At 44.2% G+C, this 144,179-nt stretch overlaps 1 protein-coding gene across 1 annotated transcript; it reads left to right on the forward strand.

Annotated features, from left to right (window-relative positions):
• The first annotated feature begins 45,496 nt into the window (after positions 1-45,496).
• LOC146833842 (uncharacterized) lies at positions 45,497-117,959 on the forward strand. The gene is made up of 9 exons (XM_085601742.1): positions 45,497-45,543; positions 49,467-49,519; positions 52,547-52,585; positions 69,119-69,170; positions 86,494-86,560; positions 87,272-87,560; positions 87,717-87,768; positions 109,613-109,679; positions 109,800-117,959. Exons 2-9 carry the CDS (start codon positions 49,468-49,470, stop codon positions 115,881-115,883), a joined length of 6,702 nt encoding a protein of 2,233 aa, XP_085457868.1. The 5' UTR covers positions 45,497-45,543; position 49,467; the 3' UTR covers positions 115,884-117,959.
• The last annotated feature ends 26,220 nt before the right edge of the window (positions 117,960-144,179 follow it).

Below are 144,179 nucleotides of genomic sequence, written 5' to 3' on the forward strand. Positions count from 1 at the left end.
GCCAATGAGGAGCGCTGGCAGCAACAACTCCGGCCGCAGTTAGGAGTCTTCACCTCCGCTCGCCGGGTGGTAGGCTGCAGAGTATGTTGCTGCGTACAGGTAATCGTTGCAGGCCAGAGGGGGCCCCCCAAAGCGGAGCCGCAGGTAGGCCAGGGGAGGGCACATGCCTCAGCACGGGCCCGTGTCAGTGGCACGGTCCTCACGAGAGTCCGCAGTCGCGCGGTCCGGGCCAGCTCAGTAGCACCAGGCGGCGGCGGGAGCAGCACCAACAATTTGCGGCCCACAGCCAGCACGCCACACAAATCGGGACCGGGAGAGGGCGCACACCCCAGCGAGCCAAAAAGGTAGCGCACCAGGGCACCCGCCACCCCCAATCCAGCTAGCACAGCCCACCAGCCACAAGCTGAGTTGGGGGTCCCCTCGCACCACCCCCCAGGTCCGAGCAGCACGGTGCAGCACTCACCACAGCTCTGCAGTTAGAGCCCGCACCAGGCCGCCTTGCAGCGTTTCAGGCCCAAAATACTGTCAGGTCCCTCTCGCAGCCACCGGAGGACAAAGAAGACAGCTCTGCTCAATTAAGGCTGCCCACTGATTGCTGGCAGGAACTCCAGGATAATGTTCGGATGGATGCTTCGGCCGGTGGAGCTGCTCTATCGAGTGGCCATCTTGCCTGGCGCCCTCTAGCACCCTTCCACATTCGCAGTTTTTCAAAGGATTGTGGAAAGCATGTTCAAGGATACCCCTGGGGTGATGGCGTTCCAGGACGATGTGTTGGTTTATGATTCTAATCAGATTCAACACATTGAGAGATTGCGTAATGTATTTTCTATCCTAAAAGAAAAAGGTGTCACTTTAAGTCTTGAAAAATGTAAATTAAATGTGACCTCTGTGGATTATTTAGGATACAGAATATCTGCTAAGGGTGTTGAACCTAAATCCAGTCTAGTTGAGGCTATAGAGGATTTTTACGCACCATGTGATAAAGATCAGTTGAGGTCCTTCATGGGACTCATCGAATTCTATGCTAGATTTGTGCCTAATTGTTCTGCCAAAACATTTCATATGAGAAACCTACTTTAAAAAAATGTCATTTTCAAATGGAGTGCTGAATGTGCTGAGGAATTTCAATTAATCAAAATAGAGATTGCACATGCCATTCCTCTCAAACCTTTTGACATCAATGACCACACTATCATCATGACTGATGCCAGTGAGAAGGGTCTTGGTGCTGAACTCATGCAGTATAGGGATGGCTGGGATGAGGTAGTAGCTTTTGCTTCAAGAGGTCTCAAGGGTGCCGAAGCTACTTACTCAGTGATAGAGCGCGAAGCGTTGGCTTGCTGGTGGTGCATTGTTCATTTTAAACAGTATCTATGGGGCTCTAAATTTACTGTAAGAGTGGATCATAAACCTTTGGTCCAACTCTTTAACACCAAAGGGGAAGACAAAGCCACTCCTTGAATTGCAAAATGGCAGTACAGGCTGTTAGAGCATAATTTTGATGTTGAATACGTTCCCGGGATACGAAACATCTTAGCAGATTGTTTGTCCAGAATACCAAGTAGTATGCATGATGTGGATAATCATGATGCAAAGAAGTTTGATTCTGAGATTTTTGTTACGCGGTGTCTCATTCAGATGAAGCCATTTAAGAAAGTGAATGGAGAGATGTGTATGATACTGACTTAGACATTAAGAAACTTATGGATGTGATTCACACAGGTTGGACTAGTGAATGTTCGCATGATGAAACCATCAGTAAATTCAAGCATGTTTTTAATGAACTCTCTATTGTTAATCAGCTCCTGTATCGCTCTTCTTTACTTGTGGTTCCCATGAGCATGAGAGACAAAGTGCTTACCCTAGTTCATGAAGGGCACATTGGCATGCATGCCATGAAAAGAAGGGTTAGAGAGCAGTTTTGGTGGCCTGGTCTTGACAAGCAAATAGAACATTTTGTTAGAGACTGTTTATAGTGTGCTGTAAGTGACAAGTCTCAAGTGACAGTTCCTAGTCCTGTTCAAGCTGTGAACGTTCCTTCCAAGCCTTGGTCCAAGCTGGCCGTAGACATTATTGGCCCTTTGACTCTATCTGACAGTGGTGTTTCCGAATATGGTATAGTTATAATGGATTACCACAGTTGTTGGCCGGAGTTGAAATTTGTTAAGGTTCCCACCACTGTTTGTGTGATACAGTTCCTTGAATTTTTATTTGCCAGGGAAGGTCTTTCAGATGAAATAGTCTCAGACAATGGCTGTCAATTTACTTCTTCAGAGTTTGAGAGGTTTTTAGACTTCATGGGTATTAAACACACCAAAACCTCACGTTATCACCCTAGGAGTAATGATCTTGTAGAGAGATTCAACAGGGTGATCAAGGACAACATACAATTGTCTAACACCAGTGGTCTAAATTGCAAAAAAGAGCTTAAAAACTTGTTGTGGGGCGTTCATACCACCCCCAATGCTGATACAGAAGTTTCTCCTTTCATTTTACTAAGGGGCTGTCTTCCATCTTCTAAGTTGTTGAGGAAGTGGATGGGTGTGTTCGATCATCGATTTACCAGTAGCTAAGATAAAAGAAGTAGGAAAGAAAAGAGAAGAAGCTCAAAACAAGTACATTCAACATAGTCCTAGAGAGCTGAATGTGAAAGTTGGTGATCGAGTTAGAGTCAAATTTTCTCGTATTATGCCTAAGGGTGAATCCAAGTTAACAAGAGTGCAGTACAATTGGAAGACGGAAGATGGTGGAACAAAAACAAGATATCAGTTTCCAAATCACCCCATCTTTCGACGCACAATCATTTTGCATCTCATAATAATCAAGGTGGAGTGTGCCATGGTTCTAATGTCCGTGCTCCTTCGTCCAGAGTTACAAGATTACCTAACAAATTTCATGATTATGTTATGCATTAGTATGTTTTGCACTTTGTTTGTTTTTGCCATTTTTATTTGTTTTTCTTTTGCAAAGGAGGAAGATATGTTGGGTTGTATATTTATGAATTTATGATATCTCATGTATTGTTAGTTGCTGTGCCTCTCGTGACTCTAGAGAACTTCCACCACCGTGGAATTCCAGAACGGAGGTACGGGGAATATTACAGTTGAGCGTATGCCTGGAGACCTGCGGTCGTTGCTCCTGTGTGTTGGAGAATAAAGAATTTAAAAACTAAATGTTACTCTTCTTTTCAATATACAGGCAGGCTTGAGGAGTAGAGTCAGTACAATCAGTAAGATTTTATGTTTTTGACAATTTTTCTGGAAAAAAGGAAACGCTTGACAAGGGACACCTCTATGTGGTCTTTGTTGACCTGGGATCTGCATTTAATTTGATCCCTAGCGCCAAACTATGGGAAGTCTTGAGGCAGATGGGTGTCCCTGCGAACCTCCTGTCAGTCTTAATTTAGCTGCATTCCTCAAACACTGCTGGAGTCAGATATGGGAGTAAAGGTGAGCTTTCTGCCCCTTTTAAGATCGAGACAGGTGTTTGCCAAGGGTGCGTTTTAGCACCAACACAGTTCACACTTTACAGTAATGATCTACTAAAGGCTCTTGACTTCCCTGGTAATGATGCTTTAAAACTGTGCTCTCATAAAATCTTCACTCTACTGTTTGCCGACGACACACTTTTAATATCAAAAACCCTGTGTAGTCTACGGGTGATAGATCGCTTTTTACGTTTTTGTAGTGATACGGGCCACAACTATTTAACCCGTATAAAACTGGAACGGGTGAATATACTGGTGCAGGGGATCGTACCGGAGCAAGGAAAGGAGCTTGTGTATCTGGGGGTGTGTCTGGCACACAACATTAATTGGTCCGCACACATTGCCAAGATCACCCTAAAACTCCAGCAGGAAGCTGGCGCTGTGATCAAGATGCATAAGAAAGCACAGAGTTGTTGCCTTGATCCTGCAGTGGAGATATGTCATTTGAAAACAAAAAGCTCAGTTATGCATAGGGTAGAGCTGTGGGGTTTTGCGAGCGTTGACGAACGCATTAAGGCAGAAAACAGGTGTGTCAAGAGCTTACTTAATTTCCCCCAGAGTGCTCCCTGCCTCCCCCAACTCATAGGCATTGGTATTTAAAAGATAACGTTTAGGGTGTTGCTCAGACCTATTTTGTACTGGTATAGGCTGGACCACAGACGAGTTGGGATCGTACACATTTTCCATAAAGGCACTTTTAAGTTCCTCAGGCTGTGAGAGGATTTCTTGATTTGCTTATAACACATTTTTTTATGAGATTGGCTTGCCCTCTCTCTCTGTGGGACTCTCCGGATGCAGCGAAGTCAGTTTCTTGCTCCCTGGTCAAAGAACGTTTTAAGTATTTATTGTTGCAAGAACTGAAGGATGTCAAGGCAGGAAGTCTGACAGATTCCTTACTAGATGTTGAGATTACTTCTGCCTATCAGCCATTCCTGTCTGTTGTCCCGGAGTGCTTAGCACTGCAACTTTATTTAAAATTGAGGTTAACAGCGTCTGTGTTAAACGTGGGGAGAAATATTGTAGTTGTAGCCAATGCCCCTCTTGCAATTCAACAGATGAAACTCTTCATAAACTTTCTGTTTTCTATCCTGCTTACCCTCGTCCACATAAAAAAATTGCTCAAGTTTGTGTGCAAGCTCCTGGGCTCTAGTCAATTTACAGTAGCAATGCGTGTTTTACGCGCTGACCCCAGAGAAGCGATTGTTGTTGGGGTGGCAAAAACTTTTCACGCAGTGTGTCTCATTCGCAATCACATTATCCGCAGCTGAATGAGCGCCACATCTCTGCCAACACTCGATAACTGCTATGACGTCCTAACACACTCTACTTTGCATGTGTATGTGATATATCTTAATAGTGGGGCAGCTGGCGGGTGTCCTAGGGGCATATTAGCAAGGGCTGGCGATATAATTATCGCCGCTTTAGCGTCCGTTTTTGGGCGAAAAGCGGCGATACTTATATCGCAATATCATCAAGGACACGCTAGCGCGTGTTTCCTTGATGTAGAGCCCGTTTTTTCACTGCCTCGCATCGCTAATGAGATGCAAAGAAGGCATTGCTTTGAAAACAACACATGTTAATATCGTGAAGGCAGATTCGCGATATTAACAAGGAGGTGCAGCGATAAAATAAATCACGCTACCTCAGCCTTAACTCAGGAATTTAACGTCTATTAAATTCCTGACTAAAGCATACTTTTAATGGGAGATGGATTATGCTGATAGGACCACAGGGTCCTATCAGCAATGTTATCGCTGTTTTCATTGGAACATCTCTGGAAAACCAGAGATGTTCCATTGAAAACACCGCTATCGCTGAAATATTATCGCCATAGCGCTATGCGTTGTAAATATAGCGTTATCATGGTGATAATATTCAGCGATAGCCAGCGATAATATTTCTATCGCTTTGTACGGCCAGCGATAATTATCGCTGGCCGTTGATAATATGCCCCCTAGTGAGTCGAGGTAATCACCCCTACTGTGACGGATGCCACTTTAGTGAAATTATGCTCTATGTACTGATTGCTTTTTAAATTTTGAAATCTGTTTTAGCCTTCTGGCATATGTCTGATGTTTTATTGTGGTTTTATGTATTTTTACATCCGAAATAAACAGACTGATAATGATGACGATGAATACAGTCATTTTCAAATGTGAAATATGAATGTGTTTGAGGAACAACAAGCAAGATGCTTTTTTCACAAGTATCAAGACTTGTGACAAATTAAGTTTGCTTTGCTTGTTATAGGGTGTCATTGTCAACTCCCGAATGATTCACTTGCAATGATCTTTAAATATTTTGAACATGATTTCATATTATGTGCTCTCCATTTTTATTATGGTGCGAAAAGTCTTTCTGTGATAAGGACTACAGAGAAATCTCTCTGAGCGATTAAGTACCACACAAGCAGCGAAAATAAGACACGTGCATTTCCTTTGTTGTTTTTTCAGCAGTGAGGTGTTTCCGCATCCGCCTGAGCTGGCCTTGTTACTTGATTCACCCTGATATTTGCATGGGGTGGCAAGATACAGCAGTGAAACAAATCTTTCTACCCAATGGAGATGATTTAATTGCAGCTTGAATATTTTATTGCAGGGTGAGCCTCAAAAGGCTGCTTTGAAATAACAGATGCCTCTCAATAGCTGTCTGTAGGGTGCTCTCACCAGGGGACACAATACGTGCTCCTTGGATTTTTTATTTAAAAAGGTAATGCTTTTGTGCTCCACCCATACTCCTAAACACTAAATCATAAAACTATAACTAAACAAAATGCATATTATTTACTTAGTAACAGTGAAATGTGCATGTCTTGTATATGCTAACCAAGGCAACATGCCTTTGTTTTTAAATGTTTTCACTTTTGGTGAGTGCAAATCTCAGTTTTTAGGTCGAGGACCGTCCGGTCTGCCGAAGGCAGAACCGGAAGTCGGAGATTTAATGTTTCTGAGAGTGGCTCTTTAGCGCGCCTCTCTTTTTGCCTCTCCTCCATTGTCTGGCTTCCTAAACGGAGGCCAGCCATTGGAGGAGAGAGCCGTCCCTCTAAATAGGCTCCGCCTTTTTCAGATTCGGGGGCGTGTTCCGTGCTGTTCTTTCCACTTTTTAGCCACGCCCTTTTTTAGGCGTGTTTTTCTCTCCTCCAGCCAATGGCAAGAGGAGAGAAAAAGAAACATGCCCCCGAATCTGAAACCGCCGCTGCGTTTCTCCGAGGCATTTCTGCTTTGCCTCGGAGAAAGGCGGCGGTGTTCATGGCGTCCTCTCCCCCTTGCTTCATTTTAGGTCTTGTGCCGCGAGTGCTGTTTTCCGTGTCTTCTTTAAGTTTATAACACCGGCATTACCAAATGACGTAAAACAATAATTTTAGAGCTATTAAAAGCTTTTTGGGGGAGTAATCTGCAGTTCGTTTAATCCGCAGGCGCGTTCACAGGAAAATCGCAACTAAATGAAAGCGGTCCCAGGAGACTGAAACCCTGAGTTTGCTTTGCCAGGATTGAAATCCGCGACACCCAGTCTCTAGAGTGAATAAACGCGTCGCTGAGTTTCCTCACTCGCTAGATGCAAGGATGTGAGGGCGGGAGTTATCGCCCCTTCACTTAATAAATGGAAATGTGACACTTCTTTGCTCGGTGTGTGTGTGTGTTCTGTTCTGTTCTGTTTCTAAGAGCTGCTGACTTTGGCAGATAATTGACACGAGAAACGGGGATGAGGTGCCCAAGAGCACACAGTTTGGTCAGTATGATGGGGGAAGTAGAGATTTGGGTCCAGGTCTCGTGTTTGTGTGGTTCGCCCTAGCCTGTGCCCTTCTCAGTGGTGTTCACCTGTCGAGTCTGCGATCTGATAAAGTGAGCTCTTATGAGCGCCAGGGACACCCCCGCCATTAAACACACTAGACACGGAAGGTCACAAGCGATCCGTACTTGCCATGTGTGTTTGAGAACCCGCATAACACACTTGCAAGCCCCAGAAACTTAGCAAAGGCCCACGCAGGATGTGCAACCAAAGTCAGTCGTGTGCTCTCATTTCACAAATCACTGTTAACAGATCACTTTGACCAGCTGCTTTTAGTGAAGTAACGGAATACTACAAGTCCCAGAATGCACTGATTTATGACAGGAAAGCCGATGTCTCAAGGCATGGTGTCAAGTTGGCAACTCTTCCAAACCTCAGAAAACAGCATACATGGCTCCCAAGAGCTGCTGCTGGCAGCGTTGAGTGGGGGAGGGCTTCCTTGCAGTCACACCTTCATGACAATGGGGAGGGGGTGGGAATGGGAAGGGGTGTTTAATAATGACCTGTCACAGGCAGGAGCCGCGGGATTAGCTTGAAGTCCCGTGAAGAGGCCTGGCTGCTGAGGACCTGGGAGGCAGGATGACAGATGGGGGAGGTGTGTGCCCACAGGCCGAGGCATGCCCCCCCCCCCCAGCTTTCTACTCGGCACCCCATTTATTTCACCACAACTTGAGCAAAGCGAGATAAAGTAGAAAATATATATATATATATTGTTTGCATGTATCCGGAGAAGCCTCCCCAGCCGAACGGGCTGATGGGCTCAGCGGACACTGGGACTGTGTGTGACCCCATTGTCACAGCAGGGCCGCTCGGGCTTTCATCCTCCTGCGGCTGATCAAATGAATACGTTTGAGGTGTAATAAACATCTGTTATACTGTGCCAAGAAACCCTCGGGCGCACGTTAGACCCCACATCAACCCCGGAAGAATGCACTCACGGGGAGGGGGTGCGCAGGCCCGTGTCCAGCGCCTCCAGTCCTTGCTTTCAAGCACCCTTCCCGCCGCATGCTGTGCCAAGCTAAAAACTAGAATTAAAGGCCTCTGTGCGAGGCTGCAGATAAGGTTTTGAAAGGGGAGGATTTTATTCCTTACTTTTGGAAACTGACAGTAAAATGTTTTCTTAAGGATTAAATACCTCAAACCTCATTCCAAAGGGGAGCTTTTTTAAATGAGTAACGTTGACAAATGTGTGTTTAATTGATCAACCATGACTCTCCATTTCATGTAATCCATACTTCTTAGCTGGCACTTCAAGTAAATGAAAGAATGCATTTTTCACGTATAAAAAAAATAACCTTGTGATCCGACACGCAATAGTAGCGTGTTTTTATGTTTTTGCAGCTGCCCGCGGCTTACGCCTCCATCTTCTCTGCTTTGGTCACTACGGCAGTGCTGGTGGTGAATTGAGAAGAACTCTCTGTATCTCCTTCACTCACATTTATTTTCTTTTTGTGTTCATTTGTTAGACCTGGGCATTATTGGATGTACCCACAGTAGTGCTTTAAATTGGCGCACCTATTGAAATGCTGTCCATTTTAAACACAGACCATTACTGTTTCAAAAACACAGGGCCTGACGCCAGGGTTCTCAGTCACAAAACTGTCAGTGGGCATGAAGGTACCCATTATATATTGTAATTGTAAATATCCAGTTTTGGAAAAACGGCAACCAAGCATTTAGTCTAATTCTAAGCGCTCACAATCGTTAAAGGCCCAAGATCACACAACCTGATCTCCCGTATACATGTCCACACTCACACTGCATCTCTTGCCTGTTTGTGCTGCTGCCTTTTGGTTGGATGTGTTACCTGTTATTGTGTTACGTTCAGATATATTTTTTGTACATAGTTTTATACAGCGCGAACTTGACCCGAATCGGGTTTCAGAGCGCCTTTCATAGCACCAGTTGCATTACATGAGGACACATTCATTTTTGTCTCTGGGAGATTAAGTGATTTGCCCAGAATCACAGGATGTTCTGCGTCATTGCCAAGACTCGAACCCAGTTCCCCAGATTCGAGGTCGGACGCCCTAGCCAACGCTTTATAGGGCGCTACAAGCAGCACTAGTGCCATTTCTAAGCACTGTAAATGAAAGATGTCACTATTCTGTATTGCAATACATTTAAAGTTGAAAGGCTGAGTCTGCCTTCCCGGATTCGAACTCTCGAACATCGCATTTGTCAGCAGGGAGCGCTCAGCTCACCGAGCCTTCCTGCAGGCTTTTTGCAAAGATGTTGTGTATTGTGGTGATGTTATGATGGTCCATATTTTTCATGAGATATCGTGCTATTTGTGTATTTGAGTTAAAAAAAAAAATCTTTGACAGTTGGTGTGGCACTGGCGCGCGGTGAAACCATTGAGAGCATATGAGTCCTTCAGTTTGTGAGCGTTCCATATATAGGAGGCGCGTGGCTTCTAGACTCCTACACAGCCGTACTGCAGACCGTGAGCATTGTATCGCAGTGTGTGATCTGCAATATTTGCCACACACACATGCAGCGGATCACACATGCGGTGGAAGCTCTTTTGATCCTATTGGAATATAGGATGCACAACCCAGGGTGTCAAGCGCAGGCCCGATCCACTGTATAGTTTCTGGATAATGTAATATGCAGGAGTTCAATATAGATTGTATATTATACGTTAGTGCTAGGTTTCCAGAGCCTGTGTTGACGGTGTTATATAGTCATTCTAGAAAAAAATTCGGGAATGTGCGTTTCATCTTCACGTGAAACACCGTTCTGGGTGCCAGTGGGCTGGGGCTGTACTCCAGGGGTGACTGCCCTTTTACAGGTGACCATCAAGGGACGCTGACGAGCCCACCCTTTGGACTCAATTGGCTGTTGCAGAAATCCATTATAACGGTGGAATGTTCACATAAACAAATAGATGGATGCCACGCCGTGCCAACTGTGCCCACCCCAGCAGTGTGGATGACTCCACGTCCGTGGCATTCAGTTTGTGAAGTGTGTTTGTATAGCGGGCCGGTCTTGCAGGCACCCAGCATTGGCACCGGATTCGCCAGGATAGGATTTCACGTACCAGTTTATCCTTTGGGGAAAAAAAGCTTTTAAACTATCACCCTGCAGACACAACATCGGCAGTCAGCACAGCTTCCCTCTGGTGTTTAATCATTCATTCATTCAAATGAGGGGAAGATGCCCAGGATACAATACGCCCCTAACCTGCGCATGCCCTGCTAAATCTGGAAGGCAGGAGTAAATCAAGTGCACGCCCGTCTCATCCCCTCAGAGGAGGAGTAAGTGCGCACCCGTCTCACCCCCTCAGAGAGGAGTAAGTGCACGTCTGCCTAACCCCCACCCCCTTGAAGAGGAGTGCATGTCCGTCTCATCCCCCTCAGAGAGAAGTAAGGGTAAGTGTACGCCCGTTTTACCCCCTCAGATAGGAGTAAGTACACTCCTGGTACATTTGATCCCCTCAGCAAAGAGTAACTGCACGTCTGCCTCACCCCCTCGAAGAGGAGTAAGTGCATGTTAGTCTCATTCCCCCAGACAGGAGTAAGTGCAGCCTGCTGCTGCGCTCCCATCTCACCAGAACACTCAGATAAGCATGTCGGTGCTTGGGTGTGGCGTGGGATATGCTGGGCGAATGGGAGTGAGGTGGAGCTACAATAACAAAGGACGTCACAACGCAATCTGACAGGGAAAGGTTAGTGGGAGGGGGTGAGAACTGATTATTTGGAAGGGTGGCAAATTATACTGTTAGCACGCTGCTTTTTGTTTCCCACAGCTATTCTCTTTGTATTGGTTTTATTTTTCAATGCACTGAAAAAGAGGCAGCACAACTGATGGGAGAGGTTTGTTTATTTCCAAAACCCCGTGTTATCTATCGTTCTGTTTTACATATGACCACAGTTGCCTTATTTCACTAGAACACTTTTATTAAATAGCGATATGACCGCACTGTACAGTATGAAAAGGTACACGTAATACGTTGCAGCAATGGCTACAAAGCACAGCATCCAGGTGTACGCATATTATGCACGGGCAGCCAGTACACCCTGTCTGCTGAGCCTCATCGCTCCAGATGTACTCATGAACTGATATTAAAATCTGTGGGCTTCATACTACACTCAAGTCATTCTGAAAGATAAGATGAGCAATTAGTAGCTGGCATATATTCATAGTGAATAATAGGTTAGTTGTAAAATGTAATATCCAACGTGAAATAGGATTGAGGCCAATCACAAGAAAGGCCAGTCACAACATCACTCTATGCTTATATATCACTACCTCACAACATCCCTCTCCCTCACTACCTCACTATTTCACTACCTCACTCTCTCTATCTCACTACCTCACTTTCTATCTACCTCACTCTCTATCTCACTACCTCACTCTCTATCTACCTCACTCTCCCTCACTACCTCACTCTTTCACTACCTCACTCTCTCTATCTCACTACCTCACTCTCTATCCACCTCACTCTCTATCTCACTACCTCACTCTCTATCTACCTCACTCTCTCTCACTACCTCACTCTCTATTTCAATACCTCACTCTCTCTATCTATCTATCTCACTACCTCACTCTCTCTCTGCTAATGCAATAGGTATCACATATGCAAAAAAAAAGATAATGCCAATAGAAATGACAATGCCATTTATTTAGGGATACAATAATGATAAAAAAATAATGAGCAATACCAATAGCTCTTCCTATAATATTGCCGAGACCATTGCATTGTAAATGCTTGTTTCTTTTGGGTTTCCGTTTCCAGATTCGGGTAAATCTTCATTCGGCCACAAAAGGGAGGTACCAGTCGATTCAGGATTATAGCTCTTAGAGTACTACATTCAAAGTGCCACCACCCAGACATTTCACTTACAGTACTACATTCAAAGTGCCACCACCCAGACATTTCACTGGGTAAAGTTGGGCTAAATTCCCTTGCTGGAAATGTGGAATCAACAGAGAATTACTAATACTAATTGCTGCTGCAGTTCGCCAGATCTTGGGAGCTGGCTAGGATGCAAAATGGAAAGCTACAGTATTCTTATAATTTTCGATACTGTTGATATTGATAATTCTGGGTGTGACTACTGAAACAGTATATGTGTATCAGCTGGAATGAAAGCCTAAGGCCCACATTACGAGAGCCATTTTAATTAGGGGTTGGCGTAGCTCATGTGATTGTAAAAAAAACTAGAGGAACCCTTTTGCACCAAAGGAATAGGGTATTTAACAATCGTATCACAAAAGAAATTTCCTTTGGATTAAATAAGCGGACTCTAAATATTATTGACTCTATGTACTCAAGTACATCTGAATCACACTCATTCAAGTTCACATCATACATCTGGGGAAATTATAACCATATACCCAAGGTTAACAGTCTAGACAATTTGTTTTATAAAAAAGTATACATCTATTTATTGCTTAAAACAGGTCATACAATACACAGGCCAGAAAGTGTGTGGATAGTCAATTATCTTGTTTTTCCTACTAACATCTGGAAATAATTCCGAGTAGTATATATGTTATAAATACATCTAAACGCTTTCTAAACCAGCACATTGAACGTGCATTATAAATTAAAAATTAAAAAGAGAGTACATGCAATAGACAAACAAATATGTCATAAAATGGCACACATCCGTGATTGCTTATTTTATGGGCTGGAACCCGGTACTGTCATGTCGATAAGTACTCAGTAGTCCCAGTCTCTTCACGGATTGTGTTTGTGTTTCGATGGAAGCCTTATAGTACCATCTTTATCAAGACTTTTAATAGTAACTCTCATAGACAAACGAATTTAAACTGGAACCATTAAAAACCCCTTGCTGATAGGAGGTGGCCACACAGATATAAAGGTGCGTGAAATTGCAGTGGGCGAATGGGGCAGATACCGCCGTCCTCCTCACTAGTGTCCAGATCAAGAATGAAGGGTGAATCTTATTGACACCCTTCGTAGGCCCCGATAATGAATCTGGCGCTTGCCTTTGTCTAGGTGCGTATATACCGCCGGGCAGAATAAATACAGTGGTTCTTCTAAGTATGGACCATCGTATATAGGTTTAGTTTATTGACTTCGAGTTCCAACCTCATGGGTCCCTTTTATACTTGAGGTTTCTGGGCGTGCTGGATCGTCACGTTGTCATTCAGGAATCTTCGAGGCAGGAATGTTAACCTTGGGTATATGGTTATATCTTCCCTAGATATATGATGTGAACTTGAATGAGTGTGATTCAGATGTACTTGAGTTCCTAGAGTCAATAATATTTCGAGTCTACTTATTTAATCCAAAGGAAATTTCTTTTGTGATAGCTCATGTAATTCCATGAAGAGTAATCCTGCATTTTGCCCTAGTGTCTTAGTACAAAAATTCCCCCTGTCATCCAAACGGACACAAGGATGTATCTTGCACTAAGAAATAGTGCTAAATTCAACAGAACATGAATAAAGAGTGCAAGCACACCCACGCACACGCTAAATGTGCACTTGGGGTAGGATTTGCCCCTAACGTACTCCCAGTAGTTAGCGCTAGTTTTATTGCGCAAAATGAACCTTTGCATCAAAAATGGAAGGGAGGGCGCTTTTTGCACTGAGAAAATATTGCTGACTGCAAAAGAATATAAACAGCAGCATGAGCAGCAGCTCACACTCGTTAAATGTACTCATACAGTAGGACTTTTTCCTCTAAATGACTTTTAAATATGCGAGCAGGTGTCATTGCTTTATTATCTGTAATTCCATGTCAAAGAGTAATGCAGAATTTCTGACATTACTCCGATTACTCCGGCGTAATTTACATTTCGCCTGGGCCTACTTTAAATTCCAGTGGGAGCGGTTACATTAGTTTTGCCGATTTCTACACAGAGAGTTCGTTGCTGAAAACAGTTAACATCTTTGTGTGAAACTCTTGGGTAAAAAAAGGAATTACTGGGGTAATCTCACCAGGAAATACCAGTTCCCCTGGTAAATCCTTACTTCTTTTTAGTCTACCCTTAGGGTCCACCTCATAATAGGCCAGTTTTTCCCCACTCCGAGAGTTACCGGTAACCCCTATATCACTAACCCGGGGGAGGGAAAATCCCTGCCAATTTTCTGACTCTAGGCGCAATGAGGGCAAAAGTTTGAAAGAGATGCGTGTGAATTTGAATAGGTAAAAATGGCATTGGATTTGTGTGCGTTGGGTGTCTGTTGTGTTTGTGCATTTGTGTGTTGAATGGAGAGGTGTGATAGGGTGCACTGTCGTTTCCACATAGAGCAGTAAGAACTCCAGTGTGACCGCTAGTTGGAGGAAACACCCCTCACATACGATCGAACACTGGTGTTCGTCAAACGGAGTCAGAGTCACATTGCAAAGAATGTATTCTGCATCAGCCCATGGTTCTCCGTGTTAGCAAAGGCGGTGGAGAGACCTCAACAGGAGCAGACAGGGACGGTTCAAACTTTTGATCCATGTTTCAAGCCAGAACGCCACAACAATACTTTCTTTAATAAATATGTTTATTGGCACTTTGGAACCATAACAACAAGGAGTGTGCCCCAGGAATATGTATGGGGGCAGGGGAGAGATTCAGGGTATAGACAAGGCATACATTTTCTTAATGCCAAGATGATTAAAAAAGAAATACCACATCAAAGAGAGTGTTCAGATCAATTAGTTACTCTTCCTTCACACATCTCAAGACTTGTAGATCGTGTTTGCAAAAGCATAGGGACTAAATTTGCAGGCACACAGGTAGCCTCAGTAGGCAAAGGGTCGGCTCCTACAGCTGGCAGGTCCCCCTCCGTGTATGGCAAAGCTCTCTTTGTCTCAAATGGGTCCCCAGTGGTTCCCAAATGTCCTTAGAATGAGATCCCGGCAGCATGAGCTCCCAGTAGTTGAAGACCTGCTCCTGGCAGTAAACCACGTCCTGTAACCAGTTTCTAACCGTGGGCGCTGGTTCCTGCCCCAAAGTATGGCTACACGTCTTTTGGCTAGGAGCAACAGCATTACAGTGAGGCAACGAACTTCAGGTGGTACATCTTTGACATATGCCAAGAGGCCAATCAGGGGAGTCTGCTGCGGCGAGTGGCCAGTAATCTGGGCAAGGTCTCTGTACACGGAAGTCCAGTCGCTAATGACAGTGGGCACTTCCATGCGAGATAGAGAAATGGGGCCTGTAAATTGGCACTTTTCAGGCAGCATGCCTCCTCAGTCAGCCCCAAGAGTCTAGCGCGGTAGGCTGGTGGCCCTCATCAGCTTCAAGTGGGAGCAAATATTGACAATTGGGGTAGAGGGCCTCAAATGTCCTTGCTGGTGGGCTTGTCCTCTAGCACCCTCGCCCTGCATCAATGGGAACATGAGATTGCATGCAAGTGGGACAGAGGGAGCGTATATGCAGGACAGCTGGGCAGGATGCCAAATGCCATACCAAGCCCAGTGAATGTGCACCACTGTGTCAATCTTTGTACATGGTGGCTTGTAAGGTTGGTAGAGCGCAGTGGCAAGGGGACATGGGGCTACCTGATCTGCCTCGACCACTGTGTGAGGCTGTAACTGCTTGGGGTATAGCCAGAAATGGAGGTATTGGGCTTGTGCACAATCCACGTAGAAGGTCATTTCATGCACATTGAGGCCTCCTTGCTGAAAAGACAGGGTGAGCGTCTCCCAGGTGATCTGTGGATGTTTGCCTGCCCAGACCAGGGAGATCAGATTGGAGCCCAGTCTTTTCAAGAAGTGTGTGGTGAGCGGGGGTTAGTGAAAAGATAATGGAATTTGGGCTGAACCACTATTTTCTCAATAGCAATCCTACGCTCCATGAAGAGAGGCAACCGGGTCCAGGTCAGGATCCGCTCCTCCTGCCATGTTATAGCCCTCCCATATTTTGCCCTCCAGAGCTCGTCCGTGTCCAGGCTGAGCCAGATGCCCATGTAGCGAACAGCGTCAGTGGCCCACTGCAGGGGGTACTCAGAGTCAAACAGTTGTGTGCCCGAGAGGTGGGAGGGAATAAAGTAGATTTAGCCCAGTTTGCATTAATGCCAGAGTACCCACCAAATCTGATTACCGCACACAATGGGGTCCAGGTTCATTTGGGGTTCTTGTATGTATAGCTTGACGTTGTCAGCATACATGGACACTAAGATCCTTTGTCACGTGAAATTGAGGCCCCTGCGGGCATGATGCTGCTGTAGTTAAGCAGCTTGTGGATCCATCGCTATGAAAAATAGGCCCAGGGATAGGGGGCATCCCTGCCTGGTCCCACGTGTGACAGAGAATGGAGCAGAGATCACGCCATTGAGGCAGCTTCTGCCGTCAGAGAAGCATATAGGAGGCCAATCAGTTGCTGGAATCAGGGACTGAGTCCTGGGAGTAGACAAAACAAGTACGGCCACTACAGAAAATCAATCCAATGGGTCAGCAACTGCTGCCAGTTGGGGGTCTATGGCATGCATGAGGGTGAACATTGTGAGGAGGTTATGGGCTGTGCACCGGCCGGGTATGAATCCCGACTGATCCGGATGGGTGATGTGCTTGGAGTAAAAGGGTCCATCGATTTGCGAGGAATATAGCAAAGATTTTGTTGGCAAGGTTTATCATAGAAAGTAGTCAATATGAGTCACAGCGGTTATCAGGTTTTAGTATCACAGCCACCACTTACCATAAGGATGGCGGCATCATGCCAGACCCCAGGGAATCTTTGTATAGAGCTAGTAGGTGTGGGGCTAAAATGGCAGCATATTCCTTGTAGAAGGAGGTGGTGAGCCTGTCTAATGTGGGTGTTTCGTCACTGGGGAGGCTCTGTATGACTTTGGTCGCCTCTTTAACTGTAAAGAGGCTGTCTAGGTACAGGCAATGGGCCAAGTCCAGCCAGATCAGCTGGATCGTGTCTGGGTAGGCTGCAAGGTCTTCCACATCAGACATGACTGTGGTGCTATACAGCTGGGAGAAGAAGGATGCCATGGTTTGTAGCAGGTCATTGGGGTATGAATAAATGTTGAGTGGAGGGTGTTCTGGCGTATTATTGCCCTCTATAGCTCCTTATTGAAAGCATTGGGGTGGTATGCCTGCACTGTTGATCATCAATACGCTCCACAACATAGACAGAGGCCCATGGCTTTTGGAGCATATTGGCCAGTGACTTCCAGGGAAAACTGCCTTCACCATAGCGTTGCGCGGTCGCTTCCGGTGGTGGTAACGAGGTTCTCTCTGAGGATCCTCAGCATATGTCGAGAGTTTCTCCTTAAAGGCCGCTAGTGTTTCACATTTTGTGCTGTGTAAAATTCCAGTTGACAGCTGTCAAGAGAATTTTAGTGCTGCTTTTGGTGTCGGTGAAGTTGTGAGGTTTTCCTTTGTGCAGGTTGTTCAGATAGAGAAAGGAGTAGGTGATTTCTGCTTTCTGGAGCAGAAATTTGGCCAGGAGGAATTTGCAGTGGGCTGTTTGCACTGCAAGTGTGTTATCGGAGTAGAAGGATGCATCGTTGCCCTGGTATTGGATGGTGTGGGGCTCTCAAGCAAGCAGTAGGACCATGTTGCGGTCCCTGTAGTTGAGAAATATGGCGACTAAGGGTCTTGTTGGTGCGTTTGGGGGAGAGCGCAGTCCAGCTCTACAATGAAGACCGCTGATAAGGCATCCTCAAAGAACACACTCAGCATACGTTCAACATAGTCTTCCATTCTGTCGCTGGGAGTGGATATTCCAATGATGTGAAAGTTATTGCGCCGGGAGTGCGCTTCCAAGTCCTCATTCTTCAGCTTGATTACTTTCAAGATTTTGTCTATTCGGAGAAGATGTTCCTCGGTGGCTGTTTGTGCGTCTTCTGCTTCAGAGGTGCGATTCTTCAGGTGATCCACGCAGTCATCATTTTGTGTCACCTCTTTCTTTTATGAGGTCAATGTGACTCATGAGGAGTTCAAATTTGGTGTCAATAGTAAGAGGCTGTTCTTGACATCCACCAGCAATCTAGATCCTGCAAGCTGGCGTTTTGGGACTGCTCCGGGGGTCTGTGTATTGGGTTTTGCGTTTTCCCTCGAACGCCAGTATGGACTGGAAGGCCTCCAGCTTCCCCACGTAGCGTGGGTTTAAGTGGGAGGCACACACAGGATCCCGCCACACCCTGGCTTTGCTCCTCCAAAGATCAGGTGACACGAGCAGCTGCAGCCGCCAGAAGCCCTCCCAGGAGGGTCTGCAATGTAGACCAAAGGGTCAGCTGGAGTGCCAAATGCAGTGCTCTCAGGTGGCCACTGTGCCTCAGGCTGTTGTTGTGCGAGAAGTCGAGGAGCTATGCAGATTTCTGATGTCACTCTCAGGGCCTTGATTCTCCCCAGAGCCAGCAGGAGGAGATGGCTCAACAGGCTACCTCACAAGTAATCCCTACAGGCATCAACCTCTGCCTACCAGTTTGGGCCTCTGGTTGAGCTCAGGCCCATGGCAGGGCCTAGGACCTTGTGTCTCTCTTGGACCCCCTCCCTCTGCACTCCTGAGATCAGGCCTCTTCAGGGAGCATTCTGCCAGTACATATTAAGGGCCCCAAAGTAGAGGAGTCCCCCCCTTCGATGCACTACATGGCCTCATTGGTGTATTGGGCCTTCGCTGATATTATTGAGAGCTGAAGGCCTACCTTATAAGTTTGCACAAGCCGAGCTTTTTCAGCTTATGCTACTGCCGCTGATGGTCGTCAGCGACTGCCCCCCACAGAGGCAGCAGCACATCTATCCAGAGTCTCCATCAGGGGCCGGCCAGGGGATGTCACAGACTATAAATCAGGATGCTTCCAGCTTTAGCACCACTACTCTCTCCAGGCAGCTCTGGCCGCAACATGTTTATCAGGAGCAGCACCTCCCACCACGTGGCACCATCCGGCGCCCACCGGCTGTCAGGGCCCATCTAAGGATGGGTCACAAATTTCTTCTAGGCGCCTTCCGGGCTCCAAGGGAGAAGATGGCCATGGAGGCAGCACTACCTTCCATGGGTGGTCCTGCAGGCTGAGGCTGGCAGCCCGGGATCAGCTGTCACCTCATCCCAATAGGCAACTGATACCCACATACTTCAAGGGGGGTGAGCCACGGGTTCAAGGGCACCCCCACTAGCCCAACAAGGCCAAGCAGTACAGGGCGTCCTCCTCTTTGCATGAACCACCGCTGTGGGGGGAGAGGGAGAGGCAACATGCAGGGCCACAGAGCAGGCTGTTGCAAGCCTGGTCGCCATCTCACCATCCTGAATCAAATTAATGCCAAATAAGGGCAGGATCTAAGGCACCTCATTTTAGGGCATGGAGTCAGGGCCTTATCTGTTTGGTAGATGCCCTACCACTGCGCATTAGTGACAGATTGAAGGGTCGGCCGTCAGAGCCACGCTAAGCGGCGGCCATCTTGCTGCCAGGTTACAGAGGGAACCCCCCCAACCACCACGCCAATAATTCAGAAGGGAAATAAAGTCCCTATAAGTGGTGGAAAGTCAAACACTGGGCATCCCTCATAGAAACCTGCGGGCCCCCTTCAGAGACCAGGAATATTATATTGGTAATTATGCCCCTCTCACTTCCAACCAGCATGGCTTTGATGGAGTCTTGTGGCCCTTGTGTGGAGGCCTAATGGTGTTCCAGGGACCCTCTGGGCCACCTCCCACAGGGTTCACTTAGAGGAGCACTAACTCCAGTGAGACTTTTGGCTTATGTGTCCACTACTGTAATCGTTGCATGTGCAAAGACCCTGCCTCATTTGAATGTGACCAATGAGGCAGTTTACATGGTATGGGTAGTACAGACGGGGCAGCATATGGGTCTCTGGGTCCTTCTGTAATACAGAAACACCCCTAAATTTCTAAAAGAAAAAGTGAGAAAAAAAATGACAGTCTGCACCCCTGGAGTATATGAGTAATGTGCAGTAACATTTACTCATTTTCACACTTAAATGTTCAAAGATTTACTAGCTCATTCTGTTAGCGCATCTGAGGCCTACAATGGCACAGGAATAATGTGCACAGCACTTGATGAAGAAATCATAAGGAATCTAATAACTTGCTTAAACAGGGTTTATATTGAATAGTAACAAGAAAGTGTGATTTGCAAACCTTCAAGAGCAGTTTAAGAAGAGACATTTAATGCTCCATGAATCAAGTTCCAAGACATCTAGATCTTGCTCTCGGTTTTGATTTGTAAAAACTCAAAATACGAAAAGCTTATTCATTATTAAGTTATTTTAAAATGTCAAACTAAAATTACCTTCTGAAGGGAGTTCCATGTGATTTCACTAGAAGGTTTTGTGAACCAGTGGTTTGGGAATTGATGTTTTAAGGTCGCAGTGTCCATCACTTCTCATTCCGCCTGTCCCAATGCCCGAAGATCACTCTGTGATCATGATATGTCTTATGAAGATTGATTTAATCTAACTCGAGTCTTTGCTTAAGAGCCTCTGCCAAATGCACTAGTTTTGCTCATTTTCTGGGAAATGAAAAGAACCTGAAACCTTTGATTAACTTTTTTTTTTGCCTTGGGGACTTATTTTGAGTGTCTAATTGGGAATTTATCAGGTGCAACAATAATCACCTCTCCTGGGTTCTGCCATTCTGCATACAAATTTGACGTCTTTGTGTTCTATGGGTCTTGTTCCCTCTTTAAATTCCGGTAGGGTTAACATGTGGCACATTTAATGAGGCAGGCGGACATTATCTCCCCCAGTAATTACTGATTCAATAAACAACCAGCCAGTTATAATAGCGACCCTGGCTGAAAAAGGCCCTTGTGTGGATCACAATTTACTGGGCCACTCATAATCTGGCCCTTGGAGACGTCCTGTACCACCCTCTTACCAGGTGACTGCATTCCCCTCTTTTTTCTGTTTTTGATGGCCCACTCCAGGATGAGATTGGAACTTTTTTCTCCCACACCATGCAGAGCCTCAGAGCTTCTGTGCTGTCCCAGCATGCACAGTCCCTCGGTCAGACAAGGTAAAGGTGTCCAATTGTCTGCTGATTCCACCAGAACGAGGAATGCGTTCGAAGACTGACAATTATTCATGCAGATTGTTTACCAAGAAGGAGGGGCAGCCAGCCACTCGACACATTATAATCTCTGCTGAATTTACGAGCCACAGAGACAACTTCTCCACACAGCCGACGCCTAGCCCCCTGGCAAGCCACAAACCGCAAGGTGAGGGTATAGAATGCTAATTTTAATAAATGAATCTGCTGATTTGTTAAACTATTCCTATAATTCTGGCAACAAAGGGATGCTGCACGCAAAGACGTGTGGTCTACCAGGCTCTTTGGCCATGGAGCTGGTGTGCCACATGCAGGCTTAGCCAGCAGGGCTGGACTGGGAACCGAAACCGGCCCTGGCAAACTGCTCTGATGCCCCCCTTACAAAAAGCCGAGGGGCCGATATTGCCGCCCCCCTCACAAAAATGGCCCCCCAGGGGCCCAAAACTGGTCCACACCCTGGCGGCCCTCTGGGGAAATGCCCAGGGCCCGCTAGGGACAGTCCGGCTCTGTTAGCCAGACCCTATGTGCTCCAATGTATAAGAGGTTTAACGTTGACACTATCTGTGAGTGTTATGTCTGGTAAAATTTTCCTAATGGATTTTTAAACGTTTCATACAGAAATAGTAGGAAATCATTATGCAGACAGCAATTAATGCCTATGCTGGCATTGCTTCACATTGCATGTATAGGATTATGATAAGAGTTTTTAAGAGAAAGGCTAGGAACTAATGGAATAATAAAACAGCAGAACCTGATAGCAACTTTACAGACATAAGATGACAAGTTTATGTAGAAAATTAGCATGCACCTATCCCGTAGACATTTGAAAATAATTCCTGCTTTAGGGGTGACCGGATTTTTAAATCTAAAAAGTGTGACAGGTCACAGATATAGAAGTAGGACTAAAATTGTCACAGACTTCGCACAGATGTGGACTACAGTGGAGAAATATCCGGCATAGAAGGAGGGACTGGATTTAAAAGTTAATTTTAAAAAGTCTTTTATTATGCCTTGTGGGCCGGGCAAAAGGAAACTCGGCACTATTCAAATTGGAACAGATAAACTCGAATCTGTCCATAAGTTCCCTTATCTGGGGTTGGTTTTCGCTGCGAACGGCTCCTGGAGTGGGCATGTGGCCCACGCCACGAGCAAGTTCTCGAAAGCCAACAACTCCGTCCTGAGTCTCCCACGCCCTAAGAAAATCGGCGCCACTAAAGCTATTGTTCAAATTTTTAAATTACAGTGTTCCCCTGTTGCTACGTATGGAGCCGAAGTTTGGGGATCGGCCAGCAGCATTGGTATTCAAAGAGAGGAAAACCGTTTTTGCAGGAAACTGCTGGGAGCACCAATTTCCTCTTCCAATTTCATCTGTCATAACGAACTTAACCTCCCATTCATAAACGACTTTATTAAAGCAAGACCAGCACTCTTCTGGATCAGAATCTGGAGGAATGAGGCTGCTGCCCTTACGCAAAACATCATTAGGGACTGCCTCAATAGTGATAATGGCATACAGATCCCCTGGTTTAAAGAAGTTTTTAAAATATTTAATGAAATAGGAAGAGGTATTTTGTTTACTGAGCCAACGGCTATTGAACCAAAGGACAAACATGAGGTTCAAAAGGCACTCTATGCACTTTATCGTAATGAACGGCTTGGAATTGAACTACAGAAATCAGGGGTCAAAAAATACATTGGTAATGGTCTCTGTATGCAAATCATGCCACCCTACCTATCACTGCCTATGTCAAATTGGGAACGATCTCTACTGTTTCGTCTAAGGGCAGGAACTGTTAAATTTCTGCTCTCTTTTCCTCTGGGGTATCAACACCATACTGTCCTTACCCCCTGCCCCTGTGACGGTACAAGTACTCAAGATGATTTGCACTTTCTGTTTTTCTGTAAATATTATGTGAGATATACCAAATGGCTTTTAACCCCATATTTTAGAAAGCTCAGACCTCTTACACTTCAGGAATCCTACATGCTGCTGCTCACCCTGGACAATGATGAACTGACATTTCGCACTAGCACTTTTCTAAGACTAGCCATACGTGCACGCAAGACTATGGAAAGTCCTTGTAATCAGATTCAGTCAATTAATACTACTGCTAAAACCTTATAAGTTAATGGAATTTACTGTCTATCCTCTGTATGAATTGCTTTGTTACTATGAAATGTAAATTATTTAACTGTTTTGTATTATGTGTATGTATATGTTCTTTGATGTGTCGGTACTTTTATGAATTTTAACAAATTCGAATAAAGGTCTTTTGAAACTTGAAACTTGACTACAGCATGCATAAAGCCAATAACAATAAACTGAGATGAGGCCTAGCGTAATCACCAGAGGCTGAGATTAGTACAAACATTTCATCCATCACTTTTTTGTATACTTCAGTGTCACACCACAATTTGGACAGATATGCCCACATGTGGGTTCAGTGTACACTGTGCCACAGGAACCAAGCAGTACCGTGTGCCTTAATAAGAGCGAAATTGGTCATGGGTTACTTGTGTTCCAGTTCAGGGAGGACCTGGCCTGGCAGTTCGAGCTGGACTGTTCCTATTAGAGCAAAGAGAAGACTGATTTGCATATGGCGGGGTCCAAACTGAGATGGCCTGGTGTGCAAAATAACGATGGATTAGAATGCAGCGTAGTTACCTGTGTCTGAGATTAATTCAAGAATTCCATCCATCCCTTTTGTAAAGCAAACCAGGCATATGAAAAAACAAATTCGACCAGAGTTTTAGAGGTTGTGCCCCTTTTTACATTTCAGAAAGTCTGGAAGCCCTTGATAAAAGAGAATGGGAACACACGTATGTCTCACATTCTGCATGGTGTTTATTGCATTCTGGGACGTGAAGTACTTTTTTTCGAATGGTAAAAGTCAAATCTCAAGCAAGGGAAATATGTGTTTCTTCGAATCGACACAGTGGGGAAGACATTAGAGAAATACACGTGGAAGGGTAAAGGGAAATGGTTGCATTCCGTGCCACGTAATCTATCAGAAAACGCCGAAAATTACTGCAAATTAGTGTGTGATAAAATAACCCATGTCCCTCCAGCATGCTGTGATACAATCCAGGGGAAGGTTGCTGAGCTGGGTGTTTGGCTTTGATTGTGTAATTAAGCATTGATCACAGCACTTTAATAGCTGCTGTGCTGCTGTGCTGAGGCGAGGCATTATGTAACGAATTTACACGCTCACTGGACTCTCCCTCGTTTCGTTCTCTCTCTCTCACACAAAACAGTGACATGTCTTTAGTTTAAGTAAAAGTGTCTGGGTATACAGATAGACCCTGAAAAAACTTGACTGTTCGTGGAAATCCGTTATGTTATGTGTTATGTATGGGGTTTTTATAAAGAGCACAGCTGCCCCAACAACGGGGCTTCCCAGCGCTGGACTTCGAAAATAGAGAACGCCTGGTCATTCTACTGTAACATCTTTACTCCCTCAGAGGAAGTGCTTGGGTTAATTGCATACAGGTAGGCTTTGAACCCTTAAAGTCCCATTTCAACCTAACAGCTCTCTAGGAGTTGCAAGGGGATATATAAATAGGACTTGTTGATTTTGAGCCTTACGAATAGATTGTAACTTTTTGCTAAAAATATATTATGTTTGAAGCACATAGTGAGAAAGATTTATTTTGACAATGGACAGGAACAAGCACTGGCAATGCTATTAGGTCTAGCGTTGTTCTGCAGACTTTTGCCAATTCTTGTTTGTTTTGTCATTTTTTTTATTAAAACGTTATTGTTCGGGAGATTGCCAGTTGTTCGTCAATCTAAAAAAACATTGACTGAAGGCAAAAAGGTTTTTGGGTCTCAAAATGCACACATTACCATAGTATTCTTTGGCACTAAATGGAACTACTTTGTGGTTGAATTTGCTCCTTGTGAAAGGATGGTGTACCATAGCTCATAGTGATGTCAGCCAATGGCTGAAGTGGGCTGATGCATTGCCCCGCGATGCATATTCGAGTGGATTGGAGAAAAATGACACAACCAAAGACAAATGGATGAATTGTGGCTGTAAACCTCTATAAGTAACTATGTCATACACATCATTTTTGTGAAATCAAAAGGCCCTAGCTAACAGCATTGTAAAAAAAAACAATCGTTTTGGCATTAGCTGCCATTCTCTTGCCTTTGAGAAAGAAAGAAAGGAAGAAGGAAAGAAAGAAAGAAAGCTGGAAAGAAGAAATGAATCATGAAAGAATGAAAGAAAGAAAGGGACAAAAGAAGGAGGAACGATAGGAAGAAAAGAAAGAAGGTGAGAAGAATTAAGGAAATAAGGAAAAAAAGAAGGTCAGAGAGATAGAAAAGAAGAAATGAAACCAAAAAATAGGAGGAAGGAAAGAAGGAAATATTTCTTTTTTTCAAATGTATTAGAACCACTGAAAATTAAACAGGATCAAGGCTGGTTTTCTTCCTGGGTAAAGTTTATTAAAGCACCATTGAGAAAATTAAGTCCAGAATAAATGTGTCTGAAAAATTGACCCCTTATAAATTCACATGCACTATATTAAAGCTCTCAGTTTGTGTCCTGCACTGCAAAATAAATTTACAACAGCATTGGCAGGAGACAAGTACTGATAAAGCTTGGTATGTGGCCTGTGCCACACAACTGCTATAAAATGTTCTGCTTTCCCCTCAGGCTCTAAACATAAAGGCGGCACTAAAGTAATTATAAAGTGAAAACAAAAATACTGGCACTGAAGGGAACAACCTTGTCTGTGGATGGGCTCATTGTGAGAGACCAAAATGCAGTCACTCAAACTGAAGTCAACCAGTAACTGAAATAGGCTGTTCCAATCCTCCATGCTTTATGCTGTATTGGGTGGAAGCAAAATGTCATGGCCTCAACAACAGACCAATGGATAAAGAGAGGCAGATGAGAGCCCCTTTAAGTAAATATGTCATTCTTGTAATTTTAGTAAAATCAAACATTTGTGGCTAAGGCCAGACCAAAGACGATGTTAAACCTGCTTTGTTTACAGCATTGGCCTTTCTTTTCCATGACCTTGTTTTGCCATCATTTCATCTGGGCAGATATAACCTTATAATTCCTTGTGAGGATTGGAAAAGCTATCAAGTAATCGGTTTGCCAGACAAATGTTCCGCTAGGCTGGGATTAGCAGGAATTTCTTCAGGTAATTATCAGAGATGCCAAAGGGAACTTTTTCCTGCCATACAAAGGGTATCACCAAAAAATGTAATGCTTCGAAAGCATTATCACTAAATAACCAACGAAATTGCAAATCAATATTTTAGATTAAATATATAATTAAACTGTTATATTTATCTTAGAAGGTAATTATTTTGTTCAGAACAACAGTTTTTAAATTTGCCAGGAACACAAACACATCCAATTTTCATATTTTCAAAGCATTGAATTTATCGAAGACATACAGAGACAATTATATTTTAAAATTGATAGCAAGAAATCTCACATGACTGAATCATAAAAACACATGGGTACAGATGGGTTTGTACCAATGCAAAATGACAGAAATAAATAAACTGCAGTTTACTTTCTAGTGCAGAAGGTATTTGCTGCTGGAAAGGAGTCCTTTTCTCAGTACAAAAGTGATTTATTGTTCTTCAGGTTGCTTTACATCAAAAGTTGTGTTACTGGAACTTCACTTGTGCGGCTTAGTGCAAACACCCATAGGTTTTGACACAAAGAATAATCTACTAAAATAGCCTGACTGGGCTTGGCATCAAAAAGTAAAGTCTTGTTGAAGCAGGTGCGAAGCAGAGGAAATGTAAATTCTCCAAAAAACAAGCAATGTATGTGCTAAAGTGTACAGAATTCATGCAATGTGTTTGATCCCTGTGAGTTTGTCTAGGCATAAGAATTTGTACTGGAAGGGTATGCTTCCAGTTCATATCCTGAGCTAGAAAGCATACACTCACCCCCAGACCAAGGTGCATAGCACTACTTCATGCTAGGCAGCCTAATGAGAACACCAGTGTGAGGGATGATAGTAGCAGCAGGCCAATCTCAGTAGAAGTGTCACTACACTGTGTTTACCCCTTGCGCTACCTATTGAAAATATGTTACCCTAACAGTAACTGTATGCACATACTGATGATGTAGTATATTTAGGGGCAGATTTACAAGCCCTTTGCGACATCTTTATGACACCGTTGCGTCACTTATGTGACACAGCGGCATTGTAAACAATGCAACAGATTTACAACGTGACGCATCTAGTGAGATGCGTCACGTTGTAAAGCCCTGCACTACATTATACCTGAGTCAGGTATAATGTATGCAGGGTGGGTGTTCCATCGCAAGGAAGCCCCGCAAAAGTGATCTACAAGATTTCACTGAGTCAGTTTTACGTCCCCGCTGCGTCAAAACCTTATGCCTGCTTGTAGCAGGCGTATGGAGTGATGCAGCATTGCAAGTATAGGATCCCCATGAGCAGTGCGGGAGTTGCGTTGCACTTGCCACACGACTCCAGCACTGCGTCACCTATACGCTGACAGATGCATCATGCATCTGTCTCTCCTTGTGCCACGGTGCGCCGCATTATAAATGTGGTGCATCCATGGTGGCACAAGGGGTTCCTAATGTCACGCAAAATAACTGGCGCATCCCTGCTGATCTGCAGGGATGCTCCAGTTATTGTAAATATGCCTCTAAGAATAGAACCACATTTTATGAAATATTGCATGTCTTTTTGTCTGGCTAAACCAGGTATTCTTTTCCGCCCCATCTTCTTACGCCCTTTCAGGGTCCAACCACATAGCCTCAACAGAGGTACAGTAAGGCACACATAGGTACATGAACTATTATTGAACCCACTGTCGATATTCTTACATCATGATTCAGATGCATTAACTGTACACTGAGTCCTTTCTTGTACTCTCTAGTGGTTGTCTGCAGGATAGAAGCACTTTTTCGCAATATTGCCAGATGACAGACCTTACATATAGACCTCTCTCCTGAGCTATTGCCCTATCCAAGTACCTGGGATGCGGCCTAGAAAAGGGGTCAGGGTCTAAAAGTGCATGATCAACTAATTGCCTCATTTTTCACATGAGCTGCTAATTTGGTTGCTTCGTTGTTGTTGTAGTGTCCCGTCAATGAAAAATAGTGGACTATCACACGGTTCCCAAGTAACATTCTGAGACAATGCTGTTGCACTACCATCATTTTGCAATAAAACATGAAGTGCTCAATTTATATACTTACACATAACTTTATCACTCATTCGGTTTACATTTTTACATGTTCACCATATTAACATCATTCAAATACTACCATTTTTCAACCTGCACCCTGTTTATGGAGATCTGCTTTTGTGGGGCAGAGAATCTGCCCCTGGGGCAGAGATCTCTAGAGTCAAAGAGGAGATCTCTACCTACTTCTATGCGCATGAATTGACATACAAGAACAGAAAGTCAACCATGTTCTCATCATTTTGAGCTATCCTGTCACTACACTGGCATTCTTCTCCATCCTGCTACTCCCTTGCTAATTAAAACCCACAAAATGGTTCCGGGACAATAAAAGAGGGCCCCCAGCTCCTCTGAAGAAAAACTTGAGATTATTTGTGAGGGGGTCCTCTAGAAGCAGGGTCAGCTCCATGGGGTTCTGAAACTCAGTTGAGCATTGCAGCATGGGCCCTGATTTGGAGGAAGATTGCCAGTCACTGCAGTGCAGTAGATTCTCACACCCAGAAAAGGGAAGGAGTGCTGCAAGTGTTGGGAGGAACTTTGGTGCTGTGTTTTCATGTTATTCATTTATCACATTATTTATGTTTGAAATGAAGATCAAGCTGGCACGTCCTGATGCGTTGATGTTGAGGATCATGACGACGGGGCTTGTGATGCGTAGTCCAAGGTCGAGTATGCGAGGAGCCCATTTCAATGAATGGTGAATCTGCAATGTGGAGTTTCAGCGTCGTCGTCGAGGCTGCCATCAACGAGGGATGTAAGAAGCTTGCACCAGGTAAAGCATCGCTCCACAGCGATTCCAATGGCGTAATGTCTGTCCCATGATGTGGAAGGCACTAGCTATCCAAGTCTTTTTCGACGGGTCCAATCCACTCAGCAGCTGCGATATGTCAGTTCTGCGTGGGGATGCATCACTCAGGAGAGAAGAAGCATTGTTTCTGCTGGTGATCACCTGAGGCCCACTTCCAAGGGTCCAGGACTGGCTCACAGACTCCAGGCACAGGGGTACACAGGTCTGAGCTTGAAAAACATTTTTGTGATTTAAATGATTTTTATAAGTGTATATCTTCATTTTGTAAACAAAACGCAGAAGACAATTCTTGCACTAAATAGTTTCCATAGTTGCCGGCATGCTAGGAGGATTGGTGCCTGAATAGTATTGTTTGTTGTAACCCAATCCTACCTACTTGTCTCAGTTTCAAGAAAGATGTCCTACTTTACGCCCTGGTTTAAAGTTTTGGGAATCATGGCTGAACATTTTAAGAATTAATGCACATTACTTAACCAATATAATAAATGGAAGATTTGCCTTATATGTTGGCATGGTAACAGCTAGACAAAGGCTTCTTAGTGACAATCTTTCTCTTATTTTAAATTGTAATTTCCTTGAAAAGTATGTGGAAGTATATGATCTAATGGTCTTGTGCACTCATCATTTCTTTATTTTGTCTTCATTCCTTTTCAGTGGACAGATTGACCCACCAACACCAAAGCAGGCTGTTTATCACATTTCTCAAGAGGTGTCTCACCCTACCATGGGGAGCTCCATGTCTGTGTCAGAGGAGGATATCAATGTGGTGGTTAATAGTAAACAGAGGATGATCAGAAATGTTTTCCCAAACCAAGGAACATTATTCGTATACTCCTTCTTGGGTGCGGGAGTGACTTTGACATTAGTTTAGACTATTGGCTTTTATTTAAACATTTGACTTTCTTGGAGGTCTTTTTTACTCATAAAGACCTGAGACACCTCCAGCCCCACCCCAAGTGCTGAGCTCTTGTTTTGATGTTTCGGTCAGTTTGCACTTGAGCCTTCATAACGTTTCTCTCACTTAAGGTATTTTTATATTTTATTTCATTTATTTATTTCTTGTTTGATCATGTGCTAAAATAGGCAACACAAACAGTCACTTATACCTTATTCACAAAATACTACATTACAATTTAAGAACATTAAAAAAGACACTTCGAAACAAGATATACCATAATAGGAAAAGCCCATTTGTACCATAGTACTACTGAACTGTTAGAAATTGGGCTGCTGGTTGACTAGTGTATACACCTTGAGCAAGCAGCAACCACAATCCTGGTCAGGGTAAAAGGCAGGCAAGCCCTAAAAAAACCTGTGCTCACTGTCTCGTAGCTTGGCACAGAGCAGTCAGGCTTAACTATAGAGGCTGTGTGTAAATTATTTGTGCAATACTTCAAAGAGTAAATCAGAAAACACCACACAAAAAGGCCCCACACCAAGTTAGAAAAATAACTTTGATGATTTTAATAAATAAAACAAGACCAAAATGACAAAAACGGAATTAGTAAAATTTGGGATATTGAATTTCAAAGTTTTTAAGTAAAATAAGACCAAGAAACAAAAAGTGCTATTGGGGATATCTGGTCTTGCTGGACCGGGACAAAGTCACAAATTCAAACCGACCACAGTGAAGTGGGGTCCAGCTACAGGGGCCCAGTTAGACCCGCTGAGCAAAGTACCTTAAATCCTGGTTGCGGAGTGCTGCGTAGATCCGCATCGAAAATGCGCCACACAGCAGAGGCAATGCGTTGATTCTGAGATGCGACAGGGCTGTGGTGTGAGGTCCTGATGCATTAACATCAAGGATCCTGGCGATGGGGCTTGCTATTTGAAATTTAGTGTTGAGCATGTGAGGTGCAGGAAAGTGTATGCATCGATTCCAATGAATGGTGAAGCTGCGATGTGGAGTTTCAGCATTGTCATCAAGGCTGCCAGGAGAATGCGTCGGGTAAAGCATCACGCAGCAGCGGTTCCAAAGGTGACGCATCAGTTCCATGATGCGGGAGGTGGCGGCAGCGATGTGAGTGTTTCGCAACTAGTCTAATCCACGTAGCAGCAGAAAAATGTTGATTCTGCTTGAAGATTTGTCACTCAGCGGAGAAGATGCATCAGTCCCACTGTCAAGCACCTTCGGCTCACTTCCAAGGCTTCCGAACTGGGGTGGCACCATTTGGCAGGGTAGACTAACAGATGACAGAGTCCAGGGGTAGGGTTTGGCAGCCTGTATGTCCCTGAGGCTTCAGATCAGCTGGACAGCCAGCGAGCCCTTGGAGTCACTCTAGGTTCTGGGTTCAAAGGATGTAGGTCCAATTCTATCTCACTCAGGCAGGAGGGTGAAAGCAGCAGATCTTCACAGCTGAGAAAGAGTCCAGCAGAGTGCAATCCAGCAGAGTGGCAGTCCTTCAGCAGCACAGCAGTCCGTCTTCATGGCAGAGTATCCTCAGGTCCAGAATTGTACTGAAGTGATGAATGCTTAGGTCCAGTACTTATATGTAGTGGTGCCCTTGAAGTGGGAAGACTTCAAAGACATGCCTTTGATGTGCACAGAGGTCCTTCCTTCCTGCCCTGGCTCTAGACTCACTACAGGGGGTTATGCAGCCCTTTGTGTGTGAACAGGAGACAGCCTATTCAGGTGTAAGTGGGGCTGTTCCCAGCTCCTCCCTCCCATCCTGCCGGGATGGCCCACCAAGTCACACTTAAGCTTGCATTCTGTGTGGCTGAGTAGGAGGAATTCACAAAGGTCCACTGCCAAATGATCAGAGACAGGCTACAGACACCAAATGGCAAATCAAAAAAGTGGCATTTTTCTAATTTTAAATTAAAATCCAACTTCACCATAAATTTATATTTTAAATTTGGATTCCAGAGACACCAAACTTGAATCAGCTTAATCTTCCTTTTTGGAAATTAAACGTATAAAATGCAATAAGGTAATCTCAAGGTTATCCTATTGGAGATATAGGTTTCACAGTAGTGAAAAACAAATTTGGGTGTTCATGTTCTGCATTTTAAATACATTGTACCATGCCCTCTGTGTTGTCCGGGCCTATCTTAATGGGTGACATATGTATAAAAAGGGACGGTTTGGGCCTGGCCTGGTACACACAGGCGCTGCAATGGCAGGCTGGAGACATGGTTAAAGTACTACTTAAGTGGGTGGCACAATCAGTGCTGCAGGCCCACTGGTAGCATTTAATTTACATGCCCAGGGTACAGGGAGTACCACTTTTATTGGGACTTTTAAGTTAATTAAATATGCCAATTGGGGTTGAACAAATATTACCATGTTTAGGGGAGAGAACACAAGCATGTATGTACTGATTAGCAGTGGTAAAATATGTACAGTACTAATACCAGCAAAAAGGAGGTCAGAAAAAAAGAGGAGGGAGACAAAAGGTTGGAAGGAAGACCACCCTAAGTCTGTCAGGTATCACCTTAAATATATATAAATTGCAATCAATACTCAAACACTCAATCCAGGAATACCACTTTGCCACTCAAATTTATTCTACCCATGCAAATTGGGACCATATGCAATAACTGACCTGATTATTTAAAATCTCTCATGTAATCCTTCACACATCCCCGTATAATATCTCCTAACTACTATCCTTTCATCTAAAATTCATTGTTCCCTCTCATCTGTAAAATATATGCATGTCCCTTCTAATTAAAGAAATTACATTTATCACTAAAGGTATCTGTTCCAACGTTTCCTACAAACAGGAAATACTTAAAGTATAAAAGGAGTGTGGGTTTCCCTGGAAGGAACCAAGAAAGTAACCAAAAATTAATGTAGCAAATGTTTGGGTTTATTTATTTTTTTAATTGGGAAAGAAGTGCTGTGCTAGATAGTGCATTTTTTAAAAGTGGCACCAACTAAATGTTTGATTTGCTAAGAGCACATTCTTCCCAGTTCCAGGAACAGAGTTATACAAAAACATTTACTTACAACTGTTTTTGCAATATTCAAAGTGGTTGTTGATTTGTCCTATATTTTGTCGTTTGCACCTACTTGCGGCTTGTATCAAAATAGGTTTGAAACCCATGGGTGAACCTAGAAAGCTATATACTTCTAAAAAGTAGCCAACATTTAGAATTCAGCAAGGGTTCATTTGTTTAGATTGCTTATGGTTTTCCCAATGAAAGTAATAATTGAAATCAAGAATTAATTAAAATAAATCAGAAAAAGATAGGTGACAACCTTTTCATCTGTCATTTTTTTTCCTGATGGCCGATTTACAAAAGCAAAATACTGTTACATCCATTAAATCCATCAGACTTCTCTGGATACAGGCATACATAGAATGGCTTGATTATCCAAAACACAAGAAATAACCAGTCATCAACTGAGCTGCAGATTCAAATTATTTTTCAATGTGTACCAACCATGCATCAACTCATATGGTAACATCTAATGAATAAAAATGGGTATGAAAGAAACCTATACATTTCTGAAATGTGTCAAAGATAATGAGATTAGAAAAAGCGGTTAATTGAACAGCTCTGAGTTTGAGGTTATCCATAGAACCATGTGATCCAGAAGGCTCGGCGATTCATCAGATTCAGCTAGGAGTTCCAACCAATCTACTAGATATAGTTTGGCGGTTGCACTCTGATAATTACACCCAGGTAATGTCAGTGGCATAACGAAAGTTGAATAGGCCTCCCTGCAAGGTACACAGAGGGGCCCCTGCTCCGGATTTAATCAGGAGCTATCAGGACTGAGTACAGTGCTGAGGGATCCCCCTTGCAGCTCAGGGGCCCCCCGCACCGCGGGGGCTGCGGGGGCCTCTGTTATGCCCCTGGGTCATGTGGGGGCCTAATGGCGAACTTTCATGTAGGATTGCTGTGAAGAAAGGGGTCTGACAAGGGTGTGTTTTGGCCCCTACTTTTTCTCCTATTGTCGTTGACAGATGCATAGATATTTTACTAAATTATATGACTGACTCCCCTGTTTTGGCAGTGAAACTGATGACAGCTCCTTTTCTTTGCTTATGACACCCTGTTGATTTCCAAGACTGAGAAAGGTTTGTAATATTTTGTTCGATCCATCCCTTAGAGATTAACACACAAAAGACAACGTTTATGGAATTTAATCCACATAAGAAGTATTGTAGTAAACTAGCCCTAGATGGGAGTTTTTTGGAAAGAGTAAGGGAGTTGTAATACTTTGGGATACGAGTTTTTGACTCCCATTTGCGGCTGGAACAAATTGCAAAGAGTATAGTCCAACTGAAGCACTGGGTGTCCTCATTAATTAATTTTGCTAGGAGAGCTATTAACCATCCTGTATTGCGGGCTCTAGAAGTTTACAGAGACGAAGAAATAAGCGCAGCAATGTATGGTTCAGAACTGTGGGGTATTTATGATGGTAAATTTTAAAGAGGGCTGAGAATGTTTTTATACGATCCCTCTTGAGTCTTCCACAGAGTGCCCTTTTGCTTTCAATCCTACTTGATTTAGCCTTGAAATCTATAGCAGATCACATGCCATTGAGCCTAATCATGTATTGGACTGGCCAGACTGAATCTCATCCTATTGGTGTGCTTTTTTGCTCTCCCGGTAGGACAGATTGTAAGTAATGCCTCCAATGTGCCCCCAGAGACGTCACATAGACTATTGGGAGCTTCTGAGGTAGGGGTACAGCCCAGTGCATAGACTCAAAAACATCTCTATGTCAAGTGGGCTTTCTGCCCCCGCTGGGGCCTTTTGGGGTTACCCTCTCCTACCCCCAATCATTTCCAAAAATGGAAATTACCTCTGGTGCAATCACCAGAAGGATTTTACAACCTCAATGCAAGGAAGAGACATTTACGTTCTCCACACTGGTGAGGTAGTGCGGAGAACATAATTGTCTTGTCCCCGCACCGGAGAGGCTATCAATGTTTTTGGACTCCTTGGTTTGGACTTTCCTTTTTTTATTATTTTGATATTGAAACCTTCTTTAAAATAGACTTTAGCCCTGATTTTCCCAAAGTCATTTTACAATTTGCTCACCCATTCCAAGTTTAGATTTCCCCTCACAATAATGTAATTCTTTACTTTCATTTTGCCTAAATCCAAGGACTGTCCATAATATTTTATCTTACATTCTAAAATATATACTTTGAATGAATAATATAAAACAATGAAAAAAAAAACCTTGAATGGGTTGTTGATCTTTGTGGAGTAAGTGTTGATGAAGTTATACACAATTGTCTTAGGTCAGTGTGAAGTGTATATAGATGAGTTTAGGTTAAATGTTATAAAGTTTTATTTTCAAAGGTGCTCACAGGATAGAGTTCTCCAAATTCGGATTTCTTGATGGTGCAACAAAATTACATTGAAATGTGCATTTGAGTGTGCAAGGTGTTAAAAGAGTAGGGCAGTGAATTGGAGAGTGATTTGGGAAGCCATATAGATGTCCGTCTAGCCAGTATTGGTTGTGGTTCCGGTTGTGGCTGTAGTGGTTGTGGTTGTGTTAGTTGAGGTGATGAGTTTGTGAATGGTACAGGAAGATTCACATCAGGGTTTGTGTGCAGAATGGACTTCCTAGGTTCTGATTATTGAATTCAATACTGTGCATACCATGTTCCACAGATTGACATGGGGGCATGCTTGTTATTGCCTTTATCATCTGCATTGGCATACACCTTCTTTCCTCAAAAGATGAACATTTTTATGGTGCATCTTTGCCATGTCTTAATTACTCGTCACAATCTGAGAAAGTTATTTAAGCTGGTCTCCAATCTCTCTTTCATGTCACCAATATCCACCTGCACAGTGGACTGCTGTTGGAAATATTGATCCTCCCAGAGGACAATATATTGCCATGCCACTTCAAACCCCCAACACCTCCGCCACATGCAGCAGAATCTAACATGTTCAGCAGGTTGTCCATCACATAGAGGTCTGCCATCTTAGAAGTTGTGGGGTGATGACTGATAAAGTTGGGAAGCTCATTCTCATCTGACCAGGGGTGTTAACTCTCTCAGATGATTTAGATAATACGCGAGATGTGTCTGCATGGGAGAAGTCAATAGTGGAGTCAATGAAGGTACCTTTAGGTTGTGAGCTGTGTAGAGGTGAGTCCTGTACAGTCAGATCAATGATCCATGGCTTAGTTGGTGACTGTGGACTAGTAATCCTTACAAGAGACCTTAGAAATAGGATGCTTGCCAGCCGTGAGTTGTTCTTAACTGATAGTTTCTGGGTGGATTCAGCCTTGTTGCCTGCCTCTTCCACCTCCTTTTCCCCCTTCCCTTCTACCACCTCCTACTCCTCCTTCTCTTCTACGTCCGGCATGGTGACTGCCAGGATAGCTGCTTGGAGGAGTACTAGATTTTCTCCTGGGATTGCTTGCTGTCCTGCTGCTTGATGGTGAAGCATCATTGTCAGGCTCAGAGCCCCTATTATCATCAAAAAGAGGATGATGAAAGTTGAATACATAAGATAAAGTGTGTTCTCAATGCTTCAACAGACTTCTTTCACAATAGAATTCTGAAAGAAGCCACATTTTAACTTAGTCACATGAGCGCATACTAAAGCATATTAAAGTAAGGGTAGACCCCTGCATGGAATTTCTACACTTATCCTAAGACAACCCACTTGCTCCAGCCATAGATGTTTGCTTTGTAGATAGACCCCTTGACATCAGCTGCTGAACCAGTATCCCTGAAGAAGGCAGTGGCAACAAGGTATTTCTTGATCCAACAGCTCCCGTGCATATTATTGTGAAGTATAAGTAAAAGAGTTGTGAATGAAAGTATAACACTGTGTAGAGGTCAAATGAGGAGAAATGTGCATGAATGCATGAATGATGCACGGAATGGTTTCCTCGAACACAAGACTAACCAACATAATCAATAACCAATACCTGCAATAACTAATAACTACTGGATTAACTTCTAACTTAGTGTTCCAGGGTAGTAAGTACTACATTAATGCAAAAAATACAATACAATGGTCCACAAAATAAATAGAAATAAAAAACAGGCATTAAAAAGATTATATAAAAGATGGAGATAAAATTTAAATGATAAGATATAGTAGTAGAGTTTAGATATTCACAAACATACCTGACCAAAGTGTGGTAAAGGGCTGGACTTCTGTTGCCAGGACGCCCCTGAGGTCATCTCTGGAGTTGGTTGCCGTGTGGAAACCAGGGGATGTTATCTCACTTTACCTTTTTAAAGAGGCTTCTATTGTGTAATAATACATCTAAAAATATACACCAGTCCTGGTCATGGTGCAGTGCTAGGAGCTGGATGAGCATATTTGTGTTAAAACTTGACAATACAAAAGAGACTACCTCTAAAATGATAGACACTGTTATGGTCAGACATACAAAAGTACACAAATTCCCTTTAGTGGTTTTAGTGGCATTGATAGCATAGTGACATACAACTGTGTAGTGTAGTAATGCATTTGGAGGTGGGCCTTGTGTTGTCTTGCCACATTAGGAAGAACTCCTGCCTCAGTTGTAGGAACCAGGGGGCATATTATCAAGCAAGGCATTACAATTATTGCTGCTTTAGCGGCAGAAAACTGCCTCTAAAGCGGCGATAATGGGCTTGATAATATGCCCGTGAGAATTCCAATAGAAGCCCATGTTGCCACCAGAACATGGGCTTCTATTGAAATTCTCCAGGGCATATTATCAAGCCCATTATCGCCGCATTAGCGGCGGTTTTCTGCCCCTAAAGCGGCGATAATTGTAACGCCATTCCTTGATAATATGCCCCAAAATTACTTAAAAGGGTGACTTTTTGAGAAGAAAGAAGAGAAAACATGATTTACAGTATAGTATTTAAATAGTGTTTGTGTTATAGGTTGTGTATGAGAGACATGTGTGGGTTGTCTGCATAGCAGTGAAGAGTTGCACGAGTGGTTTTACAATAGCTTGTAGGGTAAAAGAGGTCTTTTGGTCCTTACATGGCTTTATGTTAGGGTTCTGAGCTACAGAAAGGCCATATAGCAGGCCAGGACGCATTGTGGATAGGTAACACTTCTCAAGAGGTGTTAGTTGGACACAGAATCCAGGTCCACCTCCACAAATAGCCTTTGTCATCCAAATCTGGAGAACATTTCCTTCACTCATCTCATCGCAGCATGCCATTTCTTCTTAATGGCCCCCATGATGTGTGCCTCCTCCCCCAATGCACATACAGAATCTGTTACCCTGTGCCACATGGACACCTTCTCCACTCCCCTGAGGTTGTGTCGAGGCAGACCATGTAGGAGCTTGTAGTGCTTGACCACAGATTTAACTACAAGGACTGTCTCCTCCTCAGTGAAGTCCTTCTTGAGGATTGTGGTTGTGGTCTTCATCCTGGAGGCTAGATGTGGTTCCTGTTGGCCAGAGGGTCATGCAGCCCAAGGGGTGAAGGATAGGACACAGAGTATGGGCTATATTTATGTGCTTTCTATGTTAATCAGTGTCAGGTATATGTGATTTGGGTCATATGCATAGTATTTGCCCATTCCCTTCTGTTAGACCTAGCATCCTTGGCATGGTTTTCACTTGGTTCTCAAAGGAAAGGGGGTCATCAAGCCAAATGCCTGAGTTTTTGATGGATTATTTGAGAAAAGGAGGAGGCCCCAAAGCTGCCGGCCACCGGGGATCACCCCACCTCTGGGTATACTTGTCGAACATCAAAAAAACACTCTGTCATCCATCTCTAGGTGGCCACCGCCAGCATACACTCCTTAAACTTAACAGAATCTTGAGAGGCATCTGCAGAGGAGGAGACAATAAGTTGAGTATAATCTGCATATAAGGCTTCAATATCGCCACCAAAGGCCTGACATAAATGTTGAAAAGGGTAGAGCTCAATGAGGAGCCCTGTGGGACCCCGTGTTCCAGTGGTCTAAGCAAGGAATGAAAGGAGGGGAAACAACCTGAAAATAGCAGTTACTCAGAAAGGAGGCAAACCAGGATAGAGCCTTGCCTCCGACACCTATATTGCAGGGGCACTGAAGGAGCACTGCATGGGATGCGGTGTCAAAAGTGGCACTCAGGTCCAAAAGAAAAAGGGCTGCAAAACCGCCCTCATCGGCTACTCTTCTAATGTATTCTGTAACTGTCAGCAAGTCTGATTCAGAACTGTGATTCGACCTGAAACCATTTTGGGACATATTCAGAATGTAATTACTTTCTAGGAACTCTGTTAGGATTTGATTGACATATTTTTCCACAACTTTACCTAGGTATCGGAGCAGGGAGATAGGGCGATAATTTGGGGTTTGATAGGTCAAGAGATGCTTTCTTTACTAGGGGTATCGCCTTCACCTGCTTCCATGCCTGTGGAACAGTAGCCATAAACAGGGAGAAATTGGCCCCCAAGAAATGAGGAAAGAGGGCCTTTGGGAACTTATGGACAAAGTCTGGTTTAAGGGGGTCATCCGAGAAGCCCAATTTCACTGCGAAGCACAGAGTGGAAAAAGAGGGCAGATCAAGGGGGGGAAGGGTCAATTCAGTAAGTACTGGCCCAGGCTGTGATTCGGCTAAATGGACAGGACAGGCCTCAGTGTCAGTAGGGACCTTAAGAGAAAAATGGGAGTAAATAGTATTGATCTTTTCAATGAAAAGTCAGCTTTATTTTTGCAGTGTTCAGTTGAGGCCTCAACTGGCCCTGTTGTGACATGTTTCATAAAGCTGTTTACAATGGAAAAGATTTCTTTTGAGGGTTTTTTGCTATTTAAGATCTTATTGGAGAAGAATTCCACTTGCGCTTTCCATATTGCTTTGTGGTATACTTTGATTGCACTCATATATTTTTGCCTTCTGACCTCCTCTTTTTGACTGTTGTGCTGACTTCGTTTATGCTGGCTTTAGGAATCTGGGCACTTAACCATTGCTAACTAGTATTTAAGTGCATTTGCTCTTTATTTAAAACATGGTAACGCTGGTTTATCCACAATTGGCATAATTGATTTACTTGTAAGTCCCTAATAAAGTGCACTACATGTGCCCAGGGCCTGTAAATCCAATGCTACCAGTGGGCCTGCAGCACCAATTGAACCACCCATTTAAGTCGCCCTATAAATATGTCTCAGGCCTTCCACCGCAGAGCCTTTATGTACAGTGTTAAACTGCCATTTCGACTTGGCAAGTTAACCTGCTTACAACGGCCAAACCCTCCATTTTATTCCTCTATTATTACATATGGGTCACCCCTAAGGTAGACCCTGGCCAGCCCAAGGGCATGGTCCTGGTTGTGAAATATTTTTAAATTCATTCCTCACTACTATAAGGCCTGTCTTTCCGATAGGATAACATTGGGAATTACTTATTAGAGTTTTACGTGTAAGTTCCAATTGGGAAGAGATGGGACCCCCAAATGTGGTGTCGTTGAAATCACAATTTAAACACACACTTATAGTGAAGTGGTTTTTAAATTGCAATTCGGAAAATACCACTTTTAGAAAGTTGGCATTTTCTTACTGCAACCACTTGGTGCCTTCTGTCTGTCTCTGGAATACATATCTGGGGTGGGTGAGAGCTGACTTCCTGCAGTCCCTGTAACCACCCACACACAAATGAAGGGTAGGTGTGACTGAGTGGCCATCTGCATGCCGACGGGTTATTCTGACCAAGATGGGAGTGAAGAATTGACACATACGCCTGAAAGGGCTGGCCCTTTCCCTACACACAGGGTTGTATAACTCCCTATAGTGAGTCTGGAGCCTGGGCAGGAAATAAAGGGATGCTGTACACTTCAAAGCATCTCTTTGAAGTCTCCCCCACTTCATAAACCCAACTGGATTTAATTACTGGACCTCCGACACCACCAAATCAGAACACTTCTGGAACTGAGGACATTCTATCAGGAAGAAGGTCTGCTGTGCTGCTGGCAGGAATACAACTTTGCTGAACTGTTTTGCTGTGTTGACCTGCTGCTTCTTGCCTGGGAGTGAGAAGGACTGAACCTGTATCTTTACATCCCAGAACCAAAGTATCTCCAAGGGCTTGTTGACTTGCCTCCTGTTTATGAAGTCTCAGGGATATCAAAGACTTCTCTCTTCAACTGGCAAACAGCCCCTGTACTCTGTCTGCTGTGAATCCTGCTCTGACAAATGGTGCCAATCCAGTCCTGGGCCCTTTGAAGTGAGTATCAAGTGCTGCATCTGCCAGAACCGATGCATTGACCTTTTTGCGCCAATTGGAACCGACACATCCCCGCAGTTGTGGGAACCAGATCGATGCATCACCCTTGCGACTGTCGCTTGGTCTCCAGAACCGCTGCATCGAAACCGACGCATCGCCACCACTCCGTGGAGCAGATCAACACATCACCTCTACAATGTGGAGAAACGCAGCGCATTGCATTCGGAACTGCCGCATTTCGGAAACGGCGCATTGCTCATGGACCTGACGGTTGATGCATCACTGCCCTTGTGTGGAGATCTGCGTGGGGATCACTGATGCATCTCCTTGCTTGCGACCAGAATCAAGGTACTTTGGCTCAGTGGGCCCTGCATGTGTCCTGTGTCTGGCCTGTGCTCCAACGCAATCGGCCTGAACTCTTGATTTTGCCCAGGTGCAGCGCTTCCAATTGAATCTTTAAGAACTATTTTTTATTTATTCTTTAAAAGTTCATATCTCAACTTCTACTGATTGGATGTTTGTCATTTTGGTCTTGTTTTATTTATAACATAATTTTCCCTATGTTTTGAATCTAGTGTGGAGTCTTTTTGTGGTGTTTTCTCTGTGTTACTGCTTGACATTTTGCAAAAATACATTACACATTGCCTCTTAATTTAAGCCTCACTGCTCAGTGCCAAGCTACCAGAGGCTAATTTAAAGAGAGTTGCTGACTTACCCTGACAAGGATTGTGGTTCCTGCTTGGTCAGAGCGCATACCTCTGCAAACCAGAAACCCAATTTCTAACACCATGTGATTGGAGATTTCACCCCAGCAACTGAGATATTCGCACTGGTGATCGAGATTTCCACCCTGGTGGTGTACAACTCCACCAAAAAGGCAGATCATAAAGTACACTTGTAAAGTTACTAGAAGTAAATTTACAGTCATAAATCTAGTTGTAGGGGGCTCCACACTTCCTGATAGGGGACGTAGGCTTGTAAAACTACACCTAGGTTTTAAAATTGACACAGAAATGATGAATAGCACAACAGTGAAGATTTACACTTAGGTGTAGAGGTATATCTACACGTGAGTATATCTACCCATGTAAACTTACATTTGTGCATCAGGACCATAAGCTCTCTAGAGCTCTCTTTAGGACTAGATCCAGATGCAGTCTATCCTCTGTAGAGAATGGATGGCTCCCCACAATCGTGTAGTTTCACTTGTTCGAAACATCTCCCATTACACTGGTTTGTAGAAGGAGCAAGGGCCTCCTTCCTTGACTGGCCAGACTCGTTCATTGTTTCCCCATCCGTGCTTACATAGGTTGGGCTGTTACACCACTTACTTTTAGCACATTGATCAGGTAAGTGGCTACTTGTTTGTTAATTCTGGGAATTGGTTAGTCATGAGAAAAACTGTGATTTCTTTAACTTTGGAGATTTTACTGTTTCATTTTTAGTCACATATGTTTTCTTCCCGGTTACAGGTTTGGACAGAAGAAAAGCATGGGGCTCTGATGTAGTGTTGGTTAGCTCAGCTTTCACAGATAGAAGAGACACTCTTGTGAGGGAACTAAAGGGCACTGTCTTTCACAGCAAATACTGACAGGAGAAACACATTAGTGGGTTGATTCAATCTGCAAATGTCACTGCATAGCTAGAGAGATCCCAGCGGAGGAAGGGCTTGTAAGCTCCACTCATATCAACATTTAGGGAGAGATGATACTCTGCAGCCTTAAAGGACCTTCTCAGTTTCAGTACTAAATTATATTCGAGAATGAAGGACGTGTGGGTTGAAGATAAGGTTGGCTCAAAGGCATTAAGGGCACAATGCTTCAGTCCTGGGTTTTTCTTTTATATACTATTGTAATCTACTACTTTGTTCAATTAGTTTCACTGAATCAAGATTACAGTATCAAGAATATATTAGGCTGTAAAATTAAATCCAATTTCCGGGGAAATGTGCTCTCATTGGCATATGGCCATTTGGCTACCTTAGCTGAGGATCCTTGTCAGTTTCAGCATATACAGAAAGAAGAGATCATCGGGCCAAATATGTCAAGTGGCCCCATGTCATATGTGACAACTTCTGCACGTTCTGTCTATTTAATCAATATCTCTTACAAGCCCGTATTGGAAAAAGGGAATGCAAAGTGCGATTGGATGAAAAGCCTGAGCTGGCTGAAGGAGCCACTCTTGACATTCAGGTTTTTGTCAACTATGGCAATAGAGGTTTGTGGCGTGACTGATTCGTCCTGCACCAACGTTTTATGAAAGCCATGAAGTGGAATATTTGCAGACAACAAAGGCTTCCAGAGACCCACACTTATTGCCTGTTATATAATAACACAGTGGTTGTCAGTAGCATGAAATTATAGACTCACAAAACATCTGTGCCAGTAGCCACAAAGCTGCTGTAAAGCATGTCTATCAATCAATGAGTAGATTTGTAGAGCTCTACTTGTCACCGGTGAGGGGATCCAGGCGCTGCCCATACTCACAAAGATGGTACCTAAGGGATTAGGCATAGAAAAAAAAAGACTGCCTGATCCTCAAACTGTGAGCCCATCGGAAGAGGAGCAGAATCCCCCCATGGGTTTCCCTCCGACCACTGTCATCGCAATACGGCAGTCAGAGGGAAACCCTCGATGTCGGTCAGAAAGCCTCTGACAGAGGGACCGAATCTGATGCCCTTTGGAAAGCTTCCCAACCGAATGGGTTTGGGAATGGTTTCCAACCGAATCGGATCATGAAAGCCCAACCGACCGAGTACGATGCATCTAGATGATTCCAGATACGATTTGGTTGGACTCCCATTAACTTCAACGGGAGCCTTTGATCCGACTGAAAGCATAGCCTCCCATTGAAGAAAGGGGAGGCTGAGGAAAATCGGGCACCCTGTGGCGGGCATCCCCTGGAGCTTGCCACAATGTGCAAGGCTGGTAAGAAAAGACTCATGGGGACCCACACAGGCCCGATTGGGGAGGCTCCAGGTACAGCGGGGGCCACTACGGGCCCCAAAGGTCTGATTCCAACTGCTGATTTGAGTCGGACGGCACGATTCGGAAAGGCTGTCTAAAGCCAGCATAGTACTTGGTTGTTTGGAAACACTGCCCGTAGAGACGTACAATTCTGCTCCATATGGCTTGGTCATTCCAAATGCTATTGGGTTTGGATTGGAATATTCCTAACGCCTAACTTGCATCATACTCGGTCGGTTGGGAACCTTTCCGAGTCGGTTGAAAAGACACATTCCCGGGTCCGATTTGAATGGAGCAAATGCCTTTAGGAGGCCTTCCTAATCGCATCAGAATCAGGCCCAGACTGTCAGAGGCTTTCCGCCCGACATCGAAATCAGGCTCAAAGTTGGCAGTGGTGAGAGACAACCAGGTATTGACCACTGCTGATGGTAAGCAACTACAGCCTCTGTTATAAAAAGGTCAACACAAGCATCATGGTAGAAAAACACATATTTACGTCACGTCCGCTAACAGTTTTTCAACTCACCTCATACAGGCATATTTTATATACAGTAAACAGTAGCAATGCAGGTTTATGAGCCATATGTATAAATAAAATGTAGTTACATAAATTTGTAATAAAAATAACAGTAGGTGGGCTCAAAGTCATATGTAAAAGATGGATAGAGTTGTTTACTGCTGTGATTCACGGATACTCTAGGCAGAGCAAAGGCTGTAGCAGAAATATTTAAAAGATTTCAAGATGGCCGCCATGTATTTCAAGACGATGCAGTCATCCTCATCTAAACCAATCAGAAAAAAGGTCATTCAGAGGGTTAATTTGGCTATGTGAAAAGGATTGTGAGGCTGGGAGATGGAAGAGAGGCATATATAAAAAAAAATACAGAAGAGTGTGCAACAAAAAGATGCCTCATGATGCAGGCCTTGGCTGCGCATTGGAATAATTCATAAACACAAATAATAATAGATTACGTTTTTAATCAATTGCACAGAAAGTTAAAGTCGGAGTGGGTATTGTGGCTGTCTCTGTTCTATAAGGAATAACTTGAGAGTTTAATAAGGCAAGCTCTGTGCCTGTGGATCTGAGCTTAGTCTGTCAGACGGCGGCCTAAATCCACGCCTTTTCCCACAGAGATACCCTAGGGGTGTGAGGCACCGCCCACTGCTCCCATTGGACAGATGTGTTTGCGTTCACATTATTGTGGGATTAAGAGGCAGTATATCACCTGTGGAAGCGCAAGTGTGCAGAAAAGGCACGTATCCTGCCCCAGAGGTATGTAAACGAACTTATCTCTTCATGTGTAGCACCTGCTCACGTCTGTACTCTTATCTCTGCATTGATCTTAAATAGCACTTCTGTTTTATGTGTGTAGTGTAGGACCAGCTTCCCCCATTCATTGATATGTAATATCAGCTCACCTCCGCACATTGATATGTATCACAGCTCACCTTCATTCATAGATACCTAATACCAGTTCATCTCTGCACATTGATATGTAATCCCAGGTCATCGCCGCACATTGATATGTATCACAGCTCACCTTCATTCATCGATACGTAATACCAGTTCATCTCTGCACATTGATATGTAATCCCAGGTCATCGCCGCACATTGATATGTATCACAGCTCGCCTTCATTCATAGATACGTAATACCAGTTCATCTCTGCACATTGATATACATCACAGCTCACCTTCATTCATAGATACGTAATACCAGTTCATCTCTGCACATTGATATGTAATCCCAGGTCATCGCCGCACATTGATATGTATCACAGCTCGCCTTCATTCATAGATACGTAATACCAGTTCATCTCTGCACATTGATATACATCACAGCTCACCTTCATTCATAGATACGTAATACCAGTTCATCTCTGCACATTGATATGTAATCCCAGTTCATCTCTGCACATTGATAAGTAGGACAGCTCGCCTTCAGTCTTCAAAACGGAGTCCCAGCTCCCCTCTATGCCTTGATATATTGCACCAACTTATCTTGCTAAATTATTATGCCACGGTTTAGCACCAGTTCCCTCCGTACATTGATATACACAATTAGTTCACCTCTATATTCAGATCTGTAGCACCCCCTTACCATTATACTTTGACACGTGGTATTCACTCACTTTTATATCTTGGTTTACATCATTGGCTCCTCTCTATGTCTTAATATTTAATTTCAGCTCATCTTTGTACCTTGTTTGTTAACATTGTCCAAACGCTGTTCTTGAATGTGTAATGCCATGTAATGTTTGTACATTGCTGTACAATACTAGCTCACCTCGGTGCTTTAAAAAGTTGCATCGGTTCAACTTTCTACCTCAATAGATAATGTGCAAGTTCACTGTTTTATGTTAACATGTAGCAAAGTAGGTCACCTCTGTAGTTGGTGTGTTGCACCAGCACACCTCTGTACCTTGACAGGAAGCATGAATTCGCCTCTGTACTTGATAAGATACATCAGGCCCAGCACTGGGCTTGGAACGTTACCCCAGATCACCTCTGTACTGTTACAGCAGCTAACCCTTGTACCACATATGTTACACTAGCTCGCCTCTATATGTAATCGTGTCAGACACATATAAGGGAAAAGATTAGATATCAGTGAGTACGAGATTACTTAATGTGTGTTGGAATGCCTGTGTTTCTTTCCGGATACATACCAAGACGATATTTCCGGATTAATAGTAAATTGTGTTTTTTGGTATGGTAAGTCAGTTTTTAGGTTTTAGTACGATTTCATATGTTTGCTCATATTTTGTTTGCTGTTTTTCGGCCATGTTCTTTTATGCACATGACTAAATGCTAGCCATGGCCTGCGAGACTTACGTGGGCCAGAGCTTCCGGGAGGCTGTTGGGGTCAGGCAATTGCATCGTGATATGCCACCCAGTCCAACCAGCATTTCCAAGGCCTAAGGGTGTCAGAAAAATCTGCTCCCCTTCCCGAGAGCTGGTGCACGGCTGAGCGCACGGGTGAAATTGCGCGCCATCTCTCGGGTGCAGGTGGAGGTTGTGGAAAAAGGTGCTGCCTCTACGTGCTGCGTAGTAGATCTGATACACAAGAGAACACCATCCAGTGCTCGTGGAGACGAACTGGACTTTCTGAGGCCTGCCACGATAAAAGGACCCGCTTTAATTATCCACACCTTAGAGGGTGGAATCCAATTTCCAGAAACTCTGAATACCCAGCGAGTGAGGGGCCCATAACAGGCGAGACGATGCAAAATACCACCGCTGAAGAATTTAAAGTTTGAAAAGATTACGTTCCTAGGTCAAGTCAGTGAGCACCAGGGATCATCCTGCACCCTGACCTAGCCTTAAAGCTCGTAGGCCCCATTCTCTCCAGATCTATAACAAATTATACCTCCTGTGGCCTGCACCGCTCACCAAAGTAACCCAGGGGGGAGATGTCCTGTCTCCACTCCCCTCGGGTACCCATTTTGCAGAAGTGGATCCAAAGAGCCAACATTCCTCCAAAGAGACTTTGTTGTACATTGTATTAAATGCTGCAGCAGACAAAATAACGCTGTCAAACCCAATGGTCCTACTTATCGCGAGAATTGCCTCATGCACCGATTACTTATCTGTAATCTTCCTTACTCCGACTATCCTTTTTTATCCCACTTCTTGCCAAGATCATACCCACAACAGGCCAGAGTCACCAAAAACAGGAAGCCAACATTACACGATGATTAAGAATCCTTGGTCAAGGAGACAAAGACCCACAGAGGGAATGATCTTGTAACCCAGCAGCAGATCATTCACGGTGAGCGGGAACCAGGCAAGAGATGTATGACCCAATCAGTCCAAACTCTTCAATTGCCCTGCCAAAATATACTGAAGCCAACAATGATCACTGTCACTTCTGTCAGGAGAACATCAATGAAAAATTAAAAGTGAAAGATAAAAGGTATTATCAGAACCAATGCATTAACAACTGAAAAGCTCATAAATTAGAGGTGAAAACACATGCTAGATATCTGAACCTGGCCTAAGAAGGCCCACGCAGCAACTAGGAGAAAGAGGCAAAATAAGAATAAGGTAGACCTTGGGGGTCTCTGATCTCTTTGTGGGGCCAGTAAGGGCCTTAATAGAGGACGAGAGAAGAACTGGAAAGAGGACAGCTTTTTTTCTAGCTCACATGGTCTCAGGGAGGAGGGAGACACACCTCAAATAGTAAATACTGGACCGACCAAGGTGTGACGTAATGGACTGCTTTCATCCGTTCAAGTGGGAGATGGACTGATAATGTTAAAATATCACACACTGAATTCAAGTTAGACAATAGCAGCTGGATCACAGCTTTTAAATATTAGAATTTCGGATAGAAACGGGAAGTCAAAAAAGGATTATTGCGAGGAAGTTGTGCATCAAAGGGAAATTAAATATCCTTCCCACCTCTAACAAGAGCTGTATTTTCAGCTCCCAGATGCAGTATTTTCAACTCCCAGATGCAGTATGGTGCTCACTTTTGCACCCTGATGGTGATTGATTTATCTCGCCTGCATTCCCTACGGCCCTGAATTTGAAATTGATATTCCTATGTTATTTGTGTGGTTAATATATATTGTAGTTGGCCCAATTGCTTGGCCTCTTAGCAATTTTTGATGCAGAGTACATGTCTGCTGGTGTAAGTTTGTCCACAACAGGTCTTCTTTGAATGTTGATAGACCGACCCTGAGCTGGTTGAGTGAGCATGGTGTTGCATGGTGTGCAGTGGGGTGTTTCCACTATGATTGTGTTCCTTAGCCGAGTCATACACCTCCCCACCTACTGTGTGTCTACTGTGGAAGTATTGTTTATTATTTGGGGTCTAGGTTTTTTACTCTACCCCGCTACCCCCGCTCGTCAATTTGTCATATGTGCCCACTTCTTACATGTCTGGAGCAATTCCCAGATCCTATTGGTCGGTCCCTATTACTTCAAGGATTGCTGGTAAAAGTCCAAAACCGACTCCAGCTTGTTGGGGTCTGGAAGGCCACTGCTTGAACGGCCGCCACTTCAAATCAGAGGACAGAGCTGGGCTCCTCAACCGACCGAATTGTAAAATGTGTTTTGAAATGACGACAAGCATGCAGATAGTCTCTTTTAGAATTTATGACTTATAAATATATCTCATGCACAATGATATCCTTATAACCATACGTTCTCTTTGCTCCTGCTAACAGTGACTGTTTAATTCATCCACAGGATGGCGCTGTTGTGTCTGCTGCTTCTGGTATCACTGCCTCTTGGGCAGGCAGGTGAGTGCTTGGGAGATCACTCCACCAGGAATCTTTATTTGTAGTAAAATACTCACCAACACCAAGTGACCATGACCAATCAGATGTACACTGAGCCTGCTGCATTTCATTGGCTAGCCTGTAGCATGCTTACTCCGGCATGTACTTGGCGTACTCTGAGAGGATGAAATTTGAGCGCGTATTCAACCCCATAGGTTACTTCTAATAACACCAGGGCTGGGCAGGCCTTTTATTCCACTGGGCATTTCCTCGGTGGGCTGGAGCCCTTGGAGACCGGTTTTGAAAGCACGAGGCTGCTCCTGGTGCCTCTGTCACTCACCCCTGCCCCTTTCCCCCCAAGTTTAAATGAAGCATGCACGAGAGGCTTCAAGAGAGAGAAAGAGAGGGAGGGACGTACATAGAGAGGAAGCGATCAGAGAGAGAGAAGGGAGAGACAGGAGAGGATGAGTGAGAGAAAGGTGATAGATGGAAAGAGAGAGCTAGCGTGAGGAGACAAAGGGGGAGGGGCTTTTTTGGCATTTTTGCAAGACTGCTTTTGGTTCCCCAGTCCAGCCATGAATAACAATTAAATTATTTGGTCATTTTCCACCGCTTGAACATTTTATTAAACAACCCATCGGTTGAACCACAAAGTATGCGATAAGTCGCTGCGATTATCAAAATTGTTTGAGAGACACTAACATTTTATTTTCATGGCAAACCACATTATACATGGTAAAGAAAATTGTAAAATTGATTAATGTGGTTGAATCTGTATTTGGTCACGCATTTCACCAAGAGCGGGCCAGTGACAATTTAGACCAGGTACCATCTGCTGGATATGGGACGCGTTTGCTACTCATAGGAGAAACCTGGCTTCTCCTGTCCCGGTGTACTAATCAGATACTTAGGGCCTCATCATGAATGTCCTGGATGTTGGGCCGGTATTATTTCTCCCACCCCCCTATTGAGTTACCGAGTTTGTGGGTATCTGTAACTCTGGGGGAGAGGTGTGGAAACAAGAAGGGTGTTCTGAAGTGAATTCTGAAGGTCCCCTCAGAAATTAGGAATAACCAGCTGATTTTGTCAGCCTCATCGGAATCAGAGGGTGACTCATAATGAAGCCCTGAGTCTAGCTTTGCCCTAGAGATTGCCCTGTTCAGCAATGTCTTGACTTGAAGCATCAAAATCATCACATTCTGTGAACATCTGCCTGAGCCACTGAAGTAAAAAAAAACACATTGCTCAGTGAAGGGGTTAATACTCACAAGTTCTCTTTATGAGTTTTTGCTGAGGTACACATTTTAGATAGAGGTCTTTGGTGGTGGTGGATGGGTGTGGTACAACTGTTTCTCTTCGCCTGCAATTTTTGTTATATTATCAACGCAGATCCCTTAGACCTGGGCCAGCCCATAAATTCATATATAAGTTTCTCACTTTCATGCAAAATTTCCCTTTGGAAGTTTTACCATGCTGTGTGTTTAACTGGCATTAGGAGTGACATATGGCTTCATTATCAAATGAAGTTTTAATGTAAAGATGAAAATACATAGGGGCCATATGTAGATAGCTAAATACCGGTCGGTAACGGCCGAAAATAGGTACATTTCCCGTTACCGACCGGTATTTAGCCCTTTCTAATGTAGGAGGCAGGTTTTAAAGATTCGGTAATTTACCGAATCGGTATTTTAAGAAATCGGTAAAATTCCGAATCGGTAATAACGAATATTACCGAATCGGTAACATTTACCGATTTTTTACCTACATTCTATTTACCGATTCTTAAATACCGAATCGGTAAAATTCGGTATTTAGGAATCGGTAAATAGAAATTACCTACATATGGCCCATAGACACTTAAAATGAAATACTTGGCTCTCCATGAAAGATCACAAGATTGAGTGCCCTGGAGAAGTTCCATTTGTTGTAAAAGGAACGAAACACAATGACTGTGGCTATGTTGTTAGACACAATGAAGAATAAAGAAAGATGTTAAATCTGTTAAATCTGTTTAATCATGACTGGGACGTTTGGTCTTCTTACTGATGACAATGTGCCTTTCCCCATTTTGATGAATGAGACTGTGTGATTCTGTGATTTCTTTATCGCCCTGTGACTCAAAAATGTTAGTATGTGTAATGTAATTCCTGCCTTATATGGATTACCTTGATCCCAACATCGTACATAATGTATCATGCTCTATTGCAGGGTATTGCAGGGTTCATGCTATATAAATAACAATACATTTATACATATACCCCTCTAGAATGCCCACGAGTCAGGGTTTATAGTGTTGTTCAGCCTTAGTTGTTGCCACCAGTGGTGGGCTCCAGTACGGCAGGGTACCGTGCCTAGGAGGGCCAGAAGGGGGTTACTAAGACTAGCAAGGTAGATAGAGCCAAACATGGAAAGCCTTGAGATTAGAGGAAAGGTATAGACCAAGAGGAGATGTAGGCAGGAAATATTGAACCCCAAATATCAATGGTGAAGAAAAGTGATTGGTAAGTTTATATACATTTTCTACACCTAACTCTATATATGCGTACTTTGGTGATATATTTATCTTCAAGGTACGTAGAAGAAGAGTTAAGAAAAGTAAATCCTGACCTCCTTCTGTGCACCTGCCTCTCGATATTTTGTCCCTCGATATTGTGGCACCGATATTGTGTGTCAATGATATTTGGGATTTGCTATTCCCTACTACAATCGCCAAAGGAGGGTCTTGCCCAGGAAAAGGGCTCTGGTGCTCAGGCTTCCAAGTGCCGACATCGGGTCACCAAAAGATCTAGGGTCCAGTTAAGATGAGAGATGAGGATGTCAATTCCACCGGATTCCTGAGGTATTTGAATGTGATCAAAAGTTGGGAGAAGAGAATACAGATGTTGTGGTCCTGGAGGAACTTGACTTGAAGCTAGAGTGCAGCCTCATCTGGAAGTGCATGTGTGTGTGTGAACTTGCGTATTTGGTGAGTTAAAGACTGCTTCACCTTGGCAAAATTTCTCCAATGTTGGCAAATGTGCTATTAACTTTTTTGTTTCCCTCCACTAGTGCCAATCACTTCACAGCTCTGTAGATGCCTTGAACCAGGTAAGAACCTCTCCCCATGCTGTCTGACCCATCATGGAGATAAGTATGTGTAGCATGTACTCTGCAGAAGCATTCACTCTAATACTTAAATGCTCCATCTGTACTCACATATTGAAGCCACTCTTTAGTGTGTGGTATAATATACTGCCTTCCATATACAGTGAGGGTGGAAGGCATCTGAACAAATTTCAATATGTTGTGAGCACACAGCAGCACACTCAGTGATCGGAGACCCTCAATGCAGAGGCAGGGTTTTAGAGTTCATATCCTGCGCAAGCAGGGGCCACTGTATTCAGTATAACAGTCAAACATCTTTTCCTTTGCCCCAAAGGGCCACTTCCTATCACAAAATGGCAACAACGTGACTCAGAATTATAAAAGATTACTTTTTTTTCCAAAGATGTCAGACCGGAGGAGCATAAACTGCTGTCGAGTGGAGTAAAGTGTTCTTGAGCTGAGAACAGTGGAGAGGCATTGAGTGAAATAGCGTAGAATGGAGTGGGATAGAGTTGGGTTACGTATAGTGCAATAGCGTTGAGTAGAGTGGTGTAGAGTGGAACGGCATACAATGGAGTGGAGTTGCCATACAGTGGAGTGACGGTGACCGGAGTGGCGTACAGTCGACTGGTGTAGAGTGGAGTTGCACAGAGCGGACTTGCATAGAGTGGAGTGGCAAAATGTCGAATAGTGTACAGTAGAGCAGCGGACACTGACTTAGCATGCAGTGGGGAGTATCGTACACTAGAGTGGTGTACAGTGGAGTGGCATACACAGAATATTGTACAGTGAAATATCGTACAATGGAGTGGTGTAGAGTGGAGTGGCATACAGAGGAGTGGTGTTCAGTGGTACAGCGGACAGTGGAGTGGTGAAGGGTGCAGTAGCATAAAGTGGAGTGGGGTTAAGTGTAATAGCGTATTATGGAGTAGTGTAAAGTGGAGTGGTGTACATTGGAGTGAGGTAGAACGTAGTGGCATTCGGTGGAATAGCGTACAGTGGAGTGGCGTACAGTGAAGTGCTATTGAGAGGAATAGTGTAGAGTGGACTGGCGTAGAGTGAGGTTGCATACACTGGAATAGCGTAGAGTGGAGTAACATACAGTATAGTGGCATAGGTTGGAGTGGCATAGAGTGGAGTGGTGTACTGACATACAGTAGAATAGTGCATAGTGGAGTAGTGAACAGTGGAGTGATGTAGAGTACAGTTATATACAGAGGACTAGCATACAGTGGAGCAGCGTAGAGTGGAGTGGCGTACATGGAGTGGTTGTAGACTGGAGTGACATAAAGTGGAGTGGCATGCAGTGGAATAGCGCAAAGTGTAGTGGCATAGTATGGAGTGTGGAGTGTGGTACAGTTTAGTGGCATACAGTGGAATATCGTAGAGTGTAGTGGTGTAGTGTGGAATGAAGTATAGTGGAATAAGATACACTGGAGTGGGGTAGACTGTAGTGGCGTAGAATCTAGTTGCATGGAGTGGAGTGGAGTGGTATAGAGTGGAATAGCATAGAGGGGAGTGGCATAGAGTGAAGTGGGATACTGTGGAGTAGCGTAGAGTGGAGTGAGGTACAGTGTAGTGGCATATCATGGAATAGCATAGACTGGAGTGGTGTACAGTGGAGTGGTGAAGAGTGGCTTAGCATACTTTGGAGTGGCATAAAGAGGCGTAGTGTAGAGTGGAGTTTGGCGAGTGGAACGAGGTAGAGTGTAGTGAGGTAACGTGTAATAGCTGCAGTAGCATACAGTGTAATAGCATATATTCAAGTGGTGTAGAGTGCAATGGCGTGAAGTGTAATAGTGAAAATAAATGGAGTGGGGTAGAGTGGAATGCCATAGAGTCTAGGGGTATATAGTGGAGTAGCATGGAGTGCTGTAAAGTGGAATAACATTGACTGTAGTGGCGTACAATGTAGTGACGTACAGTGAAGTGCCGAATAGAGGAGTAGCATAGAGTGGAGTGGAGTGGTGTAGAGCGGAATTTCCAAGAGTGTAATAGCGCAGAGTGTAGTAGCATAGAGTGGAATGGCATACATTGGAGTGGCCTAGAGTGGAGTGGCACAGAGTGGAGTGGTGTACTGCGTAAGTGGAGTGGCATATAGTCAAGTGGAGTAGAGTAGAATAAAGTACAGAGGAGTGACATAGAGTGGAGTGGCACAGAGTGGAGTAGCGTAAAAAGCAATGGTGTCGAGTAGAGTGGCATAGAGTGGAATGGCATACAGTTGAATAGTGTAGAAAGCAATGGTGTAGAGTAGAGGGGCATAGAGGGGAGTGGCCTACAGTGGAATAGCGTAGAGTGGAGTGGCATAGAGTGGAGTTAGGCAATAACATACCGCCTTGTCAATGCTATGTACCTGTTAGAAATGGGGGTCTCTAGTTGGCAGAGGTAGGTACCTTTGTCCAAATAGGGACCCTTACTTCCAGTCAGGGTAAGGGGATACACACTTTAGATAACCCCTGCTCACCCCCTGGGTAGCTTGGCACGAGCAGACGGGCCTATCCCAAAGGCAATGTATAAAGTATTTGTACTCAAAACACACAGTAATACAGTGATAACAGCACAAATGGACACCACACCAGTTTAGAAAAATAAAGTATCTTTATCTGAACTCAACAAGACCAAAACAACAGAAATCCAACATACAAGTATTAAGAAAATGATGCTAAAAAGGTTTTAAGCAACTGGGTCCATAGAAAACTATGGATGCATGATTTCTCTCAAAGTACCTGTAGTTGCGACAAAATTCACAAGGCCGAACAGCCGCAGAGATGGGAAGTGTCGAGAACATAAAGAGATGTGGCAGTTCCTGAGACCATGGGGAGGCGATGCAACAGTTCTGCTGTACGCAGGAGAAGTGATGCGTTGTGTCCGGTGTGTAGGGAGAAGTGATGTGTCGACTCCAAGATGATTCTGGTCCGCGGGTGATGCGTCGGGAAAACTTGCCGCACAGGTACGATGCATGGAAATCCGGGATGTGTAGGCAATCAATGCGGCAGCGTCGAGTGGCACTGCATCGGTTTCTTCAGCCGCGACCCCTCAATGCGTGGGTTCTTGCAGCGGCAATAGGTGCTGTGTCAGCTTTGGCAGCGGTGATGCTTGGAGATTCTTCTCGCACCAGGGTGCTGCGTCGAGAACACTGCAGCAAGAAGAGCGATGCGCCGATTTTCTTGTAGTTGCGTTGCTTTTCCAGATCCCAACAGCAGGCACAACCTCCAGAGGACCAATACAGTCACAGGCATCTTTTGGCAGGCCAGACCTTCCAGCAAGGAAGTCCAGGGGAGCTAGGGATGAAGTCTTTTTGTCCCTGAGACTTCGAAACAGGAGGCAAGCTCTTCTCAAGCCCTTGGAGATCTTCTTCAAGCAGGGGGACACAGCACACAGTAAAGTCCTTCTCCTTTCCTTGGCAGAAGTAGCTACTGCAGGCCAACCCCAGACAGCAAAAAGCAAAGGGGCAGTACTTCTCCTCAGTTTCTCCAGCTCTTCACCTTGGCAAAGGCTCCTCTTGATTCCAGAAGTAGTCTAAAGTTCAGGGGGTTTAGGTCTAATACTTAATGTCTTTGTTCTCTTTGTGCAAGGGTCTCTGAGCCCAGTCCAAACCAGTTCTGTCCTCACTGGTGTAGTATGACCTCAGGGGGTGGAGACAGCATTGTGCAAGGGACACAGTCCCTATTCAGGTGCACGGAAATCTCCTCCCACTTCTCTATTATCAGCCAGTATCTATTCATCCCAGGTCTGAGTCATCCAGGAAGGGCCAGGCACACCTCAAACCCCCAGTGGCTGTCTACAGTGAATGCACATCCCCAGCCCCTGTCACTCCAAAAACAGACAGTCAATACACAAACAGGCATAGGCACACAGAATGGTTAAACAAGAAAATGCCTACTTTCTAAAAGAGTCATTTTCAAACACACAATTTAAAAACCATCTTTACTAAAAGATATGTTATTAAATTCTGACTTCAAAGAGCCTAAATGTTATTCTCTATCTTGTCCCAATGGGAAGTTGTATTTATAAGATGTTATAAATAAACTCCCATTCTATCCTATGGGTCAAGATAGCTTTTCAGTAGTGAAAAACAAAATTTGCAGTATTTTACTATCAGGACATGTCACACGCACCAGTACATGTCCTACCTTTCACATACACTGCACCCTGCCCAGGGGGGTACCTTGGGCCTACCATACGGGTGCCTAGCATGTAGAAAAAGGGAAGGTTAGGGCCTGTCAAGTGGGTGCACTTGCCAAGTCAACATGGTAGTTAACAACTGCACACAGGCACTGCAGTGGCAGGCCTGAGTTACCTTTTCAGAGCTACTCATGTGTGTGTCGCAATCAGTGTTGCAGGCCCAATAGTAGCAATTGTTTTACAGGCCCTGGCACACTCAGTGCACTTTACTAGGGGCTTACCCGTAACTCAAATATTGCAATCAGGGAGAACCAATTCTAACAACTATTTACACAGGGAGCACTTGCACTTTTGTGCTGATCAGTAGCGGTAGAGTGCCCAGAGTCCATAAACCAACAACAACAGGTCAGGAAAAAATAGGAGGAACAAACAAAAAGTTTGGGAATAACCCTACAAAGAGGACCAAGTCCAACATTACCTTAATACAGCAAAATACTGGGACATTTTGCAAAACTACTGCTACAACAGATAACACTAAGTTAACATGCCCTATAACTTTAATATACTTATTCTACCTACCTGTAGTACCCCAACGGATCATATACACACCATAATCTATATTCCTGCCAAATTTAATTAAAGTTAGTTTGAGCCATTTTTGCTCTACGCGTGAGTACAAAGTCCTTGGAAAATGCATTGGTGCCAAAATGCATTTTGGGACCTCCTTTTTTCCTTTTCACCCCCTTGACGGATCTCTGTGAAACTTTGTTGCATCTGTCTATATGTCAAATGGGCTCAAAGTTATTAGCAAGCAAAAATCTGAGGAATTTCTATCTGTGGAATCCTAACTATAACTACAGAGTGGCTACTGCACACTGCTGGCTGGAGGATTGAGTTCTTCTGTAGGCCCGACCCCTTTCTCCACGTCCCCACAAATGCGGCTACTAGTTAAAAAAACATAGAAATTCACTGAAGAAACCAAATGTTACAGAGAATGATCAGCACATACAATTCTTCATTTATGGACATATAATGTACATCTTATTATAACATAGGATGCACAAACTTCATTCACATATTCTTTGTTTTAAAAAGAGTTCCTTTATTCAAACATCTTAAAATCAGATTTCTCATGTAGCCAAGTGCTTTGTCTCTTCACATCTTCACAAGAGACTTCTTGAGGGCTTGATTTGTTGCTTAATGCATACGGGTCTCAAAATCCTGTTCCTTTGTCTAAAAGCAGACCATGTCCAAATGGGAAGTCCTATCGCCTGCAAAAATATATATATATATATGCTGCTGGCCCCATCCATTTATTTTCCCACAATTCTCTTATTGTTGTGTTGGCATGCCCCTTATCTCATTAGAATCAATTCCTCAGGGCACATATTCAAAGCCTAAGTTGGCATCGCAATCGTATTCACGGTGAACAACAATTTGCGTGTATTTGGTTTAAAGGTTACAGGGACGTTATAGTTAGGATGACATCTGACTCATACAAAACCAGAGAAATCTCAGCAGTTATAGTTAAGCTGAGCTAACTAGAACTTATGCCCACGCAATGCACTGCTTATGACCTCACATATTACATCACTCATGACATGGTCAGTGAGTGACATCACTCATGACATCACAAATTACATCACTCATGACATCTCAAATGACATTACTGATGACATCACTAATTACATCACTGATGACATCATCCAGTGATTGTGAGTGTTTTCAAAAAGCTACTGAGGTGGCGATTAGGATCCTGGAAACAATTTCCCCGTACGACTCGTATCCGGTCTTTTTACCGTACGAATCGTACAAGTGCCGTACAAACTGCCAAGTACGATTCGCATGGGAAAAAGTCCATACGAATCGCATTGGGAATAATTCCCCACACGTCCTCGGGTCGGAATATGTGTCCGACACGTCCCCGGACGATTTACCGTACAAACGTGAAAAGTGAAGTCCGACCGCGCAAGTACGATCCATCCCGTGCATCCGATGATACAACCGCATGGAAAAAACACCGTCCGCACCGAACGCCCATAACAACCATGGAGACATGTGCCCGCATACGCGCCGACCCCCCCCAGCCCCCGTGTACGTACACGCCGACCCCCCTAGCCCCCGTGAGTATGCGCCGACCCCCCCAGCCCCCGTGTACGTACGCACCGAACCCCCCCAGCCCCCGTGTACGTACGCGCCGACCCCCCAGCCCCTGTGAGTACGCGCCGACCCCCCCAGCCCCCATGTATGTACGCGCCGAACCCCCCGTGTATGTACACCCGAGTACGTACGAGTCGTACCCCCACCCGTGTATGTACACTCGAGTACTTGCGGTGCGTACCCCCACCCGTGTATGTACGGTGCGTACCCCCAGCGCTACGCACCATACATACGCGCTGGGGGTACGCACCGTACATACACGGGTGGGGGTACGCACCACACGTACTCGGGTGTACATACACGGGGGGGTACGACTCGTACGTACTCGGGTGTACATACACGGGGGGAGTGATGCTAGCATATGTCCCCATTAGTGCCGTTCTGTGTGGCAAGCTCATGGGAGATGATCGATCATGTATATTTGAAGGGAATGGAGGGGAGGAGGTCTGTTGTAGTGAGCTTAGATATTGATGATATACATGCCAAATGACCTTGGGTCGTGAGATGGGGGGCTGAAGAGTAGAATATATTTCTGTCTGCATGTCGCAGTATGCTATACTGCGAAGCCATGCCTCCTTCCTGGGGCACTGTCTAGTGCCCCAGTTTAATGCAATTTCTCGCTTTGCTAACAATGCTATGGCTATGAATCTACGATAGCAAAGCGGGACATCCCCGAATATTCCCAATAATGCCAGTTTGGGGGAGGGGGTGAGTGGCATAGAAATAATATCAGATAGCACCTGAAATATTGTAACACAGTATGCAGATATGAGTTGGCAAGTCCAAGACATGTGTGCAAAGTCAGCACTGGGAAATTGACATTTGGGACATTGAGGGGAACTGGAAGCATCATACTTGGCCAACTTTGCCGGTGTGACATATACTCGGCGAATGAATTTAAGTTGAAGCAGCTTCTGCCTATGATTAGGGAATACCTTCTTGATTTGTTCATGACTGCATGCCCATTCCTTGCCAGTCAGTGGATGACCCAAATCCTCCTCCCAGTGGTGCTGCGCCCCTCTGTCCTTTAGTTATTTGAGTGCCATACATTCTTTGGTGAACAGATGTGAGCCGTCCTGGTAGGTAGGAGTGTAAGAGGCGTAAATTCCTCTGGAGGAAGTGGATAGGAGGGAACTACCGAACGAAGTGCTCGGAGCAACATGGTAGCCATAAATGTGTCCATGGAGGACATTTCGGTCTGTGTCACCAGGTCAGCCATGGTTATTGCGTGACCCCCAGGGAATAGGGATCCAATGGTGTATAATGGCAGCTTACTAAGTGTGTGCTGTACTACTTTCTCAGCTGTGGGAGGGAAAAGCAGATTCTGCGGTAATGGGAGGTTGGGGGAGTATAGAGAACCTGAGCCCAGAAGCAGGCTGAGCATATGCCAGGCCCAAGAGGTAGTTGATAATGGTTGTATGTCATTCGGATCCACATGCATGCCCAATGAGAATATTGCTCCCGGGGGAGTAGGTTGCGACAGATCTCGCTCAGGTTTGGTGTATGGTATGAGGGCATCAGGATGGAACCAATGATACACAAATTGGTCCTGTGTGACAAGATAATATAAGTGTAGGTCAGGAATGGCAAATCCTCCTAGCGCATATGGTAGGGTGAGGGAGTCCCAAGCTATCCGTGGCCATCGCTCCGCCCAAATTAGGTGAATCAGCAGGCCCAGAGCTGCAAGAAGAAGGCCTTGGTTAATGGAATTGGTACATTGACAAATAAATATAGAAATCGGGGAAGGACGTTCATTTTGATGAGGGCAATGCGACCGGCCATGGACAGAGGCAGCTGGATCCAACGCTCTAATTGCAGAGCAAGCGATTCCATGGCTGGTGCATAATTAAGACAAATGATTTGTTCTTTATTTCTATATAAGGTGACTCCCAGGTATTTGGTAGTATCTGCTGTCCATCATAGAGGTAGATACCCACCCTCCGGGTCCATCGAGTCAGTGAGTGGGAAGAGCTCCGTCTTGTCCCATGTAACACGCAGGCCGGACATATCTCCAAAATGCCTGATTAAGGCTATTAGGGGCTGAAGGTTTGTACTGGAGTCTCTGATAAAAAGCAGGATGTCATCTGTATACATGGATAACAACAACGGCCCAGGTTGGAATCGGAGGCGGCGGTGCATATGTTTTTCTTGTAGGTCCCGAACTAACGGATCCATAGCCACCATAAAAAGCAGGGAAGAAAAAGGGCAACCCTGGTACGTACCGTAAGTGGGGGTGAAATAGAACCGTTCACGCGAAGCCTAGCAGTGGGGGAAGTAAATAGAATCGTGATTAGTGCAATGAAGTTTGCTGGCAGTCCTAACTTTCGTAGCGTTGCGAAGAGAGAAGGCCATTCTAGGGAGTTGAAGGTCTTCTCTGCATCGAGTAGTGGCACGGCTGCTGGAGTGGTCATCGATATCCTATTTATTATTGAAAAAACAGTCCAAAACTTTAGAGCATTCAACATATGAGGTATAAAACCAGATTGTACCAGTGATAGAATTTGGTCCAATAGCAATGACAGCCTAGTGGCTAGCATTTACAAGTATCGTTTATTAGGGAGAGGGGGCAGTATGATCTATAAGTGGTGGGGTCTTTGCCGGGTTTCAATAAAAGGAATATTGCTGCTTCTCTCATTGAGGAGGGGGGGACGCCATACTCAAGTGATTCGGAATACACCTCAAGCAGATGTGGTGTTAGTGTTTGTATAAATGCTTTGTTAAAGGCCCCGAACATCCATCGAGGCCGGGGGGGCCTTTGATCCGTCAAGAGCATCTATAGATTGGCCTATCTCCTCTACCGTAAAGGGTTCGCTGAGGAATTGTGCTTGCCTCGTGGTCAGCCACACCATCGCAACCTCTTCCAGGTAAGCGAGGTGATGTGTGAAGTCAGTGGGTGGTTTGGTTGTGTATAGGAATCAGTAATATGAGACTAACTCTGCCATAATGTCAGTGTTGTCTGTGGCAATAGAATCGTCAGGCCGCTGCAGCGAGGTAATATGTGCAGCTCCCCTGGGGGGGTCTTACCAGGCTTGCAAGAGTTCTGCCAGGGAGCTCCCGCTCGCCGTATCTACGTGCCACCTGGTATTTGTCTAATAATGTGCCCTCCCTATCAACATGCTCATTGAAATCGAGGATTAGAGAGTTTTGTTTATTAGAGGTGTCGTGTGAGGTGGGCGAGTTGTCTAAATGCTTAAGCTCAATTTCAAGTCGCGCAAGGCTACCGCGTAGTGACCACAGGACCCCAGCCTGATTGGATATGCAAACGCTGTGGATATACGCCTTGAAGGCATCCCATAATACTGCGTATTTCATCACAGAACCAGAGTTCAATGTGAAATATTCACGAATTTCATCAGATTTGAAGAAAGCGTCTAACAAAGCTGTGGCTGGGAAAGTCCATCTGCGCTCCCACCCAGTAGCGTATGGGATCCCTAGATGGAGAAGCATTGGTGCGTGGTCTGACAGGGTACGGGGTAGCGTGTCTATGTTCCTGATCCAATGGCAGCCTAATGCGTTCGTGAACCAATAGTGTATCCTTCTCCAGGTCGAGTGTGGTGCTGAATGGGATGTGTAGCCTGATCTATCAGGGTAATGTGGTTGCCATATGTCACTCAATGTAAGAGAGCAAAAGAGTTCTTGGAATACTTGGTGTGCTTGAGGCTTCGTGTTCTCTCTGGTGCTTAAGGAGTCGCGGCCAGAGTCAAGCCATAAGTTCAAATCCACCCCAAGGAACAACATGTCATGCTTGTGCTTATCGATTAGCGTGTGTAAGTCAGAGAAAAAATTGGGATCATCTATGTTGGGGGCATAGACATTAAGAAATAGAATTGCTTTGCCCAGCATTGACCCGGCTACCAATAGGAACCGTCCATTTTTGTAGGCAACAGTGAGCTTATGGGTGAAGGGAAGGCTATGATGAATGAGGATACATACCCCTCGTGAGTAAGTGCTGTATCCCGAGAAGAATATGTGTGGGCCCCATGAGGCAGCGAATGGGGGGGAGGCTTGCGGGGGTAAGTGTGTTTCTTGAAGAAAAGCTATCTTTAAGTTGTGCCTATGGAGGTGGGCTAGTACAAGCTTACATTTCCTGGGGTTGTTGAGCCCCTGCACATTCCAAGTGATTAGCTTAGCCTTAACCCCTGCACCGGGAGCCAATGTCTTGGGGAGTGACACGGGCTTGAGCATATATGATGCATTCTTCGAAGTGTACTACATGCACATGTACTGAGAAGGGAAAGGAACTCTTTTAGGAGGTAATGAGGGACAAAAAAATAATTTTAAAAAAGCATGAGAAAAAGCAATATAACCCCTGACCCAAAAACCCACCCCCCACCCACACCAGGACACAAACGCCTGGCGAAAACCCAATTTCACAATCCCCCCAAAAAGTCCCAAACTCAAACCATTCAGATTCATCCGTAGGGGGCGGGCAATGCTTTTGGTGCCCTGCGCCCATTCTGCATACTTGGTCATTTGAAGTGGAGAAGTACGAAAACGTTTATGTTATTTAGAAACGTCACAGTTGTGGATCTTCATTGTTGCGCAGCACACTGAAGTAGAGAAGGTGGACCCTGAGTAAATGACAAGAAGCACAAAAGCAAAAAGTATATGCGAACATAGTCAAGAATGGAGGCAGCGCATTAAGAAAGTCCAGGCAACCATCACTCCAAGGGGAAGAGTTCAGTGCTTGCAGCCAGCTGTCTATCCGGCGACGAGTGTCCGGAGTCATGAGAAGGACTCCTACGGTTGTTATCCTTCTGTAACTCACAGAAGGTCAAAGCATGGGCCGGGGTATCAAAAAACAGGGTTTATCGTCCATTGTCACCCGCAACCGTGCAGGGTATACCATAGCGTATCTGAGGCCTAACTTGCGGAGTTGCAACTTAGCGTCTGCTAATTTCGGAGGGCTTCCTGTACTGCGGCCGTATTGTCCGGGTAAAAGGAGAGTGTGGAGCCTTGATATGCTATCAGCGAATTCCCTCGGGCCAGGTGGAGGACCATATCACGGTCTCTGTAGTTGATCAGGCGCAAGATTATAGGCTGCGGGGGGCCCCAAGGGGGGGGCAGGCACAATGATCTGTGCACCCCTTCCACCAGAAACGTCTTGGAAAACTGGTCTGTCCCAAACAGTTCGGCGAGTAGCGTCTCCACAAAGAGCTCAGGTCACCCAATATTTTTAGACTCTGCCAGTCCCAAAATGTGGATGATATTTCTCCAAATCTTCATTTTTTATTGCTACTGCCTCCAGAAGTCTCTCCTGTTTTTCTAGCTAGCGCACAACGTCTTTGGCTTGGTCTTCCTGGTTGGAGATACAATCTTCGGCCTCGTCCAGCCAGGTGTTATGTCTGTCATGGTGATCCCCTATTTTGTCGAGTCATGAGGTGAGGGAGTCAAATCTGGAGTCAATAGCGCGGAACCCAGCACGCAGCTCCGCCATAATGGCCGTAGCACCATCCAGTTCCTCTCCGCCCACAGCATCCGTGTGTTGCCCTGGATGTTCTGATGTGTCTGGTTTGTCGAAGCTTAATCTACGTTGTTTCGGATCACCTCGCCCCATTATGTCAGTTGAGAAGGTGATGGTAGTTAGGTAATTAGTGACAGGGGTATCGGAAACAGCAGTAGCGTTGCACTAGCACCCCAAGACCCTAGAGACAACTGGGTGACCTAGTTCCTGGAGAGGTGGAAGGCTCCAGGTCGTCTCCGCCACGGACCGTCAAGACCCGGAAACAAGCAGGCAAATTGAATCCAGATACCCCATGGTGTGTGCCTGATTACAGTGCCCAGCAAACCCTGCCTCCTATGAGCAGGCCGCCAGGTAATGAGGCAAAGCGCGTAGTTATCCAAGGTGGGTGACATCAGCCCCAGCCGTGCTCTTATTTCTCCAGTCCCGCCTGATGGCAATGTGTCAAACGACGCTCAGTCTTAATAGGGAAGGAGGGAAGAGTTTGGCATGCGTTATCTTCGCTGCCAGGAGAGGCCTACCACCGGCTGGATAACCGCAGGATGGTCCTGGGCCTGCCGATCCACCCAAGAGAGGGGGGGTCGCGGTGTTGTGCCGTGGCGAGTGGATGCGGGCGATGTCAGTGTCTTGCACAGCGGCGCCAGTCTCGGGGAGGGCAGTGAGTCAGGATCAGGCCAGCGCAGGCCTTCACACCAGCCCGTACTTTTCACCCCGCATCGCCACAGTACGTGTCACTCACCCGGGTCCCGGCATCCAACCGCAGCCGCCTGTTTACGTCCGACCTCCGGCTCCAAGACCACAGAGCTCCCAGCTGAAGGCCATCTGGGGAGGATGGGGGCCCAGCGGGGGGCCTCAGGGAGCGGACGGGGGCCCCGTGCCGTCCCAACAGCGCAGAGCGAGGAATCACCGCCCTCAATAGTATCGTCACAGTGCCAGGAGTCCAATCAGCTGTTTCTCCAGTGACATGGATGGGAGGATAATGTTGTTTTCGTTAAAATAATGGGCACCAAAGATTCAATGCCACACGGCCATCTTGGTTGCCGGCTTGGCCACGTCCCCCAAGAGAGGCTGTATACATGAGAGAGTGAGTGTGTGAGTTTTTGTGTGGGTGAGCGAGTGGGTGTGTCAGTGGATGTATGAGTAAGTGAGTAGCTGTGTGAGTATCTGTATGAGTGTGAGTTGATGTGTAATTTGTTGAAATGGTGAATATATAGGGCATATCTAATTGTTGGTTGAGGGTTGTGTGTACCCTTCTAAAGCAACCTTCCTTGTCAGGGTGAAACATAACATGTCACTAACTAGGCCTGTGCTTAACCCTCTTGTAGCTTGGCACAAAGCAGTCAGGCTTAACTTAGAGGCAATGTATAAAGTATTTATGTAGCACTTAAACACAGCACAAGAAAAATCCCACACTAATTCAGAAAAAGAGTAACTTTTAATAAATGATTTGAGACCAAAATGACAAAAATCCAATCAGCAAAACTGGAGATATGCCATTTTAAAGATTTAGATAAAAGCAGTGCCAAAAGGCACAAAGTGCCAACTGAGAGTATCTGGTCATGCTGGACCATGAAAAAGTCACAAGGTCAGGCTGACCACGATGGAGCGCAGGCTGGGCACAGGACCATGTTTGACCAGCTGAATATTGTGCCTAATGTCCTTGGTGCACAGTCTGTGCCCTCTTTGCTTTGTGAGGCTTCGCCTCGTCCATCGTTGGTTCCGATGAAACTATATGGTGAGGCTTTTCTTTGCTCTGCTTTGGTTCTGATGAGTTGTGTGGCAAAGCTTTTCGGGGCTTTGTGTCACACAGTGTCAGTTCCCATGAAGCTGGCAGCTGTGCAGGAAGGCTTTGTGGGACTTTACCTTGAATTTTGCTGGTTTGGTGGAACCTTCCGCTAGGCGAGGAGGAGGTCTCTCTGGTGCCATCCAAGGGCCTCGGACCTAGGAAGGCACCACTTGGGGATTAGTAACTTACTTGAACGGAGGGTCAGCAGGGCAGAGGAAGTTCCAGTTGCAGGTCCAGTGCAGCAGGTCAGCTTGGTAGTTGCAGGGAGGCCTCTTGAGCTTGTTCTGTCCTTGTAGCTCAGAACAGGAGGTCAGTCAGCAAATGTTTGGAGTCACTCAGCCTGGGACAAAGGAAGCAGTTTCAGTCCTCCTTCTAAGACAGCAGGGCAGACCAAAGGCAGCAGAGTAGTCCTCTAGCAGAAAGGTAGACCTTATTTTTTTAGTTTCCACAGGTGCAGGATCTGGTGCCCCTTCAAAGTGGGAGAATCTTCTGGGCCCCGCCCCACAGAAGTGTCTGGTATTTCCTGCCTCCTTGTCGTGGTCCCAGTCTGTCTGGGAACATGATAGGCTAGTATGAAGTTATTTGTGAGTGTTTTGGGGCAATGCCTCTGAAGTGCAAGCGTGGTAGGTGACAGCTCCTCCCCCCATGCTGAAAACACCCAGTCCCTCTATTGTGTGGCTGTCTGGGATGAATGTACAAAGGCCACATGCCAACTACACCTAGTCATGTGATCCAGGATACAGGCTGCAGGCATCAAATAGCTAGGATAAGAAAATGTCAACTTTCTATAAGCAAAAAGAACAATTGATGGACAGAATGCTGAACAATGTCATACATTCACCCCAGTACAGAGATCTGGGACCAAATCCGTCATTTCTTTTTCTCCCATGCCATTCCAGTTTAGACCTAGCCATATGCAAATCAGTCTTGACCCTGCGCCCAATGGGAACAGTCCAGCCCGAACTGCCCGGCCAGATCCGCCCTGTACTGGAAACAAGCATCCTAGGATCGGTTTCAGGGTTCCCCCCCTCATCAGGCAGACTAGCTTGACTCCAGTGGCACGGAGAGCATGGGACCCACATCTGGTCTTACCAGTCCAACTCTGGATGACAAATGAAAAAAAGAACAATTGATGGACAGATTGCTGAACAATGCCATACATTCAATATGGGCCTAAATCCATTGTTCTTTTGCTCCCCATGCCATTCCAGAATAGACCCAGCCACATGCAAATCAGTCTTGATCCTTTGCATCAAAAATAGGAGGAGCGTAGGCAAAATGTCTGGGGAGAGGACAAGATTAGCAGGTCTAAGGATAATATGCATATATTTAAAATATGTCTCAGGCCGCAATGCATATTATTCCTAATCATATTTTAATACAAAGCACAGTGTAAAGAAATTACAAACGTACTCCAAAATTAAGTGAGTGTTTCTTTCCTAGTCCATTGACATTGTGGAGTAGGTTTAACAAGACATAGATAAAGAAAGAAAATGAAGTGCATTTTGGGACAGTGAGAATTTTTGCTGACAGGTTCTGAGTCTACAATGGGATATTCATTGGTAGATGATGGCGTCAAGGATGGACTTGCAAGGGTGGCTGATTTATGCTCTGAGAGCAGCACTGTCATTGGGAAAGCGTTTTTTTTCTTTAACCCAGTAATGAAAGGAAGCTCCGTTTAACTTTCATATAGCTTTGAAATCACGGTCAAACATTCAGTAAGGTTTATAGTCATACACATAAATATCTATATATACACCACTATTTTAGAACCGAACACCTTGCAATGTTTGAGTTGTGAATCTTTAGTGAACGTGTCTTGTTCAACAAGCAAGAAGTCTTATTAAAGTCCATTTGCGTCTCACAAACGTTTACAGTTGCCTGTACTCATGACATCAAAAGCCACACGAATATTAATGAAATGGGTGAAATCGAGCCATTTAGAAGTAAGGTCATTCTTGCCACATTATAATTAGAGGTCTGCAAAGTTGGAAAGATTTTTTTGCCAACTTCCTAAACATTTTTGGAAAACTTTGAATCTCCAGGGAGATTGTAAAGTTTTTCACAAAGCCGAAAATCTGAGGTATCACACTATATGTGACACAAAATATCCTTTTTAATCATTTAATGTTAAAATATGCTTTTATGGAGATGCATTATAAAGAAATCAGGGGCATATCATCAAGGACCAGCGATAATTATCGCTAAGCGCACTTAGCGCTAGGATAATTATCATCGGCTAACGTGGATTTTTATCGCTGAGGTAGCGTGCTATTAGCAACGCTTATCTCAAAAGCGATAAAAATCCTAGCACTAACTGCTAAACGTGAGATTATCGCTGGAAATCCAGCGATAATCTCACAAAGTTTGGCGTTAGATTGATGAAAGGGCAAGACAAATTTAGCCATGATATCCACCTTCCATAGGATTAGGCAAAAGCGGCGATAATTTTTTACCACCTCGTTGATGATATGCCCCTCAGTTTAAACACTTTCGGACCTCAGATTTGGTAAGGATTATCTCTCTGGTTCTCAATCTGGAATCAGCGCAAACAGTGTTTGCTTGTGCTCGATTTTGGATTTACACCCATTGCAGAATGTAAAGCTTACCTTGGAGGTACGGAAGAGTGGTTATGGAAGAATCAAGGGATTTCCTGACCATCTAGAACCACCAAAAACATAGTTGAGATGTGGCACAGTTATTCTCAATCCTCCATTGTCCTGCAGCCTGCCTATGTAGCCTCAAGATCCAATGAGCCGGTGTTGGTTTAATTGATCAGTGATTCATGTATTTAAGAGATTTGCTCTAGGTGGGTGGTTGAGATAGGGTTGAAGAATATTAGTCCTGTGTGCCAACACTGTGTCTGTGGAGTACTCCTGTTGTCTCCTAGAATAACAATGCAATGCCATGGTGCCAATTCTTTACAAATGTATCATTCAAGCCGTCACTACAACTGAAGTATGTCTTGTCAATTAGCTTCACCTATGTTTTTCTTTTTTGTCAGTTCGCATCCAGTGTCACACCACAGCGAAAGACTTGTCGGGCGAGCACAATGAGTGAGTATTGCTGACAAATCCTTACCTAAGAACCACTTCATGACACTGCTCATAATTCCATCTGAGTGCATGCTGCCTCAGAGGAGATATTGTCAGTGGGATAATATGATCTCATCCTGGGAATGTCCTCCAAACTCAAATTTAGTTTTTAGAGCAGAATTATGTGATGTAAGATAGCCTTCCCTAACTCTTTGAGATATGCTAACGCACATGAGATATATAACATTCCATAGATATGTTGCATTCCAAAATATTACAACAAACCCAAGAGTCTTCCAAATTCAGATACCCTTGTTTTAATGTTGCTGGTAATAACAGAGGTAATGCCCAGAGATAGTAATAAAGCTACCACAAGTCATTACCGCTGTATTTATATTTTCACTTGTAAAGTGAGAAATAATCATGTGTTATTAAGAGTAAATTCTGCACCTTCGTAGACGTGTTTCACAGCAGTCGTTAAATGCTAGTAACACTGCTGCTTGCAGTTACCACGAGGAATCTACTGTACTCACCATTATTGTTTAAATACAGCAGAGCAGTAGATATGTCTGGTAACCCTATCGGATGGTATTATTACCACTTTCCTTACTCTCTGGAAACTCTAATCCTCTTCCACTCTTTTTAAATTGACATGTCACGGTGTGCATCCTGAATATACACAGAGTATCACGGGACACTAATATCATGGACAGAATGTTGAGGGACAAAATATCAAAAAGTAAGTATGTGTAGATGTTCTCTGCCAACGTCTACGTCCATTAACTTTGATGATGCTTATATCTTCGGGTACATAGATGTGGAGTTAAGAATAGTAAATCAAAACTTCCCTATATGCACTTACCTTTCAATATTTTGCCCACTGATATTCGGTCCACGATTTTAGTGTGCCACAATATTTTAGTCCTTGATATTCCAAAGTTCAAACATATGTCATCATCAAAGGGAGGTTCCCCGATGTGGCGCTTGGAACAACTGTCTACTCTTTTTCTGGACCGCACAGTAGCTTCGCAGTACATGGGCAAAATATCAAGCTAGGGATCTTCCTGGGTCACTAAGGATTTCAGGAGATGACATTTTGTGATCTTCATTCCACCAGACATATGGTAGGCAGGCTGATTCCTAAAAGTTACGCCTGAAGAAGGCACTCTCAGACAAGCTTTTCTGTCCTGCCTGGAGCTGACTGTATAACAATGACATTTTATAATCTCTTACAAAACTATGAGTTTACAGCAGTTTTTCGTCAAGCCAATTACATATTTGTGAGCTTCAAATAAATATACACACTCAATTCCAAAAATGGCTGTTTAGGTGTCACCAACCAAACAGTATTTTTCTTAATGTTGAATGCAAAGTTATAGATGCGAGCTGAAATAAATGTGGCCTGATATTCTTTTGTGTTTCACAACACTGGTGTGTTTAAAATGTGAATACAAATAAAACGAACCAATGCAGTGAAACTTGTGCGCCACCCAATTTATTATTTATTGGAGACTTTAAAAAAAACACCTGGGCCGGTAAAAGAGGTGCAAGCCAATAGAATCGCCTCATATCCCCTAAGTAGTAAGTGCAGACACTCTCAAAAGTGCTCCACATCTACTATGAGGATAAACATTAAAAGGTAACAGGCAAATCAGGCCTGTAAGCATGAGTGTGTCAATGGGGGAAAAGGCCAAGCAAAATGGCAGAAATGGTACACTTAAGTAGAGATTAATATCTCTCCTTAACATACTTTATAAAGTAGCATTATGTTGTGCAAGGGTTTTGCTCAGCTGCACCAGAGGCATTTACTGTGCGCATTAGTGGGGCCCTGTGCACATATTAGCAGACCTGTTGTATTATATATTATTTATGTTATTTTCAAATCGTCAACTTTACTGTTCCGTCTTACAAATGCAAGCCATACAATACACAAGAATTTGAGTTACAATTTGTAATTAAAATGACGTATAAAACTTGCTACCTTATCATTAACAGGGGAAAAAAGGTTTGGTATGGTAAATACATCACCCTAAAACTTCTCAATATTAAAATAAAGAGATGTTAATCATAATGAAGCGAATTATTAAAATGCGAATACTGGTACCTTATGCCTAAAAATGGTATTTCCACTTGTGGCATACTGGCTGCGGTCGCACAGGGCTCTTAAATGAGACCGTTGTCAGGAATCAAATCTAGCTTCTAGTAGAATAGTAGGCTATCCTAAAATAATTCGATATAAATTAGCAACTTCTAGAAAAACAAAAAGTGAATTTGCTATTGTTAAAAAGGAGTAAAACCATATCTTGGCATGTGTAATACTGTGATTTCCACTGTAAACTGAATAACCATAAGGTGAATGTGCTATTTCTAAAGGAGTTCAAACGCCCCTATGGTCATGCAGTAGTAGACAGAATAATTGATGCTAAGTGCCAGTGCAAAGCACCTAGCAAATGCAGGCATGGCGAAATAAAGATGTGATAGCTTCTTTTAACAACTGCATTTTTGAGGTTTACTGAAGATGGGAAAATACTCATATGAAAGACCCAATTGCTCAGTCTGTACATTCTAATAAAGGTAAGAAAAAGCAAAACATAAATCAAAAAAGAGAGAAAAAAGGCATGCAAATTTTGAGTCGGCCAAGCCACATTCTACTACATTGTAAATTTACGGAGTCTCTTTGCAAGCACTGGGCAGCTCGTGTGATACATGGCATTCCTCAAGCGCTGGGGTTTGCCCGGTTATCGTCTTCAGAGGAGGACATCTCACAGATACTGGAGCTCCACAGAGTCGTAGGCTTTAGCATGAGAATGCCGCCTACTGTTTGTTCTCTTTTCATGTGGGTGACATACGGACATAACTTCTTCTCAAGTTTATGGGCATGGTCATGAATCAGTGCAGATAGTTGCTCCATGGCATATATGGTCCATACTTTCCCCCACCACATATTGAGTGCTGGAGTGTGTGGTTGTTTCCACATCTGGGTAATGCTTAGTTGAACAGCTAATAGTTAGTGGGAAAGTAATTTCCTATTATAGTGATCGTGGGATACAGTCTTTGCTCTCCTAGGAGTAACGGAAGTGGTTCCCGGGGTACGGTGACGTTTTGTTATAACTCATATTTGCATAAGAAACTGATGTCAAAAAGACTGGATAGGGGGCTTTTCCCACCAAGTGTGCATGAGAGTTCCATGTTTGCCACAGCCTTTCCACCATAGGTCAGGGCTGCCAGGCATCTTATGCAATTGTATGGGGGTAAGGTACCATTGTGTCAATTTCTTATATGCGTTCTCCTTGTGACATATGCAAATTAAGAACTTCGCATCTCTCTTCCAGGTAGTCTTTCAAGCCTTTTCTGAGATTTCAATCCTCCAGTCTCTGTCCCATTGGGTGAAATAGGCGTGTTTCTTATGGGGAGTGAGAGCGAGGATGTAGTGGTAAAGTCAGAAGATGTGCCTCTGTCTGATACTGATGCTAAAAAGAGATTTGCTACAAAGTTTGACTCAAAAAGTTCTCAACCAACCCAATGTAACCAAAAGTAAAGCCTGCGTAAGCCTTTAAACGTCACGCCTGCCTAGCCAAGATTGTTGGGTTAAAACTTTCATAGTCAGGAGGTCGCCACCGTTGAATAAGTCCTTTAAGAGGGGTGTGGGGGAATGTCCCTGATTCCAAATGTGAAACCTCAAATCCGTTGTGGCAGGGGGAAAATCAGAATTGCTAATCAGCAGAGTCAGAGGGAAGGGGTAGGTAGAAAATGCTCATTTGTGGAATATTATTTGCCAGTAATCAAGCTGCTCGACCGTTTTAGGAAGGAGGGTGTGGGATCTCAGCCAAGCCCTGCTTGGTAGCCATAGTATTTCCTAAGTGGGACTGCTGAGAATGGTTGCTCGACCTCTATTCAGGTTTTGACCTCTGGGCTATGGTTCCAGTTTAAACATGGTGTATCTCGGCATCCAACATGTTGGATTTGAAATATTTAGAAATCCCAAACCTCCATCATTTATGGGGTGTGAGAGGGTTGAGCTTGCCACTCTTGGGGACTTGCCCCGCCACACGAAACTAAGCATTTCTTGTCAGATTAACGACAATGTTGTTTTGGATATTGTAATGGGAAGTTTTTGTAGTGTATAGAGTAGGCGTGGCATGACATGTATTTTCAGGCTGTTTAACATGCCCAACTAAAACATTTCAAGTTTATTCTATCTATGTAAGTCTTTGAATAGGGCATTAATTAGTGGGGTACTATTACTATCGTACAATTTCTTGGTATGTGTTGGTAGGTTGACCCCTAGACATCAAATGGCTGTCCTAGTCCATTCAAATCCTTCCTGATCTAATAGCTCTCGTAAGTGGTGGTGTGACTCCACCACTCCCATGCTTTGCAATTTAGAACAAGTGATTTTGAAGCCACACATATGTATGAATTTCAATTCCTCTTACTTTGTAGGTATTGTTCGGTTTAGGTTGGTGAAAAACAAAAGACATCATCTGCAAACAAGGCAACTTTATGTTCTTTGTTTCTCACCCTTATTCTATGAATGTTGGGGTTGCTCTGAACATTGGCCAAAAGCAGTTCTAAAGATAATGCAAATATTAGGAGAGATTGGGCGCACCACTGTCTCGTTCCCCTAGAGAAAGGAATCTCTGGTGTATAATCCCCATTAGTCTTAATTATAGTGGATGGTCTTTGATAGTTTGCCTGAATAAATGTTTTCATCTTGGGGCTAATGTGGACCTTTTCTAGTAGCTTCAATTAGTAAGGCCAAATCCACCCTGCCTGAGGCGTTCTCTGCCTCAGATGAGAGAAGGGCCATCTGCTGGTTCAATCTCTCAACCATGTCCATAAATGTCACTGCTTGTCCATTATTATCATTTGCTTGCCTGATTTTAATGAAGCCTGACTATTGAACAGAGATAAGGCAAGGTAAAAGGGAGTCTGTGGACAAATATAGACGTACATATTTACACATCACAGTTTAGAAGGGTGATTGGACTGTTTGATGTGCAAAGTGTCAGATTTTTGTCGGATGTTAGGAGGAGAGTGAGGTAGGAACCCAGCATAGTGTCCTTTAACACCTCTGATGTTAGAAAGAATTTGAATACTTTTGGGAGAGGCTTGCCTAGTAGGATGGCATATGCCTTATAGAAGGAAGCCCTCAAGCCATCCTGGCCTGGGGATTTCCAAGAGGGTATTGGTTTAATTGCCTCAGGCACCTCATCGATAGAGATGTCTTCCATTAAGTTGCGCATTTGTGCCTCCAAGTTTGGGGGCATATAGTCTCAAAGATATCTGTTTTACATTTGCTCATGTAGTTCCTGGCCACAGAACAGGGTTGAATAGTATAGTTGAAAAGCATAGAGAATCGCCGAAGTTTCTGTAACCAATCCGTGGCCTTCTACTTTTTCTATTGCTTTTATGTGGTTCTGCATTGTGGCCAGTCCGGGCTTGTATGCCAGTACCCTAGTTGCCTTATCTCCCTTTTTGAAATAAGTTTAGTTAAGGTAAAGTAATTCCTTGACCACTTCCTGCATTTGTATTTGTTTGAGTTCCCCTCTGATTCTGTGTAAGTCTCTTGTGGTTCTAATGGTTCCCCCTTTTTTATGTCGCGCCTTGGCTTGGGATAGATGAATTTCCAGAACTGCTTTGTGTTGTTTAGTTAGGCATTCGATATAGCTGTGTGGGAGATGAGTTCACCCCTAAGCACTGATTTAGCTGTGTCCCAAAAAGTAAAGGGAGATACTTTGAAAGTTGTGGTTTTCTGCAAAGTAACGTTCAACTGTTTACTCAATATGTTCCTTAAGAGTTGGATTTCTCAGGCCCATTTAATTTATTATCCATGGCTGTGGAATTTGTCTCTGCGGCATTACAGGACTCACCAGTAACAGGATGGGTGCATGATCGGACAGTGTTTTAAATCTACCAGTCTAGACAGCAGGCCTGTAGAAGTTAGGAAATAATCAAGTCAAGACTAAGTTCTATGAACATTGGGATAGAATGCGTAATCTTTCTTACCAGGGTGGTGATGACACCATGCATCTACCAAATACAGATCCATTATCCCTTGAGCCAGAGAAGAGGTGGTTGGGCTTTTGCTGTGTCGTGGGTGAGAGTGGTCCATCGAAGGCTTCAATATGGTAATATAGTCGCCCCCGATTATAATGTGACCTGTGGCAAGGTTTGAGATTCTAGGAAAGTGAGCGGCATAGAAATTCTCTTTGTCCTCATTAAGGCCATTGAGAGAGATGATAGTTAACTAGTATATGCCCAATTTGCCACAGATACTCACCTGACGGGCCTCTCGGTCTGTGTATGTACCTTCAGTATGGAAGGCCAGATCTCTGCCTATGAGGATGGGCAGCCCTCTTGTTCTGCATATGCATGAAGAATGGAATTGCAAGGTATACAAGTATGACCAGAGTTATTTGGTGTCTGCTTTAAGAAGGTGTGTCTTCTGCAATAGTGCAACATCCACCTCTTTCTATTTAAACCATAGGAGCAGTGCTCACCGCTCTATTGGAGTAAAGCAAGAGCAGTAGAGAGAATAGTGTGTAGCTTTCCTGTGTTTACAGAGTTGAGATGTAGGGACTCAATTTTAGAGTCATAAGTGTATAGTGAAGAAAGGAATTAAGGGCTGGCTCTAGGTTCACTGTGTGAGCCCCTCCCCCCTTTTTCTTAGACTTTGAGAAAACTGTTACCAACAAGATAGGTGTTCAGTCTATTGGAATTTGATGTTCTTATGATCCCTATTTTCAAGTCTGTGGTAGCCTTTACTCAGGGTAGAACTTCCTTTTCTGATGATGATGGGCAGCACTCTTAAATCTCTTCGTGGCACGATTTCTGAGTCTTTTGCAAGAAGATCATGTAGGTTGGAAGTGCCAACCACCTCACTGGGCAGATAAGTTGGGCTGGGCATGATCTTGAGCCTGTTGCGACAATGAGAGCAAAGGAAGGCCAGAATCTCTTGCACCTCTGGCAAGTCTTTCTCACCATGTGACACTTGTTTTTGTAGGTAAAAAGGAGACGTAAGGGGAACCCCCCAGCGATAGAGGATCTTTCCTTTTTGTAGATGTTGGGTTATTTTGCTGAAAATTCTTTTGTTTCACCAGCATTTGGGTCGAAACATCTTGGAAACGTAGTATCCCCTCGAAACATTATGGACTCCTGTTGGCGAACCGTCATTAAGAGTGTTTCTTTTACAAGAAAATAATGCACTTGAGTGAGGGAAGATTCCATTGCTGTTGTTAAGTTGAATAAACTCTGAGAGTGTGGTCTACAAAAACAGAAGCATCGTTGACTAACTGTAGTATGTGAGCTGAATGTGAACTTCCAAGTCTGCTGAGGTGACCGTCCATGCAATACCTCGAATCCTGATATTGTTCTGCTGGGACCGGTTCTCTAAGTCATCGAGCTGGTCTTGTAGCAGATTGTGTTGGCATGCCAATGTCTCCAGGTGAGAAGTGTAGTCGATATTGTCTTGAGCATGGTCCGCCACCATGGTTTAAATGTGTTCTAAATGCCAGTCCATTTGCAATAGAGAATGGTCAATGTCAGTTAGAGCGCTATTGAAGTCATGGCGAAGAGACGCGATGTCTTTGGGAAATTCCTCCAGCAGTGTTTGGATAACCTATTTAGTAGTCGGGCTCTTATTTAACTTGGATGCCTAGGTTTGGGAGCCCCCTTCTTCCAACTGCGACACATCAGGTTTCTGAAGCAAGTCTCTGATAGAGGTTAGCGGAGTTTGTCCTGTTGGCTGCCATGGTCCTTGCTTTAGGGGAGCTTGCAAGGTGCTCAATGGTCTGGGGATGTGATGCCCATTAGTCGGTGGCGGGTGCTTCAGGGCCCTGGAGTCACCATAAAGGGACCCAACTTCAGCTGATAGATGGGAGCAAAGCTGCAGTCAGGGAGGCCTCTCAACACTCTCCCAGGTTTGTGACCGGTTGTGAGGACTATGGAGTGTCCTCCCCCTGTTCTACCCCTGTGTCAGAGCCCCGGTGGAGCTTTATGCAGCTCAGCAAGAACCACAAACTTCTCATCACATCCAGGCCGGGGTGGAAGCCAATCAGAGAAACGTCTGACATGGGTACAAATAGTTCTCAGATGTCTGTGGATGGTGCTTCTTCTCTCAGTCCCCCTTCAGTTCCACATGTCCTAACCTTGGTCTTCTTCTTCTTCTTCTTCTTCTTCTTCTTCTTCTTCTTCTTCTTCTTCTTCTTCTTCTTCTTCTTCTTCTCCTTCTACTGTAGGCTGGGCCCCACTGTGAATCCTAAGGGCACAGGTTCAATGTGCTTTCATGGGTATAGGACCATTGGGGGGAAGGACCAGGCAATTCCTTTTAGCTGAAGGTCCCAGTGTTTTCAGGGGCAGGGGGCATGATGGCAGCATGGCAAAGATCAGTCACCCCACTGTTTTGTAATCATCACAGGGAGGGCCTCACATTCTCTGAACAGTGGGTCCGAGTTAGCAGCATCGGGGGACTCATGCTATCCCCAACTAGTTGTCAGTCAGTGGTGAAGCTTGTAGGGTGTTATCTCACCACCACCGCCAATGAGACCCTGGAGTCCCTCCAGCCAAGGTTTGCAAGGATCGCTGCATTCTCACCATGCCTGAATCGGGGTAGGAGATGACTGGAAATACTCTCAGTACAGCTGCTCATGGAAGCCACGAGACCTGTCCGGCTGTTTACCATTCAGCGCCTTTTTCTGGAGCTTAATTGCATGTCTCTCAGGGGGATTGGACAGTCTTTGTGAACATACGACATGAAGGTCGCATGCTCCGGCATATCCAGAATGTAAGACCAGGAACTATAAGGGTGCTTTGAGAAAGCAGTGGCTTTAGTTGCTTGGCCTTGAGGCTCCCGTCCGAGGCTTAATTTCAACCAAAGTGATGTCTGCGTCAATGCTCCCCCCACACTCTGGTCAGTGCTGAAGGCTTATGCTTACCTATCCTTTGATCTATATGCAGGTTAGAATGCCATTTGAGGATAACACAGTGCTCAAATTGCAGCGCTCAGGGAGGGCATGTCTTGGCTGGTCTCCTACCAGGTCTCACCACCAAAGATGCAATTGTTTTTCTTCATATGCCCTTAAGAAGTGCAACTGGCTGATATCAATAATCTGATGGCTTTCCAGGCTGTATAAATATATGCAGAGACCTGGGCTTTCTGACAAAATCTAATATTGTGGCTAATAAAATGGGGATGAAGATCATATGTTCTGACCTGCAGTGTGAGGTGGCATAATAACATAAAATGAATAACAGATTCATTATTTTTGTTATTGTATTAGTGTTGTCTGGACATGATTGAAAATGTGATCCTTATAACAGAAGCACATGAAGATTAAGCCAAGTAGAAATGGCACAAGTCTTAAACAGAATCAAAATAGAACTTCAGAAACAGCATAAACCTTGATGATGTACAAAAGACGACATTTAATTCCTTCTAGAAACCATTACAAGTCTAAATCAAATACAGCATAATTGCAGCAATCAAATCATTATCTAGTACTTATAATCTATATATACCTTATTAATTGTTTATCAGCCCAATTAAAAATAAACATAGATAATTATCAGGGTACGTTCCCCATTTTTATGCATATATTTACATAATCAAATTGTATTCTAATTTGCTCAAGAGCTTTCTCTCTATTTTCTACCCAATACACATTTTCACACATCTCAAATGTGTCCCAAATCAGAAAACCTAAGTTTGTACAGGTCACTTTGGTAACGTTTTTGAACCCAGTAGTATTTACATGCTGTTGTACCCCAGTTAAACACTGCTCTCATCTACTGTAATCAACAAAGGTGTTCCAGGTTAATAGTGACTGGGCAGATGAGCATTGGAATGTTCTTTTTATCTCTTGGAAATCTGAATCCTGAGCATGACAGCTTTCTTCAACAAAGCATGAATAAGCTCTGCTTTAGTTGCAACATTCTGAGAAGATTGGATGTAAAATTCACACATACCTAAAAAAAATTGAATTTGTTCTCGATTTCATGGAGTAGCTACGTCTTCAATCATTTTAATTAAACCTGAATGTGGACCAACTTCGCTCCCAGAAGTAACATGACAGAAATACTCCACTTCTAGTACCCATAATTTGCATTTATCCTTTCTTACTCTCAATCCTTTCTCTCTCAGGGTACACAGCGCAGCATCCGCTATCACCATATGTTCATTGCAATCTTTGCCAAAAACCAAAATGCCATCTTGAAAAAAAGACACCTTCCATGCCTTCCAAAACATCACCCATAATCCGTTGGAAAATGGAAGAAGCTAATCCAAAAGGCATTCCACAAACCTAAAAAAATGCACAGGGAGTGGCAAATGCTGCAAGGTGTCTAGATTCTTTGACCATAACAATTTGGTGATGCTTTGATCTCATGTAAAGTTTAGAAGAAATAAAAGTTTCTGCTAGAGTAATCACTATTTCTTCTATTTTCAATAAAGGATATCCATCAATCCAAATTGCCTTGCTCAAGCTTCTAAGGTCAATCCACATCGTAATTCACCATTTGTTTCCCATGCAACCACAATGGGTGGCAGGCACAAAGAAGAGTCTTCAGATTCTATCACATTATCATCACAATGTTAAGTAAGATGTTTGACCCTCCCTTATACTCAAAGGGAGATACCTTCATTTCTGTCTGACAGGCACATAACCTTCTTCAAGCTCGATCAAATTACCAAAACCAACCAATCTCCCATCTTTATCTTAAAAAAACATCAAGTGTATATTACACTACATTGAAATCATCAACAGCATGGTCAATAGGACCTCCTACAACACACAAAACTTGCTGAGGACATCCAGGCTTGGGAACAAATCCTAATGATCCCTGATGATGCCAACCAAGAATGTCAGGACACTTCAGACAAACATAATCCTTACCTTGCACTTCCTTCCTATTGAAACTAATAACAGCTTCAAAGAAACCTTCCAAGTTAATTATTTCACCATTATACCCAAAAGGAGATATATCATGGGGGCAGGCAGGGGACAAGTTCATAACAGTAAATTTCTTTACAAAGGTGTCCCTTGAAATAATGGAGATTTTGGATTTAGAATCTAATAATAAGACAATGTGTACATCTTCTATAAAAAAAATACTCAATCAGATCCTTGGACTTGGAAATATCATCTTCATGAACCCTGACACAGTAAGGTAAATTATCCATATTTTCCCTCAACCTTTGATCTGTTTCATCAGATACATTTACAGTATTTTTCATAGCATTCATATGAATTACTGTTGCAAAATGACCAGTAAGATCACATTTGTTACAATAATTCCCAAGAGCAGGACACTGTTTGAATGAAGCAATGTGAAATTTCCATCCACAACGATAACAAAAATTATTTCCTCCATTATATTTTCTTTCCTCCACAGGCAAAGGCTTGTGTAGAGCAGTCTTGTTCTCCTTAATCACCAGGATGTTTTCTTAAATGCTTTGGTTAAGCTCCTTAGCCGATTGTTTAGAGTCTTGAATACTATTAGCAATATCCACAGCTACCTAACGATCATGGGCCTGATTCACAAAGGTAAAGTTGGACCAAAAGTCTAACTTCACTACATTTCGGTTTTCACAAAGGCAAAGTTAGACCTAAAGTCTAACTTAGACCAAAAGTCTAACTTTACTACTATTTGGAATTCACAAAGGTAAGTTACTACTAGTAAAGTCAGACTTTTGGTCTAACTTTACCTTTGTTAATACTGAAAAGTAGTAAAGTTAGACGTTTGGTCTAAGTTTACATTTGTGAATACCGAAAAGTATTAAAGTTAGACTTTAGGTCTAAGTTTACCTTTGTGAATCCAGAAAAGTTGTAAAGTTAGTCTTTTGGTCTAAGTTTACCTTGTGAATACTGAAAAGTTGTAAACTAACAGAAAAGTGTAAGTTTACCTTTGTAAATTGGGCCCAAGGAGTTTTGCAAGTTAGTAGTCTTTCTTGAATTTTTGTATTAAAACATCGGGAAACCAGCTGCTCCATTAAAAACTAGACAGTAAAACATCAAAATTCATATTTGGCAGCTAACACGTGTGCAGAAGCATCATATATATCCACTAACTCTGTAGAAGATTGCTTCCTTGAGAAAACCTTGTATCTCCTAACTTCTAGGTTAGGTGATTTGCAGAAATGTCTTTCTAACCTTTTAAAAGTCATTATATTCATTAATTTCTTTTTCCTCATCTTCAAGTGCAAATGGAGGTAAATATGCAAAACTCTCCCTAATGAGTCTTCCAGCAACAATTTTTCCCTTTCTGTTTTGAATTTTAACGCATACATGGCACCCAGGGAGCATTAAATACCCTGATACACTCTTTCCAAGCTATGGGTGGTTCACCTGGAGACTGTAGGAAAGGAGGAGGTGGACTAATAACTTGCATGCTTTAAAACACAAAATAGATTCAATGTAATTATGTTGCCAGGAATAGAGATCTTGAATTAAATGCAGTGAAATAATTGTAGCAAAGTAAATACCAATAAAATAGAAAAGTACGGACACAAATGGAGTATAAATCTTGAAGAAACAAAGTGCCTGACTATTACGGCAGGATAGAGTCAGACAAGATATAAGATTGCTGCCAAACACACAAGTTTGCGTGCAGCAGCACAATGACCTCACTCAAAGCCCAACAGTTAGTACTGATGATGGTGTTTTCGAACATTAAAGTCCTCACCGGTAACACTTATGAACAAGCATTGGAAATGCAATAGTTCTGGCATTTGTTTGAGTTAGAGCTATTGGCATTGTAAATGGCAATGTATTTTACTTGTGGGTTATGGAGTGTATGTATGTGATGTGTAGTGGAGGTATGTGGGTTGGATTGGATTAGTTGTGGAATTGTCGCGTGGAATTGTGTGGTATGGTGTGGATTCGTGTAGTGGAAATATGTGGCTTGGTGTGCTGTGCAATTACGTAGATTGTAATTATGTGCTATTGAGTGTACCGGAATTCTGTGTGTGTTAGGGTGTATAATTATTTGGAATAGTATTTCATATATGCCAACATTTTAGAAAAGAGAAGAGGGTGATTTCAAAAAATATCCTGGAGAATGCATTTCCTACATTGACTTCAATTGAGGCCACATCAGGTCATTGTCATGTATGGAACTTTGCAGTTCTGCTGCTGCAGGACCGGATATTTGAAATGCAAATACACAGTTTTTTTTTTTTTACCTGTCAGGAGCATGGACAACGCGATATGGCAGGCAGAGAGAGCATGATGAAAATGTTGTGCTCTGGCCTGAAAGAGCAGGTTACTGGCAGTGCATGCTCGCAGTCTCGCAAGACTAGTCCCTGTCATTGAAGCTCACAGAGGAATCGAGTTTCAGCATACAGTAATCGGGAGGCAGGAGATTAGCCTTGCAAATCGGTATTCTCCCGCCTGAATCGGGAGGGTTGGCATGTATGCTATTTTTTGTTGTGGAGTGGTATGTAGTTGAGTTTAATTATGTGGTGTGCTGTTAAATTTTGTGGCATGATGTGGAAGTGTGGAGTGGATTGGATGTATGTGGTGTGTTGTGTAATTGTGTTGCGTTGGTACGAAATGTGTGGAGTTGAATGGTGTGGCTTGGAACTGTGTGGATAACTTTGCCTTATTGTTGATGAAAAAAACAAATAGGTAGGAGCTAAGCTCCAGATCTGTGTGTTTGGGTGTTGAAAAAAAGAAAGAGTTAGAGCTATTTGTGCTCTAAATGTCAATGTTTGTTACCTATGTGTTATGGAGTGAAGTGGATGTATGTGGTGTGTATTGGAATTATGTGTATTGGATTGTAATTGATAGTTATGGCATTGTAAGGCAAAGAATAGTGTGGTGTGGAGTGGATTTGTGTAGTGGAATTATGTGGCATGGTGTGCAGTGGTAATATGCGGCTAGTACTTATGCATTTGAGTATAGTGCAATTATGTGGAGTGGGATAATGTGTAATGGAGTGTAATTTTGTGGAATGGTATTTTGTGCTGTGGAGTGTTATGTAGTGGAGTTTAATTATATGGTGTGCTGTTGAACTCTGTGGTATGATGTTGAATTGTATGTTGTGTTTTGGATATATGTGGTGTGTAGTGAAATTAAGTGGCTAGGTGTGGAATTATATGGTCTGTAATGGATTTGTGTGTAGTTGAATAGTGTGACATGGAACAGGGTGGCATTGAGTGAAATTATGTTGAGTGGAATTATGTGGCATGGTGTTGAGTGTATTTATGTGGATTGTTAATTGGCATAGAGTAGATTTATGAGGGGTGTTTTTATGTGGTATTGAGTAGCGTGAAATTGGGTGGAGTTGAATTATGTAGTGTTGAGTGGTATTATGTGGAGTGCAAGACAAAGTCAGTATGCAATAGCAACATTCTTCATACTAATAGCGTCTGCTGTATGTACTGCCCATCATCAGTTCCATACGGGAGATATTAAGAGTCAAATATAATTACTCAAAACATGATGAATATATAGAAGTGTGTTTCACTTTCCAGGTGAGAAAATATCCTAACCAAGGGCTAGGAGGTACTCATATAATAAAGCACAAAAGATTGCATGACCTAAATTATTGAATAGCAAGAAGAATTTGACTTAAGATGACACTCGACTGGGTTCTCCATAGAGCTTTCAAACAGGTGCGGTAAATTGTGTTTTGAAGGTGCATAATCAAACATGCAAATTGACCCTGATTTAAACTGTAGTATTCTGGAAGGGTCCCCAAATAACTTTACAAAAAATCAACAAGTTGGATAGATAGGTTAACATCTGCTAAGGGCTGGATTTAGAGTTTGGCAGACAGGGTACTCTGTCACAAACTGACGGGCCATCTGTAAGCCTTCCGTCAAAGGAGCCCCTGGTAACTCCATTGATAGAAAGCTTCCTCCTGTGGCTTGACAGAGAAGGGTAATCAGAGAAAGTGCATTACACCACACAGTGTAATGTAATTTTTTTCTGCCCCTCACTATCAGGAAACCTTTCTGTAATGTTTGTTTTTCACAAACTGATTCCCTCTTTGGGAGTTTGTTTCTAAAAAAAAAAAACATCTTTAAAGTTTGGTGACTGGCCTTCAAAACAGATGTTGGCAATTACCCAAGCTTTTTGTACCTGGAAGGGAACCTCTGTAAGGGTGGTTTCATTCAAGGTACAGAAATGGCTGCTGGCTGACCGTCATCTCAATATTTGAGGGAAACTCTGCCAATCAAAGGCTAGATCAGGCCTTAGTTGTTTAAAGAGACAATAAACTTAACAATATAAGAAACACCAAGTGATTTTGTGAACTGTGCCATGTCTTATGTGAGTAAATTGTGGTACAAAGTTGTGGTTTTTGCATTGATATGCATGCATTCTAGTCTAAATATTGGAAGAACCACAATGAAACTACAAGAAATGACAAAGGAGCGTTTGAGTTTTTATATGCCATTACACCCAATAATTTGCAGTCTGCTTTCAGATACATTATAATTTGCTTTGATGCTTGGAAAACATTGTGAAGAATTGATAATGCATAGGCAATGCCATCAAATTGGAATATTAATTCATATACCAAAGAACTATAAGGAAACACCTTCAAGAATGTTCTCCCTTCTTGTCTAGGGATTGAACTGAAGGTATATTGAATCAACTGCAGAATGAAAGAAAGGGCCCCATTTGGATGTGGGGAGCAATGGGATATCTGTTCAAATCCGGCAGTTGTTCTCTAAGCCACCTTTCAGGTCACTATGTCACTCACTTAGAGGTCAGGGTAGCATAGTTTTCCTGAAAACACAGCCCATGTCTACTCTGCTATTGGAAAATCATTATATCAATTAGACACTGTCAATAATGGACTTAGAGGGGCCTGAGCAATTTAGGAGATCCCATCCGATGCCATGTCTTCCAATTGCTTTTATGCACAGGACTGTAATGTAAATCTTGATGGTTCCAGACAGAAAAAACCCTGCATTATGCCCGATCCCCACCCACCACTGTGGGAGAAGAGTCCTAGTGTGCGGAGGACATTGACTTGAAGATGAAGTTCCACTTTGGGGGTCTCTCTCCAGGGATCACAGAAGAGATTACAGGTCCACCATGTGTCATGGCACAGTGGACCTGTGCTCAGGGTCACTGTTGTCCCCCAAAGAGTCTCCTATCATGCGACAGGCAAGATAATATTTAGGAGGAAAAGAGCTGACAGTAGAGCAGTCAACTCTAGATTCAGAGTTCCTAGAAACCTTTAAATTATGCTATAATAATGTGAGTCCTGGACGGTAAATCTTTGTAAAGTGCTTTTTTGTAGAATACAATGATGGGGCAACCACCAGCCTCATAAGTCCTCATCTCTTCTCTGTCCTTGATCTCCAACCGTCCTGGAATCTGATACAAGGTTCCACATTTCAGCCCGGCTCGAGACGAAGAGACAGGCGAGCACGAGACATAGCAGGACACAACAGACGCCTTGAGTCTTCTAGATAATGTGCTCATTACTCTAATTATGTTGAATGGTCCTCGGGCTTCGTTTCATGGACTTGATGTGCCATTTGCTGTTAGCAAGGGAGACTAATAATCCACCCACTGATCTGATCATTTGGTAATTACAAAAGCCTTGGTATGTTTGGTATAACCGAGGCAAAAAGAAGGAAATATGATCATATTGAAAATAGATCTATTAAATTGCAACTGGTAAACAACATATTTGAAATAACACATGTATCTATAAATATCAGGATTGTAATTTTACCTGGGATTTCGACTAAACAATAACATGGCTTGAGGAACTTATGCATGGAATAGAATCTAACTCTTTCAGAAATCATTAAAAAGAACAGCCAAATAATCGCTCGTTCATGACACGAAATGTCATTCAGAGTAGATGCGATGCAGTGGTACAAGATCTGAGGTATAGGACTTTCCACATCAATATGGATATGCTTGGGTATGTAATTGTATCTCCTTGTACCTGAGTTGCTTGAGCTCTCGAACATGAGAGACTTTAAGAATAGTCCCATTCCTAGTATTAGCATCAAAATGAAAGTGATTTCATACTATGGTCTGATGTCCCGGACAGGCCTCCCATCTTTCTCTTGCACTCGCAACATAGTAACCTACAAAGTCTTAAGCAAGACATGTGTAGGCACAGGTTCCATACCACCCTGGCTGCAAAGTGGACCTCATAACAATGTCTGATTTGTTTATTCCCTAAGAGTAAGAGATACATAGTTCTTGGAAGGATATCAGAATGGCTATAAGGCATTAACAATGTTTACTGGTTGGAGAGTAGAAGCAGCATGTTCACTTGAAGGGAATGCAACAATGATATCAAACTAACAGTCAAAGTTGAGAATGCACATGGAGGAATCAACTGGGGTTTCTTTGTTTTGCCATTGTAGAGTCATCTGTCCTGAAGGATGCCAGACTCAGAAATTCGAAGTGTGGGGATCTGGTATCTACTCGGAGGTAAGCCCACCATTCACTCAACTGTTCAGTATAGATACAACGCTTCATGTAACTTATTGTTAGGAGTGAATTTAATGCACTGAAAAGTGCATACAGAGATAGCAAAATCTGCACACAAACCTCTGACTCATAAACCCTCCTCTCCTCTCCTCTCCTTCCCTTCCCTCCCCTCCTCTCCTCTCCTCCCGTCTCTCTTTCTCCCTCCCTTCCCCACTCTATCCCCCTCTTTTTCACTCCCCGCCTCTCTCCCTCCTCTCCCCTACCCTCCCCTCTCCTCCCTCCTCTCCCCTTTCCTCCTCTCCTCTCCCTCCACCCCTCCCGTCTCTCTTTCAACCTCCCCACTCCACCCCCCTCTTTCTCCATCCCTCCCAGCTTCTCCCCATCCCTCCTCTCCTTCTCCCTGCCACTCCACCCCCTCTTTCTCCCTTACCCTCCCCTCCCGTCTCTCTTTTTCCCTCCCCTCCCCACTCCTCCCCCTCTTTCTCCCTCCTTCCCCGCCTCTCATCTCCTCTCCTCTCCCCTTCCCTTCTCTCCTCTCCTACCGTCTCTCTTTAAACCTCCCCACTCCACCCCCCTCTTTCTCCCTCCCTCCCCGCCTCTCCCCTTCCCTCCTCTCCTTCTCCCTCCCCACTCAACCCCCTCTTTCTCCCTCTCCTCCTCTATCCGCCTCGTCCCTCCCCTCACCTCTCCTCTTTTCTCCTCTCCTCTCAGAGCTCTTCAATCTGCCGGGCTGCAATAAATGCCGGAAGGATTACCGATGCTGGGGGCCATGTGACTGTGGAGAAGAGGCCCGGAGCGAAAAGTTATGAGAAATCCACAAATAATGGAGTAACCACTCTTGCACTTGGGGCCGGACCTCAATCATTTGTGCTGACTTCATCTGCTGGTCCTGAGCCGTCCATGAACCTCCCCAGCACTTTGTTTCCTGGCCTATATCTTACAAGGATTCACCTCCTCGACATTGAGATACCAAACTACCAAACTACCTCTTCTGTCACAGGTAACAGCACTCAAGTACCATTAGAGTCCCATCTTTATGGCTACCTACGTCATTTGTGTCATTTTAGTCAGTGTCTTCTGTTTTAACATCAGTGATTGATTATTCACTTTTTAATTATATCATGTCAATTCATTGGTGTATTGTCTTTTCTTCCAGTACTGGCTCAGTGTGATACCTCAGCAGAAGAACTCTCTGACATGATCTCACTGTGAGTACCACTAAAAGGGCCATTTTATGTTGACAGTTTTATGGCATCAAGCATACCACTGAAGTGGGCTAGGTGCATGGGACTCAGATAAGCTTCAGAGCAGATTGTGCCATATGTGATTTGGCAAATGATCATGTTTTCCCAGCCTTACTGAACTGACTGTAGACTTGCAATAGAATTCTTGATGAACAACTTGGGACTTGACCATGGATTGCATTGCACAGTGAGGAATTATACCGCAAACATACTTGTACAATGCAAAGGCCCCTGAAATTAGACTTTTGCTTACTGACAGCCTATAAGGAGATAAGGGAGGGGGGAAGGAATGCGATCTTGCTTGCTTTCTCAAGTAAGTAGCAGGGAAGTGAAGGTAGACTAAGGGACAGATTTACAAGAAACTAACACAGCGCGGTGCCGCAAGTCATTTTGCTGTGCCGCGCTGTCCTAGGAACAGTGGAGTAATACCCCGCCCTCTATGCCATCTATTAATAGAGATAGTCCTCAGGCCCTGCTCTGTTATCTGTTATCCTTGCCCTCGGACTGACGAATAAAACTACCCCTACGGTTCCGAAGGGTATTTTAAGACACAACCACTTACACCACTATCACCTTTCCCTTTGTTTTCTGAGGCCCACATACCCACATGCACAACTGCGGCGTTTCTACAAAAAAGATCTCCGATAAAGAGCCCTCTTGCGGGGCCCGTGGGGGACTGCAGCACCACCCCCACGAGGAGCAACGCCCGATGATGAAGCATGACACTCGCAAGGGTGTGTGAGGGCACTACTATCCAGTAGGAGAGATCCCCTAGGGCAGAAGCACCTCATTCTCAGAGATTTGTTCTCCCTTTTTATCTTTCTTTTTCTTTTTCTCTTTCTACTTTTCAGTGATCCAGTCTGGTCTCTGAATTCTCTTGTCTTTAAGGAACAGATACCACAGTGTGACAAAACTTTCATTTTTGGGAGTATTGGTTCTGGACCTAATTCATATTCCTAACCCACTCTCAGTCCCCCCCTCTCCATTTTGTTCATGATTACCATAGTAGCCTTGTCAAGGCATCAAACACTTCTCTCGTAAGCGGGAAACAACCTTTACAACGCAACTTTTACAACGCACTACATTTACAACGCATTTTTTACAACGCAAAATCCATTACAACGCACTACACTTACAACGCATGACACTACAACGCATTTTTAAAAACTACCTTTACAACGCATTCCATTACAACGCCTACCATTACAACACATAATATTACACTACACTATCCAACACTTACCCTACTGTTGCACCCCCTGGAGTTAGAATAGTAATTTTTACCCCTATACTATCCAACACTTGCCCTACTGTTGCACCCCCTGGAGTTAGAATAGTAATTTTTACCCCTATACTATCCAACACTTACCCTACTGTTGCACCCCCTGGAGTTAGAATAGTAATTTTTACCCCTATACTATCCAACACTTACCCTACTGTTGCACCCCCTGGAGTTAGAATAGTAATTTTTACCCCTATACTATTCAACACTTACCCTACTGTTGCACCCCCTGGAGTTAGAATAGCAATTTTTACCCCTATACTATCCAACACTTACCCTACTGTTGCACCCCCTGGAGTTAGAATAGTAATTTTTACCCCTATACTATCCAACACTTACCCTGCTGTTGCACCCCCTGGAGTTAGAATAGCAATTTTTACCCCTATACTATCCAACACTTACCCTACTGTTGCACCCCCTGGAGTTAGAATAGTAATTTTTACCCCTATACTATCCAACACTTACCCTACTGTTGCACCCCCTGGAGTTAGAATAGTAATTTTTACCCCTATACTATCCAACACTTACCCTACTGTTGCACCCCCTGGAGTTAGAATAGTAATTTTTACCCCTATACTATCCAACACTTACCCTACTGTTGCACCCCCTGGAGTTAGAATAGCAATTTTTACCCCTATACTATCCAACACTTACCCTACTGTTGCACCCCCTGGAGTTAGAATAGTAATTTTTACCCCTATACTATCCAACACTTACCCTACTGTTGCACCCCCTGGAGTTAGAATAGTAATTTTTACCCCTATACTATCCAACACTTACCCTACTGTTGCACCCCCTGGAGTTAGAATAGTAATTTTTACCCCTATACTATCCAACACTTATTAAGTAATTTTTACCCCTATACTATCTAATACTTACCTTAAATGCAATTCAATATTATGCGTTGTAATGGTATACGTTGTAAAGGTAGTTTTTAAAAATGCGTTGTAGTGTCATGCGTTGTAAGTGTAGTGCGTTATAATGGATTTTGCGTTGTAAAAAATGCGTTGTAAGTGCATGCGTTGTAAAAGTGTGCGTTGTAACGACATACATCCCTCGTAAGCTAGCCATCAACCACACACCCTTCCAACCAAACACGCAGGCTCCAGTCAGCAACCAGTTTGACAAGCCATGCACATTCAGGAATGCACCCATTTAAACTATGCAGCCAATCATACAAGAAAAAGCTAGGCATGGGTAAAATTAAAATTATGCTGGCATAATTTGTGTAGTTGCGGGAACGTCACATTACACTTGTTGCGTAAATTATTGAGAATTATGCCTTTTTGGTGTTAAAACATACACAGGAATAAAGCTAACGCCAGAACGCAAGTGGATACTGAACAAGCCACTTGTGTTTTTCATGTTTTTTCTTTTTATTGTAAAATGCTACCTCACTTGGTGGACTGTGTATTCTGTAGTAAACCCTACTTGTTATCTTTGCTTCAGCTAAAGCACAATATTTAATTAATACCTTCTGATGATGGAACATATTCATCACTTACAAAGAGAATTGATCAAATTTTTCTAGTGCTGTAATCAAGGATGATGAGAGAGACCCAGTCACTCAAGACCGCCCATCTCAGCGCAGATTAAGATCTACTTAGTTAAGGACGTGCAGTGAACATGATGAGATTCGGCCTGGTGGGTCTAGAGACGGTATAAACATGACAAATGGTCTGATTTAGAGTTTAGGGTACATCTTTTACCCTGTCTGCCATACTCTTGATCCCATACCCTAATTAGAGTTGGGCCACTCTGTAAGCTTCTGTCAGTGGTGCCCTGCTTGTCTCCATCGACGGAAGCTTGCTCCAGTGGTGTGCTGGTTGTCAAAGTAAGCTAAGAGAAAGAGGTGTCCTAGCCGTCACATTCAAATGCTGCTAAGCCAATTTAACAGACTAAAGGCCATCAATACAATTGTTACACTTACAGCTGCCAGAGTTTGGGCCTCATCCGCCATCCCTATTTAGGGCTGGAGATGTTGAGGTATTTTTTTCTGCCTGTTACCGCCAGGGAAGACCAACCAGTGACAAACAAAAAATAAAATAATGACCCTCCAAACCTAAGTAAAAAAAAGGTCCTGGATACTAGTGTCAATAGTTATTTGGTTTTCAACTCCCACATTAGGATTTTGTCTTTAAAAAACAAAACGTTTGGTGGTGGCCATCAAAACAGGCAGCAGCTGCCCACCATATATTAGGTAATTTCAGAGGAGCCGCAGTGATGGTGGATCCTTGTTAGAACTGGGGGTCTCTAGTTGGCAGAGATAGGTACCTTTGACCAAATAGAGACCCTTGCTTCTAGTCAGGGTAAGGGGGTACACTCCTAAAATAACCCCTGCTCACTCCCTTGGTAGCTTGGCACGAGCAGACAGGCTTATCTCAGAGGCAGTGTGTAAAGCATTTGTGAACACATACAGTAACCCAGTGACAACACTACAGATGGACATCACACAAGTTGTATATTAAAAATAAGTATCTTTTATATAGACTTAACACAAGACCACAAACGACAAAAATCCACAATACTGTACTTTAAAATTGGTAGAAAATAGCTTAGTTCTCTTAAGATGTTAAATGCGACACTTTGAGTTCAATGTACCTTAGGATGTGGAACGCTATACAATAAAAGTGTTGCAGGGAAGGTGATGCGTTGGTTCCTTACATGCAAGAACGGTGATGCGTCGGGTCCCTACTGATGCGAAGGGGATGCGTAGGTTCTTCTATGGGAGTGGAGGTGATGCGTCGGTTTCTAACTGAGCTTTCGTGGCGATGCGACCCACAATGCAGTGATGCGATGAATATCCAGTGCAATGCGACAAAGATGGCGTCCTCTTCTTGATGCGACATAATGCATGAACGTCCGATGGCCGTGCGGCAACTCAACGTTTCTTCTGAGCCGTGACAAATCCTGCGATACGCTTTCCGGTGATGCGACAGCGTCTGATGCAACGGCGACAATCTTCTCCGGCAATGCGAGGCGCTTCGGTGATGATGTGACAGCTGCAGCGGCGGCGACACGCTTCTCCGTTGATACGGCGTCGTCTGATGCAACGTCGATCCTCTTGTCCGGCGATGCGACGACAGCGGCTGCGGCGGCGACACGCTTCTTCTTCGTGAGTCGCGCCTCCAGCTCCTTCTGACATGCAGTCCCTCAGAAAGCCCAGCACAGCAGCAGGCACTTCCAAAAGACTCTTGGGGAGCTGGTTGGTGAAGTCTGTTGTCCCTCAGACTTCAGCAGGAGGCAAGCTCTATCTCAAGCCCTTGGAGATCCTTCACAAGTTGATGAAAGTACACACAAAGTTCCTCTCTCCTTTCTTTGACAGTCAGGCAACCACTGCAGGCCAATCCCCCAAACAGCACTCAGCTTAGCGATAGTCTCTTCCTCAGGTTCTCTGGTTCCTCTCCACAGCAAAAGTTTCTTCTTGTTTCCCAAAAGTGATCTAAAGGTCTGGGTCCCCCTTTTTATACACAGTTTCTCTTTGTTCTCTGAAGGCAGAGAGGCCTTTGCCTAGTCCAAACCAGTTCTGGTCAGTCCTGGAGCACTCTGTTTACATGACTCCTTCTTTCCTTTCACAGTGCAGGGCAGGGACATCAGACGCACCACAGGAGGTGGAGCCAGCATTGTGGAGGGAAGGCATAGCCCTATTCAGGTCCCAGGTGCAACTCCTCCCTCCAATATACATACAGATATCTCTATTCAGCCCTGTGATGACTCACCCTGTCTCCTGGAATCCCACTGCCCCTTTCACTCAAACTCCAGACAAGGAATACACAACCTAGCAGAGGCAGGCTGGATAGTTAGACAAGAAAATACCTACTTTCAAAAAGTGGTATTTTCAAACACAGAATGTTAAAACCAACTTCAATAAAAGAAAGCATTTTAGCATTCTGAGTTCTGGCATACTAAACTCGAATTTCTACCTTGTTCCCTGAGTCAGTTAGGATTATAAAATGTAATAATCAAACTGCCCATTCTGGCCTATGGGGAACAGATAGCCTTGCAATAGTGAAAAACGAAAATGGCTGTAATTCACTATTAGGACATGCCACACACATCAGGGCTTGTCCTTCCTTTTACCTACAATGCACCCTGCCATTGGCCCACCATGGGGGTGACTAATATGCAGAAAGGTGAAGGTTTAGGGACTGGCAAGTGGGTGCACTTGGTCAGTCAACATGGCAGTACCAGACTGCACATAGGCTCTGCAATGGCAGACCTGAGACACACTTTTACAGGCTGCTTCTGTGGGTGGCACAACCAGTGCTGCAAGCCCACCAGCAGCATTTGGTTTACAAGCCCTGGGGACACTCAGTGCACTGTACTAGGGTCTGATAAGTGAACCAAATCAACCAATCATGGAATCACTAATCCATACTTCAATTTACCATAGGGAGCACTTGCACTGTGCCACTGGATAGCAGTGACACCCTGCCCAAAGCATCTATAACCAGCAAAACACATAAGGCAAGAGCAAAATAAATGGAAGGGAGCCTCACGCCAAGGGGCCAGGTCTAAAACGTGTCCCCTCCAGCTGAAATGTGGCGAAAACGACCCTACCTCCTGAGAGTTCTCATCACTAAGGCGGAAAAATCTGGACAGACCATCAGCATTGGCGTGTTCTGTACCAGGGCGGTGTTCCATCATGAAATCCATCCCCTGTAGGGAAATGGACCACCTCAACAGCTTTGGATTCTCACCCCTCATCTGAATCAACCATCTGAGGGGCCTGTGGTCTGTCTGAACCCGGAAGTGAGTCCCAAACAGGTATGGTCTCAACTTCTTCAGTGCCCAGACCACAGCAAATGCCTCATGCTCAATTGCACTCCACCTCTGTTCCCGTGGAAGTAACCTCCTACTGATGAAGGCTACGGGTTGATCTAGGCCCTCCTCATTTATCTGTGACAAAACAGCCCCCACACCATACTCTGAAGCGTCTGTCTGAACGATAAACTCTTTTGAGAAGTTGGGTGCCAGGAGCACAGGCGCCATGCACATGACAGTTTTCAGGGCCTCAAAAGCTTTCTGACAGGTGTCAGTCCAAATCACTCTCTTGGGCTGCTTCCTGGAAGTCAGCTCTGTCAGGGGGGCAACAATGCTGCCATACCCCTTGACAAACCTCCTGCAATACCCATTGAGTCCTAAAAAGGCTCTCACCTCTGTCTCGGTTTCGGGGGGCTCCCAAGCCAGGATGGTTTCAATCTTGGGCTGTAGGGGCGCCACCTGGCCGCTCCCAAACTGGTGTCCCAAGTACACCACGGAACCCTGCCTGATCTGGCACTTACTTGCCTTGATCGTGAGGCCTGCCCTCCGCAGCGCCATCATCAACACTTCCCAGAGGTGGCGCAGATGTTCTTCTCAACTGGCGCTGAACACTGCTATGTCATCCAGGCAGGCGGCACTGAACTCTTCCAGTCCAGCCAACACCTGGTTGACCAACCTCTGAAAGGTGGCAGGGGCATTCTTCATCCCAAAGGGCATAACCCGGAACTGGTAGTGCCCATCTAGTGTGGAGAATGCTGACCTCTCTCTTGTCCCATCAGTCAAGGTGATCTGCCAGTATCCAGACGTTAAGTCACACATGCTGAGGTATCGGGTAGCCCCTAACCGATCGATAAGCTCATCAGCTCTGGGGATGGGGTGCGCGTCAGTCCTCGTGACTGAATTGAGCCCTCGGTAGTCCACACAGAACCGGAGTTCTGGCGTGGCATCCGATGCAGCAGCCTTTGGAACCAAGACCACTGGGCTGGCCCAAGGACTGTTACAGGACTCAATCACCCCTAATGCAAGCATCTTGGAGACCTCCTCTTTGATGGAAGCTCTCACCCAGTCAGTCACCCTGTATGTTTTGTGCTTCACAGGAAGACTATCTCCAGTGTCTACATCATGGATACACCAATCAGTGACACTGGGAATCAGGGAGAACAGATCAGAAAACTGTCCCTGCAACTGGCGGCAGTCATTCTGTTGCTCAGGGTGGAAGAGAGGTCGAAACCATCCACTGACCCATCTTGCTCTGTTGCCGACAGGAGGTCAGGAAGAGGCTCAGTCTCCTCCTCCATTCCAGCATCTGTCGCTAAGAGCATGCCCACTTCGGACCTCTCCAAGTGGGTCTTCAGGCGGTTGACATGCAGGACCCACAAGGGATTCCTGGGAGACCGCAAGTCCACCAAGTAGGTAACAGGGCTTTTGTGCTCTACCACCTCAAATGTCCTGGTCCACTTATACTGGAGCGCTCAGGGCTCCACTGGGGCCATGACCCACACTTTGTGACCAGGCTGAAGCTCTACCAGAGTGGCATTTTGGTCGTACCACCGCTTCATCTTCTCCTGGCTGGCTTCCAGATGCACCTCAGCGAGTTGCCTGAAACGCCTAGTCTGTTTCCTGAAGGCCAGCATGTAGCTATATACATCCTGGGGAGATTTCCTAGGAGATTGCTCCCAGCCTTCCTTGACCAGACTCAGAGGTCCTATCACTGGGTGACTATAGAGAAGCTCAAAGGTACTGAACCCTAGAGATTTCTGTGGCACCTCACGGTATGCAAACAGCAGGCATGGTAAGAGGACGTCCCACTTACACCTCATAGGTTCCTGAAGACCCATAATCATGCCTTTTAGGGTTAGGTTGAATCTCTCAGCCAACCCATTTCCTTGGGGGTGGTAAGGAGAGGTAAACTTGTCAGTTACCGCACACTCCTGCCGCAGGGACTTCATATACTTGGAAATGAAGTTTGTACCTCGTCAGACACTACTTCTCTAGGGAATCCCACTTGGGAGAAAATTCCCATCATTGCCCGTCCCACCACGGGGCCGTCACTGTCCTCAGAGGTATGGCTTCTGGGTACCGAGTGGCATGGTCTACCAAGACCAGGATGAACCTGTTGCCCATAGCTGTCTTGAGGTCCAGTGGCCCCACAATGTCAATACCCACCCCTTCCTGCTGCCAATGGGTCAGCTCAGGCAGGTCCCCCAGTTCAGCTACCTGTTCCCCTGTAGGCTCCAGGGCATCCCCCTCAAGGTCTGCCTCCTCCTGGACCGTGGGAACTTCGGGGGCCAGTTTCCTGCGCTCCCTGCCTCTTCTCTTTAAGGCAGGCACCTGGGCCCCCTCTCAGGCTCCAGGTCCTCTTGAGTACCCTTACTGGCTGCCATGGACCGTGTGGTCACACACGCCCAGTCAGGCAGACCCAACATCTCCAAATGAGCACTTCGCTCCATTTTCACCCAAGGTGAGCTCTCCAAATCGTTCCCTAACAAACAGTCGACAGGCATGGCGGGCCTCACAGCTACCTGAAGAGTACCAGAAACCCCCCCACTCAGAGGGAACCTGAGCCACCTTGCAGTGGCTCTCTGTGTTTTCAGCGGCAAGAACTGGGTAAAATGCATTGGGGACAACCTGCTCTTGAGACACCAGGTGATACTTGACAACTGTCACACTAGCTCCTGTGCCTCTAAGAGCCTCTACTTTATGGTCGTCACTGATGGTCACCCACTGCCTATACTTTTTAGTATTATCAGGCAGTTGGGTCCTGGACCACCTCACAGTCTCTTAAAGAGACAAGGGACATCTCTGCAGGACCCCACCCACCTTGGACACCCCTCTCCTTCCCCAGGGCTACACTCGCCATCTGCCGGAGTGGAGCACCAGTGGGTGCTGCTGTCTTTCCAAACTGGAGGCACCGGGGATCAGTAGACTTACGGCCCACTTCACCACAGGTGTAACACCTCAGGGGTCCCCTGGGAACAGGTCTACATGTCAGCCCCTTGCTTCTTCTCAGGGGAAGGCTGGGAACCTTTCCCTTGGGAATTACTTTGGGGCCCTCTGTAGAACTCCCTCTGTTCACCCTGGTTCCCCCCACTCTTCTGCTGGGGACGCTGCCCACTCTTGGGTGAGTCTCCCATGTGACCCTTATGGACCCGGGTGCTCACTCAGCGGTCCGCCTCCTCAGCAAGCTTCCTAGGGTTAGTCAGCCTGCTATCAATCAGGTGCTGGCGTAGCTCTGGAAAACAATTACTTGACAAGTGCTCCTATGCAATTAAATCAAAGAGCCCCTCAAAATCATTCACTTTGCTACCCTTCACCCAACCATCCAATGCTCTGCAAAAGAAAGATACATATTCCACACATGTACATGACTCCACCTTCTTGCAATTTCTATACCTCTGTCTATACAATTCAGGAGTCAACCCATACCTGGACACCAATGTATCTTTCATGTGGCTATAAGAATTATGGACTTCAGAAGGCAAGTCTAACAGTGTATCCCGCCCCTCACTAAGGAACCACCCCCACAACCCTGCTCCCCAATCCTTCTCAGGGACCCGGTGGGAAGACATGGCTACCTCATAGGCCTTAAACCACTGCCCAATGTCATCATTCTTATAAAACTCTTTCACCACATCTTTAGGAATATACACTCTAGCTTCCACAGGCATTGACGGTGTGCTGCCACCAGTAAGAGTGATTTCTATGCTCCTTGCTTTCAATTCCAACTCCCTCAAACTTTTCTCATGCTCCAGCTGCATTCTCTTTTCCTCCAGGGCCAATCTTCTATGTTCTAACCCCAGTTGCCCACCCAGCTTGAGCTTGGCCAGCTCCATCTCATGCATCCTACTCTCCTTCCTGTCCGCCAACTCCTCTGGGGACAGGCCTTTGGCAGAAACCCTGCTACCTGCTGGGGAGATTGCTCTCCTTCCCCCTGGACCCAATGGCCCTTCCAGCTGCCCATCTGCATTCTCCTCCCCCTCCTCCTCCTCAGAGGTATTCCTTGCTTTGATCCAGGCCCTCAGCGCCTTTTGGAATTCATCCTTCTTGGTGAGACCGGTCATAGCAACTTTAAATTTCCTGCAGAAGTGCTTTAGCTGTTTTACATTGTAGCATTCCAGGTTCTCCTTGGCAGTTCTTTGCAAAAATGGAAAATGCCAGGAAAAACTATCTACCAAAAGTATGTGGTTGCGTTTGGTCTGCACTCACTAGTAGTGTTCACCAATCACTCTATATGAGTCACAAATGCAAGTCCAACTTCTCACCGCTGACCACCAATGTTAGAACTGGGGGTCTTTAGTTGGCAGAGGTAGGTGCCTTTGACCAAATAGGGACCCTTGCTTCTAGTCAGGATAAGGGGTACACTCCTAAAATAACCCCTGCTTACCCCCTTGGTAGCCTGGCACGAGCAGACAGGCTTATCTCAGAGGCAGTGTGTAAAGAATTTGTGAACACATACAGTAACCCAGTGACAACACTACAGATGGACACCACACAAGTTGTATATTAAAAATAACTATCTTTTATATAGACTTGACACAAGACCACAAACGACAAGAATCCACAATACTCTACTTTAAAATTGGTAGAAAATAGCTTAGTTCTCTTAAGATGTTAAATGCGACACTTTGAGTTCAATATACCTTAGGATGCGTAATGCTATACAATGAAAGTGTTGCAGGGAAGATGATGCGTCGGTTCCTTACACGCAAGAACAGTGATGCGTCGGGTCCCTACTGATGCATGGGGGATGCGTCGGTTCTTCTCTGCGAGGGGAGGTGATGCGTCGGTTTCTTACTGCGCTTCAGTGGCGATGCGACCCACAACGCCGTGATGCGATGAAGATCCGGTGCAATGCGACAAGGATGGCGTCCTCTTCTTGATGCGACACGATGGGTGCACGCCCGACAGCCGTGCGGCAACTCAACGATTCTTCTGAACCGTGACGAACCCTGCAGCAAGCTTTGCGGTGATGCGACGGCATCTGATGCGACGGCGACACTCTCCTCCGGCGATGCAAGGCTCTTCGGTGACGATGTGACAGCTGCAGCGGTGGCAACACACTTCTCCGTTGATCCGGCGGCGTCTGATGCGACATCAATCCTCATCGGCGATGCGACGACAGCGGCTGCGGCGGCGACACGCTTCTTCTTCGTGAGTCGCGCTTCCTGCTCCTTGCGACATGCAGTCCCTCAGAAAGCCCAGCACAGCAGTAGGCACTTCCAAAAGACTCTTGGGGAGCTGGTTGGTGAAGTCTGTTGTCCCTGAAACTTCAGCAGGAGGCAAGCTCTATCTCAAGCCCTTGGAGATCCTTCACAAATTGATGAAAGTGCACGCAAAGTTCCTCTCTCTTTTCTTTGGCAGTCAGGCAACCACTGCAGGCCAATCCCCCAAACAGCACTCAGCTTTGGGATAGTCTCTGCCCCAGTTTCTCTGGTTCCTCTCCTCAGCAAAGGTTTCTTCTTGTTTCCCAAAAGTGATCTAAAGTTCTGAGGTCTGGGTCCCCCTTTTTATACACAGTTTCTCTTTGTTCTCCGAAGGCAGAGAGGCCTTTGCCTAGTCCACACCAGTCCTGGCCAGTCCTGGAGCACTCTGTTTACATGACTCCTTCTTTCCTTTCACAGTGCAGGGCAGGGACATCAGATGCCCCACAGGAGGTGGAGCCAGCATTGGGGAGGGAAGGCACAGCCCTATTCAGGTCCCAGGTGCAACTCCTCCCTCCCAGCTACATGCAGATCTCTCTATTCAGCCCTGTGCTGACTCACCCCAGCCCCTATCACTCAAACTCCAGGCAAGGAATACACAACCTAGCAGAGGCAGGCTTGGATAGTTAGACAAGAAAATACCTACTTTCTAAAAGTGGTATTTTCAAACACAGAATGTTAAACCCAACTTCACTAAAAGATGCATTTTATCATTCTGAGGTCAGGCATTTCTAAACTCGAATTTCTACCTAGTTCCCTGAGTCAATTAGGATTATAAAATGTAATAATCAAACTGCCCATTCTGGCCTATGGGGAACAGATAGCCTTGCAATAGTGAAAAACGCAAATGGCTGTAATTCACTACTAGGACATGCCACACACATCAGGGCTTGTCCTACCTTTTACCGACAATGCACCCTGCCCTTGGGCCTACCATAGGGGTGACTAATATGCAGAAAAGGGAAGGTTTAGGGACTGGCAAGTGGGTTCACTTGGCCAGTCAACATGACAGTACCAGACTGCCTATAGGCTCTGCATGGCAGACCTGAGACACACTTTTACAGGCTGCTTCTGTGGGTTGCACAACCAGTGCTGCAAGCCCACCAGCAGCATTTGGTTTACAAGCCCTGGGGACACTCAGTGCACTGTACTAGGGTCTGACAAGTAAACCAAACCAACCAATCATGGAATCACTAATCCATACATCAATTTACCATAGGGAACACTTGCACTGTGGCACTGGATAGCAGTGGCACAGTGCCCAAAGCAACTATAACCAGCAAAACACATGAGGCAACAGCAAACAAAAATCAAAGGGAGACCCACGCCAAGGTGCCAGGTCTAACAATCCTCTAATGGTATAGAGGTCATCGCTGGTTCTGCAGTGATCTTTAAATTTGTCTTAATGTCCTCCGCCACCATGACAAATGGCAACCTGCCTGTCAAACCCTAACTCAGGCCCTAAAAGTCAGATCAACAGCAATTAATTAAATCAATGTGAGGTATGACAAGTATGAAAATAACATAAACATTTTAGAGCAAATTAGCTAAACGTAGTATGAATTAGTGACCACAGAGATCTGGCTAAAGTTCCATGGACTGGACAGAACAATGTATTCAAGTTTTGTGAGTGTGATATTACTTACATCATGATATTGACTACAGAAATATTGCGTTAAACAAATATCCTAGCAAAAATATATGTTAAATATAACATACCTATACTTACCTATGTGTCCTTACATGTCAGTATTTTGGTTGCCAATATTTTGGCTACAATATTTGTGCAGCACAATATTTAAAACTCAATATTCTGGTACCATACACTAGCTTGAGCCAGAGATGCAGAACATTATATTTCTAAGTACTTTAGCCAGTTTAATGATCTGAACTATATATGTATATATATATATATATATATACACACATACATACATACACACATACATACATACATCCCATGTTTGCAGTCTCCAAAAAATCCGTGTCCACGGAAAGCAGAAACCACGCAGATCCAAAGTCAGGCACAATAGTTGTTAGTTTATTTTAAAGCCGAGTCTTCACAAATATCTGACGCGTTTCGGGCATCCGCCCTTGCTCACAGACATACATATATATATATATATTCTGTTTGAGGGGACATGGTCGAGATATTTCGGTGCATGGCCACTTAGCACCTTGGGTACCTCATCCTAAAGCAGTACAGCAGGTAAAGTGGCAAATTTGGTGACTTTCAACGTTCTTGAAAATACTGCTGTACCACTGCCATTCCTGCAATCAGCAACACTTGTTGGGACTGACTTCGATCGCAAATCCATGTCGGGATTTCCCGAGGGACTGAATGGCGGCAGGATGAAGGCTTGTGGGAAAGGCAGTAATGTGCGCAAAGTAGTGGTGTCACTGACGGGAACGTGGGCACCACCCACATGGGGAAGGTACTCACCTGGACTGCCTGAATCCATGCCACTCCCACCATGCTCTGTTCGCCTATCGGTGCGAAGCTGGCGCTACAAAGATCTGGACACAGACAACACTAGTTGTTTCAAAAGGCATCTGAAGAAGGAACTTATTCCGAAATGCATCATGCCTGTTCAATAAAGCTGCCGTTTTCCTGCAAACCTGTGTGCGTGCCCGTTCCTTCTGTTTGAGGGGACATGGTCAAGATATATATATATATATATATATATATATATATATATATATATATATATATATATATTACCTACTGGCGGTCACCAGTAGGTAGTTATAGTTAGGACCCCTTTTCCATAGGAAATCCGCAACATTCTATTTTGAATAACTTTGGCGCCGGTCGATGAATCCTCGCGAATTTCTCAAAATAGGTGGGGCGCTACGCTCCGCTCCTACCCTGAAAGTCTCGGGGGGATTCGTCAAGCGGGGGCTGAGATAAAAGGGGGGTCCCAAAACACGTTTTTCCCATGCATTTTTCCATAGGACCTTTAGACAGAGCTACAGCCCGAACGGCTGAACAGAATTACTAGAAATTTGGCAGAGAGGTAGTCCCTAGGTCAAGGAAGTGCCTTTTGTAGGTTTGGTGTAAATCTGTTCAGTAGATTCTGAGAAAATAGCCTTTAAATCAATATATATATCTGAGCCCGCTTACGGTACGCTTACCGTACGCTTACCGTACGCGTACGGTGGCGTGCGCGAGCGCGATTCTGATTGGCTCTTAGATCTTAGTAAACATTCGAATCGGCCGAAACCAGGAAGCGGCGTCCGCCATTTTGTCTCTCGCACTGAGTGTTATTTATCAAACATGATGCCCAAAAACATGTTACGGGGCTGTTTTGACAACTCCCTCCCACACAGTCATGTTGAGGGAGTCCCCAAACATCCCCCAAGAGCAAAAACGTTTTTTTTTTTTTTCGGCAATTTCGGCGAGTACGCTTACCGTACGCTTACCGTACGCGTACGGTTAAAAAAAAAATAAAAAAAAAAAACACTATCCACACTTACCCCACCCCCTGTGCTTTTGGTGGCCGCAGGCCACCAAATGTACAGGGCTTATTAGACCTGTGAAAAAAAACTAAATTTTGGCAACATGAAATTATAAAATCGAAATAAAAAAAACACTATCCACATTGACCCCACCCCCTGTGCTTTTGGTGGCCGAAGGCCACCAAATGTACAGGGCTTATTAAAGTTGCTAAAAACCGTGCACGGAACGAACTGCGTTAAGTGGGCGCGCACGCCTCGAATGGCATAAAGTAACTTAGCATTTAAAAAACCGTACAAATTCACTGAAAAAACCATAGGTTTCACACACGTTATAGTTAGGAATTAGCATTTAAAAAACCTTGCAAATTCACTGAAAAAACCATAGGTTTCACACATGTTATAGTTAGCGGAAATTTTACTGATAAAAAACCAATGAAATTGCCCCGTTATAGTTAGTGCTGGCAACTATAACTCACGCGACCGCAATCTTCTGCTGATGACATATGTGTCTTTATAAAAAAAAATATTTGTAATATATGTATAGCTAAAAATGTATGGAAGAAGACATGGGCAATTTCATTGGTTTTTTATCAGTAAAATTTCCGCTAACTATAACATGTGTGAAACCTATGGTTTTTTCAGTGAATATATATATATATATATATATATATATATATATATATATATATTATCTACTGGCGGTCGCCAGTAGATAGTTATAGTAAGGACCGAGTTCCCATAGGAAATCTGAAAATTCAATTTTGAATAACTTTGGCGCCGGTTGACTTATCCTCGTGAAATTTTCAAAACTAATGGGGCGCTCCGCTCAGCTCCTACCCTGAAAGTCTCGGGGTGATTCGTCAAGCGGGGGCTGAGAAAAAAGGGGGGTCCCAAAACACGTTTTCCCCATGCATTTTCCCATAGGACCTTTAGTCGAAGGTACAGCCCGAACGGCTGAACAGAATTACTTGAAATTTGGCAAAGGGGTAGTCCTCAGGTCAGGCATGTGCCTTTTGCACATATGGTGTCAATCTGTTCAGTAGTTCCTGAGAAAATTGCAGTTAAATGTACATAAATATCTATATGCGCGCACCGTGCGCGCACCGTGCGCGCACGGTGCTCGCACGGGGCGCGCACCAAATGTCCGCAAGTGTAATTCTGATTGGTGGTTAGATGTCAGTCAACATTCCAATCGGTCGAAATCAGGAAGTGTCGGACGCCATTTTGTGTGTGACAGTGAAAAAGAAAGGTGAAGAACGTGAAAAGGGGGCAGGGTAGAGAGTTCCTGACCCCCTAGCCTTTGTCAGGGGGTCCCTGAAGGACCCCGAAGGGTGAAAAAAACATTTCATTTTTTTTCAAAAAATTGCGGGGTGCGCGCACCCCCGAGCCGCCATTTTGAGTTTTAGAGGCAGAAGAGAGCTAAAAACACAAGTGGAGAACGTGAAAAGGGGGCAGGGTAGAGAGTCCCTGACCCCCTAGGCCTTCTCAGGGGGTCCCTAAAGGACCTCGTAAATAAAAAAAACCATTTCATTTAAAAAACAAAAATTGCCGGTGCGCGCACGGTGTGCGCACGGTGCGCGCACCGTGAAAAACCCTTAAAAAAATATATATGTTTTTAAACTGTTTATACGTTTATAGAAGATATTAACTATGCTGTTCAACTTTATCCAAATTCATAAAAAAAGAGCTGAGCCATTCCATATTACAGGATACAGTCAATCTATAACTATATACATAGGAAGTTTATTGTAAAATAAATATATAAAAATATAATAATACATACATAAATTAGCATTTAAAAAACCTTACAAATTCACTAAAAAACCATAGGTTTCACACACGTTATAGTTAGGAATTAGCATTTAAAAAACCTTGCAAATTTACTGAAAAAACCATAGGTTTCACACACGTTATAGTTAGGAATTAGCATTTAAAAAACCTTGCAAATTCACTGAAAAAACCATAGGTTTCACACATGTTATAGTTAGCTGGACATTTCACTCATACAAAACCATTGAAATTCCCCCGTTATAGTTAGTTCAGCTAACTATAACTCGTGCAACCGCAATCCACTGCTGATGACGTCACATATTACATCACTCATGACATGGTCAGTGACATCACTCATGACATCACTGATGACATCTCAAATGACATCACTGATGACATCTTTGATGACATTATCCAGTGAATATGTGTCTTTCTGAAAAATAAATATTTTTTATATATGTATATCTAAAGGTTAATGGAAGAATAAATGGGTAAATAAGTGTCTAAATGGATGTTTTTTTTGTAAAATTAATTGTATAACTGACTTATTAACAGTATCTTAGTGAATACAAGTATTAGTGAGTAATGTTTAAATATTTAAATATCTGTATCAGTGTCTCACTTTGTGTATAAGTGGCTGCATGGGTTGGTGAGTAGCTACATGAGTGTGTATATGGGTTATTAGTTTGTTTTTAGAGTATCAGTATGAGTGTCTGTATGGTTCAGTGGGGGATGTTACTTAGCGTATAGATGCATGAATGAGTGACTCACTGTTTGTATGTGTTTTGAAGACAGTATGTGAGCAGGACAGTATGGGTGGATGAGTGTGTGTATGGGTGAGTAAGAGAGTGAATGACTGTCTCAATAGTGTCTTTATGAGTAAGTCCATATGTTTTAAACTAGTATATGTGAGTATTGATGTATATAAGCGAGGATATATGAGAGTGAGAGATTGGAAGAGTTCCTGTATAAATAAGTATGTTTCTCTATAAGTGATTGTTTAAGAGAGTAAGTATGTGTACGTTTCTGTAGAAGTAAGTGTAGTGGTGTGTGTATAGCTGTATATGCAAGTAAATGGATGTTTATTTGCATGTGTGAGTATGTGTGTGAGTAACTCTATGTATGAGTGTAGGTGTGTAACAGGATGTATAGGTGTATGAGTACATATGATGACTGAGTTCATGTATGAGTGACTATATAGAAGTGTTGATGAATGAGTGGATGCGTATGAAGATTTTGGAATTACTGAATAGGTTGTTCTAACTGGTATTGGTATCTCTATAGTTTTCAAAACTTTAGTTTGTATTTTTCAATGTGTGTATCAAAGTTTATATTAGGATAAGAGGAGGTCTGCCACTCTTACACAAGGATGATGCCATCAGTGATGTCATCAGTGATGTCATTTGAGATGTTATCAGTGATGTCATGAGTGATGTCACTGACCATGTCATGAGTGATGTAATATGTGACATCATCAGCAGTGGATTGCGGTCGCGCGAGTTATAGTTAGCTGAACTAACTATAACGGGGGAATTTCAATGGTTTTGTAAGAGTGAAATGTCCAGCTAACTATAACATGTGTGAAACATATGGTTTTTTCAGTGAATTTGCAAGGTTTTTTAAATGCTAATTCCTAACTATAACGTGTGTGAAACCTATGGTTTTTTCAGTGAATTTGCAAGGTTTTTTAAATGCTAATTCCTAACTATAACGTGTGTGAAACCTATGGTTTTTTCAGTGAATATATATATACACACCATACCAGCAGCATTTGTACTAGAGCTCTAAAGATAGACTAATTACTGTTATGAGTTTTAGAAGGACAGGGTCTTTACATAACACCTCTCAACCAGGCATCCTTTTCAGATTCTCTTGAAACACTTTGGGACAGGCTGACCAAATTGTGTAAGTGATAGAGATTTAAGCAATCTTTAGTTTGTTTGTCCCAATCTTGGAGCACAGAGACAGCAGATTTGGGAAAAGGCTTTTAAGTGATAGGGTTGACTGGGGTGTGAGCCCTGTTCAAACAGCAACCACAATCCTTGTCAGGGTCAGGCACAAGCAAATCCTAAATTTACCTTTTCTCAGCCCTTGTGTAACAAAAACAATCAGTCAAACCGCATAATTCACTTTAAAATGTTGTAGTAGAAATAGAATCAAAAAGTACAAACCATCAACTGCGTATATCTGGTCTTGCTAGACCTGGACAAAGTCACAAGTTTAGCCTCACCGTGATGGAGTATGGACCGGCTATCAGGACCTATTTAGGCCTACTGAAGAAAGGCCCTTCAATCCTGGTTTGGGGAGACATGCAAGGATACAGATCATAGATGTGTCATGGAGCCGAACCAATCCATTGGTTGCAAGGTGCAGCGCGGCTGCGATGCGAGGTCCTGCATCTCTGTTGAGGATCCTGTCGACAAGGGCTTGGGATGCTAATTCCGGGGTTGAGAATGCATTGCACAGCCAGGGCGATGCGTTGATTTAAAGGAACTGCGAGGCTGCGATTGTGGTGTTCAGCGCCGTCGTCGAGGCAGCTGTTGAAGAGGAATACAAGGCCCTGAGCTGAGGATGTGTCACTCAATGGTGGTTCTGAAGAGGCTGAGGAAGCTATGCTGGTCTTTGAAACTGGTTCAATCCGAGCACCGAAGGGTCAGTTCTGCCCAGGGTTACGCTGTGCAGCAGAGGAGATGAGTCAGTTCCACAGAATCCAAAGAGGCAGGCAGAGCACATTTGGCCAACTACCAAGGGTCCAGGACTACCATACCAAGTGGGGTGACACCACTTGGTATGGTAGACTCACAGATTGCAGAGTTCAGATGCTGGGTTCAAGCTTGGCAGAGCTTTGTGTTCCTAAGGCTCTAGTCAGGAGGTCAGTCAACTAGCTGTTGAATGCACTTTTGGGGTCCTGCTTTCAACAGATGCAGGTTCAATCCTTCTTACCCAGGCATGAGGGCAGCAGGTGACCACAGAAGGGTAGCACTCCTTCAGAGCAGCAGTCCAGGAGAGTGGCAGTCCTTTCAACAGCACAGCAGTCTTTCCTGGCAGAGTATCCACAGGTCCAGATGTGCACTAAAGGGTTGGTGTCTGAGGTCCAGTATTTAAACTCAGTTGTGCCTTTGAAGGGGGGAAAAGCTGCTAAAGTTTTTGCTTTGAAGTCCCCTGGCATCCTGCTTTCCCTGTGCTTCCTTCAGACTAACTACAGGGAATATGCAGCTCTTTGTGTGTAGGCAGGACACAGCCTATTCAAGTATAAGTAGGGCTGGGCCCAGCTCCACCATCCCACCCTGCTGGTGATGGCCCATCCAGGCACACCTAATCTTTATGTTGTGTGCGGCTGTCTAGGAGGAATGCACAAAGCCCAATTGTCAGTTGTATCCAGTCATGTGACCCAGAGACAGGCTACAGGTACTAAATTACTAAGACAGGAAAATACCAACCTTCTAAAACTTTTATTTTCAAAATTGTAATTTAAAATCTGACTTTAACATAATTTAAGACTTGTCATTACAATTCCAAAGACATCAAACTTGAACTGGGTGCCTGCTCTCATTTGGCAACTACAGCTCATTAAGTGTAATAAGGTAACTCCAATGTTATACTAGGGGAGAAACAGGCCATGCCGCAGTGAACGACTCATTTAAGAGTGTGTCAGTAACAGGACATATACACCTTAAAAGTATATATCCTACTTTTTAAATATACTGCACCCTGCCCTCTGGGCTGTCCAGGGCCTACACTAGGAGTGACATATGTATTAAAGAGGATAGTTTGAGCCTAGAAAAAAGCATTATTTTGCCAGATCAAACTGGCAGTTTACAAACTACACATACAGGATGTAATGGAAAGCCTGAGACATATTTAAAGAGCGGCACAATAAGTGCTGTAGGCCCACATGTAGCATTTAATTTACAGTCCCTGGGTTCATGTATTATCACTTTGGAAGGCACTCATAAGTGAATTATATATGCCAACTCGGGATAAGTCTATGTTACTGTTAGACCTGTCATCCTTGGTGCGTTTTTCCCCTTACTTTTTGTCTTTAGACCTCCTGCCTTCACTGACTTCATTTTTGCTGGCCTTAGGACTCTGTGCACTTTACTACTGTTAACCAGTGCTAAGGTGCTTGTGCCCTCTCCTTAGAACATGTTAGATTGTCTTATACTCACTTGGCATATTTATTTTACATGTACGTTCCTAGTAAAGTGGCATTAGATGTGCTTAGGGCCAGTACATTAAATGCTACTAGTGGGCCTACAGCACTGATGGTGCCACCCACTTAAGTAGCACTGTAAATATGTCTCAGGCTTGTAATTGCAGAGCCTGTCAGTGGTGGTTAAGGAGGAGGAGCATCACCCACGGATTTTTGCAGTGAAAAAAAAGGAAAAAGAAAATGATAATAACTCCAGCTATTATCATTTTATTTGTTCCTGCTGCGGCATCTCGTCGGGGCGGGGAGGATCTGCTCTGCTCTCAGAGCAGGGGGTGGAGTGGAGGGCACTATGTTAGTGTGCATGAATGTTTGACCAACCCTCTCGGGCTGGCCAAACATTCATGCACACTTTGCATGTTCTCCATACAGGTTGGTTACAGCCTGCATGGAGAACATGCCAGGCTCCCATTCCCTGGCTGAGCGCGGAACCACTGCACTCAGACCAATCACAATGCTGCATTGCAGCGTTGTGATTGGCTATGGGGAGCCTGGGGGCTTCCTGCTTCCACAGAAGAAGCCAGGAAGAGGACGGAGGAGAAGCGGAAGCGGCCGGCCAGCTGGCCGGCCAGCAAGTAAGTGATTTTCAATTTTTTTTTTAACCCCCTCTCTCTTCCCCGCTCTCCGCACCACTGCAGCTTCCTGCGAGCAGCCCCCACCGGAGCCTGTGTGTGAAGTTCTAAATTGCCATGACGACCTGGCAAAATAAACCTTTTTAAAACCCACTTTCTAAAAGTTACTATGATGCGCGACCACATGCACTTTAGCACTGGTTAGTAGTGGAAAAAGGTGCAGAGTGCTAAGGTCAGCAGAAACAAGATCAGCAAATATGGGAAAGGAAGGCCAAAACTTTGGGGTGAGACCGCCCTAAGGCTGACAGATCCAACCAGGCTAATTTATTTAATTGAGGTTTGATACTTGCCATGATTGCATGCTACCAGGTGATTTGTGCCATGATCTACCTCGAGGACCAAATTAGCTGGTTATGAACCTGTTTTCATCACCCACAGTTTTTAAGATTTACAAAAGCTACCAATATCAATTTTGATAACAATGAGATCATGCCTAATAAATTAGTTGAACAGCCATGATTGACATATTTTTTATTTCTATGTGTTTCAGAGTTATTTGCCCAGATGGATGTTTCACACATGATTTCAAAGTGTGGGGAACAGATGTCTACACTGAGGTATGTTCGACGCATACTCATATCTTTAATTCTGTATGAAATAAGAAAATACCAAGAGCAGATATAAGGAAAGAGAAAAATGTGGATTTCATACTATATCTCTTTTCCCCTCCCTTCTAGGACTCTTCAATTTGTCAAGCAGCCATTCATGCAGGCAAGATCCCCATGAGAGGTGGGAAAGTGAGAGTGGAGAAGAGACCAGGACACAGCAGTTACCAAGGGTCCAGCAGAAATGGCGTTCACAGCCATGAATTTGGGGCCTTCAGTGGATCATTTGTGCTCTATGTACCGACTGATGTTAGCCTGCAAAGATTTATCCCAGGCATGAATTTTCCTGGAATGCACTTTCCTGGCTTTCAAATTCCAGGAATTGATATCCCTGGTATTCCTATCCCTGGTATACAAGTTGCTGCCAATTATTTACCAGGCTTTCATGTTCGCAATCATGAGATTCCAATCGCTCCTATTCTTGACATGTATAAACCAGGCATTCACACCGAAGGCAAAGACATCCATGCACCAAAAAATCCCAACCCCACTGTCACAGCTGTTCATGTCCCTAGCATTATGACAACAGTCTCTGAACATCCAACTATAAAGAGCTCTAGTACTTTCAATAATGAAATTCGTATTCATGAAAAACAAGCTCCCGAGTTCAAGATCCCTGTGGTTCATGTTACTCCTCACCATGCTCCAGCTGTTCAAATCCCTGATAATGGTGGTAAATATGTTTCAGGTGTGGATATCCATCATATTCCTGTTGCTGGACACCATGGTCAAGGTGTTAAGACCTACCCCAATCCTGTCCCAAGCCACCATGCTCCTGGAGTCGAACTCATTAGTATTCATGTCCCTGGTAAACATGTTCCAGGTGCTGAGATTAATGATATTCATCCCCATAGTCAACATGCTCCAGGCATTGCCATCCATGGTAATCATGTCCCTGGAAACCATGTTCCAGGGGTTGAGATCCAATCTATTAATGTCACTGGGCACCATGCTCCTGGTGTAGAAATCAGTGGTAAGCAACTCACTAGTCACCATGCTCAAGGAGTTGAGACGTCTGGTCTTCATATCACTGGTAAACATGTCACAGGTGTTGAATTCAATAATATTTATGTTCCTGGACAAAATGCTCCAAGTGTAGAGATCCACGGAATTCATGTGAATGGATCACATGTTCCAAGCATTGATAGACATGTTATTCATACCACAGGTGAACAAAGACCAGGTGCTGAGATTCCTGCTGTCCATGTTCCTGATCACCATGTACCAGGTGTCGAAGTCCACGGTAGTCAAATATCTGGTACACGTATTCCAGGTGTTGAAATACATGGTGTTCATATACCTGGTACACGTGTTCCAGGTGCTGAGATGCATGGCATTCATATTCTTGGTTCACATGTTCCAGGTGCTGAGATCCCTGGTGTTCACATCCGTGATCACCAAGTTCCAGGTCTTAAAATCCATGGTACTCATATTTCTGGAAAACATATTCCAGGTGGTGAGATACATGGAACTCATATTAAGGGTTTACATGTTCCAGGTGCTGAAATACCTGGTGTTCACATTGCAGGTCACCAAGTTCCAGGTCTTGAAATCCATGGGGCCCATATTTCTGGAAAACATATTCCAGGTGTTGAGATACGTGGTATTCACATTAATGGTTCACATGTTCCAGGTGCTGATATTCCTGGTGTTCACATTGCAGGTCACCAACTTCCAGGTCTTAAAATCCATGGTACTAGTATGCCTGAAAAACATATTCCAGGTGTAGAGATACATGGAACACATATTAATGGTTTACATGCTCCACGTACTAAGATCCCTGGTGTTCAAGTTGCAGGTCACCAACTTCCAGGTCTTGAAATCCATGGTGCACACAATTCTGGAAAACATATTCCAGGTGTTGAGATACATGGAACTCATAATAATGGTTTACATGCTCCAGGTCTTGAAATCCATGGTACTCATATTTCTGAAAAACATATTCCAGGAGTTGAGATACATGGAACTCATATTAATGGTTTACATGTTCCAGGTGCTGAGATCCCTGGTGTTCACATTGCAGGTCACCAACTTCCAGGTCTTGAAATCCATGGTGCTTATATTTCTGGAAAACATATTCCAGGTGTTGAGATACATGGAACTCATATTAAGGGTTTACATGTTCCAGGTGCTGAAATACCTGGTGTTCACATTGCAGGTCACCAAGTTCCAGGTCTTGAAATCCACGGTGCTCATATTTCTGGAAAACATATTCCAGGTGTTGAGATACGTGGTATTCACATTAATGGTTCACATGTTCCAGGTGCTGATATTCCTGGTGTTCACATTGCAGGTCACCAACTTCCAGGTCTTAAAATCCATGGTACTAGTATGCCTGAAAAACATATTCCAGGTGTTGAGATACATGGAACACATATTAATGGTTTACATGTTCCAGGTACTAAGATCCCTGGTGTTCAAGTTGCAGGTCACCAACTTCCAGGTATTGAAATCCATGGTGCACGCAATTCTGGAAAACATATTCCAGGTGTTGAGATACATGGAACTCATAATAATGGTTTACATGTTCCGGGTCTTGAAATCCATGGTAATCATATTTCTGGAAAACATATTCCAGGTGTTGAGATACATGGGAGGCATATTAGTGGTTCACATGTTCCAGGTACTGAGATCCCCGGTGTTCACATTGCAGGTCACCAACTTCCAGGTCTTGAAATCCCTGGAACTCGTATGTCTGGAAACCATATTCCAGGTGTTGAGATACATGGAACTCATATTAATGGTTCACATGTTCCAGGTGCTGAGATCCCTGGTGTTCACATTGCAAGTAACCATGTTCCAGGTCTTGAAATCAATGGTGCTCATATTTCTGGAAAACATATTCCAGGTGTTGAGATACATGGAGCACATATTAATGGTTTACATGTTCCGGGTGCTGAAATACCTAGTGTTCACATTGCAGGTCACAAACTGCCAGGTATTGAAATCCATGGTGCTCATATTTCTGGAAGTCATATTCCAGGTGTTGAGATACATGGAGCTCATATTAATGGTTTACATGTTCCAGGTGCTGAAATACCTGGTGTTCACATTGCAGGTCACCAACTTCCAGGTCTTGAAATCCATGGTGCTCATATTTCTGGAAGTCATATTCCAGGTGTTGAGATACATGGTCTTCACATTAATGGTTCACATATTCCAGGTGTCGAGATCCCTAGTGTTCACATCGCAGGTCACCAAGTTCCAGGTCTCGAAATCCATGGTACTCATATTTCTGGAAAACATATTCCAGGTTTTGAGATACATGGTATTCATATTAATAGTTCACATGTTCCAGGTGCTGGGATCCCTGGTGTTCGCATTGCAGGTCACCAACTTCCAGGTCTTGAAATCAATGGTGCTCACATTTCTGGAAAACATATTCCAGGTGTTGAGATACATGGAACTCATTTGAATGGTTTACATGTTCCAGGTGCTGAAATACCTGGTGTTCACATAGCAGGTCACCAAGTTCCAGGTCTTGAAATCCAGGATGCTCATATTTCTGGAAACCATATTCCAGGTGTTGAGATACATGGAGCTCATATTAATGGTTTACATGTTCCAGGTGCTGAAATACCTGGTGTTCACATTGCAGGTCACCAACTTCCAGGTCTTGAAATCCATGGTGCTCATATTTCTGGAAGTCATATTCCAGGTGTTGAGATACATGGTCTTCACATTAATGGTTCACATATACCAGGTGTCAAGATCCCTAGTGTTCACATCGCAGGTCACCAAGTTCCAGGTCTCGAAATCCATGGTACTCACATTTCTGGAAAACATATTCCAGGTGTTGAGATACATGGAGCTCATATTAATGGTTTACATGTTCCGGGTGCTGAAATACCTGGTGTTCACATAGCAGGTCACCAAATTCCAGGTCTTGAAATCCATGGTGCTCATATTTCTGGAAGTCATATTCCAGGTGTTGAGATACATGGAGCTCATATTAATGGTTTACATGTTCCAGGTGCTGAAATACCTGGTGTTCACATTGCAGGTCACCAACTTCCAGGTCTTGAAATCCATGGTGCTCATATTTCTGGAAGTCATATTCCAGGTGTTGAGATACATGGTCTTCACATTAATGGTTCACATATTCCAGGTGTCGAGATCCCTAGTGTTCACATCGCAGGTCACCAAGTTCCAGGTCTCGAAATCCATGGTACTCATATTTCTGGAAAACATATTCCAGGTTTTGAGATACATGGTATTCATATTAATAGTTCACATGTTCCAGGTGCTGGGATCCCTGGTGTTCGCATTGCAGGTCACCAACTTCCAGGTCTTGAAATCAATGGTGCTCACATTTCTGGAAAACATATTCCAGGTGTTGAGATACATGGAACTCATATGAATGGTTTACATGTTCCAGGTGCTGAAATACCTGGTGTTCACATAGCAGGTCACCAAGTTCCAGGTCTTGAAATCCAGGGTGCTCATATTTCCGGAAACCATATTCCAGGTGTTGAGATACATGGAGCTCATATTAATGGTTTACATGTTCCAGGTGCTGAAATACCTGGTGTTCACATTGCAGGTCACCAACTTCCAGGTCTTGAAATCCATGGTGCTCATATTTCTGGAAGTCATATTCCAGGTGTTGAGATACATGGTCTTCACATTAATGGTTCACATATTCCAGGTGTCGAGATCCCTAGTGTTCACATCGCAGGTCACCAAGTTCCAGGTCTCGAAATCCATGGTACTCATATTTCTGGAAAACATATTCCAGGTTTTGAGATGCATGGTATTCTTATTAATAGTTCACATGTTCCAGGTGTTGGGATCCCTGGTGTTCGCATTGCAGGTCACCAACTTCCAGGTCTTGAAATCCAGGGTGCTCATATTTCTGGAAAACATATTCCAGGTGTTGAGATACATGGAGCTCATATTAATGGTTTACATGTTCCAGGTGCTGAAATACCTGGTGTTCACATTGCAGGTCACCAACTTCCAGGTCTTGAAATCCATGGTGCTCATATTTCTGGAAGTCATATTCCAGGTGTTGAGATACATGGTCTTCACATTAATGGTTCACATATTCCAGGTGTCGAGATCCCTAGTGTTCACATCGCAGGTCACCAAGTTCCAGGTCTCGAAATCCATGGCACTCATATTTCTGGAAAACATATTCCAGGTTTTGAGATACATGGTATTCATATTAATAGTTCACATGTTCCAGGTGCTGAGATCCCTGGTCTTCGCATTGCAGCTCACCAACTTCCAGGTCTTGAAATCAATGGTGTTCCTATTTCTGGAAAACATATTCCAGGTGTTGAGATACATGGAACTCATATTAATGGTTTACATGTTCCAGGTGCTGAAATAACTGGTGTTCACATTGCAGGTCACCAACTTCCAGGTCTTGAAATCCAGGGTGCTCATATTTCTGGAAAACATATCCCTAGTGTTCATATTGCAGGTCACCAAGTTCCAGGCCTCGAAATCCATGGCACTCGTACATCTGGAAAACACATTCCAAGTGTTGAGATAGATGGAACTCTTATTAATGGTTTAAAAGTTCCAAGTGCTGAGATACCTGGTGTTCACATTGCAGGTCACCAACTTCCAGGTCTTGAAATTCATGGTGCTCATATTTCTGGTAAACATATTCCAGGTGTTGAGATACGTGGCATTCACATTAATGGTTCACATGTTCCAGGTTCTGAGATCCCTGGTGTCCACATTGCAGGTCACCATGTTCCAGGTGTTGAAGTCCATACTGAACAAATGCATGTAAAACATGCTCCTAGTATTGAGATCCATGGCATTCATATAAATGGTGCAAATGCTCCTAGTATTAAGAACAATGATATTCATGTCACTGGTCAACATATTTCAATTACAGAGGTCCCTGGTAACCACATAGCTGGTAAGCATGTTACAGGTGGGGAGATACATGGTATTCATATAAATGGTTCACATGTTCTAAGTGCTGAAGTCCCCAGTGTTTCCATCCAAGGTCACCATGTTCCAGGTGTTGAAATTCCTACCATTGAAATGCATGTCAAACATGAGTCAGGTGTTAAAGTTCATGGCATTCATGTTAATGGAGCTGAGATTCCTGGCACACACATCCCTGGTATCCATGTTTCAGATACTAACATCCCAGGGATTCATCTATCTAGTAAGCACGTACCAGGGATATAGATATAGCTGGTGCCTATATGCCTGCTCATCACCCTCAAGGTGCTGAGATTCCAGAGATTCATATTTTTGGACAACGTTTGAGTTGTAGAGCTTAATGGTATTCATATCTCTGTTTATTATGTGTCCGGTTGTAATATCCCTGATATTCATATAAATGGTACTCGTGTTCCCAGTGCTGAGATCCCAAGTATTTATATCCTTGAATATTATATTTCAGGTGTTGAAATCTCTGATATCATTATCTCAGGTCAGCATGTTCGAGGCTTTGAAATCCCTGGTATTAATATACATAGTCACCAGGATTCAGGTTTTGACATCCCAGTATTGTTATTTCTGGTCACCATGTCCCTGGACTTCAGGTCCTTGGAACTCATATCCATGATCAACATATTCTGGGTGTTCAAATCCCTGGTGTTGTTACTGCTGCTTTGCATTCACCCAGTGTTGAGATTCATAGGTCATCTATCTCTGTCAATTATGTTTAAATGATAGAGATTCCTGGTTTCCACATCTCTTGTCATCTTGTTCCAGGAGTTCATATCCCTCGTATCCCTAGTCACCAAGCCCCATCTTTTGCGATCCCTCATATGGATGTCACTGGTAATATTGTTGATAGTACTGACATGCCTATTGATCATCTTCATTTTCAAAATGTCCTAAATGTTTAACTCTCTTCTAGCAACATAAACAATTCTTTATCCAGAATTATCCTTGAGCTACCTCCTCCAGGAGCTGCAACTCGTAGTGTTTGTTCCCCTGAAAATCATACCCATAGTTTGTATATCCCAGGAGTTTCGATCCTTCACATTTACACCTGTGGTTTTCATATCCGTGGTATATACATCACAAGTGTTGACACCACTGATAAACCCTTGCCTAGTAATCATAAGCTCATCTCTTTTACTCTAGGCATGCAATTCTGTGGATCATAATTCACAGGTGTAGACATCCCTGGCAGAAATAGTGTGAACACTAATAGCTCTTGGATTGAGATCTCAGTCATGCATATTTCTGATGATTAAACCCTTGGTTCATGCATAATAAATTTTGCAGAACTCCCTGTTCTAGTCTGTATGATTTTCCAGACTGCTCCACTATAAACCCTACAATATTTGTTGGATCATCCAAACATCCTAAACCCCAAAAACATTTACAAGCACTTAATACTGTGAAGCCTGATTAACATTTGAGACCACTGACCATCATGGATGATACCTGAATCCTTAAATCTTAGAATGCCGCTCAACCTCACTAAACCTAAATTCATAGAATTGTGAATAAAATACTTATCACCACATTTGTGTTTCATAGCATTTAGTTCTCCGAGGCACTGATTTTAAAATAGTTGTGTAAAGTTGCCAATCATTTAAAAATGGGTATTGCAAAAAATACACAATGTTTCAGTACTACCGCATTTATCATCAGTAACGGATTTCTGTGAGATGTCAGTGCTACCTGACTTTAAAGTAAACACACATAAATAATACGACTTCCATTAATATAGCATTTCTATAGATATAATATCAACAAAAGGCTCACCTCTTGACCAAGTTTTTCAAAATAGGAAAGCATCTGGCCACTTAGAAATAATCACCTTTTTCTCTTTGTATGCTTTCAATTGCAAGCAAATATCAGTACTTTTGCAGATGCTTTAAAAGCTCTTATTTTTTGAATCAGGGAAAATGAATCAACAAGATGTTGTCAATAAGGTTTGTGAAGCTTGATTCAAATGACCACTGATTGGTTTCAGATATATTAATTTCATGTTATCATGTTTAACACATTTACAGTATATTATTGTGTACTGAGATCACATATCGCCTAGCTGATCACCGAAAGTCACCTATCGTGGAAGAGAAGTGGTAGACTACGAATCATAAAGATTTAATGTCAATTGTCTGATGTCTAACCTTGTAAATAAGTGTCTTTAGCTGTACAGCCTGATAATCTACATAGATAAAATTAAAGATTTCTCTCATAGATGGGAGGCTCTAATTTCAAACTGATTGTTTTCTAGAAGAACATCTCAATGTGCTTCTGTAAACTATTTTTAGTAAAAGCTTTTCATAACATCAAGACGTGTGTGTTTTGTCCCTACTTTACCTGAGTACTTAGAAATTTGAAATACTCTTGGCAACTTTCTTCAAAAGGTTTCCTACCAGGGAAAAGTATTCACTATGAACCATGAAAATTTTGATGTTATCATCTTTTAACACTTTTGACTTTTCCTTTCTTGATTTGTTCACCATTTGTTTCTGCATCAAACTCAGATTTTTTTCTCATTCTTGCTCTCAAACTTTGTGTTGTATTCCCATTTCCATGGTTACTGGCATGCTTGTCAGAATGTGGAAGTGGAATATACTTGGGGATTCTAGTGAAGACTCGAGGTCTGGCAGTTATCCGGAGACCTCTGAAGCTACCTGCTGTGTCAGGGCTGTGCTGTGTGCTTAAGAGATTAAAGAAGACTTCCACTACTTCATTCTCCTCGTATTGTTTACTTGATGAATCTTACTACAATTGGTGATGATTGGGATCCTCTTCAGCACATCCTACAGCACAGCGCCTCCTGAATTTTAATCATGATTTCCTGACAGACGTGTGGTGAATCTAATTGACAGACTTTCAATGAACTCTCTAACAGGAGACGGCCTTCACCTGAAATTTCTGGTGACAGGTCGTATGACTACTTTACATTTATTTATTCAGCGTTGATCGGGTCTGCATTGTTATCAGCTGCCACCCCGCGAGCGCTCATTTCAGTGTTGATCAGGGCCTGCATTGTTACCCACTGCCACCCCGCGAGCGCTCATTTCACCTTGCACGCTCTTTGGAACCTTTGCCTCAAGATTCTCTTCCTCCCCCTCCATTCTTCTGTTCCTGCTCCTGTTCTAGCGCTCCTTATGCCACATCACGCACGTCAGGGTGACGCCAGGGTCACACAATGTGCCGCCATCTTGTCAGGCACCAACGTTTGTAAATTATTTACGGTGACGCGCACACCTCGTCATATTTGTAATGCAAATCCAGCGCGCACCATCAAAATCGGTGGCACGCTTAATCGTTTGCATTTTGCTGTCCATTTTAAAGCCAGCTGAGCGCGCACCACTATTGTTTTGATCGGTAACGTGCACACCTGTTACCTGTATTACTGCTTTTAGCAATTCAAGCTAAGCGTGCACCTTATTTATTAAAATCGGTGACACGCACACCTCATATCACGTATTTCACTTGACATTTTAAAATTCATTTTTCAATCTTCAGCTTCTTGTCTCCACTTCTAGTGCACTCGGTGATATGCACACCATTTTTACTGAATTATACGTACATTTCTTTAGTTCAAGTCACATTTTTACAAATTTGAACATCGAGTGCAACAACTTTTAAATTCTTACGGTGATATGCATATCTATATTTTCATAATTTAACTTCTTACATATTTTCTGTGCATCCTATTGTTATATAGTGTTTTACATTGTATCTATATTTTGTTTGCTTTAACAAGTCACTATGCAAAATATAACATGTCCTTCACCTTTCTTACCAGAACCAGGTATACCTAAAACTAAATGAAAACAATGGTTTAAGGGTTTTTCCAGCTACATAATATCTTTGAATGGGTCAAAGTTTGAGCCGGTTAGAAAACTAGCTCTTCTATACAATAATCTAGGTTCAGAAGAGCAATGTATTTTTGACCATTTACCAGTGGTCACTCAATCCGATTAAACTGATTGGGATGTTTACAAAGAAGGAATTTGCAGACTTACTAATTATTTTAAGGATGACACCAGCGTTGTAGGTGAGAGACACAAGTTTTATACTAGACGCCAATATGAATTTGAACCCATTGATACTTTTTTAGCTGAGCTAAGAGTCTTAATTGCCACTTGTGAATTTGATGGCAACATTGATTCTTATCTAAGAGATCAGTTAGTTGTCAATTTTTTTTAACAAAAAAGTGCAAGAAAGGTTACTCTGCTGTAGAAATCCTTCGTTAAACGAAACTCTTGAATTAGCCAGGGGCATTGAACGGTCAGTGGTGGAACAAAGAGAATTGAACAAGGGCAAATCTGACCCTATCCCTGAACCTGTCAATGCTATTGGCACTAAACCTAAATTTACATTTAGTAAAAGTAAGGACTTTAAAAAACAAAATGTTCGTTACAGATGTGGTTCCTTCACACACTTAGCTAATGCTAAGAATTGTCCGGCACTAGGTAAATTCTGTACAAATTGCAAGAAAAATTGTCATTTTCTTGTATGTGCAAAAGTCCTCATAAGATTGCCACTCTTGAAATTGTTGAGGATTCTTCTGATACTAACATTTGCACTGTTAAAAGTCTTAACAAGATTGTACTTTCTATTGACTCTGATGTAGGTGATGGTGGTCCTTCGTGCAATGTCATCATTGGTGATGTGGAGATCCAAGTCACTGTTGATTCTGGTTCTCCCGTTACTTTTGTTACTGATGTGTTATTTTACAAACATTGGAATTCTCTTCAGTTATCACCACCTGACATTCGCACCATTTCTTTTGGTGGTCACAATATCGACATGCTTGTTTTTTTCCTTAACATCAAATTTAAAGATAGAATGATTTTTACTAAAGTTTATGTTGCCAAAAAAGGTTACAACATTCTAGGGTGGAAGGATCAAGGAAAATTTGGTATGGTGTTGAGACCAGGCACTTCTTGTCCTATCTCTTTAGTGGACATACCTGAAGTTAATCCTTTGCTACAACAGCTACTATGTAAGCATGATGCCTTATTCAACGACAAGTTGGGTCTAGTGAATGGTTTTGAACACAAATTTATTTTAAAGAAGAATTTTATACCTATCATCCACAAAGTGAGGAATGTACCACTGTGCATCAGAGATCAACTGAAACAACATCTGGAGAAAGGATGCTCTAAGAAGGTAATTGAGCCCATTGATTCATCAGAGTGGGTTTCTCCGATCATCGTTGCAAAAAACAAAAAGGCACAAAGGATATTAGACTCTGTATTGATTTGAGATATTTGAACAAGAACATCTTAGTTGATTGCTTTCCCCTACCCAAAATCCAAGAAATGTTAGCTCATTTGAAAGGTGCAAAGTATTTTCCTGCCTTGACTTAAAATCTGCCTACCATCAAGTAGAACTTACTGAAGATTTGTGTTCCCTCACTGCTTTTAACACCCCTTTCGGTACTTTCAGATTTTTAAGAATGCCATTTGGCCTGGCATCGGCTACTTCTGTTTTTCGGAAATTAATGTACAAATTATTTGGGGAATGTAGAAATATTCTAGCATATCAGGATGACATCCTTATTTTTTCAAAAAATACTGAAGAGCATATGGAAATTTTAAGTAATCTTTTACAAAATTTAGAGTCAAATGGTTTTACTGTAAAAAAAGAAAAGTGCAATTTTTTTGTCACTAATATTGATTACTTAGGCCATCACATTTCTGAGTCTGGCATTAGTCCTAAGTCTGACGTTTTCAAGGCTATTGTTGACAGCCCTTCTTCTGAGAATAAAAATCAGCTACGATCTTTTCTCGGGTTATGTGAATATTATTCACGGTTCATTGACAGCTTTGCTCTCCATACTGAACCTTTAAGGAAACTCCTTAGGAAGGGTGAACAATTTGCTTCCGATGAGACTGAGTCTCGAGTTTTCTGTAATTTAAAAAATCTCATTTTGAAGGCTCCTACCCTTCACCCTTTCAGAGATGATATCCAATCTATAGTCACAGTAGATGCCAGTGGCATTGGTTTAGGTGCTTTTCTCACACAACTTGGAGAGGGTGTAGAATGCACAGTGGGTTTTGCCTCTAGACCTCTTTCACAAACAGAACATCACTACAGCACCATTGACTGGGAGGCATTGGCCTGAGTGTGGGCTACTAAACACTTCGAAACATTTCTTTGGGGCAGAAGATTTGTTTTAGTTACTGACCATAAGCCTCTCGTTTTCTTTTTATCTAGAAATGATCATGATAAGGTCAGTCCTAGACTGGTGAGACTTCTTTCCAGGATGTTTGAATTTAATTGTGTCACTAAGCACATTCCAGGAGGGAAAAATGCTCGTGCTGATTGTCTGTCCAGGTGTCCTCTACATGAGGAGCACTACAATTCCTTTAATGATGACCTTGAATGTGTTGTTGGATTGGTAGATGGTTTGGTTGTTTTGGAAGGGGCTATCAGCAACTCTGAATGGTTTGATTGTTCTAAATCTGATGAATTCCAAAATTTAATCAAGGGTTGCATCATCAATGGTTGGCCTGCAGAGAGAAAATTGAGTGATGGCCTATGCCATTTTTACAAAATTAAGGATGATCTCACTATTGAAAATGATGTTATTATGAGAGGGAGTTTGTTGATTCCTCCGGGTGCACTCAGGTTAAAATTGATCAATTTTGCTCTTCTAGGCCATCTTGGTATGACTGGTACCAAGAAACGTTTGCCCCTCTACTATTGGTGGCCTGGGATGGATGTTGAAGTGGAGAATTTTGTAGGTCGGTGTGGCAGCTGTTCTATGGCCGACAAATCCTTAAAAGTACGCAATACTCCCCTTCATCCTGTTGATTTTCCCAATGGCCCTTGGGTAAAACTGGGGATAGATTTTATTGGTCCAATGTACAATCTCAAGGTCAATATGAGATTTGCTTTAGTTACTGTTGACTACTTTTCAAAATGGGTGGAGTGTAGGTTTTTGCCTGAACTTTCAACTGCAGCTGTGATAAACATGCTCACTGATTTGTTTTGACGAGAAGGAGTTCCCAAAGTTCTTGTCTCAGACAATGGGGTTCAATTTAAGTCTCATTCTATGCAACATTTTTTAACCAACATGGGAATCAAACACATGACTGTGGCTCTTTACAATCCCCAGGGCAATGGTATGGTGGAAAGGGTGAACAGGATGCTTAAGGAAACTATCCAGTTGGCTTCTGCTCAGGGAGAATCTGTTGTTGAAGCTGTCCAAGAGAGGTTATGGAGTTATCACAATACTCCACACTCTGTGACTAATATTCCTCCTTTTGCCCTTTTAAAAGGGCGTTTTGGCTCTTCTAAACTTAGTCCCAATTGGGTTTTGGAGCAGTCAAAGTGTTCTGATAAAATCCCTGATCTTGAACGGGTACGTGTTACTGCTGACAAGGCGCAAGTAAAAATGAAACAATCCTATGACATGAACAAAAAAGTGAAAGATGTTCAACTATCTGTTGGTGATCTTGTCAAAGGACCAGCCAGAGTTAAAAGCCATTCTTCGAAATTCTTTCCCATGACACGTGTTGTTAAAGTTTCTAAACATGCATTTTTAGTAGAAAATGGCAAATGGTGGAGTAAAAGAAATGTGTCTTGGTGAGAAACAACTTTCATGAGAATTCTGTCTTTGAAACCCCTGCTTGTTCTTCTGGTATGTCCTTTTTGGATGACTTTGCTCCTTGTCAATCAAATGCAATGTCAGATCATAATGGTTGTGGTGATGCCACATTTTCTCAAGAGGTTCTAAATGAAAATCCTTCCTTTTCTGAGCATGTCCAATCCAATTTCCATTTGCAGTTTGCTGCAAGGAGAAGGAAGGGATTATGGTATTGGTGCAGCTGTTCATTCTACAGATGTTGGTACATATGCTTATTCTACAGCTGTTGGTGCTACTCCTAGTGAAGTACTTCCTATGTCAAGGGAGAGAAGAAGAAGATGTACTCCCTACCACCTAAAAGATTATATTATTCAATAAGTATATATTGCTATTTTCTCTGGTATTTTGGTTTCTGCATTCCTATGTTTTATCTTTTTACTTGTTTAATTTTTGTATATATTTACAGGTTTCATTATTTGTTTTGTTGTGTTATAGGGGAAGATGTGTTGTATTCCCATTTCCATGGTTAGTGGCATGCTTGTCAGAATGTGGAAGTGGAATGTACTTGGGGATTCTAGTGAAGACTCGAGGTCTGGCAGTTATCCGTAGACCTCTGAAGCTACCTGCTGTGTCAGGGCTGTGCTGTGTGCTTTAGAGATTAAAGAAGACTTCCACTACTTCATTCTCCTCGTGTTGTTTACTTGATGAACCTTACTACACTTTGGCTTTGAGCTCTCAGTTGTAGCATACAATGCTTACCCTGCTCTTCTGCTATTTTAATTTTTCATATCTAAACGCTTTGCTTTCCCAATTGGAAATGGCAACTGTAGCTGCTCCACTGGATCTGAAATGCCGAATCCCCTTCTGGTCTGTTCTTTATGTAACGCTGTTCTAGTATTCTCCCTCTACTTGCCACAGACACTACTGTCTCTAGAGAGCCTGTGTATTTTTGTCACACAAACATGCCAACATAATGAAGCTACTGAAGTATATTTATTCCAGTAAAATCATCAACAACACTTGCCAGATAACTCATGCCCAACTGACAGGTCACTAGTCTGTCCCAGCTGTCATAAAACATTGGACTGCTAGAGAATAATGACAGAAGGTACCACAATGGGTGAAGAAAGGAGGGGAAATAGCGAAGACAACAAGGGATTAATGCATTAAAGACGGTAGGGAAAGAAAAAACACTAAATTTGCAAATAATAGTTGACTATATAGATGACTAGTTACAGAATGCAACCCATCTGCCCCCTTTAAAATAGGACACATTTATAGTTAAAATGTCATATTTCCCATGTTATGTTTCATGTTAACTTACATATTCCACATGCTCCCTAGGCATCTTCCTGATTCTCACAGGGTTTTGCCCAACATCAGAATTAGATAGCAGAGGTTGCATTTGCACCAAAGCATCGGCAGTCCATCTGAGCACAGGACCCCCTACTAGTCTGTCCATGTTCCACATTTTTCCATTGTCTAACTCAACCACGTTGCACTTCACCATGACAGTCCTCAGAGGTTTTGTATCCATGCACAGTTACTGTCAACCACACATTATCAATTGTGGTGGCTATGTATATATATATATATATATATATCTATATATATATATATTACCTACTGGCGGTCGCCAGTAGGTAGTTATAGTTAGGACCACGTTTCCATAGGAAATCCGCAACATTCTATTTTGAATAACTTTGGCGCCGGTCGACGAATCCTCGCGAATTTTTCAAAATAGGTGGGGCGCTCCGCTCCGCTCCTACTCTGAAAGTCTCGGGGGGATTCGTCAAGCGGGGGCTGAGATAAAAGGGGGGTCCCAAAACGCGTTTTTCCCATGCATTTTTCCATAGGACCTTTAGACAGGGCTACAGCCCGAACGGCTGAACAGAATTACTAGAAATTTGGCAGAGAGGTAGTCCTCAGGTCAAGGAAGTGCCTTTTGTAGGTTTGGTGTAAATCTGTTCAGTAGATTCTGAGAAAATAGCCTTTAAATCAATATATATATCTGAGCCAGCTTACGGTGCGCTTACGGTACGCTTACCGTACGCGTACGGTGGCGTGCGCGAGCGCGATTCTGATTGGCTCTTAGATCTTAGTAAACATTCGAATCGGCCGAAACCAGGAAGCGGCGGCCGCCATTTTCTCTCTCGCACTGAGAGTGATGTTTAAAATATAATGCACAAAAACATGTAAAGGGGCTGTTTAGACAGCTCCCACACACATAGCAATGTTGAAGGAGTCCCCAAAGATCCCCCAAGGCCAAAAACGGAATTTTTATTTTTTCGCTAATTTCGCCGATTACGCTTACCTTACGCGTACGGTAAAAAATTATAAAAAAAAAAAAATTATCCACACTGTCCCCACCCCGTGTGCAATTGGTGCCCGTAGGGCACCAATTGTGCATGGCTTAATAAAGATGAGTTAAACTAAAATATAAAAAAAAAATTTAAAAAAAAAGTATCCACACTCTCTCCACCCCGTGTGCAAATGGTGCCCGAAGGGCACCATTTGTGCATGGCTTATAACATATACGAAAAATTAAAATATTACCTTTCAAAACGAAGTGCATCATATGTCCTCCATGTGCGCACGGTGCGCGAAGCGCATCGTGCGTACATGGCCCATCTAGCGTAACGTGGGCATGCGGTGCGCGTAGCGCACCGCGTGCCCACCGTGCGTGCATGGCACTAACTGCGTAAAGTGGGCGCGCAGTGCGCGAAGCGCACCGCGTGCTCACTGTGCGCGCACGGTGCGCGAAGCGCACCGTGCGCGCATGGAACGAACTGCGTTAAGTGGGCGCGCACGCCACGAATGGCGTAAAGTAACTTAGCATTTAAAAAAACGTACAAATTCACTGAAAAAACCATAGGTTTCACACATGTTATAGTTAGCGGAAATTTTACTGATAAAAAACCAATGAAATTCCCCCGTTATAGTTAGTGCAGGCAACTATAACTCACGCGACCGCAATCTTCTGCTGATGACATATGTGTCTTTATGAAAAAAAAATATTTGTAATATATGTATAGCTAAAAATGTATGGAAGAAGACATGGGCAAATAAGTGTCTAAATACAGTATTAGCATCAGCAGAGGATTGCGGTCGCGTGAGTTATAGTTGCCTGCACTAACTATAACGGGGGAATTTCATTGGTTTTTTATCAGTAAAATTTCCGCTAACTATAACATGTGTGAAACCTATGGTTTTTTCAGTGAATTTGTTATATATATATTACCTACTGGCGGTCGCCAGTAGGTAGTTATAGTTAGGTCCCCTTTTCCATAGGAAATCCGCAACATTCTATTTTGAATAACTTTGGCGCCGGTCGACGAATTCTCGCGAATTTCTCAAAATAGGTGGGGCGCTACGCTCCGCTCCTACCCTGAAAGTCTCGGGGGGATTCGTCAAGCGGGGGCTGAGATAAAAGGGGGGTCCCAAAACGCGTTTTTCCCATGCATTTTTCCATAGGACCTTTAGACAGGGCTACAGCCCGAACGGCTGAACAGAATTACTAGAAATTTGGCAGAGAGGTAGTCCTCAGGTCATGGAAGTGCCTTTTGTAGGTTTGGTGTAAATCTGTTCAGTAGATTCTGAGAAAATAGCCTTTAAATCAATATATATATCTGAGCCAGCTTACGGTACGCTTACCGTAAGCTTACCGTACGCGTACGGTGGCGTGCGCGAGCGCGATTCTGATTGGCTCTTAGATCTTAGTAAACATTCGAAACAGCCGAAACCAGGAAGCGGCGGCCGCCATTTTCTCTCTCGCACTGAGAGCTAGGTTGTTAAATACAACCAATAAACATGTAAAGGGGCTGTTTAGACAGCTCCCACACACATAGCCATGTTGAGGGAGTCCCCAAAGACCCCCCAAGGCCAAAAATGCAATTTTTATTTTTTCGCTAATTTCGCCGATTACGCTTACCGTACGCGTACGGTAAAAAATGTAAAAAAAAAACACTATCCACACTCTCCCCACCCCCTGTGCTTTTGGTGGGCGAAGGCCACAAAATGTGCAGGGCTCATTACAATTGTGAAAAACCACAATATTTTAAACAAAAATAATAAAAGAAAAAATTAACAACACTCTCTCCACCCCGTGTGCAAATGGTGCCCGAAGGGCACCATTTGTGTATGGCTTATAAATATTACGAAAAATTAAAATATTACCTTTCAAAACAAAGTGCATCATATGTCCTCCATGTGCGCACGGTGCGCGAAGCGCATCGTGCGTACATGGCCCATCCTGCGTAAAGTGGGCGCGCGGTGCGCGAAGCGCACCGCGTGCTTACTGTGCCCGCACGGTGCGCGAAGCGCACCGTGCGCGCACGGAACGAACTGCGTTAAGTGGGCGCGCACGCCACGAATGGCGTAAAGTAACTTAGCATTTAAAAAAACGTACAAATTCACTGAAAAAACCATAGGTTTCACACACGTTATAGTTAGGAATTAGCATTTAAAAAACCTTGCAAATTCACTGAAAAAACCATAGGTTTCACACATGTTATAGTTAGTGGAAATTTTACTGATAAAAAACCAGTGAAATTCCCCCGTTATAGTTAGTGCAGGCAACTATAACTCACGCGACCGCAATCTTCTGCTGATGACATATGTGTCTTTATGAAAAAAAAATATTTGAAATATATGTATAGCTAAAAATGTATGGAAGAAGACATGGGCAAATAAGTGTCTAAATACAGTATTAGCATCAGCAGAGGATTGCTGTCGCGTGAGTTATAGTTGCCTGCACTAACTATAACGGGGGAATTTCACTGGTTTTTTATCAGTAAAATTTCCGCTAACTATAACATGTGTGAAACCTATGGTTTTTTCAGTGAATATATATATATATACATATAGATGGCAGGTAAGGAGGAATAAAATATCTTTGAACCACACAACGAGGTCCACGTTCGTCCTTGTTTTCCTTGGAGAAACGTGTGAGCGAAGCAAGCACATATATATATATATATATACACATATATATATATATACACAGGTGTATATATATATATATATATATTCACTGAAAAAACCATAGGTTTCACACACGTTATAGTTAGGAATTAGCATTTAAAAAACCTTGCAAATTCACTTAAAAAACCATAGGTTTCACACATGTTATAGTTAGTAGGACATTTCACTCGTGAAAAACCAATGAAATTCCCCCGTTATAGTTAGTGCAGGCAACTATAACTCACGCGACCGCAATCCTCTGCTGATGACGTCAGATATTACATCACTGTATTTACACACTTATTTACCCATGTCATCTTCCATTAATTTTTAGCTATACATATAGTACAAATATTTTTTTTTCAGAAAAACACATATGTCATCAGTGATGTAATATCTACGTGCATTCCGCGATTTTTCGAAAAAAAATTACAATTCATTTTTGCCCTTGGGGGTCCTTCTGGGACCCCCTGACAAAGGCTAGGGGATCAGGAACTGTCCACCCTGCCCCCTTTTCACGTTCTCCACCTTTGTTTTTCAACCCCTCAGACGGCTAAAGACAAATTGGCGGCAAACACTTCATGGTTTCGACCGATTCGAATGTTTACTAAGATCTAACAACCAATCAGAATCGCGCTCGTGCACTGCGGCGTGCGCGTACGGTAAGCTTACGGTACGCGCCTATAGATATATATATTGATTTAAATGCTATTTTCTCAGGAAATACTGAACAGATTTACACGAGACCTTCAAAAGGCACATCCCTGACCTGAGGGCTACCTCTCTGCCAAATGTCAAGTAATTCTGTTCAGCCGTTCGGGCTGTAGCTCGGACTAAAGGTCCTATGGAAAAATGCATGGGGAAAACGCGTTTTGGGACCCCCCCTTTTTCTCAGCCCCCGCTTGACGAACCCCTCCCGAGACTTTCAGGGTAGGAGCGGAGCGGAGCGCCCCACCTATTTTGAGAATTTTGCGAGGATTCATCAATCGGCGCCAAAGTTATTCCAAATAGAATGTTGCGGATTTCCTATGGAAACACGGTCCTAACTATAACTATCTACTGGCGACCGCCAGTAGATAATATACATAGCCACCACAATTGATAACGTGTAGTTGACTGTAACTGTGCATGGTTACAAAACAAAAAGCAAGTCATTTAAGCAGGCACTGCAGCAGACTACACCTAGTGTACTCACTTTAAAATTAGATAACGATTGTTCTTTTTACTGTGTATAAATTAATGTATAATCAATTTCCTTCCTATACAGTCGTAGAATTGTAGAAATTAACAGATTATCTAGCCAGTACAGTGATGGCATCCAAACAGAACAGAAATAGCACGTGAGTTGTTAGCAATTGTACTGTGAGTTTTTAACAAAGAAATAAGTAGTAAAAATTCTGTCGATTTGGTAGACATCAGCTACAGCCGACACATTTTTCATCATAAAGACTGTGAGGAATAATGTAAAAAATAGACCAAAGAATAGAGGACAAAGAAAGACTAGAGTGGACAGTTAGTGTGAGAAGATGTAGCCTAACGGCTCGGGCGGTCGACCTCGAATCTGGGGAACCAGGTTTGAGTCTCAGCAATGATGCTGAACATCCTGTGATTCTGGGCAAATCACTTAATCTCCCCGTGCCTAACAAAAAACAAGCATTTGCAATGCAATCGGTCTCGCCTTTGGGACATTATAAGTATTTATCCATGCAGCCATAGACTGAATACAGCATTTCCCACAGACAGTGTCTGCAAAAAAATTCACCAGTAAAAAGGAAGCATTTAAGACATGCATAGTAAAGAACCAATGACGATAGGTCTAGAATAAGAAAAATTTCAAAACAATGAACAGGAAAAAATAAAAATGATTGCAATGCACTGAGCTTTGTAAAGATAATGAAATTATGCATTTTTATCCAAATGGATAGCTGAGTGAGCAACACAGGGAACACATCATTTCAAGTGGCCTAAAAGACAGATGACTACCTATGCCTGGACGGACCATAAACGCAAACCAGAATTCCTAAGACTGAGAGACCCTTCTGATCATAGCAAATACTCTCGAATGGTCAGAATAATTGAAAGTAGACTCTTCCGAGGAGCCTTTCCAAGTCGTCCAAGGTATTGGAACTACCCTCCTCCCCCTCAAAGAAAGGACAGGGGTCCTTCGCATACAGTTTCATCACAGCTGAGGTAGATCTGATCGGTTGGACATTGGGGCAAACAGGTAACAACCTTTGTGGATGTGACAACGAAGGAAAATAATTATTCACACGAAGAGAGTACACATTTATCAACACACAGAAGGATTGTCAGTGAATCACAACCCACTGCATTAACCCCTGAGGCCCAAAACCGGCTTTTAAACCACAAAAAGCAATTGAGACATTAATGGCACTCCTTAGTCCATTAAATTTGATATATACCTAGAGACCAAGCTATAAGCGAGTGCAGACCTATACAAATGATCAGTAACATAACACATGACATAAGTTTAAATGGAACTGTAGTGACACACTAAACGTATTGACTCTGTACCGTTGTTACCTATACTTCTCGCTTTCCCATTGTATTAAAATCTCCTTAATCAAACAGTTGACAAGAAACATTTCACACTACTTCAGGAACAAAATATGGTAATGTGACACGGGGTAAACTGTCTAAATACCTGCAAAAATAATTTTCCTTAGAAAAGGCGCATAGTCTTTAGCCTCAGGTGCTGCGAGTAGGGAGCAGTGCAGAAACGCTGAGTCAATGACTATTGTGCTGCCATTGTGAGAGTGCAAAATGGCAGCTTTTGATAACTTTGAGGCCTTTTCTTCAGGAGCCAATTGACGCTTTGCGCATCGAAGAATGAGGCAGCGCAGAAGAGGCAATTAGCCTCTTTGTTTCTCTCACTTCCAGATAAAGTGAAAAGGCTTCCCTCCCGTCCCAAGTCGGCGCACCTGCACCCTATTCAGAAGAGGAGCATTCAGCCTTTCATCCTGCATGGCTCCAGCGAGAAGAAGATGTGCAAGATGCTGCTTGTATGACTTGTAATGATAGAAATTAGGTTTCATGTGGGAGATTGTAGGCATTATTTTAAGCAATATCACACTGCGGCTGTGTATGGAGGCTGGAAGATTGGACCCTGGACTACAGTGGTTAGAAGAGTCACATGACTGCTTCAGAATGAGCTATTCGAGAGGAAGTACAGATGGGGGTGGGGGGAGGTCAGAGGCTAAATGACGAGGTAAATACTGACCAGAACAAGCATTTGCAATGCAATAGGTTTCGCTTACTAAAAGTTTGACCTATTGGCGCTGCACATAATAATGCGATGCCAATAGCTCAAACTTACAGTAATGCGAAACCTATTGCATTGCAAATGCTTGTTGTATATGCAATTGGTTAGTAGGGGTGGAGCTGCAGGTTGAAAGGGACCCTTCAGGTGAGGCCAAGCATTTGTCTACCTTAATCACACTTCAGTGCAGAGCCCTCACCCCCCCTGTCACGATCTCGCCCGTTTCCTCGCTCCCGACAAACGGAAGCGAGGATGTCCACAGTACGAGACTCCTCCCCCCTACCGGCTCCAAGCGGAGTAGCGGTCTAGTGGTTGAGATCGACTCTGCCACTGTCATTGGCCGGCTCGCACTTCCGGCGGATTGCGTACTTAACTCCCACAGACGCCCACACCAGCGCTTCGGATTCCTTCCACGGAGCTTCGCCGGATACGCAGGAGCGTAGCGAAGGCTCTAACCGCAACCAGACCCTCCGTCTGGACCGCGCATGGGCGCCCACAGCTGCTGCTCTACGAGACTCGTGTAGAGTCTTCCTTGCCTTTGTGTTACCCTCGCAGCGCAGGAGCACTGTCATCCTTGGTTCTCCGCGACTCGTGCGACGGCACGGAGTCGTACTCTCCTGGCCCTTCAGCGCAAGTACGCTTTTTTCACCCTTGGCCATAACCGCGACTCGTGCGACGGCACGAAGTCGCGCTCTCCTTGCCCCTCCTTCACAAAGCGCAGGAGCGCTTCCACCCGTGATCACCCACGACTCGTGCGACGGCACGGAGTCGTACTCACCTTGCCCCCCCTTTCACTGCGCAGGAGCGCCTCACCGCAGACCTTTCCACGATTCCCGCAACCACGGTGGCCTTGTGAACCAGCGCGGGAGCGTATGCTTCTGTCTCACTGAAGCCTTCTCTCGCTTCAAACGCTGGAGTACTTGACATCTTGCCTCATCTTCCCTGCGCAGGAGCGCCACCTTTCAGGTAACAATTGCAGAGAGCGATAGCGCGGGTGCTAGTGACTGTGTACCAGTGCTTGTGTCTCTTCCCCTTCCCTGGCACCGCGCTTACCCCTATCCTCTCTATCATCATTAGGTGGGATCCGCGCCAGACCCAAGACCCCGAGAAAACGACGGGAGGTGCCCCCTCACGACACATCACCCTCACCTGCTTCTTGGCAGCCTCCCCCAGTTCCCTATCCGGCCTGGTTAGTGTTCTTGGTTCTTCCAGGAGGAAAAGGGTCCAGGAGGGGGTTGTCCTTGTCATCTCTGTGGGATCTCTCCACAACAGTAAGGTAAGAATTGTGGGGACCGGACAGAATCCGAAGCCCACGTATATATATCCCACCCGGGTAACATGGACAACCCCGACGTTACCTTGCAGGACATAGCAGCCATGTTAGTTAGCATCCAAACCGAGAATCGTAGTCTGCGACACGACATAACCACCCTACAAGGGCAAATAGGGGCGGGAAACATAGGACCCTGGGGTCCCTCTACCACATGCCCCCGGCTAGAAGGAATACTAAGGCCTCCTACATTCAATCCGGGAGGCCCCCCGCCATCTCTCTCGACTGCTTCTACACCCATTCAGGTTATAGCTCAACCCACCGCCCAGCTGGCCGCACCAGAACGCTTCTATGGGAATAGCGCGAAATATAGTATATTCCTTAACCATTGCCACCTGCACTTCATGGCCAGAGCATCGGCCTTTCCTGATGACGCCTCCAAGGTCGCATTTGTCCTCTCGTATTTGGGAGGCGACGCCGCGCAGTGGTCCATTCCATTGGTAGAGAACAACGAACCTCTCCTTTACAACTTTCCAGTTTTTAAGGAAACCATGCGTCGTATGTTTGCCCGCCATACAATCGTGCAAGCAGCAGACAATGAATTACTCAATCTAAAACAAGGCAACACTGACCTACTACACTACATTACCACCTTCAACCATCTGGTGGTGGAAGCCCGTTGGCCAGATTCAAAACAAGTGTCAGTGTTCTATAGGGGCCTACGTGAGGAGTTAAAGGACCACATTTTGCAAATGACCGACCCACCAGAAGAGATAGGCTCGTTCATAGACATGGTAGTAAAACAGAATTATCGCCTACAAGAGCGGAAAACAGAAAAAACCAAAGGAGGAGAGGTCAGAGTCCCGGTGTATAGAGACATACCAAAAACCCGTGACAATCCTGAGCCTATGCAGATCGGGGGTATCCGTGCCCCCTTGACAAAAGAAGAAAAGGCTAAAAGACGGAAACAGAATCTATGCCTCTATTGCGGCAAAAGTGGCCATTTCGTGCGGGAGTGTCCTGCAAAACCCCGCCTACCCAGAGAGAGGACTTCGGCAGTTCTCCCGATTACCCGAGGAGACAGGTTGGGAAACGGGACATCCCAGTAGTGAACGGGGTCTGTCTACTGGGACTGTTGGCAGAGGAAAAATAGACCCCAACCCTTTGTGCCAACCACCATCACATGGGCTTGCCGGTTGTCTTGCACTCATCGATAGGCCCATCATGGCACGTCGTAGCCTTGATTGACTCGGGAGCAACCGGAAACTTCATCGATGCCCAGTACATGACGGGCCTGGGCATACAAAAACGAACCAAAAGCAGGCCCGAAACGGTGAAAGCAGTGGACGGCACGGACTTGACTTCAGGACTAATCCGATACCAAACCGAGGAGCTGGTAATGGTGCTGGAAAATCAGCACACAGAGAAGATCGCCTTTGACATCATAGATGCTCCTCAATTTCGGCTCATATTGGGTCTTCCCTGGCTGATCCAGCACAATCCCCTGATCCATTGGGCAACTGGCAAAACCGTTTTGGACTCGGTCCATTGTATGCGCTGTTGCTACCCCCCCAGAGAAGAAAGCCATATCGAGAGAGGTCCAGGCTTGTACTCTACCACGGGATGGAATGGGAATAATCACACACCAGGCAGTACCCAAGGAATACCAAGACCTGGCTCCCGTATTTGACGAACAAGGCGCTAACACCCTACCTCCACATCGCCACTTCGACTGCCGCATAGATTTAATACCGGGGTCTACGCTTCCCTGCAGCCGTGTTTACTCCCTCACGGAGAAGGAAAATGAGCACCTTCGCGCCTATCTCGATCAGTACCTACAGAATGGGTTTATCCGCCACTCCAAATCTCCCGGCTCTTCCCCTCTCTTCTTCGTGGCGAAGAAAGAAGGCGATCTACGCACGTGTATTGACTTTCGGGCGATGAATGCCATAACCATTAAGAACAGGTATCCCTTACCGTTAATACCCGACCTGCTGGATCAAGTGAAAGATGCGGCCATCTATACTAAGCTGGATCTACGAGGGGCCTACCATCTGGTCAGAGTCCGTGAAGGGGATGAGTGGAAGACCGCCTTCCGAACACGGTATGGATTGTTCGAGTATCGGGTCATGCCCTTCGGACTCTGCAACGCCCCAGCCGCCTTTCAATACTTCATTGATGAGGTGCTAAGAGAATTCATCGACAAATGCTGCATCGTGTATATCGATGATATACTGATTTACTCCGCAGACATGAAGGAGCACCTTCAACATGTACGGGCAATACTCCAGCAACTACAGCAACATGGGCTATATATGAAACTAGAAAAGAGCGTATTCCACACCACAACCGTGGAATTCCTGGGACACATCCTCACACCAGAAGGCGTACAAATGGATTCCAGAAAAGTCGACGCCATATTACAGTGGCCATCCCCGAGCTCCGTGAAACAAGTCCAAAGATTCCTTGGATTCGCAAACTACTACAGACGTTTTATTGCAGGCTTTTCCCGGATTGTTACCCCCATTACTTGTTTGTTGCGAAAAGGGACACGTTTCCAATGGAACGCCGGAGCGGAACGGGCCTTCCAGGACCTAAAGAACAGGTTCACATCAGCTCCGATACTGAAGCATCCTGATCCCAACCGCCCCTTTATAGTGGAGGCTGATGCCTCACAGAACGCCGTAGGGGGCGTCCTATCACAAAAAGACACCAAAACCAATCTACTCCACCCAATAGCCTACTATTCCAGGAAACTACAACCAGCTGAATGCAACTATTCCATCGGAGATAGGGAGCTCTTGGCCGTAAAAACCGCGTTTGAAGAATGGCGACACTACCTGGAAGACACTAAACACACGGTAACAATATTCACCGACCATAGAAACCTCCTGTTCCTTCGATCAGCCAGAGCCTTAACGGCGAGACAACTACGATGGACGCTATTCTTCAATGAATACGATTTCCAGATCACCTACCGTCCCGGGAGGGAGAATGCCAAGGCGGACGCCTTGTCCAGACTAGAGGAAACCGAGGACCAGGCACCCACCACAGACCCAGTACCTGTCATTCCCAGCCGATGTTTCCAGGGGACGGTGACCTCATCCTCCTTCTTATCCCAGCTGCACCATGATTTACAACAAAAAAGTCCAAAAGACTGGATCGGAAACATCCAAGACCTTACAGAACAAGAGGGATTCCTGATGAAAGAGGGACGGTATTATTTACCTCTACCTACCCACCAACAACAAGCTCTGGTTCAATGCCATGATCACCCCCTCTCCGGTCATCCTGGATACCAGAAGACCAAAGACCTGCTGCAACGACAATTCTGGTGGCCTACCCTGAACCAGGACGCACAGGCCTACGTAGATCGCTGCACCATCTGCACACAAGGAAAGACAACCTCACAACCCATAGTAGGACTATTGCGTCCCATTCCTGTTCCTCCCTGCCCGTGGCACACGGTCTCAATGGACTTCGTAGTGGAACTTCCTAAAACCACTATGGGATACACGACGATCCTCACTATCGTGGACCACCTAACGAAAATGGCACATTTTGTACCACTACAACACCTACCTTCAGCTGCGGAATTGGCAACCATTTTTATGCAGAACGTGATACGTCTACATGGAATCCCTTCAGTACTGATAACAGACCGTGGAACTCAGTTCGTGTCCAGGTTCTGGACAGAAATCTGCGCTCTTTTGCACATGGAAGCCCGTTTGTCATCCTCCTATCATCCCCAAACGGATGGACAGGCAGAGCGAACAAATCGCACCATGGAGCAATACCTCCATTGCTTGTTGCTTTCCTTTGACTCAGAATGGTCCAACGTGTTGTGGATGGTGGAATACGCATATAACAATAACAAACACTCTGCCATCGGGGTGTCTCCGTTCTATTGTCTCCAAGGGTACCATCCCAAAACGACCCCCTGGGAAGAAGCACGAACCTGTGGGATTCCTACCATACAGGAGCATCATGCCTTCCTCCGTACCCTTTGGCAACAAGCCCGATTTGAGTTAGCCAAAGCCAAAGAAACGTACAAACAACATGCTGATAAACACAGACAACTCGAACCCTCATACGTAGCGGGGGATAGGGTATGGGTGTCCATCAAGAACCTTAACACACGGGGGCCTAAGAAGCTATTACCCCGTTACGTAGGTCCCTATCCCATAACACGGGTTATCAACCCGGTGGCCATGAGGCTATCACTGCCTTCTCACATGAAAGTCCATCCCGTCTTTCATGTCTCTCTCTTACGTCCTGCCCATCCTGACTGCTTGATAGCGGAGCCCCCTCCTCCGGTTCCTGTGGACGACCACGTGGAATACGAGGTGCGGGCCATCCTTGACTCCCGTAGAACTAAGGGGAAACTCTATTACCTGGTGGACTGGAAGGGGTATGGTCCTGAGGAACGCTCCTGGGAGCCCCTTTCGCATGTCCGTAACGCACCTGCCTTAGTGCGTGCCTTCCATGCTCGGCAACCCCTTAAACCTCGTCCTGTTATCCCTCTTTGAGAAACGGGTAGGGCTATTTTAGGGGTGGGTGCTGTCACGATCTCGCCCGTTTCCTCGCTCCCGACGAACGGAAGCGAGGATGTCCACAGTACGAGACTCCTCCCCCCTACCGGCTCCAAGCGGAGTAGCGGTCTAGTGGTTGAGATCGACTCTGCCACTGTCATTGGCCGGCTCGCACTTCCGGCGGATTGCGTACTTAACTCCCACAGACGCCCACACCAGCGCTTCGGATTCCTTCCACGGAGCTTCGCCGGATACGCAGGAGCGTAGCGAAGGCTCTAACCGCAACCAGACCCTCCGTCTGGACCGCGCATGGGCGCCCACAGCTGCTGCTCTACGAGACTCGTGTAGAGTCTTCCTTGCCTTTGTGTTACCCTCGCAGCGCAGGAGCGCTGTCATCCTTGGTTCTCCACGACTCGTGCGACGGCACGGAGTCGTACTCTCCTGGCCCTTCAGCGCAAGTACGCTTTTTTCACCCTTGGCCATAACCGCGACTCGTGCGACGGCACGAAGTCGCGCTCTCCTTGCCCCTCCTTCACAAAGCGCAGGAGCGCTTCCACCCGTGATCACCCACGACTCGTGCGATGGCACGGAGTCGTACTCACCTTGCCCCCCCTTTCACTGCGCAGGAGCGCCTCACCGCAGACCTTTCCACGATTCCCGCAACCACGGTGGCCTTGTGAACCAGCGCGGGAGCGTATGCTTCTGTCTCACTGAAGCCTTCTCTCGCTTCAAACACTGGAGTACTTGACATCTTGCCTCATCTTCCCTGCGCAGGAGCGCCACCTTTCAGGTAACAATTGCAGAGAGCGATAGCGCGGGTGCAGCGATAGCGCGGGTGCTAGTGACTGTGTACCAGTGCTTGTGTCTCTTCCCCTTCCCTGGCACCGCGCTTACCCCTATCCTCTCTATCATCATTAGGTGGGATCCGCGCCAGACCCAAGACCCCGAGAAAACCACGGGAGGTGCCCCCTCACGACACATCACCCTCACCTGCTTCTTGGCAGCCTCCCCCAGTTCCCTATCCGGCCTGGTTAGTGTTCTTGGTTCTTCCAGGAGGAAAAGGGTCCAGGAGGGGGTTGTCCTTGTCATCTCTGTGGGATCTCTCCACAACAGTAAGGTAAGAATTGTGGGGACCGGACACCCCCTTTGTGCCTCTGTTGTGGGTGCTCCAGGCTGGAGTCAACCCTGCTGTGAGGAGCATCGCTACACAAAGCCTGTGTCTGGGGTATAGCCTGGAAGACATTTGAAAGGTAAACATATTCAAATTTGCCTTTCCTTATCAGGAAAATTAGTTGCTGTGGTTCTGGCTCCCTGCTATTCTCGCAGGTGTGTGCCGCCATAGCCCAGTCCCCCAATTGAATCAGTGTCTTGGCAGCGTTGTGCCCGGGGCGCCGTCACCTGTCTATGCGCTGTTGTGCCTGGGGCACTGTTGTCCAGATGAGTTTAGTGTCTGCACACCACTGAGCCAGGGACTGCACCACCAGTGGGACATGGACTGTGCCCAGGGCAAGTCAGGGGAATGCAGTGGCCCACCTGGGCTTGGTGTCTGGGCTCTCAGGCTGCGCTGTCCCCCACCAGGCTCAGTCTTTGTTAACTTTAAAGTTCAGCCTCCCCTACTTGGACAGGACAGTCCAGGCGCTGCTGGGGGTTCACATCAGCTATCATCTGAGAGCCTTATCACAACAGCAGAGCAAGGGGAGGGGCCCAGTCTTGCACAGACACATGCTTTATATTGAGGGGTCCAGCTGCAATCAGCTTTGCGATCTTGAAAGCCTTGAACGTGATCTAATAGCAAAGCCCCTTGAGAGGAGGAAACCAAACACATGCACCTCCTACTCCAAACACCCACTTCTCCAGCTCCTCCTTACACAATGTCCTACCTTCGCCCATCCCACCCCTCCTCCACAGTCCTTCATTCACCCACTCATCCTACCAAGAAATATACACGTAACACCACTGCCTCTACACACCCACTGCCATTTCACATGGATTAACACACCACTCGAGCCCCAAGTTTTACTCATGCACCCCCGGCTAATCACACAACCCATACTCGCCCCCTTCCTCTTTAAAAATCGGACCAAACACTATCTGCTTACACACCAGTCTCTAGTCTGCTGTTACCTTATTGATGTACTCCCCATAACCCCCAATTCCCACCACCTTCCCTCGCCCCAAACCTAATCTCTGTTCCCTCATTCTGCTATTGACCCTTAATTCCCTCATGCTACAATACACCTACCCTTAAATCCTAACTCACTGAACCACTAATGTCCTCTTACAGTACCTCTCCATCCATCTCACCCCCCTTCCCCTCTGCACCTCTGCAAACACCGATGCAGCATGATCGGAGCCAAAACTCTGACTGCAACTTTCACCTCTGCTGTCCGGGCTCGGGCCCATACCAGGTCCAGCGCCATGCCATGCATGGCGGAAAGCTCCTATGACCAGGAGCTCTCAATGCGCTCTGGCAAGCACAGTCCTGCACAAGTTCCCTACAGCCCCAGGCAGGCAGGCTCCTCTCACACACAAAGGTGTACCTTACTTTATAACGAAAAGCGCCTTTTATCAATCCGTTTTGCTCTGTGGATGTAGAGGCTCCCACAAAAATAATTTCCAAACTCGCCCAGACCCTTCCATAGCGTTAGTGCTTTAAGGAACTCTAACACCCAAGGAACACAGGGACCGCTGATCAAGGGGATCATGTACAGTTGAAACCAAGGGAGACACACGGTCATGATTGTCCTAGCAGCTTCAAAAGTGAAAGCACGCACAACGCGCTGAATGTAAACAAAGTACGTCATCGTGCCTCAAGTAGGACAAGCTCAATAAAGAAAATTGTGCTTACAACACTAAAAGAACACGTACCGTGTAAGAACCAGAGTAAAGGGGCCAGTAGCCATGGGAGAATACAAATGACGACATGGCCGTACTAAGGAGGGAATAACAAGCCTATTAAGGAATCAGACGCCAGCATAAATGAAGGACAAAGACACAAGCCAGTGAAAAATGTGGGCAGACGTCTCCTCCGTACTCTACCTACAACAGATCACCAGAGCAGCGCTTGAGCGCAGGCTCAGGCTCCACCTAATGGATGTGTCCTTGTGTAATGTAACTGGTGCTCATGTAAAGCACTCGGATACCCAATACCTTTGGGTCAAGAATGCGCTCTATAAAACTCGGGGGGGAAAAAACCAACAAAAAAGGACACACATAAGTGCTGTATGAATTCTGAATTCATACTCTGGTGAAATTGTGAATGTCAAGTGGAACTATGATAGTTGAGAAAAGGCATTTGTTACTATGGGGGGATTAGTGAGGGGAAGACAAACAACACCACCAAATATCATATCAGCGGTGCCACTTTTATAATAAGATAACCCAAATGGTCTCATTAGGTTTGGGGGGCTAAATTTCAAAAGTAAAAAGTGTGAGAAGTCAAAACACGACACAGTTACCCATTCAGTACCTGATAAACAACGAGGAGTGGTTGAAGTCCACTGTGCAATACCGAAGCTGAGAGTGAGGTGTCATCAGTGAGTAGGCAGGGTGTGAGTAGGATGGCAATATTAGCATAATTATATAGAGTATCCATATATGCTTTCCTTTCAGGCCTAGTGTTGGCATGAACTAAATCTCTCTCAAACAACATAAAAGTGTTGACCCTACTTACTGTGTCATCCTTTCTCTTGTAACATAGTTGATGGAGTTTTGCCCTCTAAGCCAATTCTTGCCAATACTAATCACAAAATCAGTTTTGCAGTCACACAATACAGCGAATCATTTGAAGTAGATGTATTAAATATTCTTACCAGCACTTGTCTAGTAACTCCTCTCCAACTCATATGTAACTCCATTCCAGCTCTCATAGAATGTTGACTGCTAGAGAACAATGAAAGAGGGTACAGCAAAGGGTGAAGGAGCGACAGAGGGAAGAGACTGAGGTACCAAAGAAACAAAGAAGGCAGGGAAACGAAAAAATAAAACTGAAAATATTACCTTGACTAGGTGGCTATTTACAGAAAACAACAAAGTGGCTTTGGGACTGCATCTACCTCGACAGTTATCTGTTTACTCCAAGATGCAGGGCATGTTGCTCCTTCTGGTAACCTGTGCTTGTAACATTGGAGCATTACCACCAGTAAAAAGAGAAAGTGTGCAAGCAAAAAGTGCCTTTTCCCCTTGCATACTTAATATTACTGACACCATCAGAATGGGGATCTTCATCCATATTGAGACAAATGCCAAACAGATGGATTCAAAGTGACAACTGAAGTGATTTCATAAATAGTTCCAAGGTAAGGATGGGTACAAAGATTGCCACAGATTTCTCAGGGGTCTGCAGTACATTGGAACTGTTAACATAATTTCAGAGCTTTCTTGATCTAGAACTCACTACAAGGCATGGTATTCAATTGACTAAACCCCTTCTATATGTAATTGTTTTACAAGTCATATGCACACTACCTCTTCTCATCGACAGAGAAAATGTTTAAAGTGTATCTGGACAGTGATCCAGTATCTCTTCCCAAGAAGGGGCCAAGCCCCTAGAATTCTTTTTCCAATATTTCCAGCACAGGGACCACATGCCAAGGTGAGAGCCCTGATCAACTCAAAGTTTGAACATGAAAATGCTTTGTTAAAATGCCCTACTCCTCAAAACACCAACCAGGTCATGTTCAGAAAGTGTTAATTGTGACACCGAAGCTAATGGCAGGCCTAAACATATGAGGGAGTGTAACACCACTTCTCCTTTGGAAGCCAACAAACATCTGGGAAGTTCACCTGCACCAACTATCTGAATGTTATGGGTATTTTCACAACAGTTCAGATGTGTTGATATACTTCTGGTGCAACAGCACTTTGTGGGTTTTTTGCTGCTCATAACCTTCACACCTCTTCAACATACCTATCCCAGCGTTTGTGGTCTCCTGTGGTAAGAAAGACGTAGACCTCTACAGGCTATACCCATTATGTACACAGCCCGTTATGTATAAAGCCCTCACTCGCCAACCTGGTTGGTGACATGCTTCATCATCGGGCTCCACTGGGTATGACCGAATGTCATCCCAGTGTGCTGCAACGCCAGGTTACTGCGGAGCGGGGTTCAAGTGAGGTGACAGTGAATTTAAAATTGCCAATTAAGTCAAAAAAGTAAATTTTATTCGTTTTGCCAATTAGCAAATTTTGTATCATGTATGGTACTCACATTCTTCATATAGGATCTTAAGTGGGGAGATCCCCCATCTCACACAGCTCTACGATTTTAAAAGCAGCGTTTTCTACATTGAGAGATTCCTTTCACAAATATGGTATTGATATCCCTAACCCAGTTCTTTGCATCCGCAGTTCTAGCACATTTTTGTTTTCTCCAAAATACTTTATTGATTTTCACAAGGTATACAGAAAGCATATAGTGGGTTAAGCAAAGGTATCCAAGGCAAAATTTTACATGTGCATACATAGCGTGAGGGTAAAGTGCCTTTATGGATAACATGAGCCTAACCCAGGCGACCAATGGTAGAAGAAACAAGAATTGGCATAGCCTGTAGGTCTCGCCTTTGGGACCTTTTAAGTGTTCAGCCATGCAACAGTTGATGTTGTTGCACCAAAGATATTGTGCTGCAAAACTAAATACTTATAAGGTCCCAAAAGCTTGTTCCATCTGCATCTCATACCCAGGTATATTCCCCTCACTGGCCGTTGGATGTAGGTGAGGAATTTGATATGTCAATGCTCTTTCTTGGAAATCAATAAAATAGATTTAAACCCAAAAGTATCATAGAAGGATTTTGAATACAAGGATTAAATTATGAAACCCAAAGGGATATTTGAGTGGTGCTAGAGCGGAGACCCTGTCCCACTCCAGGACTAGTGCTTCATGGACAGGCCTTGTATGCAAATGAGGCAGCTGTTTTGGCCCATACTGCAGATGGGCTTCAGAGTTGATTAGATAACTTTACTCTTTTTATGAGACAGCTCAATTTGACCATTAACTTATAAAAATCGTTTACAGTGTAATGTGAGCCAGAGACTACTAAAAACGCAGCTACAACATAGGTGGAGCTCTTGTTGAGAGTGTTGACCATGTTACATATTTGGAGTTATCTTTTGATGAATTGGGGATGTACACATTCTATAGGACAGCATCAATTTTCCAGGGCCATTCAGGCCATATTTAGGTTTGCAGGGACTTTTGGGCACAAACCACTGAAGAAATGTTCAAAACATACAAGTCTAAATGCATATGATTGCCATCATATGGAGCAGGCGTGTGAGGGTATACAGAAAGAGGGCTACAGAAATAAGAAAAGCGCTTCCTGCGGAGACTCTTAGTAGTATCGCAGAGCTTCTCTGCTCTTGTATGTATCGATGAGCTGGGTGTCCCATATATTGAGTATTTAGTCAAAATATGCCCGCTCTGGGTGTCAATCTGTGTAAATGCAGAGGCTAGCCGCATAAGACCCCATTATTCGTGTGTGCCTAGCCTTAGAGGGTGCGCTTTCTATTTAATAGCTCTTTTACATTAAAAAAACCCAATGCGAGCTGGATGCCCTGAATTTATTTGTTACCCCTGATCAAATTACCCCCCAAACTAAAGAAGATATCAAACAGAGGTTTTTTTAGCTATCAAAAGAATTGTAGGAACTATGTAAGTCCATGATAAGAATCCACTATGTCATAGTAACAGCCAGAACATTAGAGCCCTTAACGTGATTAATGTTTAATACTGGGCACTTTTAGGGTCATTCTCCTTGTGTGGTACTTGGTCTAAGTACCATATTTGCTGTCCTTGTGACAATCAACCCACTCAGAGCACTCTGCACTTTATGCTTTTTTGTAAGTTTTAGTCAGACGTTAGCAAACTCTTTCTAGTAGCATTTCTGCGTAATCTAAATGTAAATCGGTGCGG

Source organism: Triturus cristatus, chromosome 4_2 (genome assembly GCF_964204655.1).
Source record: "Triturus cristatus chromosome 4_2, aTriCri1.1, whole genome shotgun sequence".
Classification (NCBI taxonomy): domain Eukaryota; kingdom Metazoa; phylum Chordata; class Amphibia; order Caudata; family Salamandridae; genus Triturus; species Triturus cristatus.

Bases quoted from the DNA above. Each gene is read 5' to 3' on its own strand.
- LOC146833842 (XM_085601742.1), top strand. From the start codon at position 49,468: ATGGCGCTGTTGTGTCTGCTGCTTCTGGTATCACTGCCTCTTGGGCAG. The intron at 86,561-87,271 runs GTAAGCCCACCA...CTCTCCTCTCAG, and splicing joins GATCTGGTATCTACTCGGAG to AGCTCTTCAATCTGCCGGGC. The intron at 109,680-109,799 runs GTATGTTCGACG...CCTCCCTTCTAG, and splicing joins GAACAGATGTCTACACTGAG to GACTCTTCAATTTGTCAAGC.